Source organism: Nesoenas mayeri, assembly GCF_963082525.1.
Source record: "Nesoenas mayeri genome assembly, chromosome: 3".
Lineage (NCBI taxonomy): Eukaryota > Metazoa > Chordata > Aves > Columbiformes > Columbidae > Nesoenas > Nesoenas mayeri.
This window is the reverse complement of record NC_137544.1, coordinates 50,188,131-50,332,309: the sequence shown is the minus strand read 5'-3', so window position 1 is coordinate 50,332,309 and position 144,179 is coordinate 50,188,131. Positions and strand designations below refer to the sequence as shown.

Genomic DNA, 144,179 nt, shown 5'->3' with positions numbered 1-144,179 from the left:
GGACCCTCTCCAGCAGTTCCCTGTCCTTCTTGAACTGAGGGGCCCAGAACTGGACACAATATTCCAGATGTGGTCTCACTAGGGCAGAGTAGAGGGGAAGGAGGACCTCTCTTTCTCCTGCTCCAGGATGCTATGGGTCAAATGCAGCTTGTCAGTAGCTGAAGCTGACCCTGACACTCGGGGCCACAAAGCAGGGAAGTGGCTGCAGCACAGTGGTGTGAAGCAGTGACATGCCAGCCTGGCTGGAGAGGAACAAGAGGCAGGCTTCAGTGATGACAACCAGACACTCAGGCCAATATGACTGACAAAGGCCCAAAATTACCACAGCCTTAAACCCAGGTTTAAGCCAAAGGTTCCTTACAAAAGCCTTACTTCTCTGAATCTTTCAAACACCTAGCAGACTAGCCTAGCCAATGCCCGTGGCTTCACACAAAATATTCCCGTCTCTAACACCATTTAACATAATGTCGTCAACTGCAAAAGTATGAAAGGCGAGATTTGTTTAACAATAGCAAAGAAAGGAAAAAGAGAATGCTCCCCATATACTTTACTTTTAGCTGTCTATTGATTGCCTTTAGACTCTATGGTATCAGAATTGGAGTTGTTGACATTCTGAACTTCAGACAAAGCCAAATCAGCAATGTCATGAGCAGGGTTTTGTTCTGGGTTTTCCTACATTCCAGCTGAGACCCAAAGTGTTTAGCTCTATGGAGTTTTCAGTTCAATCCACATTCACATTTGTACTGGGATCAGATTGATTGTGACTGGGTGATTTTTTTTCAGTTGCATTTAACCCTTAATGAATGCAGAACCTGATCTGATTAATAACCAACATGTTGCAAGCCCAGACTGACTCAGTAATAAATGATTAGCCAATGGAGTTTGCTGTCAAAAGAAATGATTGAGGACATGAACTGAATAGGATTAAATACATTTTACATCAGAATTTTAAAGCATGTAAGCAGAAAAGTACCATGTACTGAGCGTAAACCAATCACTGACTAAGAAGGTTAGGAACTAACTTCCCCATTAAGATGGTTTTTCTACAAATGTACACTTTGATTATATTTCACTATGTTGTTTCTTATTCATTTTATACCGCTCATTTCCAGGGAGAAGGAGTATAAAGGAAAAAGCCAGCATGCTTTGGGCTCCATTGGAAACTGCTAGGAATAACTTGCTCCGATTCCCTCAGTACCGGGGGAAATAATAGTCCTGAAAATAGGGGTCTGACCCTGCATGCCCAGAGGCAGCAGAGCCAGCACCACATTAGGCACACTCTGTGAAGGGGCAATGGCTTCAAGTAGCAGGAGGTCACAGAGGCAAGTTTTATCAGGCAGTTTGGACACTGTTTGGGATGCTGGCAGCCACTTGAGCTGAACTTTCCAAGCTGCCCACAGAACAGCCCTACCCTGACCACAGAAAGGGATCTACTACCTAGGCAAGCTGTCAGTCTGATCCAGTCTGGTAATGCCTGACTGCAATTTCTGGGATTTTTAATAATGTAACCAATTTTGATAATCCTAATTCATGTGTACCTGTACAGATTTGTCCCTTAACAGTTATTAAACTCCTGCACATGCAAACCGGCATGAAAACCCCAAATGACTAAGAAAACAAATGGACGTCATTTTTTCGTGTTACATCAGTCTTTAACGTTTGAGGAAACCTGATGTGAAAGAACGGAACAACCTATAGTGGAGTACTGTATTGGAAATCGGCCTAAGTACAGCATTGGCTCTGGTCATTTGCGAGTATTGTGCCAAATACACTGTGTCAAATATTTTCTGCTGAATGGCAACTCATTCGAAGAGTTGTGTCATGCACAGAAATCATCTGCCTCTGTGAACAACCATAAGGCATTAAAAAAAAAAAAAAAAAAAAAAAAAGAAAGAAAAAGAAAAAGAAGTAATCCTTGAATCCTGGAAGTAAATTGTGGAATTACAACCCCACGAGAGAATTTTCTTTTGCAGATTGTATGCCGGGCTTTTTCTAAATTATTATCACAGATGGTGAAATATTCCCATGGCCTTATCCTCATGTTCTTTTTCATTCCAAATGGAGTCCTTTGTGAAATGCCAGCATGACTGCATATGTTTGAACTCTGACTGTCCACTTAAACGTATGTTGCACTTCAGTGTTGTGGTCTCCAGGAGAGTGTTAGGCTCTGTTTCAGGAGGTTTACAACAATTTATTTTCACCCCAAGGCCACTGAAACCTTGCCTAGTAGAATCTCTGCTAGACTATACTGCTAAACTAGAACAGTCAGAGTTGAAACACAGTCTGTCATACTGTGCTTAATCCAACAGAGCTGCAAGCTTCGAAAACTCAATTCCAGTCTCTCCCTGTCTTCCATATCCAGCTCCATGTGCCCATCACTTCCCTCAGCTCACCACAGTGATCTTTCTGCTGCAGAGTTAGTGGGATCTGCTTGCTGATCCAGTGGAAAATGATGTGTGGCTGGCTCTGCAATCTCTTGGTCATTGGTCTGATGCACGACCTCAGATAAGATGATTCAGCTCCCTCTCTTTGCCTCGATAAAATGTGAAAATGATAGTGGTGAGGTCCCTGTAATTAGTTTCTAGCCTGGTGAAAGATTTTCAATGACAGTTTATTTCTCAGTAATTAGGGTGAGCCTATTTAACTGACAGAAAAGCCAAATATAAAATTACTTAGGTGATCTTATATCTTAGACCTGATATTTTCTTATGTTTGCAACAACAAGTATGTAATACCCATTTGTTACTTTGTATAATAGGTATTAAGAATGAATTTTAAAAGTACATAGTATCAGAGCTCTACAAAACAAATCACAGGAGCTGCAGGTTTTCTTACAGTGTGTGTGAAAATTTATATCTGCTATAAGTTTGGGATGAAAATACTGCTCACATTTTGTAACTTCGTAGCAGCTGAATTTCAGAAGTGGGGGTGGGAGGAGCTGGACAGAGTGGGTGCAACCTTTCTGGTGTGCCTGCTGTTTGTCACCTGATAGGGACAGCGCTGACTACCCAGAGGTCCTGCCCTTATTCCTCAACCCCAACTTCTGCTGCTGTGCACGGACACAGCACTGGAAGCTGTAATTCTGCACTGCCTGTATTTGTAACCCCTGGGTGACAGCCCATCACACTCTACAGGGGTAATTTACCTCGACTCCTGTTGGTGGAGCAGCACAAAACAGCTGGAGTGAGTGTGCTTATGGACTAGTAATTTGAGGGGCTTTTTGGTGAGTAGTGGTGCGAGCATAATATATCCAGTACTGGTACACAATGTACAAGCTGTATTGAAATAGATCTGTTCCACAGTAAATATGATTTTATGCTTCCTAATTAAGCAATTAATTTGAATTTTGCCTACCAATTTGCAAATGTCAGGGGACAAAGTTGAGAACAAGTGCATGTTGTATTTGCATCAGGAGCTAACAGCTAAAGGATCGTGCAGAACTGATTGTATGCAAAGTTGCTTTCCAGATTAATCTTTGGATGCATTTAAATGGATAGTTACTTTTACTTTTTTCTTGACTGATCTGATGTAACCTGGTTTGAACCCCCCCACAAGAATAAGAATACAGATTTACAGAACGTCTTGGCTGACTGGTCTAAGTGTCCTTGAAAGTCCTTCTTTGTTCTTATTAGGAGTCTGTTCTTTTCCACTGGGAAACGCATGTTGTCCTGTAACTCTAAACTCGTAAGAGACAAGAGTCAAGAAAACTTAGATGGTTAAATAAAATTGATTTGCACGGTCTGAGACTGACAGCTGTTTCATACAGTTTGGGCCAGTCCATGGAAATTTTGAAAAATTAATAACCAACAAAATCTGTTTCAAGCAAAATATGCTCAGTGTGTTCCATCCAAATGACATTAATTTTATCCACAGAAAACAGTCTTGAATAATCTTTGGTTCATCCACAGAAAAGAAGCCAACCCTTTTGCTTAATAAAGATAGAGGAAACTTGTTTAATATGAGCATGTACTCATTTACCATCCATTATTTTATCATTATATGTATCTATGTATGTAGATAATTAGAGATCTAACCCAGAAACGCCCAGAGAGGGAGAGTCAATATTGTGCTGGTTTTTATATCAGTTCTGCACCACTGAGGAATCCACTTTATTTAAGAAGAATCCCCAGGAAAGCAATGAAAGGAATCAACGAGCTGCTTTACACAAGCAGGAAGACTCTGGTCATGCATGTCTAAAATGTGCTATAGAAAAAGATGTGATTGCCCATTTCATGGCCTGTTGGACTTCACACGGAATATGCTTCTAGCAAAGAAGATTTCTAAGATACTGCATGCAATAAACGAATCCTCTAGGCTCTTGTTTTCAATGTTGCATGCACTTCTTTAGCATGAAAACTTCTGTGGAGGCTTCATGAGCTAAAAACTCTCTTGAGGTGAGGTGTTGAGTCTCTAGGAAACAAAAATGGTAATGTTGTACCTCTGGGCATTTATACTCCCACTCTGCCATATTCAAAAATCAATGTATGACAAAGATGTTGTTTTACAAGACCCACTGTACCCAAGCGGCTATTAAAATGTTATTAATGGTATCATAGGCAAATTGGCATTTGTTAAGCATATGGACAGTATTATTAGCATGACATATGCCTGGCATTTGAATAACTGTCATCAGTATATCTGAAACAGAAGGTGCCTTCTTCATGGGTCAGTTCTCTGCTGAAATCTGTAGAGAGTTGAATTGAAACTAGTTATTGAACCCAGTGCAATCTGGAGAAACTACCTGGTCCCTACATCTCCCATGTAAACCTGAGACTGAAGAAAAAGCTGCAGTTGAATGAGGAGGCTTATTCAACCAAAACAGCTGAGGTGATGCAGATACCTTCATCATGCAAATAAAAACACGTGATAGCAGCCAGTGCACCTGCAGTGTGATAAAATGCCCGGTGTATATCTTGCAGCAGCTCCACAGGCTGTGTACTGTGTGTTTTGAAACTAAATCTTCCTTCCTTCTATTGACTTCTTTCCCTCTGGTACATTGAGTTGGCTGCTTGAGACGCTTTCGCTAAGTACAAAGTCAATTGACTGTAAGTGGTGATGAACAAAACGTCATGTGATTAATATTACAGTTCAAGCTCTTCTGATCAGTCACAGAAAGAGCAGTCAAATAAACTCAACTTCATTTTGAAGAATCACACACAGTTAATGGTGGAGAGTCTGCTTGGAACCCAAAGGGAAAAACAAGCCACTTGAGGCAAATCTCTCTTATTTTACATAGAACAAACTAGTTGAGCAGTGTTAAAAGCTGCCTATTGATTTGTGCCCAGACTGAAAGCCATGCAGTGATGTAAATGAAAATGTGTCAAGAGTCAATATTGATTTTTTTCTTTTTCTTCTTTTTTTTAAAGCAAGGCCACCCCTCCTGGGAAATACTGTTAGCTATACTGCTAGGCCTGTCAGTGAGTGAAGTAAGACCCTTTTTCACAAGACTGCATATGTCCAGACATCAAATTTCCTTCTTTTACTGAGGTAATATGGACAGCATGCTGAGACCAGCTATGTTGAGAAAATGTCTTTTTTGGGAAAGTTGTCAGATGAAGAAAAAGAAATGGTGAAGAGAAGAAATCAAATGTTAAAGAAGATAAATTTACTGGGCTGAGCTTGTAGTCTGATACTTGCAGAGTAAACCAAATTTTTTAAAAAATCTTTGCTTGCAATAAATTTGTGTAACAATATAAATTATACTCAGCAAGAGCCAAGAACAAGGAAAGGGTACAAAGGGAGTCCTGCTGTCTCTAGAGAGGTGTGTGCCTAGCTGGAGTAGACCTGGCAAGTTTCTCTAGAAAGATGGAGGCCCCAACAAGTGGCCCTGCAAGAGTTTCTCTTTTTAGTTAAGCCTAGTAGAAGAGAAATGGATGATCCCTGAAGGGTAATCAAGATACATTATTTGTCGAGTTTACATCATCCTCAGCTAGGGATATATAAAGCAGTTTATGAAAATCCAGCTAGCAGTTGCCTATTTTTTTCCCCTCAAAAATTAGATGCAAACTGCAATTAACATTGTTCTCAAAATCAATATTACAGCTTTTTCTATTAGATGCCAAGGAGCAACCAGGCTCTTTTAACCAAAATTCTACCTTACTACCTCTTAGCAAGCAATATTCTTCCAGATTTTTGACAAAGACTCCTTCTCTGTAGCTGTTATCAACCCATGCTATCAAACTAATCATCTGCACCTCACAGGTGGCAACAGGATGTGGCAGACAACCTATTGCAGCTCTGATCTTCTAAGAATGAACCAAGGCACACAAGTGGGGGTTGTATTTAGTGCAGAGACAGCCTTGTGAGAGGTGTTTTTTACTTTACTGGCACTTCTAAAGGATTTGGATACTTTCACACCTCCTAGATTTGCCTTGTGTTCAGAAGAAACACTGTGGTGCTGTCTTCCTCCTCACTATCCATACATCTCTATTTTCTTTCTCTGTGAAAAACAGTTATCCTGACTGTATCTGTCCTAAAGAAATCCTCACCTGAACTGTAGTTAACTCAGGGTGGCAAAAGGACTCTTTTAAACTGAAAAGAAATAAATGGAGAAATGAAATTCTAAATTTTATAGGGAACCAGACCAGGCACCACAGCTTCAAGTTGGCAGTCTTCCAGTTACTGGCAGAAAAAGGCACCCCAAACTAGGAAAATGCTGTGGTAGATCAAAAGCGCAACCCCAAACACATTAAGGAAATACTCCTATCGATTTCATGTTGATGAGGTTCTGTTTCCAGCTGGTTAAAATAAAAGTTCATTTTTAAGACTAGCAAACATAATTTGGCCTTTTATTAATGGTTGCAACTGAGTTATAAATGGCTGTCTGGTTATTTGGGCTGCTGAACTGAAAGTAGTTGAATAAATGTACACATGGGGCTCCCTTTATATTTATCACCATCTCAGATAAGTTTTTGACCCTTCTATTTTCTTTTTTTTTCTTTTTATTTTTTTGTTGCCAAACAGAACAAGAACCATAAATGTAGTAATTTCAAAAAATTATTTTAAAGAGAAGAAACACAAGAATAATAACATCTTCTGTATAAACTAGAAGTAATTTGTCACAAATCAGGAAAGCAAAGTGATATTGCAGTTGTTCATGCATTCTGCCAGGTTTGTCAGACAGGGTGTTTTCAATTTGACATCATAACCATTCAGACTTATTATTAAAATTCATGCAGAGGGAGACAGAAGAAAATACAAAATTATTTCAGTGCTATGTTCTGTACATAATGTGCAGAATTTCACTCAGTGAAATTCTATAATAAAATAAATTAACAAGAAATAGGAAAGGGAAAACTGTTATGAATTTGATGCATTTTATAAACCTGTTTTTAAAACATATGAATGGGACTGATCCGACATTAACTACTTTCCAAACATTTTGCTTGTCTCATAATAATGTTCTTTGCACAAATTATTTTACTTTGTCAACAGCGCAGTTTCCAGTGCTGTCTCACACTTTCTGGGAACAATAACTGAAAATAATATGAGTTATTTCAGCCAGCTTTGGAAACACCTGTTTCTTTTGTACATCTGCAGAACTAAGCAGGAGGAGGGCTGCAAATTAGAACCACTTAAATACTCGGCCATATAAGAGACAAGTACTGACATATAGAGAATTTAACTAATATGTCCTGGAGTCCTCATTCCTTGCTGTGGTGCTCCACCTTGGAACTGCACCGAAAGGCACCTGAACTATACAGGAATGAAATGAAGGGAAAAATGGTATCTGCCTCTGACCAGATGGACATCTCTTTTCTCTTGATAATCTTGGCTGCAAACTCTGCCCTACAACTAGGTGTCAAAGCCTTCTTTCTGTATTTGATGAATAAGACGCAATGTTATTTCATGTTTTTCCTTGAAATTTCTTTCATCCATTCATTCATTTGTTCACCTGCTGTGAACAGAGACTTGTGATTAATTATTTGTTCTGGAGCAGGGACTTGAATCTTGATAACTCAGCTGAGTGACCTAACTGCTGGCAATACTTAATCGTGCAACTCTTAACACCAGCCTGTTCCAAAGGCACCTCTGTGATTTGACATGGCTAGAAAAATGGGTAGAGAATTTCCTTTGTTGAGAATTCAGCTTTAGGGACTCCAGATATTTGGTTTGTGCTAGGACTCTTACCTGGAGTGCCATAATTTATCTTTAAGCCTGCCTAAAGAGAGGTACTGACAGTTTCAGCATCTCCTCCACATCAATGGAAGATAAGCCAATCTAACACCAGAACAGCATAAAAGCCATACAGTTGTAGCTGTGTCCTAAGCTTTCTGAGATGCTGCTTGACTTTTGGGGGTACACAGAGCGGCAGTGATCTGACCAGATGATTACCTAGTAGACATTCAGTATCAGAAGTTGCCCCAATGCAGACACAAGCTGCAGCAAACAAGGCAAGACCTCCTTTCATAGAATCATAGAATCATAGAATGCTAGGGATTGGAAGGGACCTCGAAAGATCATCTAGTCCAATCCCCCTGCCGGAGCAGGAACAACTAGATGAGGCTACTTTCCTGGAAGTCTTCCTGCTGCACCAAAGCAGGCACGTGGAAACTGAGGGCTTACAAGCTTCTCCAACCAGGTTAGAGAGAAGGGCTCAGTTACAAGTTTCATTCAATCACTGGTTTAAATAACAAGCAGTCTTTGGAGCAAAGAGCAAAAAACAGGTCTCTTTGCCAGCTGAGTGCCCTAACTGCTGCCCTATGGTCATGCTCTGTCCTGCTCTCTGGCCCAAGGAATCCCTAATTATATATTGTAAAATAAAACATCTTTCTTAGAAGAAGCACAGTGTGCTCTGTCCATCTCTCTGCCTCTGGGTATTCGCGTATGCATGTGCATACCTAAAGACACTACTCCATAGATGGAGATGTTGCAATTTTCTTGGGAGGTGAGATATGTGAGTGTGAATCCTGTTAGGCTGGAGGGCAAGACAGGATTAATTTTGGTTTTTTCATAGTCTTATACTAGAAGAGGGTTTTAATGGAAGGCTTGAGGAGGATGGTAGAGTGACCTTGGGAATGTCGTATGCCTGGTAGTATTTGGTTGAATACTAAATTTCTGAAAGAGAGAGAGGATAATAAGTAGGTGGAAAGAGGCAAATCAATGTATCTCAAAACTATATTGGTTAAATTAATAAAATGATCCATTCTGGGTGCTTTATAAGATGTACACTTTTATGTTGAAGTCACTTGTCTTTTTTACAGATGAAATGCTTTGGAATCAGTATAATGATATGTTCATTTTCTCAGCACAGGTCACAGAGGGTAGACATGATAGTAGTTTATCTGTTTTTATTTTAAAATGAAACCATTTGAATTATCTTCAAGATTAAAAGAAAAAGGCAAAAAAAAAAGGAATGAAATAGCAGCTGTCTGAGAAAACTGGCCAAGAGTTCCACTTTCTCTGAGAAATCTTTATGAAAAACAACATAAACAATTGTGGGTTTTAATGTTTTTGCATGTTCAGGTGTTACACTCAGGAGTGAATTCAGGATGTAAAAGAAGAGGCTGTGAGTGAGTTTCAGAAAATGACATGATATGTGACTTACATTTTGGTGAAAAAATAAGTGGGAAAAAGTATTATTCATTTTTCTCTCACCCAACTATTTAACCCTCTTTTAACACTTGTCTTATTTCAAGCACTTGCTTCTGTCCTCTTGAATCCAATGCAGAGTCTTTAGTTGCTTACCCCTGGGAAATGGAAGAATCTGTCTGAGTCCCATTTGCTTTGAGAGTGTGATGGAGTGGTAAGAGAGAAAGCAGAGGTTTGTATTTTGTTTACAAGAAAAGGAGTCAGACATGGGGAAGGAATATTGTGTGAACAGGAAAGAAAAGATTTTGCATTGAAAAACCTTTCAGAAATTCTGCCCTCCTCCCTTTTCCGTCTATCCACCCCATGAAAATTATTCTGGCTTTGATCCCATCTCTCCCACTCCCGCTTTGTTCAGTGACACACAAGTATGTGACCCATGCCCTGAAAGGTAAAAATTCCCGTTTTCTTTCCTGCTTCACTTGGATCAGGAGGAGGAACTGTTTGAAAAGCAATGGTTATGAAATGGATTTTTAATGTGAGGTCAGTACTTCTTGTGAATGTTCATGCCAAAAGAATTTAACCTGCCTGATTACTTAGAAACAAAAGCAAATACAAATAGACTGAGAACACAGTTAAAATGTGATTTCTAATTTATTGTAGTGGTTAAGAGCATATTCTAACTCGATTTGCCATGCTCTCTGTGATTACTGTAGGCTTGTCAATGAGAAAAGCTCTTCCCAGTGAAATATCTGTATTCTTGCCCTTAAACAAAACAGTATTGTTTATGCCTTCTAATCAAGGATATTGTTTACAGGGCAGATAAGTGCTAAGTCTTCTTCTCATTATTGACTACATGATTTATTTCCTTTTGCAACTGCATTTAGATGTGCTAAAACCTCTCTTGACTGTTTATAATTTTTTCAGTGCCTTGCTCCAGTATGTGAATGCAGCATGGTTGTATCAAAACAGCTGACTAGAGAGTTGAGTCCAAGCTACTGGGCACCTGCGTCGAATAGCTGTGGCAGTCCTTTTACTGTTTATTTTCTTTTCTGCAGCAGAACATTTAAACATGCTCAGGGAATAGTGTATTATTGGGCACAGGTATAAAGAATTAATCAGGCTAATCGAACAATTAACTCATCCTTTTTGCTGCTCTTGATCTGCAGAATTTTGCTTTAAGATTAGAGTGATAAGGTGAAGATTAACACCTCTGGGTCAGTGGGGCTGATGAGACATGATTTATTAATCCTCAAAGAAAACCTTAATTGGACACTGGAGCACTCTTTCCTTCATTGTTAAAAACTGCCAATTCCCAAGATAATTGGGTTAGATGGTGAGTATGATAGAGACTTATTATAATTAGATGCACCAAAACTAAGGTAATGATTTTTCCCCTGGGAACACCATGTGTTATTTTTTTCCAAATAAATCAGTGCTGATGTTTGCGAACACCTGAAAAACATGCCCTACAAATGGTCATTGGCTACCCAAACATAATGTATAGAAGAGAGCTGGAGAACAGGATTCATAAGAATCGTTTGATTTAGAGGAACTGTCTTAAATCCCAGCCTTCAGAGCACAAAGAATTTATTGTACAAGCAAGTTAATGAGCAGGTTGATTTATTTTTATTTTTTTACCTATCATTACTCATTCTTCCATCAGATTCTTTCCATTAAGAGGCACTGATTTACAGGAAGAAGTACTCCTCTAAGGAGCTTCGTAGGTTTTGAAACCAAATCTTGGAAATACTTTCCTTTTCAAATAAACATCTTTTTTTCTAGGCAGTATAATGAATGTGATCATTATAATGTAGCGTGCAGCTAAAGAAGGGAGAAAAATCTGTAGCCATAGAATCTAAATACTGTACCCCAGGCTCAATAAATGGAGCTGTGTGACCTGAGGATTCATTAAGACGCTTGGTGTAGTGCAGCTTTGATTAAACAAGTTAACATTCTCATTAGGGGGTTGAAGCAATCATTTGGAAAAAGCTTCCTTTGCTACATTTGTTTACTGTGTCACAGGAAACGTCTTCAGTCAACTGGGATAATCATTGTCAGCATTTTACATAGTTACAAAGCAAACTAATAAGCCAGATTGTCGAATTATGTCAATCATGTCTAAACATCAACAAGCAAATTGCTGTATGCAGATGGGAAATCTGTAAAAAAGCCTAGATATTCAGTACAGTGTGAACTTACATTGTAAGATCGTGATTTAAGACCAGTATCTGTGGGAATGTGACTTTCCACCGTGTGACTCTGAAGCCAGATTGCTGTCTCTATTAAATTGTCTGGTGAGACTTCTGACATTTAGGGCACTGACCAAGGAGAACTTGTATCATTAAGCATTATGTCCTGTTTCTCCTACCCCATCACTTTACCCACCACATTATCACACTGGTAGATTAGTTGTCTTGTTGCCTCTGCTAGAGTCCTCAGGATTTATTGTAACTTCACACCCAGACTGACTTCCCAAGGCTCTAGCTGGAGAGATGAGAATCAAGAAGTGGTGTCAGAATTTTTTTCTGCTAAAGACAGAGGAAAATTGTATATATTCCTACCTAGCCCTGTTGGGGATTAGGGTCAACTTTTAGCCCAGCGATCCTGATGTCAGCTTTCTGAGTGACAAATCCTTTTGGCACTTGTCATCTTTGCACTAGACACCACCCTAGGGGGGACAGGACCTGTTTGTGGCTGGTAGTTGCTGAGTACTTGTGTGATTTCACCCCTGCCCAGGCTGATACATAAGGGACAAAAGAATGAAGAGTTTAAAAAATGCTATAAAACTTTCAGAATGCTTAAATAGACTGAAGTGAATATTGCATGAGAAAGTAAGATAAAAAGTAAGACATTAATCTGTAGAATGAACAAAAGATCTATTAAGTTAATCAATAGGTCTTTCACAGAGGCAAATATAATTTAGTTAAAGAAAACACAGGGAGTGCAAGAAGAATATAATAAGTTTTCCACCTCTCCTAAAAGCAAGGATTGAGAAGAACAGTTATTGACTGACAAGTATGTTCTTCAGAGGGGAAAAATGTGCTCTGGAGGGTGGGTCTCAGAGCTGCGCTGAAGTTACAGACCACCCTGCACTGTAGTGTCCCACAGGACCAGGGCATTTGACTCACAGCAGAGAGATATGACCTGATCAGGAACACTGGTACACAACACACACCAAAGCCAGTTTCTGTCTTTCCTCATATTTGGAAGGAAGTAGCAAGGAAGAGAGATGTATTAATCCCCCAGCAACTTTAACTGTTCTTTGGGAACATGATGAAATGATGGTAGAAAAAGTCATGGGTATTTTAAACAGGGACAGCTGTCTTGAGTCCCAGGTAATGGGAAGACCTCTCTGTTATTGTACATACCAGTGTAAGTCACTCTTTCCATTAGGTAAGCCCTAAAGGGTTTGATGATAGTTCTGACAAAGACATAAATTAGATTGTTCAGTCTCAACGAAACATAGATTTTTTTTATTATTATTTTTTTTTACTGAGAATATAATGCATCTTTATCCAAAGTCTTTACATTGTGATACTGAAAGCTGGTAATTTTGGTGTTCGTTCCTTACTGATGAACAAGTGGTTTGATGTTCTTTTTTTTTTTTTTTCCAAAGACACACTCAGCTACAGATTTACCTGCACCACTGTTGCATATCTTCTTGTACTGATTTCCACCGATCCATGATCATTATTATTTTGTATTCCTTTATTCATCCTGCATAATACGGAGCACTTGGTCCATTTTTTATTTAATTGGTTTATTTAATTGGTTTATTTAATTGGTTTTTTTTAATTTACTAACCTCTCTTTGAAACACAGTCATGAGCTACCCAGAGGCCAAGTATTTGGAGTCTTAGACTTTTGCAAATAACTCTCCCCTGTAGCATCAAAAGACTGAACTCCAATATTATTGGTTATACAGTTACAACTTCCTGAGAGTTTAAGTGTCACAGACTGAATCGAGGTGAAGTGCAGATGTCCCTCCTAATTCTGAATGTTCATGGCCAAACCCAGGCACCTGCTATTCAACAGCAGTTTTCTGAAACTTGGGCAGTAGGAAAGCCAGAAGCACTAAATTAAACTATTAGTGTAACACCCAGAGGGGTGGGGGTGAACAAATTAACAACTGTATCATACCCCAACTGACTGGAGTACTGATGTTATTAATTTGAAGCTGAACCAGCCATCTAGGCTCTTTAGCATCCATGTATGTTATGTTGGAGTCTGATCCTCAGAAAGCAGAAACCAGGGAAAACTTAATCTGCCATTCTGAAGAAAGGCAATGATATTTCTTTTTCTCAGTGTGAAGCAGACTTTGCTGAGGAGGAATTTAGGAGGCTCATGGGGTCTGTTTGTGCTAGCAGGCACAGAGGTTCATTTTAACTTCATCTGGCCCTTTGGGAGAGAGTAAACCCATAAAGCATCTTTCCACACAGCTTCATAATAAACTTTCAGAGTAGCATGAGCTTGACAAATCTTGCTGTACAATTCTAATTAAAATAGATCTTCCTTTAAAAAAAATCAGTTCCATTTAAAAAAGAAAAAAAGCTCCACAGTTCTGCTTCAATCTTGGTCTCACTAGAAAGACAAGTATCAGTAAGCTGTTGGATCTTGTGAAAAAAACATACACAACCTGACTGATTGATTCTAAAATGCAATAAATTAGAAATCACACTTGACTTTTTTCTGATTGGAACTTAATTTGATTTGGAATGGGTTTGTGTCCTTGCCTCCTATTAATTAGCAATAATAACAGCGTTGTTCTTCTACGCGAATTTCAAACAGATCTCCATTCCTATAAGGCAGATGGTTGGCACAGCTCAGAGCACTCTCAGTCACAGCAGAGGTCTCAGCTCCATTACTTCTGCTAGCTGTCAGGGGAAGACTTTGGTGGAAACAATGGTAACCTGAACAGAGGAAGAAGCTGTCAGTGAAATGAGTTTATGTTTTCCAAGCTGCAACTTGAGAGACAGCTACAGGCAGGAGGGGCTGTGGCATTCCCACAGCATTGCAGCCGTCACGGCTTGGGTGCTAGGGCACTGCAGGGAAATGTATAGGAATGCAGTAGGGTAGCGGCTAGAGCCTGCTTTAGAAATCCAGGTATTAAACTGGTGTCAAACAATCTGATCCACATTTTTATCTAAAGCATTAGACCAAACCTTCCTTGGCCAAAAGCAAACTCAGTTGCATTATCTTCTCTTTGTTCAAGGGATAAGCCTCGCAGCTGTTCTTGTTGTGTAACATTTATATCTTTAGAAAGGCTGCAATAATAAGGGAAGCTCAGATGTGGGGACTGGCCCCTTCAGTAACCTCAGAAGGAGCGGGATGCACAGCTCTGTCCAGAGCAGTCTCGTGCTGACAGGAGACAGTTGGGTGAATGGCTTAATTTTCTTTTCCTTTCTTTACCTTTACACTGGAGACTACATACTAGTCTGTGGAAGTAATTCCATTAATATTCAGATGACAGACTTAATTTCAAAGCCAGTATTATATTTGTTATTTTTATAGATGGAAAGAAGCTGTTAGTATTCTAAAAGATAAAAGATATTTTCTTTTTTTCCTTTTTTTGCCTGGTTAATCAAGAGGTACAAACACATTCATAGTTCTATGGCTGGTTTCTCCAAAGTACACTAGTAGAGCTGTGAGGATTTAGGATGAGTGTGAATGTACATGGAGTGCTGGTTTCCTTTTAATCAGCACTGTTCTTCACACAGCAGTGTGAATAAAGCTTGAAGCCGGGCACTGTGTAAACTGATGTGGATTGGTACCTTGGGGTAATCTAAGCAGAATGATGTTTAGTTCCACTTATTATGTAGTACTAGCCTAAGGACCCACACGGAGATCTACAACCTGTATATATAAATAGCACAGGGAGCCCTTCAGGATCGCAAGGTGGCCAGGTGCAGGGAAATGACCTCTCACTGGGTCTTACTGGGCTGGATTTGGCAGTAGCGGGGACCAGCTCCATGGCTTGTCCCTGTTGGCCTGGGAGTATAGGAAGACTTGGCAAAAGCCTGACAGCCTCTCTCTGGGAGAGGCTTCCTACCAACAGGCAACTGGGGAGAAGCAGAGAGTGAGGGGAGAAGTGGCCTCATGGCAGAGAAAAATTGTTTACCTAGGATAAATGTACTTGCCTAAAAACTTTACTTCTGGAGTCCCAGGAGAACCACAGGAATGGTTCCTCTGACATGGGGTAGTCTGGGAAACCTACTATTGCTGAGGATATTTTGGCATCTTTTCTTCAGGTATCTTGAGCTGGCAAGGGCACCAAACCACCATCTTTCAGAGACAAAAAAAAAAATATACCTGCAGATACAAAGGGGAAGGACAGAACTGTGCACTGCAGTGGAAAGCAGGGTTCTCTGAATATATATAACTTCAACTCCATGATACTTTTGTACCTATTACTTACCTGTGTTTTAAAAAAGAGAAGTTAACAAGGTCCTTAGCTTGTCTAATACAACCTAAAGACATCTCTACAACCACATCATCTGTTAGGTAACTATTAAATAGGCAGCCCTAGGACCATTAACTTGGAGGTAAGAGGTGCTCCATTTCATGCCCTACTCCTGAATTCTGATTCTGTTGATAGTAACAACATGGACACTGACATCATCCCACCTGATTGGATTTTCTTTTGTGGTCAGTCCCATAGAATTACTAAATATATTAATTTTAATCAAACACAATGCATTTAATGGTCTTAGAAGAGGAAAAGTGCCTGTCATTCTCAAGAATGGGAATTGCTCAAGGAAGTAATACAGGACATTATTATATTAATGCACACAAAACCCACAAATATTTCTAGAGAAAAATAAGGTGATTAGTTAGAGAGAATGTTCACAGAGTCATAAGTGAAGCATCTTCAAAGACCAAAAGATTAAAGTGAACATGCAGATAGGACAGAGTGCTACTTGAAAGAAATCAGTGAATTAATCCATAGCTCGTACTAGAAAAATCATCCTAGGTAATACTGTAATATTGTTTCCTTATTCTAGGCGGTGATCTTGCAGAAAATGGAGCCTGTTGCAGAAATGCCAGGAGGCGAATCGTTCACCTGAGTGGCTGTCAGAACAGGGGAAGGAACATGGTCCTGCCATCCATCCTCCATTCTGACAGCTGCCCCAGGTGGGGACGTGCCACCGCTCTGCAGCACAGGCAGCTCTGTCACAGTCGCTCACAGCCGGCTGGTCAGCATGGTTACCACCTCACCAACATGGATTTTTAAGCAGATATCACCCAGTCTTCTTTGCATAAGGGGAAGCACAGCTGGACAGAAATGGCCACAAGCCCTTCCCCACCAGAGCTTCTCCTTCTTTCCCCTCTTTTGCAAGAGGGCTTCAGTCAAGAAGTCCTGGGAAGGGGCCAGAAATGTACGTGCCACATGGGCATGCAGGGAAATTATTTTGGACCTGTGTAACTGAGTCTGGTCTTGTACTGAACAGTGAGGATAAAGGTTTCCTCCAGGCTAAGCTGTGGTCCAGCTTCAGTCCATTAGCACATTGGTTTAGGTGTAAAGCTACCTATGTGTATTTTTAAATGGAAATCTTCTGCCTGGTAGCCTGCTACCTGGTAATTGCATCAGCAGAGCAGGGTGAGGGATGTCAAGAAGGGAGTAAGCATGTTATGTGAATAAAGCAAGATGAAGTTAATCATAACAGACATTTGCTTAAGAATAAATTGTACGTTTGGGCATAGAAAAAGACTACTGTCTTCTTTACACTCTGTAAAGTGAAGTAATTGAGAAGCTGTTCCATTCAGATGCTGTTGCAACTGGGAAGCTATGAGATGAACTACCTCAAAAATTTTCAAGGAGCCAGACTTAAAGTATATAAAAGAGAATCCTTCTCTAAACTTAACCAGCGCAGCACATGATTCACTAAGCTTTAATGTTGAATTTATGATGTGGAAAAATTAATTTCTATCCCATCTTCCCACCTAAAAAAAAAAAAAAAAAGAGAGAGAGAAAGGAAAATAGAAATATTTCTAATGTTTCTTACATAAACTCTAGTTACATCTTCTGGTGAAATGGCAGGATGAGAAGACTAATCAGAGTTCAAGGTCAAAATGAAATTCTGTTCACATCTCAGTCCTTCATGTATCATTCTGCAAAATGAGAGCTGAATAGAGGAAGAATTAGCTGATTTCTTTTAAGTTTAGTAATTGCAAATGCAAAATGAATATCATTCTCCAGACATGGTGCTAGAGGACAACACAAGCTAACTAAATAATGGCGGCCCTGATAAATAATTTATACACCATATCAAAAGCTGAATGAGATAAAGAAATGGAGAACCCATTTGAAAATTTGGAAATTGCTCGAAGCTTTTCCTACAGTGACTCCCAAGAGGATGAGCGTGGAACACTAATAAACTCTGTGACTGTGTATAATTCATAAACTTTCTCTCATTTTTTGATTTTCAGTGCTCACAGTTTATAGTTACAGAGGAACAAAGAGTAGAAAAATCCTGCTAGCAGTTGAGAGGAGAACATAAGCCAGCTGATTCCTCCACTTAGTCTATTCATAAGGGGCATCTGCTTTCATCCCAAACTGCACATATACTGCCATTAAACTTAGCACATTGAAAACAGAAAAAAACCCTTCTGCTCACATCCTCATGCCTACTTTATGTTTGTATTTTTATGACAGCTATTACAATGTGACATTATAACACAACAAAAGCCATTTCAGGATTATTTTTATTAACAGTATTCTGTTGCAGCTTTTGGTTAACATTCAAACTGGATTTGTTATGGATTTATTCAATGGCAATAGAGCAAAGCGGTGGATGCTATCTGAAGGCAGTGGGCTGTTTCTGAATGCATTACAAAGCAAGAAACTTCCCCCTCACATCCATGCTGGAAAGATAATACTAAATTAAACAAATCTAAAAATTACATTTGGGTAAGAATTGTCTTGAAATTATTTTGATGGTCACAGTAATAAGCCTGTGAAATCTGATTTTGAAAAGACACGGTGGGCAAGAGTGTTGTTTTTAACTCTTTGCACATCAGCACTTTGTTGCTTGATTTCAGGCACAGTACAATTCAGTTGCACAACCAGCCTCTTGTAATCTGATGTGGATCTGAGTAGCCCAATGATTTCCCTTTCGTGGATACAACATGAAATACTTTAAACTGTTCAGATTTTTTTCCTCTAAGATGCCTTAGAGCTTTAATTTTTATTTTTGCAGTCTTATCTAGGAACAGGGGACAGTATCCTGTGGCTGAGGGAAACCCTCTGCTTCCTACTTTGAGTACACAAGCAGAGCACAATACACTTCTGAGCTGCAGGATGAGTCTCGAGCTGCTGAAAGGCTGCGATGGCACCTGCAGCCTCTGCTGCCATGTGCGATCACAGCAGCAGCCAGTGGAACACCAGAGGTGGCATCTCCAGCTTCCCACAGTCATCAAAGATACAAAGTAATCACCCTGTGCTCTCAGGGCACCCAGGCAGATCTGTTGTCCTGGGTAGGTGGATGGGAAAGGTGAATAGTATCAGCAAGCTACACAAGTGGCTACAGGGCAGCTGCCCTTTGGTGATTCCCTGTGCTCATGCTCAGGTTGTCAGGAGTCTGACAGAAGGGATCCATTCCCTCAGTTCCCCCCTGGCTGTGCTGCTTGCCTCTGAGAGCCTGTTGAGTGTTATTTGAATATTGGTTACTTCATTAATTTCCTCCTACCATCAATTGATGAATAAATTATTCATAAGTAAATTTATGAATTACCAGCTGTATTGATGATTGGATAATATTGAAGAAATAAATTATTCAGTCTTCTTTTCCCCCCCACCAAGTGACAAATAAATTATTTGTGAGTATTCTTTTTTTCATTATTAGGTCAACTCTTTCATCATTGAGACATTTGTAAGATGTCACTCACTCCGATAGCTACACAATTTGTAAGCAGGACCCTTTAAGACCTATATTTTCATAGACAAACAGAATGAGTTTAACTTTATTGTATACTTAGATGACAGTTGCTTTAAATAAGAGGTTCTTTAGAACATGAGGAGGTGTTTTTGTATATTTCAAAGGCAATTAAACAAAAGGCTGAGATATTCTGGGGTTAGTTCTCACTCAGCCAATATATTTTGAATTGCGTAGATGATTTTACAGTTTTCTGTATTTTCACAAAATACAGCTGGCTGCAGCCAGACCACAATCCCAAAATATATTAGGATGTAGGTTCTGTAAATAAGTATTGGAAGCAAAGCCAAAGCAAACAGATACCTTGACTAATGGCTACTACAAAGATGAACTGCATAGGCCAGAGGTTATTTCAAGTTCCTGGACAAATTACATGAGCTTAATATCTAGCTAGATCCATTGCTTCCCTCTCTTCTTTCACTGATTCACCACTAATGTGGCAGACAAGTGATAACCTCTTCCAGCGGTATCATTTCTGGCATATTTTACCATGCAGACAGAATGTGTCTATATCAAAAAACATGAACAGTCCACATGGAGACTGTCTTTATGATGAGTCATTGAAAAAAAAAAAAACCAAAAACAAAACATCATCTCTAGGAACATGATAAGTCATATGCACCAATAGAGAAAGGGTTAGGTCCTCTCAATTCCATGGAGCTCAAGTTAGATTAAGTCCACCATGTCAATCAAGCTGCATTAGCATTAAATCAGCATAAGGACCATGAATAATGCACTGAAAAATGTTGTCTTAAATGTTGCTCTAAAAGAGAGAGAGAATGAATCTCATGCCAACAGAGGAGCAGCCCTTCTATAATTTCTCAGGTGTGATTGCCAGTGAGGATCAGAAGCATATACTTGTCTCTGTTGATGTCTTTCTTGCTTTGGAGACCCACTAGTAAAGCATGTGCAAAGAGGCTTTGATTGACTTTCTATGGTTTTATTTCTTTAATTTAAAACCATGGAGCAGGCATATTTGCTGGGCTGGGTACATGTAAGAGAGTGAATGCAAGCCCAGGACAGCAGTTATTTCTCCAGCTCATGTTGCCTAATGGGAGGAAGATGAATGGGCTGTGCAAGGGAGGCAGGACTGCTTAGTGAGCAGAGAAGCTCATTTCTGGGGAACACTCCAGCACAGTGCAGCTCTGTAGCACCTGGCTGCTGCAGACATGAGCTGTCTCTCCTTGTTTCCCCTTTATTTTCCACCCAGATGCAGGCTGTGAGCTGCCACTTGGGCCAATAGAGCAGTGCAATATTGGCTTTTAAAACACAGGGACAGCAGAAAATCGCAGTTTTTTCATTGTCAGAGGAAAAATGTTAATATGTCTCCCTCTTTCATGGAGGCATTGTAGCACATTCCTGGTTAAACTGGCATTGATATTTTCACTTAGATTTCTACATTAAAATAATTAGCACTTTTTAGGGAAATGTGGTCAGGACTTGCAGGGGAAGCACCTAGACACTGCATTCTGAAAAATAACTGAGTGGTCTTTGAGGTCAAGTTTTTAAATGCTCTTTTTCCATGTTCTCCCAGTAGAAAACCCATGGAATACTCAGACACAGAAATATACAGAAAAGTGTGACAGAAAAAATGGGAAGGTAATAAAAGGGTGCCCATATAGATGTGATGTAGTTAGAGAGACAGGCTGGAATAATTGCCTTTGCACTGCTGTTCATAATGGATATGAACGGAGCACAGTTATACTGGTTAAGGCCAGAGAAAATACCACCGCAGTAGATCGGATAAAATGGTGAAGGGAACCCATGGGAAAATAATAGATATATAGGTATGTAACAGATTGTATCTTTGAAACATTTATGCAAAAAGAAAACATGAAATTTAGCCTGCATATGAGGTTTCAGAGAGTAGTGTGAGCTGAATATTTCTCAGATTAAGGGTCTGAGTTAAAGACAGAGACACTACCAATACAGAACAAATGTAGGTGCTCCTTATTAGACAGTGTGATATCCATTCACCAGTAATGGAGCAGTCCAGAATATGTGTTTGGACAAGAGAAAAGAGACTAAGAAGTGTACTACATAAAGATATGCAAGTGGGCAAGAGAAAGATGCCTGTTCCACAGGTCGTTCAGGGGATGCTGGGGCTGCATGAGAAGCAGATCACAGAGTCACAGAAGCTGAAGGAGCACAGGACCACATCCTATTTAGTTATCTTGCAGTATTTTGCAGTATCATCTCACTGCACCTGGGCTTTTGCATCGATAATAGGAAAAATAACTTTTATTGCTGCTGCTTACTCCAGTTTAGCAGCCAGAGCAAGACACCGCTGGGCAGGCAGTAGGTATGACTGCAGCGCATGTAGCATGGGGGTTGGCAGAAGTGTACCTAGGCCAGTGTATCTGACCTGAGAAGCAAGGACTAAGGTTAGCCTGAAAAAAAAAATGTGTTCAGACTCACTCAAATTATTTTTTCATAACATATCTGTATATGGATAGAGGGGTGCATGTGTGTTATCTCATACATTGGAATTTTTTCTCGCTGGATAGTAGAAGCCATGAACAAAAATCTACTTCAGTCTTTTTTACTGTAAATGCAGTGTACCAGCAAAATATATTTGCAGCTCGGTTAAATTTTTGCTGTTAGTTTTCTTATCAATGCTTTTGACTCCTAGTAATGTTTTGCATTTAAGTCAGTTTTGCTGCTTTTCTAAATGAAAGCTGCAGAAAACAAAGCTGTAAGGAGTTGCAGAAGACCATCTAGATTTTGCCACCATAATAGCTGAGAGGATAATTAACTTAAATTGTCTACCAGTTTTAATTAATTAATTAACCTTCAAACAGTCTTTCATATGCCTTATTTCAGGTATGAAATTATTTGGGAAAGGGCAACTTTTTCCAGGAAAAATAAAAAAAAGGAGCAATAGTCTACAAGCAAGACTCAAAGTGGTGAAAAAGAACATTTTAAAATTACAAGTGTGTGAAAAGATGTAATCTTATTTCACATTGAATCATATTAAGCAATTACTGCCTGCCTTCATATCCCACTCAATGCAGTGAAACTGTCCATGACAAAGACTGGACTCTAAATAAAGGTTGGAAGAAGAAAGCTCTGGGTATCTACCTGTTTACCTTTCTCTCTGAAAATTCATAATTTTCTTGTTTAAGTCTTTCCCAGATCTGACAGACTGCTTAATCCTAAGGTGACAGTGCCATTGGATTTGCTTTATGATTTCTCTTTTGACTTTTGCAGCCATTTCTCTCCTCTCTTCCATGTCACTGCGTTTTGGTCCTCAACCTCCTTTTTCTTTTCTGATTGCTATTTTTGATTGGAGTTGTTATAATGCCAGCTGGAAGAAACAAGGCTGATATTTGCTTTTGTAGACTGCGAATTTAGTATCTTTTATAAACTTTCTGCAGTTAGAATTGCAGTTCCACAGGTTTTATATCTTGATGTCATCAGCTCCACTGTTCCTGGAAAATGAAGCAGACAAGGAAGGTGATCATTTCAGAAGAAAAGGCGGGAAGTAACTGGGGAAACACCATTTGAAGAAAAGGGCTGACCTTACCAGATTAATTTCGTACTCTATGAAGAGCAGTGCATGGTAATATACTCAGGATGTTGGCAAGGAGACAGGCATCTGTATTTTGGACTAATGAAGTCCAATTAAGATCTATGTGCTTGGAAGTGTTCCTGGAGCATTGTAGCTAAGCGTGGATCATGGCAACCTAGTCATCATTCAACAGAACGTGGCCGTCTGCCTCGCCGGCTCAGATGCAATAAGGCAGTTTTTCTAAGCAGATGTGTCTGAGACCTCAAGGGCATCAAAGCGTCTGAGATTCCTAACTACTCTGACAATCTGGCAGCAGATCTGTTTGGCATAGGGCACCTCAAAGGCAACAGCAAGCTTTGGAGTTGTTTCTCTCTTACCAACACCATCTTGCTCTATGTCTTTCAGTAAAATGCAAAAAAAATGAAGGGGTCAGGCTGAGAAAGGAATGTGATAAAGAACTCATTATGGCCTTCTGTGCTGTTGTCACTTAACACCTCAGCCACCTAGAGATAGTAAAACTACGGATAGAGTCTTGAGGGTGTCTGGAGTTAAATGTCCTCTGGTCAGTGAGTGGACTAAATAGCCATTACCACTGTCTATAGTCTTGAGAGAAACCAGATATCTGGGTGCACCACCCAAGCCAGCTGTGATGGGCTTGGGGTTATAAATCACAAATGCTCTCTCAGCACTGACAGCATGCTAACTTCTGTGAAATGAACATATGTTTTCTTATCTACTATCCACATACAGGCACTGATTTTGTGGCTGATCTCCCAGAGTAAAGCAGTCTTTATGGAGAAAAGATTTTACCACTTCTTTGCACAAAGAATTGACTTCAAGGGCATCTTAAAGGCTGAACCTGAATGTCAAAACTCTACAATAGCAGACCAAAAAAAAAAAAAAGAGAGAGGTTTTTAAGTTATTGGCACAGCTGTGGCATGAGATTAAAGGAAATCTTTGTATTGGAATTTATTTGCATCATTTACTGTTTTCTGTCAGCTTTGCTGACATTTTCTTCTCCACTGTTTCAGTCAATATTAGTCATGAGGAGGAAAGGACATGTTTAGTACACAGGAACATTTACCTGAATCCGTGAACTTGTTCCATGTTGTAAAAGTATTTCCGTATTTTCTTCCTTCACAACCTAAATTGAGCAAGTATGCCTTAATCTTATTTCATCCCATCTCACTCTTATGCTAGAGAGAAAAAATTGAAACACTGTAATTAATCATTGGAATTAAATTTCTTTTTGATATTGAATATATGAATTGGGAACCATTAAGGAAAATTAAAAAAAAAAAATCAAATTCCATTTCTGCAGGCTCAGCACCTTCTCTTTCCCTCAGAAAAAATGTATTTTCAAAGCTTGCAGTTTCTGTTATCCATTTCATTTTGCTGTGTCAAAAAGGGGAAGAATTTTATCTGTTCTTAGGCTATTCCATATTATTAGGAATGAAAAATCTTCTCTCTAATGAAAAATCATGTTCTGCTTTATCATGGTTATTCTAGCTCTTTAATACAGTTCATATGGTGCTGTAGTACTGTTGCAATTAAGACATTGAAGTGAAGGGTTCTCAGGAAGAAGTACAGTGGGACTGTAAGGTTTCCTTACCACTAGCAGAGACCTTCCTCAGGGGTGAGATTGCAGAAGGGGGAGGACCTGAAGGAGGCTAAAGAAGGAGCAGGAACATGGCTAGCTATTCCAGCCAGACCATGAAGAAGATCATGAGCTGGTGAGCTGATGCACAAAATTTGAGGTATAAATTCCCTCATTTCCCAAATGCTATGTGATTTCCTACCCCAGAAAAAGTCTAAGTGCTTGATTTGTATGAATTTTTCACCCAGTGACAAATGCAAGAAGCTGTAGCTAACATTCAAGAAATGTAATACAGAATCGAGAGAAATGTAAATGTGTCAAGTGACCAGTTCGCTGATTTGTTTTCTCAGTCACTGTATTTAAATGCTACACAAACTGAAAGATCTTTTTACTGTGTATGAAGACAAATATTTGTTGGTCAACAGATGACCCCTGCTGGTGTGCAAAATTTAAAAAGTCTATAGCAACTGATTGATAATTTAAACTGAAAAAAAACTCTCCTATTTATTATTTTTTCAGCCTCCTTTGTGCATATTTCCCTGTGGTTTGTACTTCACTTTGATTAATCACATCATTTCATCATGACTGTATCTTTTTGGTCTGTTTGCCAAAGGTTTATATGTTGCTTTTCTTTCTTACATGTTGCTCTATAATCAACCATATGCTTTTCATTTATCAATAGCATCTTCTCATCTCTGTTTCACGTGTCCAAAAATTTTACCTCTGAACATTTTCAAATAAGTTCTTGGTGATCTTCTTGTCTCATTGTCTGTTTATTTGGAATAGGTGATTATAGGAACAGCTTCTGTTTTCAGTGCTCCTGCACAATTTATGGTGTTATCCGATTCAGACTTTTAACAGTAATACTATCATTATTGCTATGCTTTTTCTGCTTTCTCCTCCTCATTTGACTTTGACACAACTTGAACTTAAACTGACTTCTGAAAATTCACATAATTTGGCCAGCACATGCAATATCTTCCTTTATCCCTGATCACTTCATCTCACCTGGAACAGTTCATCTGTTTTCCAATTGGTATTATCATCAGAGTTCTACATAGTTATACTGTCTTCTCTTGGCAATTTGCTCAATAATCCCCGTCGTCTCACCGGCCAATATGGGAACATGGGGAATTGGGTTGGGTGAGGCATTCACGTCAACACACTGATAAGGCTATTTTCTAGTGCTAAATGAAGGTTCTTTATTTAACTTTACTGTGTCAATCTAACAAGTTAGATCAGCTATGCATCTGAAATCACTAATCACTTTACATTTTTTGTCTCTAGTGCTAAATGAAGGTTCTTTATTTAACTTTACTGTGTCAATCTAACAAGTTAGATCAGCTGTGCATCTGAAATCACTAATCACTTTACATTTTTTGTCTCTACATGATGTTGCACACACTTTCATTTCTAAAAATTATGCATTCTACATAGTGAATTGTTTGTGTTCTTTGTGCATCATGACTCTCTTGGATATCCAGGAAGGGACTTTTCTTATATGCATGCTTAATTAGATTGTTAGAGATAGATATTTCTGATATAAGCCCACTGGAGATGTGCAATAGTATACTGTTATCTCTTTTGGAAGGAGGTTCCACATTCAGCATCCAGCTACCAGGAGATTTCTGCCTGTGGCTTTCCTAAACCTCCTCCTACCACTCAGGAGCTTGTGTGCCAGTTCAGCTGTCATCCCTAACAGAGAGCAACATTTTTTTAAAAACACCCTTATTTGCCTCAAATAACTGCTAAAATCTTGTCATTTTGGATTATGTTTTATCTTGCCTTCCAGCTTCTTGTTAAGTTTAAAAGTATGCATTCCTTACAGAAAACTTTGTGCAGCTTATAATGTGTCCCAGAATTTTCATTTCTTCCCTTTCTTCTTTCTGTTTCATTTAAGTGTTGCCATGCTAGTCTCCAGCAACATTTCCGCCTTAGGGACCTTCACCTTAATCACATTCTGGTTGTATTAACTCTATGGCTTAAATAGAAGTGTTTCTTCAGTCCTCTCTTCTGTCACCTAGAGCTATCTCAGTACATCCATTGCAAGACGTAGCCATTTCTGAAGTTGAGATATTATTTTCTACTATTTTTCATTAAAATCCTAACATGTGAGGAAAGTATTACTGAGGTCACATCCTCTCTGGAATAAAATTCCATCCATGGACTTTAAATTAGATGCTGAAACTGACAACAAAAATGAAACAAGCAAATAAGTGATGTTAGTTTTGCATTTCTAGGGTTAAGTACTTGTCATTCTGTGGAAAAGTTGTCTCAACTCAGGTACATGCAAACACAGAGCAAATGGAACTGGTTTGGGTTTGAGTTTTTTCGTTGGTTTGTTCATTGTTTTGGTTGGGTTTTTTTGTTTGGTTGGTTTTGGTTGGGTAGGTTTTTTTGGTGTTTTTTGCATTGAATCTTATTGCAAACATGAGACCTTGTCGAATCTCTTTCAGGAAACAGCTTGTTTTTAATTTAATTTCATTATGTCCTGATGACCACCACAGCTGTATGATAAGTCCTGCAGATAGGACTTAACGGAGGTCCAAGAGCCAGTACAAGGAAGAACATGTGGACAGCACTTTAGTTTAATGTACATGTGAATGTTTTCTGGGAGATGAAGTTCAGAACTCATTGTTGTGATGCTGAAGTGATACTTTATTTAGAGAGAGTAGCACTAAATGATTTAAAATTGGGAAGCTATGAAAATTTGCTATCATCATCACCATGTCCTCTTTCCTCTTTTTTTTTTAATTAAATAGCTTAATTAAAAGAGTAATTAGCAATAGGATATCAACATAGAGATATAGAATCTATGCATTTTTCTTAATAATTAAGCTTCAACTATGTGTTTTCTGCCTTGCTCTGTGTCTAGAATACCTCATATGTCATTTTACTATTTATTTTTCAATGTTAAGAAAAGTGTACTACAAAAAAGGCAAAAGTTTATCATGTAGTTAAGGCATGAGATTGGAATTCAGACATTTTACACTGAATCCCACTGGTGCTACAGGTTTTCTCTGTGACCTTGAGCAAATCACTTAATCTCTCTGTATCTCTGCTCCTCATTTATTTTTTAAAGGATGATAATACTTCTTGTCTCTGCATTTACATTGCAAACTCCTTTTACTCTGTGTTTTATATGATTCTTGTTGCAATAGGGATCTTAGATAAGAATTCTTATTATACAGTTCCTTTTATCTATGCAAAAAGCAATATATTCTGTATGAGAGGTTATCCTGTATGAGGGGTTATCCTGAGCTATGACCTGGCTATATAAGGAGTTACTGTTATTATTAGCACACCAGAAGTGTGTTAGAGATTCAGTGAGACTCAGAGCTTCAAGGTTGCATGGCTCTTTTATCAAGAGATGATGGGCTGATCTTACAAAGGCTTTCTATACAGTAGTAGAATAAATGTGCTTGAGAATTACTATTCTACCACCCTTGAAGACAATCACTATGGAGTGACACGCATCCACACCATTAAACTCAGCCAGCACTAAGGCAGGCAGGCTGCATGCATGCTGTCCATTGGGAATGGTCCCTGGCTTGTAGTAGCTCCCAAGTTATCCTGGAGTCTCCTGAGAGCTTTCTGGGCTAAAAATATAACAGTATGGGCAGGACAAAAAAATATTTGCAGGCCCTCTCTAACAGTGGCCAGTCACACCTTGCACTCTCACTACCCATTCTGCTTCTGTATATAGTTATATGCCTTTAATAATTTAGCTCAGTCTTGTTTGATGCAAGTCCTACGACTGGAAAAGAGTAAGCTGCAAAAGGAGCTTTACTAGCAGTGAAATATAATAAACTTGACATCAAAAATTTTTCAAAATAAGCCAAGTCAAAATTCAGAAGAGAAGCTGTATCTGTTGAAACTACTCCATAATAAATTGAATAGTCTCTGGTTGAGGGAGTGAGTATATGGATGAATGGTTCCGGTTATTCCAGTTTATATTTGTGTTTTTTATATCAAGAGAATCAATTTGGTGATTAAAGCATTCATTTGGTAGGTGGACGATGTGCCTTTACATCCTGTGAACTAGTGACAGGATTTGAACTTTAGCCTCCTGTATATTTATAAGAAAGCCCAGGACTGGTACAGAGTGGAGAACCATGTCATATTTGGCTGTGCTCTGAAAGGAGGGACTTCTCTTTCTTCTCAGTTCTTGTAAGATGGCATTAGGGATGCAGCTCTGACTCTCTTAAACAGGTCTACAGTCCTGAACACAAACCTAATGCCTAGGCAAGAGTCAGGCTAAAGACAAATAGTTTTACTCAGTACTTCCTTCTTACTTTACCTAGGGACCTCCTGGTTATTCTGATTCAATCTTTCTGGCACAAGGTCACATTGTTTGACTCATGCTTGCCTCCTATGTAAAGTATTTGAAGCAAAGGTCATTTTGGGGCTTTAGATGGTCTCTGGCACACATTAGAAAAGAAAATTTAAGTCTATGCTTCAGTGTTGCTGAAATCTGGGGATACGCACATGCTCAGATCATGGATTCCAGTTTGTGTCCCATCAGGTCTTGATATGACAGCCAATGCTGCTGTCAGGCAGATGAGTTGCTCCACAGAAGACACCATGCTAATGCCCACCACAGGGAAAGCTGATAGGATGAGCTGGTGTGGAAAAATGGTCACTGTGCCCAGCTCAGCTACATGCTTCTCAGATCTGTCACCAGGGGCTTGCTGGTACAGATCAAGAAGTACACTGGTTTAGATTTCTCTCCAGCTTATGCTCTAATAAAACTAGAGACAGAGTAAATGTGTCGCCATGTACTGTATGCACGGGACCCGCAAGCCTAACTCCTGGTTACTGATGCCTCACTTGGCAGCAAAGCATTTAAATCTCTGTTGAAATCTAGACCAGACAGCCCTAATAACAGCAGATGTAGCTGAACTACCACTTGAGAATTATCAGCCTATCCCAGACATGTTGCCTGGTGTTACCACGTGGGACGTGAAAACAGTAGCAAACAAAAAAGTTTTAACTACTTATTTTGCAGCTTGAAAAGATTTTGCAAGTGTGGCTTAATCACTTGCAACAACTGATTAAACATTACCCATATTGCATATTGCTTTCTGATGAGTGTTTTATGTGTTTTTGTCTCTGCAGACTGCAGAAGTCCTGAAGATTGATGGAGGGCCATGCTATTCAAACAGCAGCCGTTGCTGAGACAGAAGCTCTTTGTACTAGGCAGTCTTGCTATTGGAAGTCTCCTATATCTAGTTGCCAGAGTTGGGAGCTTGGATAGGTAAGTCATTACATAGCTGCTTTCTTAATTAAAAATAGGCTCAGATTGTCTCAGTTTTGGCTTAAAGAATCTCCTTTCTTCTTCTTCTTTTTTTTTTTTTTCATTAGTGTCCACTTGTGTATAGAAAGACTGTCTATTCTAGTACTGGTTTTCATTGTTCTTTCCCCCTCTTTGGAGAACAGAGCAGGAAAATAGTCACGGGTCATCCCTGTCAAAGTATTTCTGTCTGTCCATTTATATTCTAAGCACATTGGCACTTGTTTTCAGAGAAGAAATAAAACAGCATCCAGTAAAAATGTCATTACTGTAGCTCGTTTTTGTCTCTGTGCATCTGTGTGTTGACCTCTAGTTTCAGCAAACAAGCTATGATGTATTTATATATCATCTTTCTAAATTTATGAGCAAGTAATTAATGTTCTACAGTGGTAGTTAGAATTAAGAATAAGCCTGCAGAGTAGCTTGTCAAGTTTTGAATACTATTTCACTTGAAAGATTGCTTCAGGGTTTGAGAATTTTAACTATGACAATTAGCCAGTATTTTCCGGAGTTGAATGTGCTAAATAACCGGGTTTTCTCTGCAAGTGATTTCCTGGAGAGCAGTAGAAAATCCAGCAGAGGAAATCAAACAGTGTTTGGCACTTGACCGGGCTGAGTTCTGAGTGGTTATTGACAGCACAACAGTAGTGCTGCCTGCACTGACACTACTGTTTCTGTCACCTTCAAAATGGCCTGGGACTGCCCCAGCAGGTGACACACAAAGACAGGATTAAAAACAAACAAACAAGTAAACAAACAAACAAATAAATAAATAAATAAATAAGGTCTTGAAAGAATGAAGGAAACAAGACTTCAAGATTTCCAGAAGTGGGTAAACAGCTTGACAGTGCTAATGCTCTAACAGTGCACTTCTTTTTAATGATGGAAAAAACTGAGTTCAAAATTGTGACACAATGCTGCGTGAATACACAGTGCATTGAAAGTGAATTGAAAGCAGAGCTACTTAGTGTCCATTGCTAGGTAATGTTGAGCTCTCTCTGAAGTCACTGGGTGCCTTCTTCAGCTGGTTAAGTCCACTCCAGAAGAAGGGGGAGACTGTGTACTCAGTTAGAACCAAGTGCATTGCAAACTAAGCCCTGGAGTTTATATTTACTTTCCTCTGGTGGTCAAAGCATCTCTGATGCTTCAGAGGTGAAAACTTCACTGAAGTTAATGTGATTCTGTAAATGGAAGGAGAATTCCTTACTGGCCCCTGCAAAAGTATATTTTATGCTCAGAGGCATGAAATCTAATTAACCTTAGGCTATTATCAGTGCTTGCACATCTTCAGAATTTACTGATGGCTATAAAATTATCTCGCCACAGTATTTGACTCACTGACCTCCTGCGGCAGTGAATTCCACCGGTTTCATATATAATGTTGCCAATAGCAGTAAAATTCAGTTTCATTCTCTTGCGTTACCCGGTGTGAAAAATACCACACTGCTAAAAAGCAGCCCTTTATTTGGACGTGTTATGAAAGAGAGAGAGAAAGAAGCACTAGAAAACATGAAACAGATGGATTAGCTGGAAATGTTCTTTGTTAGCAGTAGGGCACGATCCAGACTTGTTGAATTTGTCAGAAAAAGGACACTGAGTGGCTTGGATAGACTTTGGAACAACTAATTGTTCAGGAAGAAATCCAGATTCCTTTATACTTAATTTATGCTGATCCAATTTGAACAAGAGACTTGGGGATGGCCTACATTTAATAGCCTCAGATTGGGCTCTTCAGTGGGAATGTTTTGAGTTTTCTTAAGCCCAAAGGGCAATTGCTTGTAGCTTATTTGATTCATTGAGTCATAAAGTTGGATGAACTGAGCACTTCCCTCCAGGGAAGGCCATCATCCTTCAGATCCTGAGTGCATGGAGCTACTTCACATGTGGAAGCTCAAAGACATTCTTTGCCTGACAATTTTGAGAATATCTGCACCAGTCTTTTGAGTTGCCCAGTTCTCTCATTGGCAGTATGGGGGAGGCCTCTGCACTTGATTTCAGTGCTCTGAAATGCTCCTGCTGCAGCCAGGCTCATGGTCTTTTGCCATCATGACACTTACATTAGAAGACAATTAGCAAGTATTCTGGATCATGAGAGACAGCACAGCTATTTGTCATTAAGATTGTGCAGATGTACTTCAGCTGTTTTGAAATTAGTCAAAAATATAGTTTCCTGAGATGAGTTTTTCTATGATGGGTTTTCTCAAGAAGAATATTTGTGGAGATTTACTGTAGCAGATAGAGAAATTGCGTGTTTTGGGAGAGCAACTTCAGTGATATAATAAATGTTATACTCTTGCTTTGCAAAGGACTGCTCTTTTAATGTAAAAAAAATGACTCAGAGAATCAAAAATATTAACATGTTGTGATACAACAGTAAATAGTTACATCTGGCAATTCAGCTACTGAGATCTGACAGCCTGTTTAATACCACCACTGCCAAGATCTTTAAATGATATTTTTTTATTGTTTAGAGAGAGGATAAGAAAGAGTAAAGAGTAGAAAAACTGAAATGTAAAGTGTTGATGAAGGACTTTTGACAACATCCAGTCTTTTCCCTTAGGCTAGAGGATATCTTGAGTAGTTATTTACTTTTAAAGGAAACCACCCTGTTTGACAAGCTGTTGTGTTACACTGAAGGCAGTGCTAACTGTCTTTTTGAGCAAAAGAGATAAAATTAGTTGAGATGGGTCTGGAACTGCGGTTGTGGAATCCTTTTTGCTTGAAAACAAATAACAAATACACAGAAGGAGAGGGAAGAGAAGAACAGAGATAGCATTTGCCACTTCTGTTTCTTACGCTTTTAACTGCCACCTCGCTGCTGCAGAAAGTCTCTTACCAGCCACACTACGGCCTGACCAAGTTGTACCACTGTCATGTCAGGACATTGCTTTCTGTTTGTTTCATTGTGTCCTTGCTGTTGGGTTTGGTTTGGTTGGTTGGTCAGTTTTGGGGGGGAGTGGGTTGCTTGTTTGTTTGTTTATTGGCAGGTTTACTTCAGTGTTGCAATGCTTCAGTCATTGCAACCAAGTCAGGCTCTTACTCAGTAGATAGCAAAAAGGAAGAGACTGGAAACTTGAGAAAACTAATAACAACAGGAACTCACTTCTCATCACACTTTCTAATTAGTTTGAAGGACTTAGCTAGAGCTCATGTGAACTCAGCAATGTCACTGGGTTGTTTCTTCAGTTCTGCCTGGACAGGCTGTATCTCTCAGCATCTGGATAATCAAGGGAACAGCTAGTGGGTCAGCCAGGGGCATCAAACTTATTTTGTCCCAGCCATCCATTGTCCTAGCATCAGTGTCAAATTAGAGACGCCAACAAGCAGTGATGGATGGAAAAGCCATAAAGAAATAAATAATTCTGTCCTGAAAGCAGGTTTTAAATAATATACAGTAAATGAGTGAAGGGCCACATGCTGAGAAACCAGCGTAAATACTGAATACCTAAACAGCTATTAATGAGCATTGCCCATCTGGTATATTGGCTGAGGCAGGGGTCCTGTGAAAAATAATAGCATGTGGCCATGTAATTTAAAAACCTTATCATAATACATATGCCCAGCAACCTTTTTTCTTACATTTCTTTAATTTTGGAGAGCATGGCTCCACAAAATTACTAATGATATTTTTCTGTAGGACTTTGGAAGCTCGCTCTCTGCACACCAATTTCATCTTCAGTGCAATATTGGCCTGTATAAGGACTAAAGCACTGATATGGAAGTGAGAGCTTATTCAAGGTTTCATAGTAACATAATTTTAACATTTTTCTTACTTAATAATTTCTTGCATTCAGTGACATCAAATACAAGAATGAAGCATTATAAAAGTGGAAAATAGGTGAAATAATGGCAGGTGAATATAAAAGAATAGCACAAAAATGCAGCAGCAAAAGAAGAAACAGTGAGACACAAAATGAGGTTCAGTGGAAGGATACATAAGTGATGATAAGAAAATCATTTATGTAATTCATTGATGGATTTTTTTAAACTTTTCTTGACATTCTTTCTGTGCCTTGCTAATCTTTCCTGATTCAGAACCCTGGTCTTTCTGATTCCATCTCAGGGAAAATACCATGCATCTTCTAAAGAGGAGGGAAAATATTGAAAGATTATTATGTTTTTCATCCCTTTTGCTCCTCTTCACTAAAAAGGCCACCTCTGGATCAGCAGCTAATAAAGTCAACAGAAGGGGAAGGACTGAAAATAATTTGGGCTCAAATAAGAAAAGTGTTAGAAGGAGATGACTTAAATGAAGTGGATTTTCAGATCAAAATTACAATTAAAATTAATCTTAGAATGTTTTAAAAACTGCCAAAGCAATCACAAAGTAATCAGCAATATGGGAAGTAAGAGAAGGTTCAAGAAAACCCAAGAACAGTAAACATAGTACCTATGTTTGGAAAGAGCAGAAAGGTGGAGTTAGGAGTTAGCCAAATCACAGCAAAATGCTAGAATAAATAATCAAACTATTTGCAAACATTTTAATCACTGTCAGAATAAAATAAAAGTTGGAAGATGCATACATCACATCACATTGCAAAAGGTTTCCATGAATGTGACTGCCTTATAGAGAAAACTTGCCTTAAGAGATACCCTCTTTTTACGAATACTTCTTGTTTTGCTTGCAGACTGCAGCCCCTCTGCCCCATTGACGGTCGATTTGGACCCCGCAGCCAGGACGAAATCCCTCTGCGAGCTCTGCAGTTCAAGAGAGGGCTGCTCCACGAGTTCCGAAAGGGCAATGCCACCAAGGAACAAATACGACTGCACAATCTGGTTCAGCAACTTCCCAAGGCCATTATCATTGGGGTGCGGAAAGGTGGCACCCGAGCACTGCTAGAGATGCTGAACCTTCATCCTGCAGTGGTCAAAGCTTCTCAAGAAATTCACTTCTTTGACAATGATGAGAACTATGCCAAGGGGATTGAGTGGTACCGGAAAAAAATGCCTTTTTCTTACCCTCATCAAATAACAATTGAGAAAAGCCCTGCATATTTTATCACTGAGGAAGTACCTGAAAGGATTTACAAAATGAACTCATCTATCAAATTATTGATCATTGTCAGGGAACCTACCACAAGAGCTATTTCTGATTACACTCAGGTGCTGGAAGGTAAGGAAAGAAAGAATAAAACTTACTACAAGTTTGAGAAGCTGGCTATTGATCCTAATACTTGCGAAGTGAACACTAAGTATAAGGCGGTGAGAACCAGCATCTACACAAAACATTTGGAGAGATGGTTAAAATACTTCCCAATCGAGCAGTTTCATATCGTGGACGGAGACCGGCTCATCACAGAACCACTGCCAGAACTCCAGCTGGTCGAGAAGTTCCTAAATCTTCCTCCAAGGATAAGTCAGTACAATTTATACTTCAATGCCACCAGAGGGTTTTACTGCTTGCGATTTAACATTGTCTTTAACAAGTGCCTGGCGGGTAGCAAGGGACGCATCCATCCAGAGGTGGATACCTCTGTCATTACCAAATTGCGCAAGTTCTTTCATCCTTTTAATCAAAAATTTTACCAGATCACTGGGAGGACATTTAACTGGCCCTAAATTAAACTTCATACAACATTTTCTGTTGCACCTGAGACATGCAATTAATGTCTCTGCTAAAATATGCACTTTTCATAGACATGGCTATCAAAGTAACTTTTTTCATGTATACGTGTACATACGCAGTGTGTGACCAAATATATGGTGAGATCAACTTTTTCTACAGAGTAGTAACTAACGTAAATTTACTGTCAGCATACTAGCATCTTTTAAGATATAATAATAAAGGGAAAGGAGGTATTTAGGAACATGAAATCAGACACTGTTAAAAGTGTCAGTGTTCCTCTCACTTAGTGAAGTGTTTATGTGACATACTTATTGATCTAAGCAGAATATTGGTTTATGCCATGAAAATCATGTAAGAAGTCTGTGAAGCTGTGAGAAAGCATAATTTTCAAGCTATATTTGGTATGTATATTGCTAAAGGAATACTGACACTTTAAACACAGTGCTGAATTTTTACAATGAGAGTGGATACTACTATTTTCTTATTATTTGAAATGAATATCTGAATATCTTGTATCATACAAACTACATTGTTGCAGAGTTCCTGTGGTGAGTTTGCACTATTGTTTTATTGTATGGACCATAGTGTCACTTGTAGCATGTCAACCATGTGTCAAAAAAAGCTCAAATAATTTTTTTCTTCTATGCTTGTGTGTCAACAAAGCTAAACATCATGTACATACTGTACAATGTTTGTAAATACCGGTTTCACACTAAGTAATTCTATTTTGTAAACTGAATATGGCTATTTAATTTATTGTGAAAATTAAATTTATTGTGGTATTTAAAAATGGAATGGATTAAAATTACCTATATGTGCAATGGCTTTTCACTTTTGCTTGATGTACATCTGTGTGGTCCCTTAGCCCAGATAAATCATGCAAATGTGCGAGAGAGACCTGCATGTGTAAACTTCGTTTCTAGACAGCTAAGAAAACTGATACATGTGGTAAAGCTGAGTTTATTAAAAAACTCATCCATCTGGGAATCTGGTGTAGAACACACCTCAAAGTACATTATTACTGTTCCATTGCAGAACTTTGCTATAATTAATTCAATTACAGTAGTCTTTTAAAGCTAGAAAGACTGTAAAAGATTACTGTAACCAGATATATCAGAAAAGCAGAGCCACTATTAAAACCAAAACAACAGACACATAAACAAGATTAGAAGAAGAGTTATAGAGATTTCATCACCCAAAGCTGATGATATTTCAGAAGTCAAGGAAAACAGTTGTGATACCTCTGCTTTTATCTGGTAATGTATGCACCTACTCTAACCAACCACAGTGTTGTTTATCCTAGTATAAACATATAGTTCATGTTTCCATTCAGTAAGTGACAAGAAATTAGTTCAAGAAATTAGTATTTTCATGCTTTATACATGGTATGGCTCATAAAGATTTGTAAGGAAAAAAATAAAAACCATTTAAAAATGTCTTTTAGAGAGAGAAATAGAGAAAGAGAGAGGAAGGAAGGAAGGAAGGAAGGAAGGAAGGAAGGAAGGAAGGAAGGAAGGAAGGAAGGAAGGAAGGAAGGAAGGAAAGGAGGGGGGCACACACTTTAAGCCAGCACCTGAAGACTGAAAGAGTGATGGGGACACAGATTTTGAAAGGTGTCCAGAATATCTGAATATTCTGAGCTATGGTAGCAGAGTAGCTGGTAGTTCAGATTATAATAAGATCTAATTTTCCCTGTGGGCTGCTTATCTTGCTCAGTGATTTGGAAGCATCGGTTTTCTAAATAAGTGATTTTTAAATCTCTTGTGAGAGATTGATGCTTGTCTTGCTGTATCTTTAATCATATGTGCTAGCACTATGAGCAATGTGCCCTTTCTACGTGTTGTTTCGGAGACTTGCCAACATGAAACAGTAGAGCATATGTGAAATTTTCTGCGGTAGCTACAATACTACTCACTATTTTCCTATATGAGAGTAATTTATCCCACCCAAATCCAGACATAAGGGCTGAGATATTTAACTCACCTAATAGCATTCAAAGAGAAGATTTTATCCAATTTAACATTTGCATGATATTCAGGTGAGCAGATAGATTCCAAACAGCTTTGGATGGTACTCACTGGCTTCTTATAGTCCTGGCTACAAACTATGACTGAAGGCTGAGATATATTTTCAATGAAATGGACAAATTAGGCCAGAGTTGCCTCTAAGCATGAAATATACATTTGAAATGAATATCTCTCTGCATTGACTAGAAAACTCACAGAGACTGCGATCTAATAGGCACGACTATACATATTCCTGTTAAAGTCAGCTGGCTTAACTCCAGCCTATCTTTTGCAGTTTTGGAGACACATGGATAAATTTAGGCAATATCTTAGACAAGTCTGGTTCAAAAAAAGCACAGAGGAACAGTCAAGAATAGCAGGGGAGGACAGAGGTTTCAGAGGCATTACAACGTATTCAGAAGCTTAAAAGAGCAGGAGACTGATTCAGTTTCACTGAGTGTACAGTGTGATGTCCTTGAGTCTTTTTTACATTACCTAGTGAAGAGAAAATTTTAAAACTGGTTCTTCATACATGGACCCAATAGACCATCCACTGCAAAATCTTAGGTGGTGATTTTGCTGCAGTATTCATAACTGGTTTGAGAAGTTCTGACCTTATGGTATTTACCTCTTCAGGAGCAATTTGTGAATAATTCATTTCAGCCTCTTTGCTTTGCTTCCCAAATCCTGAGTGAATAATTTCTATTCAAATTGATCATGAGCGTTCAGACTGGGAAGAGTGCTCATAGCTTCAGTTTATGATTGCAGAGTGATGCACAGCTATATGAAGTTGCAGCTGTTAACTTATGGCATTCAAGTTCTCTAAAGACATTGCATCTTTCATATTTTCTGTACTGCAAAACTGCAGGCTCCACAGCTCTGATAAATGTTTGGATTAAAACTGCTAATATTTCTGTGCATTTTTATCAGATTGTCCCAGCTGCTATTTAAACTGGATAGAACAACAATTTGAAGCATAAAAGAATATGAGAGATGAATTTGAAATTGTATTTTCAGAAATCAGTATATAGTTATATAAAGGACTGACATTTGGAGATCAGCAATTCATTTAGCATTAACACACTATACTGCTTTTTCTTAAAGAAAGCAGAATAAGTGTAATGAAAATGTATTTGCCATATTTGAGTGGATTTTTTTTTGCCATGGTGTCTAAGAATACAAGAGAGACGAAGGTTTTAGTCACATATTTCAATATGCTAGTCCAAGATTTTTAAGAGGCAGTAGATACAAACAGAAACACAGGAGGCATCATCTGAACATCAGGAAGAATTTTTCTGTGAGATTGACTAAGCACTGGCCCAGAGGATTTGTGGAGTTTCCATCACTGAGATATTCAAAACCCATCTCAGCACAGTCCTGGGAAACCAGGTCTAAGTGTCTCTGCTTGATTGGATTGGGGGGTCGGACCTCCCTTCTAACCTCAGCCATTCTGTGAAGATCTCTCTTTAGCATTAATGTTTTTCTTAAGTATTGCCACCAGTTCAGTGTTAGACAGACCTCAGAGAAGGTGCAAGCTCAGTGTCACAGGCCAGTCCAGCCACTGTTCAAACTCAAGTTGTGGAAACACTACTATGCACATGTTTACTCCCTGGCTAGCTGACCCTCTGATTGAAGAAGAAAAGGGTGTAACTTAGATAAGTCTCTTTTTCACATCCTGGGTGACCTCAACAGTGATGTTGAAGGGACAGAGGATATAGTAATACAAGGTTCATAGGAGGTAAGCTTCCAGAAAAGAGAATTTAGTGAAGCTCTTTTCAAGAAGGTCACAGTGAGCGGTGTCTCTTGTGTGACATTTTCTATAGCAAGACACTGAGGTATACCCATAAAGTTGGGAAAATAGAGTCATTAAAATTTGTCACATAGATGCATATTATTTAAATTCTCTGCAGTTCCAAATTATATTAGCTGCTGCTTATACTGGGCATATGCCTTAGGAATATATCCAGAACACACAGGCTGCTGAGTGAATGCAAAAGATTCATGACTGAATACATGTGGTAAAGATTTAACTTACATTGCTTCTCTGTTTTGACTTGAGTTGTATGTAAGATAAACATGTAAATATTAGTTTGAAGAAAAAAAAAAAAGGCAAAAGATCAATCAACTCAGAAACATATGACAATAAAATTTTGGAGAAACATTCCTTCCCTGTCCTCCATATAGGCTCCTTGACACTAATGAGACTTGTTGGAATCATGATTTAGCAAGCTAGATCTATTTTACTCTAAACAATCAAATGTTAGCAATAGTGGGAGAATAAAGTTTCTATAAAATTACTGGGAACTGGTCTCCGTGAAGCTTTCAAATGATACTATTGTAACAGATCCACAATTCTGTTTCAAGGCATTTTCAGCTTGATGGAAAAAACTTATTCTTAAAGTGGGGTACCTAAATCCTGTGCTGAAGTCATTGCATCCAGTAATTTTGCAGACACAATTTCATACATGCAACTGATTTATCTCCATAAGGTAGGGTTGAGTGCCCTAGCAAAAAGTGATTGCTTGCAGTTTAACTGATATATCTCGCTGTAGTTTCAGCAGTGCTAGAGACTGTTTCAGCAATAGCGTATGACTGAAATGAATTATCTGCATCCTTGGAGAAGTCCAAAGATAGAGCCATCAATTGAATGGATTTTTCATACCCACTTGAAAAAGTTCAAGGCCTAAAGTAGCTAACATTGGAGAATCATGCAGAAGCATCATTTGGGATCATGCAGAAACGTTATTTGTTAATGGCAGTCTAAAAAAAATCACAGCTGCTGGTTTTGGTACAATGACTGAGAAGACTGCAGTAACCAGGAGGTTCACAAATGACCCTTATTGATGAAGAAAAGGTTAGGGACTAAATGTATCTCTGCTTTCATTTAAAATGAGATAAAATGCTGTTTCTTTCCTGTGAAAAAAACCCAAACAAACAAAACAAAACAAAAACAAACACAAAATCCCACAAAAACACAAACAAACAAAAACACAAACAAAAAACAATCAGCCAAACAAACAAAACACCACAGATTTGTAGATGAAGCCTACAATCCCATGGCAGTTTAAGTCAACCCAGCTGACACTTGCCAAGATCCCAACCTCCCTGCCCACACTATATGCTCTTTCCCTCTCCTTTGCAGTGACTCTCATGCTCCTTCCGCATGGGGATGCTTCAGTTCATCACACAAGCAGAAGGCTAACCTAACCTAACAAGATGAGTAACGTCACTAAAACTATACGGGGTCAGAGCAAAGGTCTTTTCAAACCACGATCTGACACCAGAAGTGGCCAATACCTAATGCCTCAGAAAGAACATAAAGACAAGGAAAGCATGAAAACATTTTCAGGCTCCATGGTTTACAGTCATTGGATGTCTCCAGTGGGACAGCACAATCTTCAGATGTAGCAGCACTGAGTGCCTTCTTCTTCTGTGTACTTACCCAGAAACCCCTTTAACCCACCAGCAAAGTGTTCTAGAGCTGCACTCTAAACTCTCCTGTGTTAACAAGTTGCAAGAATAGATGTATAAAACAAATCAGAGAAGTTTGGGTAGTACCTTTAAAATCTGATAGTGAATATATTGTTATGGTAATAGAAGTTTTCTTTTCCTTCCCAACGCACTTTGAAAATGCTGTGGCTTGTTTTATTAGTTTGTAAAAAAAAAAAATATATATATATATATATTGCCACACTACTTTAAAATTATTGGAGATCCCTGAGTAGACTTGGTCCTCAGATTTGTAGAAGACCACAGAAACAGACTAAATTATGGTAAATTTTACTTTTTAAAGAGCTTATTTGCAGAGAAAGGGACTTTAGATAAATGTTTTATAAGTTTTTAATAGTAATCGCAAATATTTTTTATTGCATCTGTCAACTCCAAGGAGACTGACTGGCTACTAGGTCACAGTGTTGTTAGTCTTCTACTTCAGTGTCACTGTTTAGTATCTACCAGTAAGATTTACTCCACCGAGAAAAAAAAGAAAAAATTATTTAAAAGGCTTGGCAACATAAAGCTAGCGACTCTCAGATTGCCATATAAGGCCTTAATTTTGTTAATAAAGGCTCATGTATGTTATTGAAATAGTGATTTGCCCAAGCTAATCATCATTTCTACCTATTAGCTTATTTTTCTTTGTTTACAAGTTTCTTTGAGGAGATCTCTGTGTGTGATATTCCACAGCACACTTCTACCAGCTGATCAGGCTTGGCTAATCTGTTCTTTAAAGCCTGATTTACCTTCTGACAACTTTGAGACAGACACAGTAAACCCATCTTCAGAACTACCAGCTATCACTAACTGCATTTACATTTACAGAGAAAGGATTTTCAATTCTTTCTGCAATAGTGCACTGATGAAAGAGTCAAGCCCTTAGAGAACATCCATGTGTTATCAATCTGGATACCAGCCTTTTTCCCAGGGCTTGAACTGACAAGTGCAAGGAAAGCACAGAAAAGACTAGAACGCCATCATCCATCTGCTGCACCGTGCTTAGCATATGGTAAATAAGATTACCTGCTGTTTTGAGATCCCTATTAAAACTGGCAGTAGTATGACTTCAGCAGCTGACGTTGACCAAGCAGCCTGACTTTTTAGTTCATATGAGGCTTGCTTTCAGTTCTGCTTTGGCTCCACTCAACTTCAATGTTCTCTGACAAAGTTCTCTGACCTGGTGCACAGTGATCCACAGCTCTCCCTGAAAGGTAAGTCTTGTGAGACAGGAAAAGAAATGTCAGCAGAGGCTGTCACAGTCTTTGCCCCTGTGACTGCAGAGAAAGATTGTGGCACATCAGTTTCATTCTGCTGACGTCCTTTTATTTAGCTGTTTAACACCTTCCAAAATAATCTCCCCCCAGCAGCAGTGGTCACTACTTTAGAAGGTTAATGTTTCTGTGAAAATGTCCTGATTATTGATCTGGATTCAGGCAATATATGAAATGTGTCTATTTTTAACAGATTGTGGTCCTTTGATACAATGCATATACTGTACACATAATACACAGCAAAACATTGAAATGACAAAAAAACAATGCCACTTCAAACCATCTAATGTTATGCCTCAGGGTGATTAAATAAACAAAAAGAAACATGACAGATTCATGCACATCTTACTCTTGGCCTTAATTGCAAACAACTGTTTTGTAATGTATGAGGCCTTTGCCATCCAATTCCTCGGCTGATTTTCTACTGATGAAAGACTTTCCACTTCATTGAACTGTGAAGGCATCATTTCTATTCCAAACCCATGGAGACGAAAGAATTAATTTACAATTCCCTACTATATGAAAAAAGTGATAGGCATTTCATAAGAGGTGGGACTAGCAGCAGCACTATTACTAACTTCATCTTCAGAAAATTGCTTCAGCTGTTACAAGCTCCTCAGCATATCTCCACTAGTAATACAGCTTTAGGAACAGAAAAAAGCCTTTTCCCTTTGGATGGCTGTGGTGTATCACAGTGCCTTGCAAAGAAGCAGCCTGGACCTATAGGGTTGGTGAAGCAAAACCATCGTTTGTCTTAAAAAATGAAAAGCACCACATTCGCTATGCATTGAAAGGGTAGCCTGCATCAAGGAGATAAAGGAAATAATGGTCTTCTTTTTTCTTTTTTTCTTTTTTTTTTTTAAGTGAATGGTAAGGCCAGTCTGCTAAGAGGTAGCCACATGTAATTATCATTGCCATCAGTAGCAATTAGTAATGCATATCCTATACAATGAGCAGTTACTGTTACACTTTCAGGCTCATTTAAATCAATGTGCCCTGAAGGCCCACAGGGTTAACTGGAAGAGAAACTTGCACTCAGTGCTGATTAGGGAAAAAGTCTGACTATGTTTCAGTCCTGGAATCTGAAATTGCCACCTGAATGCACATGGTCTGCCCTGGTACAGTGGCCTGCCATTCTATTCATGGATAACAAAACAGGAACAAATACAGCTACTCTTACAAGTTCTTTTATATTTAAGATCCAGTAGAATTTCCTTTTGCAAAGCCACACAGGCTTTATTGTATAATGTTGCAAATTGACATTGAGTATTTCACAGCTGTCATGTTCGCTTCCACTTTTGACACTTAAATGTTAAACGAAATCCAGAATATAGCTACTCAGACATCTTATCAAGCCTTGGAGCTACCTAAACACTCCAGATTTCAGTTTTAACTTGATTTTAATGGATGAGAATAGCAATGACACAAAATGTTCAGTTACTTGATAAATAAAAGTAGCAGTAATACATATGAAAATACTACATAAAAGAGTAGAAATCATCACAGGAGTAGACTGCAATTGTAGGGACCTTCTCTTCCTGGTTGTTTCTAACCTCACCTACCCCATTGCCTTCCCACTTGGAGTCCGACATCATTAGGCTTCCCACAATCCCTACCAAAAGGAAACACAAATCCAGAATAATGACTAATCCAGCCTCTCCCATGCAGCTGGCTGTGGATGGTGCTGACTTGTACCAAAGTGGTGAAAGCAGGGAAACTCCTGAGCTGTGTACAGCTCATGAGCAGCCTCAGTGCAGCTCCCAGGGTTGGGTTATGCTTCCCAGCTGGCAGAGAGTCTCGGTTTTGATACAGAAATTCAAATCTACAGAGCTGCAAGGGCAGGGGCAAAGTGGGTTTGTTTGCTGATGCAGGTGTGCACCCTGGCCCATCACTCAGTAAAGAGATGTGATTCCTGCAGGTGCTGTTCTCATCTTCTCTTTAAGGATGAAAGGCAAGTCTCTCCCTTGCTACATAACATTTCTGTATATGTACAGGTGGAGCAAGCCTTATTCAAAGCCTTTCATATACACCTGCTCTCTTCTAGTCTCCAGAGCTCACCTACATCATATCCGAGCTCTTTCCACCTGAGAGACAGACACCTGGCATGGGTCTTCTCTCAGTCTCTCCCTAAGGCTGTTTAAAAAAATCTCTTGTTTTGGTAAGACTTTGTTTGTTCACATATACTGTTGTGGTTTTGCATTAGGTAAGGGACTCTGTTAATTTTGTGTGCTGGGTTTATGTACTTTTGTAAAGTAGCAGATATGTAATTGCTCAGACTTCTCACAGGAGAGAAATCTTGCCCTTTTGATGGGTTTCTTGCTTGACGACTCACAAAATTTCCAGGGGGCAGAAAGGGCAGCTCTGTATGTCAAGCCAAAGGTACTATGAACATGACTGACAGAGGTTATTAATCAAATAACCTAATCAAATAACCTAATCAAAATACAGGAGAAATTAATGACTTTAAAAGGAGCTAATTCCAGTTGACATCTCAATGTTTCAAATGAAAGGAGATGTCTGCATATGTTTTGAGCTACTTTAAAGCAGGCATGGCCAAGCTGTGATTTCTGACCCACAAGAATTTTGCTCAGGGACAGTTCATGCATGGCTTTCAGGCAAGGATTATGTTATTTCTCTAAGACAGGGAACTGCATTAGGCTGCAGGATGCAAGAGAAGCCTGTAAAAGTTGTGGATGAGAAATTTCATACAATGAGCTAGCCAGCATGAATTGTTCAAATGAACTATTGCTACAACCCCGTAGTTTGCATCTTGGAAGGATAAACAACTTCTGTATCTCATAATAAAAGCCACACACACACACAAAAAAAAAAACCTTGGAGAAAATAAAAGTGATAGACAAAAGGCACTAGTTTCTTTGGAAAGAAAGAATGCATAGAAGTAAGCACAGATGTTATTTGACAAGAAATAAGAATAAAAATCTGTGGATGTAAGTATGAAAAAAAAATATTGAATGGAGGAAAAGAGAATAAAACAAATCAGTTGCCATATGTGATGGCACAAAGTAAGAGATGAAAATAAGCAAAACCATGTAATGTCAGTCAAAGTATTTAAGAAGAATCAGAAAAGTTTTAACAGGTATACTGGAGAAAGGAAATAATAGAGAAATAGATCAATAAATAGATCAGGACATATATTCCCAGATGAATGGAAAAGGAAGATTTGAAAATTAATTTTAAAATAAAAAATAATAACTAGAATAATATGAAGACACATACTGTAGCTTGTGTTTTCTGGGAGCTTTTTCTCCAGGCATATGCTTTTGCCATGTAAGTCATGCACCCCTACATAGTCCTGAGTATCTGTGCCAGGTTTGTGCTGTCTGATGAGACTGGCTGAATTCTGCACCCGTGTGTTTATGAGAACAAGGACAGAGGTCCACCAGCACAACCGTTCTGCTTTCTCAGTTAAGAATACAGGGGTCTACAAAAGTCTAATTCTTTCTTATTATAAATCAGAATGACCTACCTGAAGTAGATATGTTCAGTTTAATAACGGATATTTTTTTCTGATTTCCCTCTATAAGTTAAACTTTCAAGGCATCCACTAGCTCAGCTGAGTGCCCCAGTTCAGCTGTGAGCATCAGGCTTCCTCCCCTGCTCCCAGCAACCTCCCAAAGCTTCCAGCCCTCAGCCCACCTTCAGCAGAGGGACCAAAAAGCTTCCACCAGCTGGAGATTTAGGCTTGAATGTCCTCAGCATGTGGAATCTGAAGTCTTGATCTCAACCTGCAGTTCTCACCATCAGGGTTCCACGGAAAAGGTAAGTGTGCTGTACACAGGTCTCTGTCTTTGGAACAGCACGTGCCTTTTGCTTCTCTGTTCCTAAAATGCCTGTCAAATTGGGTTCATAATTAGGTGACTTTAAGTTGTTACAAAGGAAGGTAGTCCTAATTCTGAAGAAGTAATGCAGCTTAATAATAATAACAACAATAGTAATAATAATGAGAGTGTGAGACCTGGATTACCCAATGGAGCCAGCAGAGAGAGCGCTCAGGTCATAATTCAGAAGCAGATATGTTAGTTTTCTATTCAAAGGCCAGAATGATGACTAAGATGAAAATCCATAAGCAAGAGGACAAGGTATGGAGCAAGACAGTATAACCAACAAACTAAAAAATAAAGAAAATAAAGACTTCAAACAATTATCTTATCCTCAAACTTCACTGCAAAAATGCACTGTAATGCTCCAGGATAGAAAGAAACTTGTTTGACCCATTACCTGCAACAGAACTTCAGAACGTTCCTTGTCATGAAAACGTGAATGCTTTGAAAGTTAGAATTTCAGTTAGCAACATAAATCCTAAGAATAGTAGCTGTGATGGTGTATTGCTGTGTATCTGCTTCAAGTCACCAAATCTACAAAAAGATCAAGATCAGTTTCTATGCAGAATTGCTCCATCAGTGTCAAGACCATTTACATTATGCCTCCTTCAGTATCACTGTCCCTCCTTCCAATTTTGTTATTTAATAATGCACAAGTCCCTTCTGTGTCATCTGCAAAATGAGTTATCAGGATGCAAGGTAGTTTTCATAGCTGTCTGGGGGTTACTATATTTCTGCTCCTTTGCAAATGTCTTCAGCATATGAGATCTCCCTATTGTGCACAGCAGTCATGCTGACAAGGCTAAGATTTCTGAACATCTGGAGGCTCAACTGGCTCAGGAACAACAGTTCCACTTGACATGCCAGATATTGAGAAATGTCAGCCCAATGGACAGGGCCCTTAAGGCATGACTGGCTCAAAATTACTTGCACTGGATTGAAATTGCCAGGCCAAAAAAAAATTGCACATGCTCTAGGAAAATGGCAAGTTCAACTTTTTTTGGGGGAAGAAGCCTCAGAATTTATCCCACAGTGCACACAAAAGAGGTTTGTTTGACAGCCCTGTTGACTGAAAGTTGCTGTTAATGGCAAACACCAAATAGCCAAAAGAAGCATGAATTTCTCTATAGTTACCAATAAGGTCAAGACAAAGTAGGACAAGAGGAAAGAAACCAATCTAGTCTTCATGCTCATTTCAGTCCTTTGCTTTTCAGCTGATTCATGTGGCAGCATTTCTGTTCATAAAGAATAAGACTTTAGATTCTCAAACATTTTCTTTCAGTAAAATGAGCCTAGGAATAAGGGCATAAGCTGTCATAGCCAAGATTTCTAAAGGTAATAGTAGCTACTAATAAGTGAAAATCCAAGCGGTAGTTTTTTAAAAAAGATCACAGAATAAAAGTTCAACAGAGACTCCTGAAGACTGAAAATGGACCAGCCTAATGCCATAATTAAGACAAAAACCTATGGGTATTCTAGAGATTATAGAACAGTTAGTCTCACTTCTTTTTTAGTAGAGGTGCCATTTTTTAGAGATCAGATGGGAACACTTTAAAAAAAAAGGAAAATGTCTTGATTTAAGCATAGGCAGCCTTCCTGAAGAGTAGCATAATCATGTTTCACTTAGAAAGGTAATAAGAGGCAGTTTACTCCCATTAATCTCAAGTAGATCAAAAGGATACAGATAGCATAATTAAAATTTCAGAGAGTGCATAAAAAAGTTTCACAGTGGTTGTGAAGGGCTAAGAGTTGTGAGAAAAATGAAAGGAATCTGTCTGCAATTATTGTAGTATAAGCTTTTGGCAACAATGATACTTCTATGAATGTCTGTACTGGTTTGCGTATTTAAAGATAGAAAACAAACTGTTCCACAAGATTAACATTAGTGCCAGTTTCTGAACTGCAAATGAAAATATAGGAAGACTATTTTTACAGGTGGCTTTCCCACTTTCAATAATAGATTTTACAACTCAGAGCAAACATCAACAAAAATCTCAAAAGCAGCAGCAAGTCAGCAGCTGAAGAAGCAGCTGAAAATCAAGATATTTATGAAAGTACACAAAAATATGGATTTATGTTTCTAACCTTAAGCATTCAAGCTAGAAGTTATTGGCTTTTAAGAAACATATATGATCTTATAAAAAGGAAGGTTCATCTTAATATTAAGGCTCTGCCTGAAAATGCAGGTGTTATGGGTTGAATTTCTGGCTCTGCCTCACTCTCTCTGTATGACCTTTGGCTGGTCACTTGTGTTTCAGTTTCTTCTCAACAAAGTGGGAATCATGTTTCTGTGCTGTGCAGAGGTTATACCAGGTAAATTAACTAACAACTGAGCCTGCCAATGCACAGCAATAGGGAGCGAATAAGTTAGACATGTATCAGAGAAGAGAGCAGCAACAAAAGTCTGTGTTAGCATGACAGAGACATAGTTTCAAAAATAATTTTATGAACTTTTTTTCCCTTGACATTTGGAGTTGCTGGACTTTTACCAAACTGCAAAACATCTTCAAGCTTCAATAGCTTAGCTTCAGCCTGATAAGGCAGCAGATGCCACATGAGAAGGCACCTGTTCTGCTCCCCTTACTGCATTAGGTAATTATGTGCAAAACAATTTAGATATGCAGTCTCTAAAAGCCAAACCATTACTTCTATCAACATCTTGATCTACTCAGGGAGGCAATGAGAGTGTGTTGAATGAACTTACAGCAAAGTACACCTCCTCAATTAAATTCGTGTGTGTGCCTACAAGTGTGTGTGCATCTGTTTCTGTATGAATCTATAGATTCATAGATAATATTTTTTTTCCTCAAGAAACTGTGGATAAAGCAGTAACAGAAATCTTCTGTTTGTGTAAATGGATTGGAGCCAGGTGGTGAAATATTATAAACTGAAAAGTTCACAAGGTCAAACAGACATATGGTTAGAAGGCCAAAATGTCACATTAGGTCAGGATGTGTCATCACAAAAAGAAATACGCTGGAGTATTTCTGCTACTTTGGAAAAGAGATAGGAAAGAGATAATGATCCATCACTGATACCTTCTGCTTTCTGTTCTCGTGGGTCCCAAATTACAGCTGGCTCTGGTCAATAGCATCGATTTAGCTGGTAAGTGTGAGTGGGACAGGTCATACCTCAGAATGGAGAAGATAACACTTCTATTTTTTAGCTGAGGTACACTCCTGCTAACTTTGTAGTAGTCTCAACTCCTCATCAGCTTGTTTTACCAATGGCAACTTTTCAACCACTTGTCTATCGAACACATCTAGCTTCCCTGAGGTAGCATCATGATGCTCTCTGCAGGTGATTCAGCTTCAAGAACTGAGAAACATATTCTTGTATTCTCAGTTACAGTGGTCAGTGCTTTAGAAGAATCAGATTCAAAGAGTATCAGGGTCAACAGGGACTCCGTTGGTGCTTAAGGATCTCTTTCCCACCAGGCTCCTTTTCCATGTACAATTGCAAATGCAATAGAGTTTCTTTCTATGGTAACTCTACCATCACAACAGTAGTAGGGGAAAGTGAAGAATGAGAATATAAAGTTTTTGTATCTGCAACTAAGAACTTGAAAATCCTTTCAGATACCAAAGACTTCATTGCTCCTCTCAAGCACAGATGACTTGGTCATTATTGTGCCGTTTAAAGCAGATAACTTGAACCAAAGCAACAAGTAAGAAGATACATGACAAAACATGAATGAAGGGAAATCTGGAAAACAGAATATAATTATTAGCAAAAGAACATACAGAATGCAAAGTGTTGCTCTGATATAGCAAGAACATTTTAGCACTTGCAGTTGTGGGGTCTACTCTTACATCTTCTTTCTTAATGAAAGGCATGAAGGAAGATGTCTGGAAAAGGTTCTGTGGACCAAACCATGTGAAATATAAGAGTAAAGATACAAATGTCTTGATAAAAGGATGTCAAAGTCAAATGTTGACAAAAATCAACTGTAGAACTGGTCAAAATGTTTTTATTCTAAAAGAAAATGTCTTGTAACACAGAGATTTGCATCAAAAAAAACCCCACAGTAACAAAAAATCCAAACCAGAAGCGTTCAACCTTGAGCCATAACATAAGTAATCTCTGCAAAGAGTGCCTGGGAATAAATAAGTCACATGCACCACAACACATATATTGTGAGAAATAAGTGATTTTTTATTGAATTAATTCTGTCTGAACACACTGATGTCACCTACCTGAACCACAACAGCATGTCCAGAAGTATCAGGAAAAGCCACTCTATTCTACATACCATTATGTAACCAGCTGTTTGTGCTCATCTTTGAAGAGCATGCGAATAGCTAAATCTGAAGATTGGCATCAGTCATAATACATGGAAAAAGAGATCAAATATTTTTTTGAAGTCTTTCACAGTATGACCGCAGCTTATTTTCATGACGAAAGTACTAATCCACAGAAAGAAAATACTTTTATACTGAAGGTAAAAGCAAAGAAATATTTACATTTTTCATATTTGCATATTCAAATCTAATTTGCACAGCATGCCCAATGAGCCACACTTTTGCAGAGAAAAGGAACAATTCAGCTCTATTTGCTGCCTTTTGTTTCCATTTAAGTCTGTTTGCAAGTGATGCTAGATTCCCAATTGACAGGTTTATTGTTTATTGAATTTTACTATTATTGGGCTCTACATATGCACAGAAATTCATGGTCCAGATATTTTTACTAACTGTGCAGTGAGAACAGTACACAAGGACCATTTTCATCAGTCAGTGAAATACCAAGGAGGCAGGGCCAGATCCTAGGTACACCTAGGATTCTGGGACTGAAGGTGCTCAAAGGTGGGGGTTTTAAGCTGTAATTATACAGAACCATGGAACTGAAGCTGAAATCTTGTCCATGATGCATAAGCATCATAGGATAAAATTTCACAGATTACTGAATGCTGTAACCAGCCCTTCTATGATAGTGTGAGCACTTAGCATTAATGTGCTATTCTATTTGCCAGTCTGGTCTGCAGACAGCCAGGATCAGACTAGGTCTGGATTTGCATTGCAAGAACTGTAAGGCTGTCATCAGAGAATCAGTTCATGTTTTTACTTACAGAGAATCATCAGGAACCTTTTCGGTTCTGTTACAGTTGTGGAAAGAAATGTCCTAGGCCTGCAAAATATACCCCCAGTATAACTGCTCTCAAGGGCATGGTTGTCAAGATCTTTCATCAAAACCTGATACCTTCAATAGAGCTCATTAAACTCTTCCAATAACCTGCTCAAAAGACATTCAGGATTTTGAGGCTGGAAAAGACTAACTTACAGTTTTTTACAGCCTAGTAGTCAAATGAAAAGTCTTAGAAAGGTTCATGAGTGAGGAACACAAAAAGGTTTGGATTACTGGTAATAAAGTCTTCAAGAGATGGATCATATACCTACTTAAGATGATAGTTATAGAGCAAGCTAGACAAGCAATTTATCATTTCCGAGTTATTTGTCAAGGAAATAACTGATGTCAGGAAATACTGACAAATGTAGGAGAGCATCAGGCTCAGCAAGATGCATCCTTTACAGGTAGATTATCAGAAAAAGGCATATAGGAAAAGAAGAAAAAAACAATACAGACTAAGTAGTATTTAAATACAGTTTAAATACCTTTATGCTTTATTTTATTTCTGTTCTATAAATCTAAAGAATAAGACTGGGGAACTTGAATGCCTCATTTAAACAAGAGTCTTTATACAATAATATGTGTATGCAGGAATTCATTAGAAGGAACACATCCTGTTGAGCACTATGGCTACATCTCTATCAATAATTTATTTAGGCTCAAGTCTTAGTCTAGAGCATCCATCTCACAATCGTCCATATTGCTAGCACTCTTCATGGCAAGGCAGTGATTTGTTGTGATGGGCACTCTCCAGACATCTTATTTTTTAGTATATATGTAGCTTATAATACCAACTTCTAAAGCATATAGAAAAGTTAGAATACGTATAAGATGTATATCACATATACAAGTAAGGTCACTCTCAGCCTTTTTTCTCAGGTTCTAGTCAAATGGATTATCCCTTCACTTCTGCTAATTGTAATTTTGCCACTTTACATTCTCTAACAGATGAAGTAGAGAAGTCTCAGCCATCTTCCACACTTCAGACATGGGAGTCTATTGGGCATGCCCAAAGGGAACCCCAGAAGCCTCTCTATAATTAAGAGCAGTTCAACATAAAACAGATGGCAGAGCTAATGGAAGGAGCTGCTTTGGAGATGGGAAATGAAGAATCTCTTGGTGGAGTCAGCCTGTGCCAAAAAACTGTGAGAAGCAACAATAAAGCTACCTTCATTCAATACCAAGCATGTTCATAGGTCTGCGTGAACCACTCTGTCCCAGCTCCTGAGCCTCAACACTTTACAAAGACACAAACAAAGCCTAGAAACATGCTGATATTTATTACTCAATGCAAAACATCAAGTCCAAACAGCTACCAATCAGTCTGGGGCTATAAAGTCTACACAAAGCTGTCTTCAAGGTTTTAATTTCAATTAATGCTGTGCTGTCCTTCTACTTGTCAACACTGGCAATATCCATCACACTTGGAGTGTATGCTGTCCATTAGCTGCATGGGTACAACTGACAGCATTGACTACCAACAAGACCCACCTTCTGAAAGGAAACAGCTGCATTCAGAACACTTGCAGGACCTTGGCAGCAACCATTGCCACCACTGCAGCCAGGAGCTGATGAGCTGTTCTCTTTCACACAGTGGCTTCCGCTACCGCTGAGCTCCGGCTGGCAGGAGGGAGGCTTGTCCGGAGGGGAAATTCTTGCTGTAGTACGGGCCAGCTTGCTCCATGATGAACTTCGTGAATCCAGAAGGAGCTGGAAACTGCTGCCCTAACTGCGCATGGTGCCTGTGAAAGTCTGCCATTGAGCAGATGGGGAGCTTTCAATTTGCATGGAGGCAAATGAGCATTTTGCTTTTTGTTTCCTCCTCATTTTGAGAACGCTTGCCTGAGAGATAAGATTCGTGATGCTGGGTAGTCATTGCAGAGCATATAGTCAAACACAGCTGTTGTTCACCGTGATGAGGAAGGCTTTATCATGAAGGGCAGAGGAAGGCTGCTGGGCTGAAACATATGAGGGTAATCTATTTTCCTTTGGCAAATGCAGAAAGTTTTTTTTATAGTCTTCTATGTCAATAATTTTGTAGCAGTTAACTCTTAGAATGCAATTATAATTCCATGTTAAAATGAACCTTAAAGTAGAAAAGCAAGTTAACAATGGGGGAGGAAAAAATCTCCCACAGTAAAGGAGAAAGATGTTCCAGGGAGAAAAATTACAGCTGGAAGATTCTACCTTACTATGAGAACATCTGAATCTGCAGCTTAAAATGCAGTACTACATTCAAAAAAGAAGGGTGTTAGTTGTTTGCAGCAATTTTGTACCTTTTTCTCAAAGGTTGAGAATAATAACATCCCTTAAAGTAAAAAAGATCTAAATGATTTCTCTTTATGTGTCATAAAATAATATTTTTTTTTTTTTTTAAATTTAACTTAATGGAAACTTTTATTCCCTGGAGAGTAGCTGGGAGCTGACAGAAAAAGCAATGTATTCACTCTGGGCTGGGAGAGGCTGATAAATTCTATGCACATAAGGAGCATGAGTTGAGAGCACAGCAGCCAGTTGTAGCATTGTGCTCCCCTGAAAATGGCACAGAATCATGGCTACAAAACTACTGTGTACTAATTGAAGGGGGACAGCTGGAAAAGCAGCGTATCAACTAGAAAATTATGCTTGTTATATACAAGAGAGAGATTCCTTCCATCAATTGGCTTATTAGTATCTTTAGAAAATATTCCCTTACTTTGTAGTTTTTTTCCTTCAGTGAATTTCACCATGAGTCATTTTCATTAACTGGAGCTCCCCCTCAAGGAATACAATGGGAAACTAGTTTTGCAATAAAAGAAACGGATTTCTCATTTTGACTAAAACAATCCTGATATCCTAACCTATCAAATCTTAGAGATTCTCTTCAGAGTATTCCCTCACTTAGGACTGATACATAGTTTGCTAAGCAATTTCATGTAATAGTAAGGCTATTGTAAAAAAAAGAAACCTAGGCCAGAAAAGATTAGAACGTCGATCTGAGTGACTTTGGGGACTTAAGTATGACTTTACTCAAACTACAATTCCTGTACCATGAAATGGCTGATACCCACACTCAGCTGTAGTACAAAAGGCTGATGTTTTGGCTCAGCCCTTTCCCTCACACTTCAGCAAAACTTAAATGAGACCTGCTAGATGGGTCACAGCATGGACTTCTCAACAGAGGACCTCTCCAACAACTCCACTGCTGACTGTCTGCCAAGGCAGTATGTGCAGAAGAGATGATGAGCCAAGAAATATCCAGTCACAAAAAGGGATGACACAGTGGGACAAGTTACCTCCGCTCTGCCAGGGAGGTCTAGGCCATGGTGTCCAGAAATATTGTCCAGATTGAGTCAAAACTGTGGAAGGAATCCTTCTCAATACATGAATCTTCCAGACTTAAATCTTGCATTTCTTCAGCCTTGACTTTTCTGATATACACATTTTGCAATGCAGAGAAATAATCTCAAATCCTATCAAAACAACTGTATATATCAAACAAAACACACCACATAATTATTTGGGGATGGAGGTGAGGAATTAGTCAAATATGACAAATGTTAGTCACCTGGCTGAATTAATTACTGCTACATCATTATATAGTGTGATAAGACCCAAACAGGGAGGGCAGAGGGAGAGAAGAATGAATATCCAGTACCAAACAGCTACTAGTGTCTTTAGTACTAAGCAGGTGAGCATGCATGTAAAGATGATCAGCATCATCAGGAATGGGTCTTTTCTTAGTTCTGTGAATCTATGATTCCTTTCTTCATGCCTCTGGTATCCCCACTGTCCCCTCACCGTGACTCGTTATAGGACCAGTCACACTCCTGTATAACTACCTTAGACAGGAAAAAATGTCCACACTTCTTAAGATTTGAACAAAATACCATCTGCATTGGTTTTGGTGGCATTATAGCTGCCTGCCCACATTTATTAATACCATGATAATAAAATTATTAATATTTAAGATTTGAGAGGTCTGGCTAAGAAGTTTATCCCAACTAAAAGAATATTCCTTTTGACTAAAAGCTAACAACCTGTGATTGTTTCCACCTCCTCACTCTGGGCTAATACTGGATGTGCCACTCCTATAGGCTCCACCAGGATCCATCTCTCCATCTTGTCACGTTATTTACTGTTTGATTCCTTCTTCAAATTGTGGCGATTAGCAAGGTATTTAGGAGTCCATCCCTCTCAGGGATGCGTACCTGACATTGTTAACATTAAATTATTTTCTTCTTGTCTTTTTTTTTTTTTTCTCAAACACCATGTAAGTTGGGTCTCAGAAAACAGGGGAACAGAGGGAGAGATGCTGGCCAAATGTTCACTCACTATAAGCAGAGTACAGTTTCTGTCTGATCTGTGCATTATTATGCACTTGGAGTCCTGAGATCTATGACAATGCCTTAGGAAATATAATTTTTGTGGTTCTCCAGAGATCTCGTCCCATTCTTAGCACTCTGTGATACAGCTCAGCACAGCATGATTAGCTGCTCCAGAATCTGTTTCTAATTTCAGTTCTTCCAGAAAGTGGATGAAGTCACAAAGCTTAACCTGACACAGTATCTGTCACTTGTTTTTCCTTTTAATGTTGTAGAGTAGACAGAGAGCAAAATGTCACATACTATTGGCCCCAGTTATGTCACTCTGCCATTCATCCAGCAAACCCCTTAAACACTACAGTTCCACATTATTTTTATTGCACAAGAATTAGCTGTTGCATCTTGCAGGCCCTCACAGTTTTGCTGTTGCCTACAGCAGGTGCTGCACACAGAGCCAGGTGGGGAGAGGTAACCACCTGCCCCTGCCCTGGCTACCCAACACTGAATCTTTGCCATCAGGTATTGCCCCTCACACCTCCTTGGTGAATGTTCAGCCACTCAAGAGCCCAGTTGCCAGAGATCCAACAGTTAATCGTTGTAAATTATGCTTATTTATTCAACTGAAACAGCAAGGACATGGCCAGCATAACCAGAGAGTTTCCTGGGACCTGCTGCACCTGCATACCTGTAAATGTGATACAGTTGTAGAGTCTGCTGAGACAGAGAAGTTGCTTTTACCTAATTTAAAAAAAACAAAAACAAAAACAAAAACAAACATGAAAACATGAGTAGCAACTGTTTGAAAGTGAAATAGGCTGCGGATAAGTGGACAGAAGGGATTTAATTGACTTAATTATGTCAAATTATTGTTCAGCTGTTGAAAGTTACTGTTCTGTATTACTTCAACAAAGTCTTTAGAACTTAAAGTAAAAATAAATACATACATTTCCCAACTGTCTCAAGAATTAACTTAATGCTTAGTATGACTCTCCAACAAAGTCAAAGCCTCAGTCTACTTTCCAGCTCTGATGGTGTCCCTTTTCTATAAGCAGCCAGCACAAAAACCTCTTGCCCAGCAGCTCTTTTTCCTTGTGGCAGCATGGACCCTCAGGCTTCTGGCTAAATTTCAAGTGGCAAATATACCACTTTGTCGGGAACAGCAGAAGCTATACCTCTCCAGAGCGGATAGTTCTTTTCTGTCCACCCACACTTTTCTGAGCAAAATTCAGTGTTGCATAGGTTTTCTCAATGCTACGTCCCATGGAATATGACACAAGAAGTCCAAAAGCTTCAACTTACACAAGGAGAGCTGGAGGGGATGCTGAGCAGCCAAGCATGTCTCTACTCACAGCCACACGAAACCATACCTCATACTTAGCAAGCAGTGCAATTGCAGCAGGATTATTTTGTATTGTTAATGAACTCTCTCAAGTAAAGGGATCCATGTCTGGCCTTAAAACAGTAGAAACAGTCTATACACAGTAACACTATATATATACACACACACTTTTTTTTCTACACAATGTTTGCTCTGATTCTTCTTACTAGATTTCTGTTAGCTAATTAAACCTTTCCTTCATCATCTACAGCTTTATTCCTATGGATATGCAACATACAGACATTACAAACAGTTCAGTAACTCTATCATTATATTTATACCCCCTCTCCTCATTATTGCTAGTCTCTTCCATTTGTCACAAACAATGCACGACTAAGCAAATGCAAGCTTGTAACATCCAGGCTGCGTCACAAATTTCTATTCACGTGAGAAGGAATAATTCTGTGGCCTGTGTCAGTTGGCTTTGTGGTTTGCAAAGGACTGTCTGATTAGAGAAGAAAAGAAGAATGCAGAAAGTGCAGTTGGTTTTGCTACTGCTGTCCCCACTGTAGTGAGCACTTTTCATTTGTCTCTGTAATGAGTGAAAGCCTTCCCAAGCCTCAGGTATATTAAGAATGAATGTGTGCATGGGGGGTCCCCACTGTGCGGTTACTCTAATGTTTTCGGGACTCTTCAGATGGCTCGCACTGAATTAGATGCATAAAGGAAGAATTAATCCTGCTGAATCAGGAAATGAGACAATGGGGATATTCTGTATGATTCTCATTACCTTTATATTATAGTCTGCAAAGGCTACAGGTCTGAATATATGTAACTTGTCTAATTCCCACTAAAGTCAATGGGAGTTTGGGGTACAAGTTCAAACAAACTGCATGGGGAATGTGGAGGACCCTGGTGACCAGAGAAGGAACATTGCCTGTACTATTCAAGTATTTAGATTTCATTATCTTAGTGCTTTGAGTCTCATCTATAAAAAGGGATTATCTAGGCTTCAGAATAAAACTGAGAAACAATTTACAACCTTGTTCTCAAACATGCCTTAAGCTTCTGGTGGTATACCACTAAAATGAAGAAAGACAAGAAAAAAGTTGCATTATAGAGCAACAAAGTTCATTTTAACTGCAGAACATATGCTCCAATATCACCTGTCTTTCCATATTGTTAACTAAACTACTGGAATCAGCTTGATTTGTAGAATAAATAGATTAATCTAAGAGAGACATGGTATGCATCCCCATTCTGTGCACAAAAAAAAAGAGCAAACATGATGTGCACTTATATTAAATTTTGTCAGTAAAATATGGTTGCTTGATATTGTAGGCACTTGCATTTTATATATTTCAGTTACCATCTGCTAATAGTAATTTAATCTTTCAATAAATAACACTAAAGAGAGCAACATTAATGAAGATTGGAGAATTTTTTAATATAATGAATAATTTTTGGTTTATTTCTGAGAACTGCAACTGCAGCCAGCAATAAAAGGGATAATCCATTAAAACTAGAGCACAATACATAAAGCTGTTGTTACAGTTCTGGCATAGCAGACGACCAAAGGGAATTGTAAATTCCCAGAGCGATTACTTTCCCTACCCTTTACTGAGGAATAATGTGTGAATCATTATGCTATAGACAGATGGGACTGCTCTAGAGGGGCTGTGAGTGCATGCTAGCCTAGCAGAAGTTCCAGGATGCATTCAGAGCTTGGATAATCACAATGTCTCCAGTGGGGCAGGAGGAACCTGAGTGAGGTCAAGCTCTTTTAAAGAGTGCAGGCTTCAGAATCATAAAATAGTTTGGGTTGGAAGGGACCTTCAAAGATCATGTAGTTCAACCCCCTGCAACGAGCAGGGACATCTTCAACTAGATCAGGTTGCTCAGAGCCCTGTCCAGCCTGGCCTGGAATGTCTCCAGGGATGGGGCATCTACCACCCCTCTGGGAAACCTGTGCCAGTATTTTATCACCCTCATCGTAAAAAATTTCTTCCTCATGTCTAACTTGAATCTCTCCTCCTTTAGTTTAAAACCATTACCTCTTGTCCTATCACAACAGGCCCTGCTGAAAAGTCTGTCCCCGTCCTTCTTATAGGCCTCAAGAAAGAATACCTCTTAGGAAGGGCACTTCAGGTCTGCTGAATAGTTAAGTCAGCTTGACTAACACACAAGTTTAAATATAACCATTTTCTTATAGGCTTTTCTTAATAAATGTATGCTGAGATATGCTTATAGCTATTTCTTTGTTACCTAATATTTTCATTCTATTTTTAGCTCATCCCATCAAAGTATGAAAAATCTTTTGTGAAGACTAAATGTACATTGAATTTGATCCTGTTTTCTGAAGTAGGTTCTAGATTTCCTCTTAACTGAGAATGCAAACTATTCTCTTAGTAAGATGGAAACAGGCTTCATCCCAAAATACAAAAGTCTGATGTCCCCTGATAAATTCCAGTCAGCCAGAGCCTATATGTCCATGCTCACATCACTGAACACCATTTCTAATTCTATATGTGATGAGTTCATATTGTTACTTTTTATTGCATAGATCCCCCTCCATTTCTGCATTTAAACAGCATATACTCAGCTTTCTGGTAGCTCCATATCTGAGTACATTGATAATCAGTAGAGGCCCATAGTGAAGTATCTTGGATACTTTGGTGTGATGTCAGATGAGCCAAAATCATCCTCAGGGTTGCAACCAATACTATTTCCAATACACTAGTAGAGGTCAGTAAGTGGTAGTTACTCAGTACAAGGAGAGGCTGGTTTAAAAAAAAAAAAAGTACCTTGATTATCATGAGACCAAAGACAGCAGAGAGGAATCTATCAGCTCTCCTTTTTCTGTGATGGATTTTCAATATAGTCAGACATGACAGGCTTTTTAAGACACTTGGACCTATTTTTCATCAGAGGTTTTTGGGAAAACCAGAAGAGACTTAGCAAACAGAGGGATCAAAGGAGTTGAGACAGGTGCTACAAGAGGAAAGGCTAGAGTGAAGGATGCAGGAAATGTACCAGAGACACAACAGCAGTAGTGTTGCAGCCAAGAAATAAGTTAAATAAGAAGAATTAATGACAAAAAGGTATGTCCCATGGATCAGACCAACTGCTCATTTGCCAAGTATTTTCCCCTTAGCTATGTCAATAGGAGGTGTTACTTAGGGAGACATCATGGGCATGGTGTTATCCACTATTCCCTTTGTCCACTCTCAGCATTCACAGACATCAGCGATGTTAGAGGCCACAGCCCTGCCTGTTTCCTTACTATCTGTTTATGGACATGTTGTCAATGGATTTGTCTAATCCTCTGTTGAATTTGCTTATATGGTCTCGTATTACCTCATCACTCATCACTCATCACTCTCTATAACTACCTGAAGGGAAGTTATAGCCAGGTGGGGATTGGTCTCTTCTCCCAGGCAGTCAGCAATAGGACAAGGGGGCATGGGCTTAAACTCTGCCAGAGGAAATTTAGGCTGGATATTAGAAAGAAATTCTTTACCGAGAGAGTGGTCAGGCATTGGAACAGCCTGCCCAGGGAGGTGGTGGACTCACCGTCCCTGGAGGTTTTTAAAGTGAGGTTGGACATGGCACTTAGTGCCATGATCTAGTAAACAGACTAGAGTTGGACCAAGGGTTGGACTCAATGATCTCTGAGGTCTTTTCCAACCCAGTCGATTCTGTGATTCTGTGATTCTGTCTGCATCATTCCAGAATTATGCAGAATCATAGATTATTGCAGGTTGGTCAGGATCTCTGGAGGTCACCCACTCCAATATCCTGCTCATTGTAGGGTTAACTTCAGTGTTAGATCAGGTTGCTCAGGCCCTGGTCCTACTGAACTTTGGAAATCTCCAAGGGTGGAGATACTGCAGTCTCTCTGGGCAATATGTTCCTTGATTTAACCATGTTTATTGTGAAAAAAAGTTTTCCTAATCAGAATTCCCCTTGTTTCCTTTTTCTCACTCCAGTTTCTCAACCTTCCTCTTACATTTTTTCTATCCACTGTGTAAAAACTACTAATTTTATTTTTTTAAAAAAATAATATCCTCCTAATTTCAGAGATTACCCCTATGTGGTGAGATCTGCCATTAGTCTTTTTTTACTTTATGAGTGAAATTTCCACAAAAGTGAAAGGATTTTGCTCCCTTACGAATATTAAATGAAGTGGGTTCTGCTTCTGTTGAGGTGCAAACCTGCCTGCATCTCAGGTTTTGGATTATCTATAATCCCAGATGAACTATGACAATGAAATTAAATATGTAACTAGTGATTTATTCTTGATTGAATGTGACTGATTACTGCTAAATAATTTATTCAAAATCAAGTCTGCAGATTGAGCAATGTCTGTTTGTACAGGAATATGTAACATTAGCAAACACTTTGTATGAATATCCTTCTTTTGTGCCATCTCTGAACAATCTGTGGTTGTAGCAAGTACAGAATACTTTAAAAAGATTTTGGGTCTGGCCAGTATTTGGTTCAGTAACTTGATCATCATTTGTCTCAGAAAAGGGTGGCTATGCCCATGACAGGTGAGTCGAGCTCAGCATCCTACTTATGCCAGTCCCATCTGCTTTATTTTGCTTGAAATGTTTTCATATGAATAAGCTTTCTTGGGAGAAGACATTTCCTGTTATCTTTTCTCACTCAGCCTATAACTTTTTGTCTTTTAGTCAAAGACCTGCTAAGTAATTGCTTGTCGATGAAATTACTTTTTCCCATTGACTGATGCCATCCTACTATACATGCAGAAAATGAGCCATCATCCATTCTGAAATCTTCAAAGGTAAATAATTCCCCACATCAACTACTGCACTAAAAAATCTATGGCTTATGAGCCTCCTGCACCTCTGGACTGAGACACCATTTCTTCATTATAATTTTGAAATAGAAAATATTGTCTTGAGTAAATGATGAACTCCCAGGCACATGGTTCTGAGACATGACAGAGAAAATACAAAATACAGACCATAAATATAGACAATTGTGGGTAGCTTAGAGTGCAACAATAGTGCAAAGTGCTGTTGAAGAGAAACTTGCCATTCTTTGCAGTGGCAAAGACCAAAGAAAGAAAAATAATTAATGGGATGATGTGCTGTGGGAAGCATGCTGAGTTTTTGGCTTATGTGTCAGACCAGAGGTGGACAAGGGTGGAAAGATAGTAATGGCAGTAATGGCCAAGAAATTCTGCCTGAGTGCAGACAGCAAATCTAAGTCCCTCCCAGACTGGGCTGGGCAGGTGTGAAATGACTGTGGTGACACACCAACTTCTCAGGGCTCATTGCCATGGTGTTCCTGCTTTCTCCCCCACAATCCCTGCTGTAGCTGCAGTGCCTGGCTTCTCCTTGGCTTCAGGTGATGCTCAGCACCTGATTCTTAAAGCCTCCCTCTCTCCTGTTGGCTACTGGCCACTTCAGAGGATCCTGCTAGACATGCAGACCTCCACCTTCATTCTGCTGCCCCTTCCTTTTGCATGGCTTAAACTCACAGTCTGGCTGCTGTGTGTGTGGATTAGCCATAGCAGCGTACACAGCACGAATACAGGCATGTCTATCCAGTGGGCTTTGTCTCTTGTGCTAGCATCCAGGTGAACCCAGAGGGCTGCAGCCCGGATATCCTGCATTTCCTCCTTCTGAATTCAGGCCAAAGACATTTTGGGGACAAAAAGAGCTCCACTGGTCAATGCCCCACTCTTATCATTTGTTAGGCTCTTTCCCAGTGCTTCAGGCCACACATAACAGCTTTGGCTGTAAATGATCTCTGCAGTATTCTCTACTTCTAAACAAAAGGGATTTAAAGTTTTTCCCAGTAGCCTGAAGGGAAGATGACTGCTGCCCTCAATTGCCTAATTTGCTGAACCCAGCTGAAGGGTGAAGCCAGTTATTCAGACACAGGTGAAAAGAAACAGAGCCACCCCGCTATTTCTTACAGTCCATTTTATTGAATTTAGTTCTCATTGGAGGCGTGAAAGCAGGTGACAGCAGATATAGCCTGCTTTGTTCTGATTATTTCTGGATTGCTCTAAAAGTAATTTACTATAGAATAACCCACGTTAGAAGCTGCAGTTCTGCAATTTTACACAAAGCAAGTATAGCTTGAGCATCCTTCACAGGTTGTCCTGGCAAAGAGGAGTCCTCTCCCATGTTGAGAGAGTGGCTTGCTCTTCCTGCTCCTCCAGCACCTGATCTGTCTGCTAAAACAGACAATGAGGTTGACACTGGTAACAGTGTTTTTATTTTGCATACAGAACAGTATTTTTTTTCTAAGTCTATATGTCTGGCAAGCCTATTAATTGTTCCTGTTCCGGCAAGAAGCTGCAGAGATGTAGTTGTAACACTTTACATCTGAACAGTTATTCATTAAAAAACAAAACAAAACAAAACCAAACAAAGAAACAAAACCCCCCAAAACCAAACCAAACCAAAAACACTCGAAAAATTAGTTCTATGCTTAGTACTAGAATTGTGCTTCATTCTTTCAAATCCATTAGACTGGAATATTGATAGACTGAGAAAATGCAATTTGGAGCTATGCAGGCAGCTTTAAGGTAGGGTAAGTATTGGACAGTTTGTCACTTTACCATTATTTTACTAAAATCAAAAGGGCTGTGCCAGTTAAGGATGAGTCAAGGATTTGCCGCATTGCTCTATTAGAATGCCAAGCCATAAACCAAGTAGAGAAGTATTGGTGCTGCTTGAGCTAACCAAACAGCCATGTGAAGGCTGAAGTCACCCGAAACAGTCCAACAAGCTCCCTTAGCCCTGTGTGGCTTAACTCAGCCATCTCAAGCTGAATTCCAGTGGTGCTGGAAGGCTAATCTATGCGTAAGCTGTCTGAACCACTTCCCAAGAAGAGAGGAGACATTATATTACACCTACTTCAGGAGCTCATTTGGATGGTGAACAATCCTGGGGGACTCAAGAGCGAAAAACAAGCAAAAGTAAATGCATAACCTGAACAACCAAAGGGACTATAGATTTTAAATTCTGAGGACAAGGTGCATACTATTGGGTGGATAACTTCACTCTTTGAATTAAACTCTGAGACATTTAACAGCCAGATGCATTACATTCCCAAGGGAGCCACTGAACATTTATTCCTTATGCCCTCTTCATTGCAAACTGTTCAAACAATTGCAGCAGGCCTCCACCACAGAGACAGCTGAACCAAAATGTGATAAAAAGCAATTTTTCTAGACATCCGTTCAGAGACCAAGGAGTTCTGCTGGCGAAAACAGCAGTGTGTGGCATTTGGACTCTGCCAAGCTCGTGCCCCATGAAAGACAACAGGTGACAAACTCGGAGCTTGTGAACAATGAAGAGACAAAGGCAAGAAAACAGCACCCACTGCCCTCCTCAAAAGCCAGGGAGGAAGTGTTGCCTTTACCATTTTTTGCTGCCTGCACTTTTCTGAGTTTTTTGTTACTTAGTAACATAAACGCAGGGTTAGCTTATAAGGAGAAAAATGGTACACTAGGATTGCTGCCTCAGCCAGTGTAAATCAAATACTTGTTTCATCTCTGAGAATAAAGGAAAGTGTGTAGTGATAGGGAACCTTTTAGAGGCCAAACACACAAAGGAAAAGAGTGGCTGCATTTACTTGTGCTGCAAAAAATATAAAAGTAATTCATCAGCTCAGACTGAGCATTTTATGTACACTTTGTGTGGAAAGAAAAGGATTCAAATATTATCAAATTAGGTTTATTACAAAGTAATAACACATTTCTGCCATGGAATTGGCCAGTTACTGATATTCAGTAATTTCTATTATTCATTCTAGGTTTGCCTTTGACAAAACTCAGTTCTCATGACAGCCAAAAATATTTCACCTGGGATTAATGCAAGTCATTTTATTTCTGTTTTCCTGTCTTTACAAATGTCCATGTAGGTATTCTAGCATATTCATGCATTAAGGAACAGAAAATTCCTAAGAGGCCTGGGGTTTTCTTTGGTCACTTGATTTTGAGGTGGCAGTTGAAGAAATTTGCAGTAAAGTCACAGGTAAGAAGAAATGACATATCTCTTGGGAAGTATGCAGGTAAACTGAAATACTAACCTAACTTCCTTCACAGAAAGCCTGCTAAAATGTAATTTTATGTTTTGTAATTATCTCAAATACTACTGGATAGGACAGCCTTTGAACATCATCAGCCTTGAAGGGTATTAATTTGACCTCCCTCCCATGAGGACTGACGTGGGACAATTTGTACACACCAGTTGTCCCACAGAATAGCTGAATGATGGGAGAATCTTGCACCTGATTCACAGCTGTACTGCATTAGCCCATAAAGCTGAAAGATATTACACTGCCAGAAAACTGCGATGAGTATGTTGCCGAAAGAGTGGCGATCTCAGTACTACATCCAAATCCTCAGGATTAAGGATTGTATTTGAAGCCTTTTCTTTTCATGCAAGATGTACGTAAAGTGCCCAGTCTGAGCTTATGAATTACTTACATCTCTTAAAGCACTGGTAAATATTTTTGCTAGCAAATATATCAGTATTGGAGGATGCTGAAATGCCTCAGGTCACTTTCTCCCCTTCCTACAGTTCTCATGGGAAAGAAGCCCAGACAACCAGAACTCCAGTACCTGGTATCACACTGCTGGCTGCTTAGGCTAAATGCTGTCACAGTGATCCCTCAGCTTCTAGCGTCCCTTCCTTCACTAAAAGCTTGAGCTCTCTGTTTCTTACTGAAATACCCCCAATGAGGCTCACTTCTTGTGAAAAAAACTGTGTATGGTGATAAAGAATCCAATCTTGATGTTAAGTCAGTGAAATTGCTGCAGGTGTAAGTGTGAGCTGAAATTGAGGTATAATAATTTGACGACATTTTTGAGGGTATCATTTTCCCCAGAATGCCTTTATCAGTGTCACTTGGTGTGTTATTTATTCACCACACATTATACCGCAGTTTCCTGACCAGATTGTGACATTTTCCAACATCCTTTCAGCATTATTGTCAAAATTGTCTAAACTAAAAGATAAAACTTTAAAATAATCGACTTTGCCAGCTTTAGTCCTATCTTTGCCTCTGAAGTCTTTCCAAAATCTATAAGAGACTGAAATCAGTCCAAATTGCCTTCTCTGAGTTCCAAAAGAAAGGGAGAAGAAAAGAAAATAAGCTTTTGGAAGAAAGCAAGTCAATTAAAAAGAAATACAGTCTAAAGAAGTGCTTGCATGATCTAGGGAAAAAAAGATCATTAGCAGTCTTATGGAAGACATTGACTTTAAAGTCAGAATTGACACTAAGGACAACAAAGTGAATAAAAAATAATGAAATAAAGTTTCTTCCTCCTAATTAAAAAAAAAAAAAAGAGAGAGCTTCAGCATCTTCTGTTTTGAATGGCTTTAATAAAAGCCCCCAAAACACACCATTTTGTGCCACACTGGCATGAACCTTTTTGCTTAATTGTGTTGTCAAGTCAATTTTTAAATGTCCGCTGTAATGCATGAGGCAGCAATGTAATAAACTCTCAGTGTGACTCTTATGAAATAAAACCTACAAAGAGATAGACTTTCTGTATGAGGGACATTTATTTAGGCTTGATTCTGTCCAAATTAAGCACTAATACTAAACAATGTGCATTAACACAGGAAGCTCCAAATAAAATAAATTAAACTAGCAAGTTAAATCAGCCCAGGATAGCTCTGTGGCACTGAAGTCAACTGGAACAGTACAGCCCACGTTCATAACATGAAATTACCCTACCCTTCAAAACCGGATGTCTTCATCCAAACTGCCTGTTGGAAATGGTCCATAACCATACTAACTTCTAACCCATGCCCAAGGCCTATGTTTGGAAGACTGATGACCAGTCTGGATCAAAACCAGCAGCCACTGGCTGTTGTACAGCAGAGACACTTGAGTTACAGTGACTGGGAACGCACCCTGGAACTGTTTGGTTTGCTGCTATAGATGTAGACTTTGCAGATATTGATCCTACAGCAAACACAACCTTGAGTAAATCTTCCATCCCCATGAGTCAGGGAAATAAGGTAGCTGGGACCAGAATTAATATCAGGTTGTATGGTGAACTGGCACTGTCGCTAAGGCATGTCTGGAGCTGCTTTCTTCCATCTGTAATGATAGCTTAGCACACTTACAGGGGAGCAAATTTTTGATGGCAATGGAAATGTAAGCAGCTCTTGTCCTTGATTGTTTGCCCTACAATGCTCCATGCCAGAGCTAAGCTTTGTGATTTCTTCTTTCATCCTAGAAGTGGTGAAATTAAAAACAGATTCTCTTTTCTGACTGGCAGCAGCCAGTCATGTGTGGTGGTGAGCTGTGTCACAGGGTATTAATCTCCTTGCTGGGAAGCTATAATTCACTGCATGTGGACAGGCAGAGAAGGTTCTGATTCCATTAAAAAACACTGAAGAGGGTGCCTGGCTCAAGCCCTGAGACATAAAACTTTTCCTATGCAAGAGAGTTATACAGGTGTGTGACCAGTCCTGAAATTAGTAAAGTTGTACGAGCACTTAGGATACTGGCAACACTGATAAGTGAAGGAAGTCACATTTCTGATGACCCTGATGGTCTTCTCACCTGTGGTGACCTGCTTAGTAGTTAGCAAAATAACAGCTGTTTCTCACTATGTCTCATGACTTCTCCTTCTCTTACTTCATTTTCCCTCCTCTTCTATCACCTGGATTCCTCCATTACTCTGTTCTCCTCATGCTACCTGACTCATGCTACCGTTTCCAGGCACATGGCAAGACCCTGTTTTTTGTGTCAATTCTCCTGCACTCAAGATTCTGTGAGTGAGTTCTATTCACAAATTTAACACCTGCTGCCTTTGCAAGCTTATTTTTCTGCTAAGTGATTTGAATCAGCTTGTGGAGGAGTCCAGTGGCAGCTCAAGACAATCAGCATGTCCTGAGGCCATGAGGAGGAGGCCACTGCTGCAGCCTTTGGTAGGGGGATCTGTCTCTGGAACTGCACTTGTCGAAAGCAGAGGCTTCCTTCCTCTTCCTCAGACACTCTCCCATGTCTTCCCAGCTGCCAGAAGCCACCTAAACCATAGACACAGGAAGGGTCTGGAGGAGAGAAAAGGAACATTATTCAAGTCTTTTGTTTCAGCTCTGCAGAAAGGGACTCAGGATTTCCTGAACCTGAAAGAGTGAGCATAAGGAGGAGCCCTATGCTGTCTGTTCTTGTCTCTGTAATCCCATCTCTCTTTTTCAGATTTAATTGCTTGTTTTCTTGGTGTGTGTATCTTGATTTAAAGGAACTAAACAGGGAGGTATTGCTCAGTGTGTAACTATGAAATAAGCATTCCCTCCCCCAGGGTCTCCTTTATTGTGTGTCTATCCTCCTGACTCCTAAAAGAGCTTCTTAGGGACTTTTATAACAGACTCCCTGATATTTGGCACTGAAATAACTGTCTGTAAACACTGTGCTGGTTTTATTCCATTGCCTGCAACACAGAATATATTCCATTGAGATTTACTGTAGTATCAATGCTACAAAAGGAAAAGAATAGAGAACTTGTGCAGCCATAGAAAATTATTGCCTTGATAAATCAACATCAGCAACCGAACTTAAATAGTTTTTTAAATCACAGTTCACAGCTTTTAGACTCTAATTCTCTATGTTCTAAGAATGTGATGATAAGAACAATACTACTACTAGATATAATATATAGAAATACTTAAAAGCCAAAAAAAACGAATTCAACATGTCAAACTAATACATATAAAAATGGTTAAATTGCTTCCACAAAATAAATAGCAAAGCACACACAACATTTCTGTTTATTAATGATCTATAACTATTCCATAATTGCAAGCAGTATTTGAAAAATGCTGCTTCCCACTTAATCATTTACTGATTGTTTCCTTTGCTATTCTCTTTGTGAAACTGGCCATATAAACCATGTAATGCATTTTGTCCCTTATGTTTCTCACGTAGGAGAAAAGCTATTTCCTTAGCCTCCTAGGTCTCTCAGCCACACTGCTGTTAGCACACACATTTTTAGCCATTTACCCAAAATGTATTAAAGTAAGTTTCTCCTGCATTACATATGTAAATATTAGTAGTTAACACATGCACAGTTTGGACTTGCGAAGTAAGCTGCAAGATACATTGGCATCTTTTAAATGTTATTTCTTTGTTCTCCAGATCCCAAAGGTTTGGGAGGTAAGGCGAAATATCTGTTTGTTGCTATTTCCCTCAGAACAAAATCTCTAGCTAATGTGGTCAGAGAGATGCATTCAAACATAAGAAGAGGATTTAACAGATGTAGTGGCATCTGCTTGCACTTTCAGAACCTTAACTAAAAATGTTCTGAGGAACCATTTCCTGCATCCTTCTCAGTGAGCACCAACTTAGCTACCCATTGATAACACTTTAAATGTCAACACTGTTTTATCACTGCTTATCAGAGACAAAAGAGGAACAAAGGCAATATACCCTCAAATTTCCCCAACACCCAGTCTGAAAAGAACCTTAAAATACTTACCAAAGATATTCTGCCTTTGCAAGCTAATGTTGAGCCAAGGACACATGAAGCTCAGGCAGCAGGACTGGGCTCAGAAACCCAAACATAAAATTGGAGGGTGAGGTGCATATTCATGAGACCAAGCATGTGCCATTCACATACCTGGTCATCTGATCATATGACATTACTGTGTCTAGGGAAATATTTTTATGAAAGATTGTTTTGTTACAAATAACAAATGCTATCAAATATTAACATAGCTACTTCTCACACAAGGACAAATTATCTCAAGAAGACCTGTGGAGGCAAATATTTAGCAGCTGTTGTTATAGGTGGAAGAAAAAAATACCCATTTTAAAAATTATTTTTTAATTTGGGCATATTTTCCTTCCTTTTTTTCTTCCTTCTTTCTCTCTCTCTCTCAGAAGAACTAGGAATCCAATTAATTTACAACATCAGGATTTGTATGAAACACAAACAAACATCCTTTGTTTCTATTCTACCTGGCTGTTAACAGCAAAAGTGCTGCCAGAAGTGTACTTCAAAGACTCTCTTGCAATAGCTTATTTCAGAGCTTTTCCTTCCTTCTCCAAGGACATTATCTAAATCAAGAAACTATGTTAGATAGGAGAGTTGTAGTGGTTAACCTAACGATGAACAATACTCTGTGAAAGTTCCCTTACGATGGCTTCAAGACTAAATACCTAACTTTTGGAAAACTATTTGGGAACACCACAGAGTGGTTCTTTACTATCCTTTATGATCTTTGTTATCTGCAGGGCAAACTTGATTGTCATCTAGTCCTCACAGTGCTTCCAGAAACCCCTAGATATGTTCTGAAATTCTCCTTCCCCAAAAAGGGCTCAAATTCACCACTATACATCTCATGAGGCACTGTAGTATGGTCACTGAGTCTTCACACCAAGCTTCACTGTGAGCATGAGACATGGTTCTTAAAAAAACCCACAGTTCACTTAGTATTGAGCCACATGTATGGGAAATCTTCAGCCTGCTTCTCAAAATAAAAGTTTCTAATAAGAGCCTTTTTCTAGAGGAGATTTTTGTAAAGCTCTAGCTTTGCCAAAGTAGACCTGATTTGGTTCATTTCTGAGTTTATTGATGTGTAGATGTCCCAGTCAGTTATACACAAATGTGGAGGTAGTGCTTATGGAAGGAGAAAAAGGCTGTAATGAGACTAAGGACAAAACTAACTGCTCAGTGTATTGGGGCTTTCAGAAGATCCACAGCAGACGGCAAATTTTGCAGTCTCTAAGTGAGCAGGGGACCAGAGAAAAAGAAAAATAATATCTGTGATAAACTCTGGGCTGTGTGGCAGAGAAAATAATTTAGAATATCCACAAAGCAGTGGATGGGGCACTAAACTTGTGCAGCAGGGACCTTCTTGAGCCATGGCCTTGACCACAGAAACCCTAAAGATGACAACAAGGAGCAAGCAGTGAGATCCCTTTCCCCAGAGAGTCCAGTCCTCCAAGCTCTTCTCCATGAGAGTCAGTAGGCAACACTGCCTGCTGCCATCAGCTGTCCTCCACCATCTCCTCCCACTCACCAGCCAAGCTCCTTCACTTAGCAGTGAGACACAACCATCTGGAAATTAACTTTGGTTGCTCATCACACAATATATACTTCCCAAAATGCTAAGACGGTGAACCAAGTCTTGACAGAAAGGACTTGGTTATACTGAGAGGGGATTTCATCAACATTTATAAATATCTCAAGGGTGGATGTCAAGGGGATGGGACCAGATTCTTTTTAATGGTGCCCAACGACATGATGAGGAACAATGGGCACACACTGAAGCACAGGAGGTTCCATCTGAATACGAGGAAAACCTTATTTACTTTGAGGGTACCAGAGCACTGGAACAGGCTGCCCAGAGAGGTTGTGGAGTTTCCATCTCTGGAGACATTCAGGACCTGCCTGGACACATTCCTGTGCAATCTATTCTAGGTGTACCTGTTTTAGCATCTGGGTTGGACTAGATGATCTTCACAGATCCCTTCTAACTTCAACCATTCTGTGATTCTGTGATACTCTTGTTGTGTCAGAGCAGTTGACCTGAGATTATGGCTGGCACCTGACAGGGTGACAGTGATCTCAAAATAAGATTAAGTAGTTTGGGTGTGAGCATGCTGCTCACTCCTTTGAGGCTTTTAAAATCTTTTGTTCCTTTCTCATCTTTCCCACCATCGTGTGCTACCATATATATCATATTGATGTGCTTGCTAGAAGATATTGATGCATTGAGATTGGAGTAGGTGCTGAGGAGCTGCATGAGGAGGCAGCACTGTATAGAGAGGTCACAAAGCATGCATGGTAAAATAAAAAAAGGGCTGAGTAAAGTCTTTCTAGACACATGGATGCAGTTCCTCTTTCAGGATACCCTGTACAATAAGTTACCTACACATAAATGAGGTGTTTTGTATCATCCCTTGGGGCTAGAGCAAGGACACAAGCAAGGTTTTATGACCTGTAGCCCTTTCTTTGGACACACCCCACAAGCAATCTAGCAAAGCAGCCCAAATGTGTCAGCATTTTAACTGCTCACGATGTTATGGTATTAAGTATAAGGAAACATAATTTGTAGAGACCATATCACAACCACCACTCTTTACTCATCAGAGCAGTAAGGTAGAGATTTGAAAAAAATGAATGAATGAGTTCACATGGCTCCTTGGGTGAATTCTAACACAAAATATGATTTTCAAAATTCCCTTAAATAGAAGGAAGAAGGTTATTGGAGAGGATAATTTTCATGAAACCAATTGGCATTTCATCCTATATTCTGACTCTGAGAAACTATAATAGTCTCCAACAGTGGTTTCCTTCTCTCTGCTTTTCCAGCTGCAGACTTGGAGGAAACATCTATTGAATATGGTTAGTAGCATCCAACTGGTGACTGCATTTTCTCTTTTTTGGAAAATGACTCAGCTAGTTGTCTGTACTGCTTCAAGAGTTGTCAGGGACAGAAGTACAGCAAGTTCTTCCTGTACTCCAGAATGCACACTGAACATTGAAACAGACTTTTCCATGGCTAAAAACAGCACAATAAGTAAAAACCTCAACACTTCCCACCAATAAAATTCCAGTTATATCTATCTACTTGCTGTGAAATATAGTCCCCTGGGAAAGTCACTTCAAAGCTTAGAGTTACAGCTTAAAATGAGAATGGACTTGTCTTCAGATGCAATGAAAGTAAATACTTTTCTTCTAAAAAAGCACCAATAAATGTGACTTGATTTGCTTTTCTTCTCTTGAAAAATGACAGGTTTTAGCATAGGTCTTGATCAGTCTTTGGAAACTCCTTGAACATTAGACAATGCAGATAATCTGCCAGTTGTCCAAAATGCAACAGCTCCATAGGGTGGATTCTCCTAAATGGTAAATACACTATCTCCACTTTTTAAGTGGCAAATCTGAAAACAATTGTTTCATTAGCTTTTTGGTAAACAAATCTGTAGCTATTTCTTTCCCAGCCCTTGAATAGGAGGTAAGTAGATGCAGTTTCATATGTTTATCCTATGGTTCAAAGATATGGTTCACAGCAATGTTGTGAAGGCTGCATATCAATACCTCGGGATGTTTAATCATTACCACCTGAAAATCTGAATCAAGGGACAGTTAATAGATAGTATTAAATCCTGCTTTAATTCAGGACTCCATAAAGAGGAAAGCAGTGGAGAATTAGGCCATCAGGTTATGTATGATAGAGTAACCTCAAGTTTTCATATTGTCCATGACAGAGTATTAAATACTTGTGTTGAAAAAATATATGAGATTTAGTTCTGTTATTTGCTTTTCAAGTCAGAACTAGAGAGCGCCTTTTAAAACCTAGGTCTCTTGGGAGACTGAAGATATATTTAGAACTCTTAATACCTTTGACATAAATATAATAGTGGAAATAAGTACTGAGTGCTCTCAGTATAGATTTGGCTACTTAAGCAAACTGCGATGAAAGTAGGTAGTTTGCAAATCACTTAGAATGTAACTTGTCCAGATCCAGATCCTCAGCTGGTATGATTAGCTTAGGTGCTAAACCAGCTGTTTGTGTTGACATTTAGGGTTAAGTAAAAAACATTTGAAGAAGAAAAATGTTTGAAGATAGAAACTAGCTAAAACTTAGAATTTAGGAATTCATTCTCAGGCTCTGAAACAGCTTTCTCCCTCTGTATTTCTCATCAGATCAATGCATCTTTTTTAATTGCTTCATCTCTTCAGGCTTCACCACCAATGGAAAGTCTAAAACACAGAAGTGACTGATGACCACGAGACTTTGGAATTTGTGATGCTGGGAAGAGTGGGGGATCCCACTTGGGGCTGAAGATATGAAAGAATCAGGCTAGATTTAGAGTCAGAGTATATGTAAAATGCAACTAGTCATAGCCTCTCAGCTATGACCTTGCTAAAGAAGACTGCTTCGTTGTCATTTCATCTGGTCATTTTAGAGGGCAACCCTTCTATTATGCTGTCTTATGCTATTGCATTTTATATTTCTCTTTTTCTTACCTTTCAGCATAATGGACACTACATACTATTGCAATATCACATGAGTACTCAACAGACCTGACTCATCATATTGCTCTTCCCTTTGGGAAATACTGGTCCCCACACTCTTCTCACTGGTTGAAGGACCCTGTGGCACTTCCCATGTCCCTGCCTGTCTGATCTTTGCTCAGAATGGCATTCTGATGGATGTGCCAAGGGATTCACTGACCTGCACAGAAATCAAGGAAGGGACTGAGAAGATGAGGATGGTACATGGAGCCACTTTCTCTGGTCCAGTTGGCCTGCTGGAGTGCACAGCCAAATCTGGAAACAGGAAAGTGCTGTAGGGGCCAGTAAGACAGATGTGACCATGCCAAACTTCAAACAGCCTTCTAAGATGTCTATTACTAGCCCTCATATTGCTTAACCCTCATAATATATCATGGGCTAAAACTGATTAAAAAGTAAAAACAATGGCATAGGCAATTTAATGGGGAATAAAAATGTAATAGGGACTTTCTCTCTATTTTTTTCTTCTGCAAGAATCTAAAAACTCTGTTTTAGGTTACTCCTCTGTCACTTCAATGCCAAGAAACATGCTTCAGCCTGCATTTCAAATGCTTTGATCTCCCAGCCACCACCTGCATGAATGTGATATTCCTGAAGAAATCTGCTTATCAAGTAGGATGAAGCGAGGAAACAGGAATCTTGGCAGCCAAGCAAGTGTACAGCCAGCACATCACCACCAGTGGCTCCAGGATAAATGATGGCGGAAATGTACAGAGAAGAACTTGCTTTTTTTACTAAAGGGAGTGTTGCTAGTAAAAACACAAAATATACATAGTATATACATTGCAGTATTTCCATCTGGGTATAATATGATACATTATTACAGACAGCTACCAATAGGTCACAGGTCCTAAAATGTGAAATGAGTATGGATTCAAGAATGTAATATTCAGCTGGGTCAGTGAGGTGGAATTGGTATTTTGGTATTTGGGAGAGAGAATTATTTTCATTCAGTGGGCTCCCTGGAAATAAGATCATAGTTGCTTAGGAACCTCTAAATAAGGACCTTTTTTGACTAGATGTTTGAGAAGTAACAAAAAAATCTTTCTTCAGGACTTATTTTGTAAAAATGCTTTTGCTCGCCATTGCTTCTGTTCTTTGTCACTCAGGTTTGCTGTGCTGGAAAGAAATGCTGTGGTACATTGCACCTGTGGTACATCCATGCTAAGAACAGATGAGGAGAGAAGGAACATTCATGACTTTGCAATAATGAGATTGCTGATCCACAGCCTGCTGGTAATTCCTGCATAGTGGAAATAAAGCCAAGAAATAATTGCCAAGAATCTCACCTGCATGCTGACCACTGCACACCTCCTCAGACACATCCATCCTCAGGTCACCCTTTCTGGTTTTTATCCTTGCACTGGTACAGCAAACAGAGTGGTTAGCAGTCTTGATCTCTGAGCAGTGAACTGTCTACATACTTCAGTATTCCACTTATTTTATCTGTTTTTATTAATCGGCAATTTATTCATGACCAGGACTCAATCAGATAGGAAATTCAAACTGATAGGCACCAGTTTTATGAGAAGTTTGACCCTGTTTCCCTTAAATTGTTTTCTAATTGATACAAATGACTATACTGCTCACTGGTTTTTGTTTGGTTGAGATATCAAGGGTTAATCAAGGAATTAGGAGGGAAAGTACATCATTCAGGGACCAGAATGTCTTATCAGCTGTGACCTGTTCAGCCCCTGAGACAGAGAAGAAATAAGGAAGTGATTTATAGGTTATAGCAGTTCAGGACTCACTCTTCAGGAGTTGCTGGAGAACAGTGATGCTCTGCACACTGCTCACCCATGTCCTGATATGCTGCTCCTCATCTGTAGACTTCACACCAGCAGACTGTTTCCTACTAACAGGATACAAGTTTCCCACTACTAACTGAAAGCAAAAACTTAACTGTGTTTGTACTAATTTCTGTAAACTAGGTTGTTGCTAAGAACAGAAACATTTAACCCTAGCAGTCTGTAAGCATGCAGAGCTGTGATATAGGTTGAGAAGACCTGTCTACTACTTTACACAAGTTCACATTCCATTCAACTTCGGTATTTAGCTCAGAAGTAGATAGGACAAGGCAAAGCAAAGCAGACACCAGTAAGTCACAAGTACTGTGCTTGAAGTGTGTGGCTCTGTGAAATTTATTCTAATGGATGGTTATTTTTTATCTATACTTTTTGAATCTCATAACTATCTGTCACATTTTCTTTAAAAAGATGTCTATCTTTCCTCAGGCATTATCATATAGAGAATTTAATTCAGTCATCACACCAAAAACTAGCATAATTTAAGCTGATTTCTCTTTGCAGACAACAAACATTGGAATATTGCACATACCAGGCACTCCAGCAGTCACCAAGAAACAATATTTTAACTGCAGGAACAAGTGATAGCCATTTAAGTTCGTACAGAGGTGAATGTATACTATTTTCTCTAGGTCTGTTAAAATTTTCAATACAAATAAGAAAGGTGAATTACACCACTCTCATCATACTATAACTAGCGCTGCATTTTTCTTCTGATCTACCTTCCTCCTACTAACCACTTTATAAAAAATTTTCTAAAATAAAATATTTGAATATTGATTATTATGTGTTTTAAAAACATCATGCAGCCATTTTTTTTGTTAAGAGAAAAACAAGCATTAGGGCCATTGTATCATATCATGCTGCTTTGCATAAACACTGCATTTGTGTTTACATGGTGCACACCAAAGACAGACTTTTCCTGGCTGCTAGACTGCCAGACGCACAAAGGAACAGGGAACCAGTTTCAGGAAATTACAGAAGAGACTCAATGGGTGGGTATGGCTGCCCCAGGTAGAATATACTACTGATGTAGTATGTTAACACGCATCACATAGAGAAGAAGACACTGCACAGAGAAATGATAGGCATGTAAGAGAATATACTGGCCTGCCACTTAAAATGAAATCACTGCCGTGTTTTACTGTTGACATGAGCACACAGGAGCAGAGCATGTTCCCTTAGCTCCCAGACCAACAGTAATGACTATTCTATAGCATTAATACAAAACCACTGAGTGTTAGCATTTTCGAGCAATGATTAAGGAAGAATATTCAGCAGTCTACCCTCTTGAAATTCAAAAGCAATTAGTAGAGAGCAATGTTGCCTGTGCTTATTGCACAAATAACCAAGGGAGAAAATCTGGATCTCAGAGTTAGTTTTCTATTTAGTTTTCTTTATCTGTTTGTTCTTTAATGACTTGGACATACTGCATGAAGTTATTTCATTAGCAAGGTATCTGCATGATGAAACCTGTGTTTCCTTCTCAGGAAAGCAGCCCCAAAGTCCTATTTACTTTTTTTTAGAACTTTTGTAAAGTCTATGAATGTCTTCAGAAAACTACTTTTTGCATGTTAACTTTCTTCTGTGCTCTCAAGAGATTGCTAGCAGTATCAGACACAGGGGAAGTCAATAGTACTGTCTGTGACTTTCTCCTTGCATTTATGTATGTGTGATTAAAAGTTTCTGGTGTGAATGTTGCTAATAGGTAGCACCTGAAAATACTTGGCACAGGTAAAAAGGTGTAGGGGGAAAAAGAATGAGTATGACTATGGCAAGAGTTAAAGAAAGATGTGGAGGGCTGGGTTGTACTGTATTTAATGCTATAAGGGATAACTATTTTATGAAAAAGTAAACCAATGAAAAGATTTCGTGTGTATCTCTAGATTAAATTATTTTGGATTTTTTTGAGTGTATGATCTGGAGTGAGGTAGTTTAAAAGGCTCTCTTTGGCCTTTGATAATGAGGCTTATTACTGAGTTCTGCTAAAATGAACTGAGATAGCTGTATGTACAAGAGCATGTATGGGGTTACACATTTTGGATAAGAAATGAGCTAGGTGATGGCAAGTTTTCTAGCTGTATTGTTCTGTTTCTAGATTATGCAAGGAGAGAGAAGAATGGTGATTTGGTCATGATTCCTGTAGTATATGAGCAATGCCACTTTTCTACAGCAGCTGCTAGAAGGAAAAAAAGAAGTGCTATAGATCCTTCATCTAAGCCATCTGTTTTAAAAGTCTGCCTGTTTTTCACCGGGGTTACTCTGGATTTGAGAATGCCACCTTGATCACTTTTTGATAAGAAAAATAAAGGTTTAAACTTTTAGAGATTTCTCATTTGCTATTTGCATAAGCATTCACTGAGCTTTCAAAGTAGATGTGCTTTAGGAGAGAAAGAAAGAAAGAAAGAAATAGTAATAATTTATATTGTAATGCTGGCTGCAAATGCTGAAGCTGAAAGGTATTCTGTTTAAAAGCTCCTTATTGCTCCTTTTTCATGTCACTTAATAAATAAACACTATCTAAGGTACAATATAAATACTGTGTGAAAGAACAAGCTAATGCTCGTATAATGATGCAGAGAAAATGTGAAATAAAGCAAAAATGTGAAATAAAGTCAGCCAGTAACAGCAACAAGCAATTATAGGAAGGTATAAAAATATCTCCATTATGTTGTAAAATCATGTCTGGATGTAGCTACATATTAAAATTGAATAGTCACCTTTTCCACTAATGCTTTGTTATGTACATTTTTCTGTCTCAAAACTGGCCTAGGACTCAAACAGCTGATGTTCATGTGCACTTACCAGGGGGAACAACTGCTCTAGAGTTTCTTCCATGTCATTAGCTTTAGTGTAGCATGGCTGCTGGTGCCACTGCCTTAACAAGTACCTTTGAACGTATCTGCAAAACTTGCATTTCTAGAAGTGAGTCTGGGCTGGGCAATCAGCCTTGTATGAATACCTTTGAAACTGGATAGTTAAGCTTTACTGACCTGTTAAAACTAACAGTGTCTTTACCGTGATACTGGATTATTGCAAATTCAGTGAATGAATTCTTATGTCTTGGACTAAAGGGTAACTTTGTATGCTCGTCTGCATGTGCTTGATTCAGGTGAGTTACCATTCTAGGAGCTTCTCTAAATGAGAACTATACCTATGTAGATGCAGGTGTTAGAAGAACACCTATAGAAATTTTTACCCTGAAAGTAAAGTAAATTCTCTTGATTTAAATAATGTAATTTCAGTTTCATTTAAATCTAATCACCTTTTTCTATATGAAGTTGAGTACCCATCTGAAAGTAATTTTATAACTTATTAATATAATAATGATTTTTTTTTTTATTTGGATAAAGTCCCTAAGAAGAACTTTGACAATACATCACTGCTTGTATTGAATTCCCTCCATGGTGCAAGTAAAAGTGTTCCTCATACTGAGCCAGCTGACTTGTGCTATTATATTATTTGGATACAAATGTTTATCAGGCAACTACAAAACACTAAGTAACTTCACAAATGCATTGAATTTCAAGGGTCAGAAAAGTATATAATACTTTATTTTATATTAGGTAACCAATTTATAGAGTTTCTGGAGTCCACTTTAACTCTGTTCAATCAGTGACAGCATTAAGCAGTCTGAGACTAAAAGAAACTCAGTGGTAAGTGAATAATATCATGCCTATTATGGCTTATAATGTCATGCAGGTATTTTGCTGCTGTTTGCAGCAAGAAGCATATTACTAGCTGTATGAGAAGCTGTAGAAATCAATTTTGTATGTTATTTCTAAGAGAGGTATTTCCAAAAAGAATATGGCAAATGCTTCTTAAATATGCTATACCACCTGGCTACATGAAAAATAGTATCCTTTTGTTACAACACAAAGAGGGCAAAACAATCCAGATCCCATTTTTATTTCAGTGTGTCCTAGGTTTATCCTCAGGATGTTGTGTGAATACACAATCACAGAACGTTAGGGATTGGAAGGGACCTTGAAAGATCATCTAGTCCAATCCCCCTGCCAGAGCAGGAACACCTAGATGAGGTTACAGAGGAAGGTGTCCAGGCGGGTTTTGAATGTCTCCAGAGAAGGAGACTCCACAACCCCCCTGGGCAGCCTGTTCCAGTGTTCTGTCACCCTCACTGTGAAGAAGCTTCTTCTTATATTTAAGTGGAACCTCCTGTGTTCCAGTTTGTACCCATTGTCCCTTGTCCTGTCATTGGTTGTCACCGAGAAGAGCCTGGCTCCCTCCTGGTGAAACTTACCCTTTATATGTTTATAAACATTAATGAGGTCAACCCTCAGTCTCCTCCAAGCTAGAGACCCAGCTCCCTCAGCCTTTCCTCATAAGGGAGAATACATGTGGTTAACATAAATGTATTTTACAGTTGCTTCTCTCTTAACAATATAAAGGCAGTTTTTATCAGCAGCTTCCTGTTAAGTATCTCTAGGTGTGAAAATAACCTAATTTTGCGAACAATGAACTATCCTATGTTTGGGCATGTATTGGTTTTGATGAGTGACACTCATAACAAGTAGGCATTTATATCATCTAATACAAAGGTGCATGTGGCAACAGTCAGGCTTTCTAGGTACTTTTACAGTCTCCAATAAATCAAGAAACCTTGGTCAGGACTTCTATAAGGAGTGCAAGTGCTGAAATATCGTATTTTCACATCAGCCGAAGAAACAGTAATCTTTTGTGTAACTGATACACATCCCTAGACCCAGATGCATCAGACTTCAAGTTCTAACAAGTCTGAGTCTCTATATAAATGCAAATACAAGAAAGCTGTAGTTACTGAGTTAAGTACAAATGTGATCATGCTAACATTCTGTATTTCCTCCTCCTGTGTTTGTAGCTGAGCTGAGGCAGGCAGAGAATACAACTGGCAGATGTCAAACTGTAACTTGACTCAGATGTCAAGCCCTTTATATCAAATCCCAACTACCTTCATCTTGCACAGCATGCCTTAATTTTGGAAAAAGCAATTGCTATGTATCCTGTGGGATATGCCCCGAACTTGTAGAGCAGGGATCCTCAGCAGCAACAGTGTCAACACAGCGCAGGTATCACCAACAGCATTCCCAGCTCTGCATCAGCCCAGAGCCTGGGCCGGAGCCACCTGCTGCCTCAAATGCCCGGCAGAGAGGCAAGCGGCGAGGAATGCGGGACGGAAAGCTGGGGTCTTCTCAAACAGGGGTCAAGCAGCTCTTCCATAAACCTTCAAGACTTCATTAATTAACACAAGGAAAAAAAAAAAAAAAAAAGACAAACAAACAAATAACCAAGAAAGAGTTGTAGAGAACTCCACTAACCAACCAACCAACCAAATCCCACTTTTCTTGTGGAAAGCGGCAGAATGTGTGACTTCTCACTGCGGGGGGTGGGGGTGGTGGTACACGGCAAGGCACCCCCACCATATCAAACATCTGCCCCCTCTCCGTCCCGGGAAGGCGGGCCGAGAGCGAGGCACTGCGCGAGGCACCGCACTCAGCGCGGCGGGAAGCGCCTCCCGGTCACGGGCGAGGCAGCCCTGCAGCCCCGGCTGCTCCTGGGCGGGAAGCTGAAGACAGTCACCACATCTTATTCCCGCGCTAAGCAGGGGACGGGCCCGCTGTTCTTCGGGCACGGGGCCGCCTGGTGAAGCAGGGGCTCCCTGTTGGCCACGGCCTGCCCCGCCGCGGCCGCTGCCCGGGCGCTACCCCTGCCCCGCCACCGCCATGCGATACCGCGCCCGCACGGGGCTGGACTGGGCAGCCACTCCGCGCATGCGCCAGAGAGTTCCGCTGAGGGGCGGGGACAGAGCCCGATGCCCGCCGGCGGACCGTACCACTGCGCGGCGTGGGGGTGAGCGAGAAAAAAGCTTTCTCCAGTAATTCGATTGTGAGGATTTTCCGGTGGCTTCTTGCTTGAGTTTGTGTGTGGCTAAGAGACAAGGGCAGTGATAAGCAGGCAAGAGCTCTTGCTTGCTCGGACGCGTCCTTTTTGCCTCCTTATCTCCCTCGTTTCCCCCGGCGGCAGCGGATTGGGCGCGTCCCGCTTGCTCTCCCCCTCCCGCTATCGATGGTCGGGCCCGCTCGCGCTGCCCGTGGCCCGGCGTCGCGAGTTCCCGCTCTCCCGTGTCCGCCCCCTCCCTCTTTCCCTCCCTCCGTGCCGGCTCGGCGCTCGCCTCGACCTCCCGCTCCCTCCCCCCAGCCCCGGCTCGGCCCCGGCGCGGCAGCCCTATGGCGTACAGTCAGGGCGGCGGCAAGAAGAAAGTCTGCTACTACTATGACGGTGAGCGGGGCCGGCGCGGGAGCGCGCGTGTGTGAGTGGGGGGAGCCCCTGTAACGGCTGCCTGGGTCGGCCTGCCCCTGGCCCCGCCATTACGGGCGCCCCCTCCCCCGCGGAACGAGTTCCCCCTCTCGGTTCCACGGAGCCCGGGGGTCTCCGGTGCCTCCACCTGCGCCGCAATGCCTCGCTCCCGCCATCGGCCCGGCGCCCTCGCCCCTCGCTGTGAGACTGAGCCCTGAGGGCCGCCGGACGACGGGAAAGGGGCGGCGGGGATCGGGGAGGGTGGGGGAGGCGGCGGCGGTCGGAGCCGGGCGAGGTGCGGGTCGGGGAGCTGCCTGGCCCGGCGGCGTATGCTATGTCTATTGTTTCTCCCCGACACACACACACTCCCCCACTCCCCACCTAAAAGAAGAAAAGTTGAGACACTCCCCTTCATTCGCCAAGCATAGAGGCGTTGGAGTCGCTGCCGAGTCTGGCTCCTCCCCTGCAAAAAAAAAGTGTAGGCCATGTGTGCCTTCGGCACCTGGTGATTGTTGAGCTGAGGCCTTCCCTTTCCTCTGGCTTTCATGCGGAGATCTGCTGTGCTGAGGGGGGACTCTGCCCCCCCAGCCTCAAACGAACATGCATTAGAGTGGAGGTTTGGCTGCCAGGAGCCTCTCCTCCAGCAAAACACAAAAGTTGCATGTGTAGGTGTTTAATAATAATGAAATTTGAGTTGCTTGCAGGCCTACCAAGTTTGCACCCCTGTCTGATGAGGACAGAGTGACTTGTGATCTGCATTGTAAGTCACGACGAAAAAGTACATAAAGCTCGTGCTTAGTTTCAGATATTTGCAGCAACTTGTTTGTGGTTCTCTCTGACCACAGCAGCGAGAACTTTTCGTTTTCCTCTTGAGTTTGCATTTGCTTTTCCTTTTTTGTACTGGGAGGGTAAACTCGTTGGTCAGATTAGTTAAGAGATCTGATTTTTTTTTTTTAATTGCCTTCTATTGTAACAGTCCTTTAAGTTGGCATCTGAGACTGGTGTTGGTAGTAGCCAGGAGACAGAGGTTTGAGGCTGTTTTGCCGTCTTGCTTTGGTGTTTTCACCATCTTGGAAATGAAGATGAATGGCTAAACCCACTAAGATATTAAAGGTATCTGCTGCTGTAACAAATCTGCCATTCTTTAGAAATGGCAGACCTTGTGGGGCCTTTTTTTTTTTTTTTTTTTTCTTACCACACCAAAGGAGGCAGAGTGGTGGTTGCCGCCCCCTTCTCTTTGTTGCTAGCTCTGGTTCTTTGTTCAGCCTAAAGGGGAAAGGAGGCCCCAGTTAGGGATAATTTTGGTGAGGCTGGAATCTTTCTTTTCTTTGAGAAGAGGAATCACTTTTTGCCTTGTTGAAAGGAAGACTGTGATGATAGTTTAGAAGCTTTCTCTCTGCAAATGTTTGCATTTTTAAAATAAATATGCTTTTTAAGAAAAATATTAAATGAAGCCTGGCGGCTGTACTTAAGGACATGTTGATACCTTCAGTTTTTCTGCAATCCCTGGATTTTGGTACTGAGTGCTAGTGTCAGGCTCCATTAACAGACAAAAAGCTGTACTAGTGAAGAGAGGGGAGAAACTGGAGAGGGAAAAAGTTTTCAGGTGGCAGGGTAATGCCGACTTAAAAGCAGTTGTAGCTCATATCTTGCTAGGATAAATGTAGATAACAATAAGGGAAAAGGAATATCTGTTGTAAAAGTGATTTAAAAAAATGCTTTCTCTGTGACAAAAATGAACAGCTTTGGAATGATTTTGATGTCTTTTTTGTTGTTGTTGGCAAAGCCAACAGTTATTTTACACTTCCTCTCAAAAGAAAGTTACTAGAACTTTTAGAGTTAATACCTGCAGTAAATATTGCTAATACTAATTTGTGGTTCAACTGGCAACTCTTGAGTATCTTGTAACTGTGTTGTACCAGCAAAGTCTTGAATCAAAGTAAGGGGAGTGTTTGCAGCCTTAAATAACTGAAAAACAAAGAATACAAAGATACCTCAAGCATGCTCAAAGCATATCATAACCAAAGTAAATGACCTTTTTTTCATCATTTTGCCTCCACACATACTTTCACTTTGTGTCTGTAAAAGTATACACTAAAAAGTGTTAAAATGTATTAGAGTAATGTATATGCATATATTTTGAGATGCAGTAAATTCCTACATGCTTGTTGTGAAAGTCGTGTGATTGTCATTTCAAGTTAATTTTTCAAATTAGTCTGTCACTTTCCAGGTCTTCTTAGACTGTGTTGCTGTTAACGTTTTCTGATAATTACCAGTTTTAAGTCTTCAGAGTGTACCTGGAACCAATAAACTTTGTATAGAAGCAGCCTGATTTCATTTTCTGCAGTTTGTTAATAAGTCAGCCACATCCATTTTGCAGAATTTGCATTGCTCATCGTGCTCCAGACAGGAATTTTATTTAAATTTGAGCCAATATACTATGAGAAGAACTATAAATGTACAAATTAAGATACTTCATTCATCTCAGCTGAAATATTTTAATAACTGCTTCTAGTCTTTATATATATGTGTATGTATGACTATAGCTTAGTGAAGTCTGTTGCTCACACTGCTTAGAACCATCCTAAATATGGAAGGATATTGTAGCTTTTATTTTAGCCTCTTACCATGTGTCTTCAGGTTGTTGCCACGATCTGCAACATGAGGCTCAGGTGGTTCAGCGGCCTCTTCCAAACACGTACATGCTGTACAGTTGCCCACAGCACTGAGGACAGGACCCAAGTGGTCTCTCTGCTCCTGTAGAGCAAAGCACGGTTCTAGAGAATCATGCAGCAACTATCATGGCTACAGTTAATAAGTGTATTTATTCCATGCCAGTTCACCAGCAATATTGTTTAGATTGTTCATTATGCATAATTTAATGTGGATGTTCAAAAGTCTCTACCTTCATGAAAAATTTGAGAGATCTGCATCAGAATGTGGTTCATTCGACCCATAAAGAGGAGACTAAACCTGTTTTAATAGGGCAATGTGCTGCTATGTTCAGAACTGTTTAAGTACATTAGCATTTGCAGTTTATCTTCTCTGCAGATGTAAGCTTGAACTGAAAAGTGTTTCATGAAGACTGATAAATGCTTTGTGCGGTGGCTTCCAAACATGATGGTTGGTGTTCACCCTCTGCTCGGTAGTTAGAACTTTGCCAGTCATATGCTTAATTTTAAAAACCAGAACAAAACCCCCAACCCTTCAAATGCTAGTGCAGTAATTTTAGGCCTGTTTGAATAGCTGTTTGTCAAACTGATCAGACACTGATGATCTTTTCTAGATTAATCTTTACATGAGTTCACCCGTTAGTATTGCAGAAGTCAATTCAAATGTAACTGCTGTAAAGATTTTTAGGTGTGTTTTTAATTGTAGCAGTTATATTTCTGCACTTAGTACAGTTCTGAAATGCCTCATGATTTCATGGTAACCATAGTTAAAATAAACAGAGATATGGTCAGTGTGCATAATAATTTATCAAAGTTACAAAGTAATGTACCTTACAAGTTACAAAGTATCAAAAAGATAAGTCATATCTTGCCCCTTTGTTCAAGCCACTGAGACTTTTGTAATATGTTAATTCAAATGTGTTATTTTTCTATATATCTTAGTAACTAGAGACACTAACATGCTTTTTTGGAGATGTTGCAGCTTTTGTTGGTTCATTGTCTGTTTGTCAGACATAACTGAAGTTCCCTGAGGGCATGTAGCCTCTTGTATTTTTCTGTGTATTAGATTATTTAACATCTGTAGACCTTGCTGAAGGCTTAGCTGGAAAAGTGAATGTCTGAAACTTAAGCTCTCAAAAGGAATCATGTGAGTTTGATTTTATTTGATATATCTCTCTAGAATTTATGCAAGTTGATTGAGAAATATTTTTTTTTAATATATTTGAATCCAGAACCTGACAGTGTATGTAGCAAATTAATTTTCAGGCAGATCTTCTAGTCATTTCTTAGTATCACATTTTGCGTAACGTGGTGAAAAGCACAGGACCATAAGCTTGTGCTAGCATTAAATTGACACTTACTTCATCTGATTTTAGTTAAGGACTCAATTTTTCAGAGATTAAGTTATTACTTCTCAATGGGAGCCATTTAGCTGATGTTTTTACTGGTATAAAACAGTAAGTTTCGATCTTTGAAGCCTTGCTGTGAAACATCAATAGATTTGCCAACTTTCTGCATATACTACTTTGCATTTTTCCCTCTCCTTCCTCTTTCAGTTATGTTCTTTTCTTTTGCACTTTCCACATGCACCCACACTGATGAGTGATATAAAATATGCTCGTAACACTTATGTATGTTTATGTGACTTATGTATGTTATCTTTGTATTAACAAGTTGAGGATCAAGTTGTAAAAGTATCAAGTACTCATACTACCTGCAATACTAGTCTTGTGCTCTTGGCCTCACTGTACCGATTTCTCATATTTATGTATACACTAGTCAGAGTTAGTCTGTTACTAAGTGCAGGAATTTTTAGCTCACGTCAGTGGGGGAGGTGTCCCATCTCCATACACATTAATTCTTGGTACACTCTGTTTTTTCTCTCCGAAGTATTTCAGTACTGTGATATGTGAAGAGGGGATACATAGGTTTCAGGGCCAGGGGATGAAGTGTTTGTTCAGGAAGGGCACCTTCCCTGAGTAAAGGAGGAGAGACTTTTGACACTTTAGCTTTCATCACAGGATGTCTCCAATATAAGTCACTTTGTGATGTGATGTTGACTGGAAATCAAGGTGCTAATGAAGAAAGAGGAACCTCTTTGTATCTTTTCCTTCCCCCCTCCTGTCAGCATACACATTGCAATAGTCCCTTGAAACGTAATGGGCTCTTTGTCCATATGTTTGATTTTTTTGTTTGTTTTTTGTGAAATTTGTTTGTTTGTTTTTTGTCAAGGCTAATGCCAAAACCCTTTTTTGTTGGTGATGCTAAGACCTCGAAGATGTAAATGGTATTGCCTGTTGCTAAGGTGTGTTATATCAGTATTTATTGTTAGTCATTACTGCTGACCTCTAACAGGGAAGGATCAATATGCTTCTACCAGATGCTCCTGCACAGGTCTTCTATTTGATTAAATAAACTCCCATTAAATTTAGTAATTTGACAATTCTTTTAAAAGTTCTCCTTTCTGGTAAAAAAAATAAAGTGAAAGTTAAAAGGTATGATTAATATATCGATATTTTTTTTAAGTGTATATTGCAGTGTATGGTATCTAGAATATTATTATCTTTTGAATGTTTAATTGATTTATTGCAATATATTGAAGTATTTGTTGCAAGTATATTTGAAAAGCTTGTTAATGTTTGGGGTGTTTTTACTGTTTTACATATGGGAAAACAAAATCTTGCATTTTACATAACACAAAAAAAAAATCATGATTAGTTGTCTACTTACATATTCATCAGCATTCTGAGTAAAATGTAAGTGATAATGACTATACAAGGTGAAACGGTTAAATTACCTGTTTAAAAAAAAAAGTATGAGATACATACACATTCTTTAAGACGCAGATGCATTTGGAATGAAGATTCCTCAAAGGCATCATGTTGTTAAAAGTCACTGTTGACTTAATTTTCAAAAATTTAAGCTCTTACTAGCTTGGAGCTTTGTAAATCTGTGATTTTACAGTAACTTCACAAAACAAAGTAGGGCTAGTAAATGGTTGGTTTCCTTTTACCAGTCATTAGTTTTCAGAGATGTGGTAGATCTTTTCTGAACAACAAATTTGTAAGGTAGTGCTTTGTAAAATGCTTGAAAATATTTTTGCTGACGGGAAGGGGTGTGGATATACTCTTTTAATACCTTTTGTTCTTGATGTGCATGTAACAAAAAGTGCAGGCCTGTGGGAAGTATTTGCAAGGCTCCAGGTCTTAATAACCGTTATCAAGTGCTAATCTTCCACTTAAATACTTTAATTAGGGTAGGTCCAAGTTCTTAAAAGTTCTTAACTTGGTGCTAAAACTTGGTATATCCGTTGTTGTGGAATGACTAAGTTAGGTGCTAAGTGATTGTTTTTCTAGATAACTTCATTTTACATTACATGAGGTTATATCTGTTTTCCTAAGTGTTGTTATTCTCCTTGTCACTTTAAAAGCTAGATTTTAGAATGCTTTGAGACTTAAAATCTTACTGTAATGCTTGCTTTTCTGTATAGTTGGTGATGCTGCTGTGAGCTTACGTTTTCCCTTCCTCCTGAGGTGGAGCTCATGTTGAAGAAATTGAAGCCATTTTGTAGTGGTGCTTCTTCTTACCTCTGCCTACCAGAATTTGTAAAATAGTATGACACTGTGAAAATAGTATTTATTTTGTCCGAAGTGGACAAGGCAGAGCATATTGGAGGATGTGAAAGAAAAGTAAAAATTTCAAGGAGGTAAAGTTCATTAGTCTTGCCAGGAAATTTTGTCAAAAAAGAGATGCTATTAATAAGAGTTAGTAGGAATTCTCCAGCTCAAAGCTGTTAACAACTGGACATACCTTTTAGGCTTGTCTATGTTTCCAGAAACATGGACCACTAGTTCTGTTTAAAATGAGTTGTCTCTTGGGAATGTCAGTGTTCAAAGGGGAGGCACATATGTTCTAACAGTACCCAGGAGGAGAAAACTTGACAAGCCCATGATAGCAGCCATTCTTTTCTTGGAAGTTTGTGTCAAATTAGTTATTTTAATAATGTGTCTAGTTTCTCTGCAATTTGGCAGAGCCAGGCTAATCTGGATTACAAGGTTCTTTTAAACTATTGTTGATTCCTAGTGGCAGATGTCTGGGATTGTGCATGTGGTTGCAGCAATAGATGTGAAGCTAACTTCTGGAATGTAACTGGTAGAGTTAGTAGTTAAGGGCAGGCTGAAGGTGATATCTTAAAATCAGCTCCTGCAAAGTGGTAGGTTTTACCACAGCCTATATTGTGGTATAATATGGCTGTGTCATCAATAGTTTCTGCTCTCCTGTGAATTCCAGTTTTGCTTCCCATTTCTTTATTCTTTAGTTCCTGTCCACTGTTTTCTTCACACTTGATTTGAAAACACTTCTTGTAGGCATTTTGCTTCCCTACTACTGTCTGCTTGTAGTAAAGGTGTTTGGCCTTCTTTTTGCCCTCTGCTTCTGACATACAACCTTTTATAGGCAGTTTATTTTCATCATGGCCTTTTTGAAATAGAAGACTATTTCCTTTATCAGTTTAGTGGGTGGCGGTGGTTGTTTTGGGGTTTTGTTTGGTGTGTGTGGGTTGTTTTTTGTTTTTTTTTTTTATTTCAATCACCATACCTGCTTTCTGCTGGGAATGATTCTAACTAGCAATGAAAAGCTGTTTTATGGTATGACTAGCTGTTCATTTGTATAATATTGACAGGTGATATTGGAAACTATTACTATGGACAGGGGCATCCAATGAAACCTCATAGGATCCGAATGACCCACAACTTGCTGCTAAATTATGGCTTGTACAGAAAAATGGAAATTTATGTGAGTATGAGCAATAGAATGTCCACTGTTTTTGTTATTTTTAAACGGCTTCAAGTATTCTCACACAAATTAAGTGGAGATAAGTGGAAGTGGAAATAGAAAATACTTGAATAGTGTATTCAGAGCTGTCTTAGAAATGAAGCAGTATTTTATAACTGGTGAGGACTGCAGATTGTTTTCCATGTCTGGAAGAAGTGATATAGAGGCCCAGTAGAGACTTTTCACCAGTATTTTGATGACTGGGGGGGTGGAGTGTTGGGGGGACATTGGGTTAACTGCACAAAGAACTAATTAAGTTGTATACTAACAAGAGAGTAGTCCTTGTTTATTTAAAATAGTGCTATTATCAGTTTCACCATTCTCCATTCAAAGTAGATTTGATATCCTTCAAGTTGTCTGTTTTAGCTAGTTATTAGCTGATTTTGCAGAACATTGATTATTTCTATAACTTGTTATCAGCGACCCCACAAAGCTACTGCTGAGGAAATGACCAAGTACCATAGTGATGAATACATCAAATTTCTCCGATCAATAAGGCCTGACAATATGTCTGAGTACAGCAAGCAAATGCAGAGATGTAAGTGTCAACATGAGGCTAAATCTATGTGTATGTACTTTGTTGGTTAGCCTTGTTTAAAGTTGAATATTCAACAGTACAGAGGTATGAACATGGCTTAATGATGTGGGTGGGTTAGAGAAATATTGTAACAAGAGTAGCATGTGCCTGCATTTAGTTGCACTAGTTTTGGGACTTCTCTATTAAAAGCAGCCATCTTAGCAAAAATGTTCTTTAAGCTTATGTAAGGAATTTTGCTTCCCCGTTCACAGGGTCTATTCTAGATGTGAAATAATACTCTGTAAACTAATGCACAGATTAAACTTCAGTTATGAGCTGTTTGCAAAAGTGTCTTAAAAATCTGTTCTAATGCAAAATCGTTCTGAAAAAGAATGGCTTTTAGAAGAGAATTAAAAATCAATGTGTGAAAATGTGTTAAAGTCAAGAAAAGGAGTTACTCAATCCTGCTGGAGGGAAATAGTAAAAATTGTACATTATTCACTACTCACCCTTTCTGTTAAATTTATTTCTTTAATTATAGGAATAGGCTCAAAGTACTGTTAGGAATGCAGTTTGACAGCTATTATATCAATTTAAAAGGCAGTATTGTAACCCTTTTATGATACATTATTCTCAGCGAATTATTTTTCAAAGAATTGTGTATTTCTTAACATGGCCTGTATCAATCAACACTACTTAAAAAAAATCTAAAAATTATCTATTTTCTTGCTGATGAGGAGACAAAGCTTTCTGGAAAAAAAAAGAGCTAGATCGGAGTCATCTTAGATAATAAAGACTTTACCTTGTTTTCAGTGTTTTAACATTTAGCTTGACAAAAATGACATGGGGGGGTAGTTAAAATGCTGAATGAACTATGCATTGCATCGATGTTATCCGTGCATATAGCAATGCTGTTGGAATGGTGTTTTTGAAAAGTAATGCATTTCTTACACAGTTAATGTTGGAGAAGATTGTCCTGTGTTTGATGGCCTATTCGAGTTTTGTCAGCTGTCGACTGGAGGCTCTGTGGGTAAGCACAGATTGTTTGCCAGCTATTTTGTAACTTTATTATATTTGTATCAGCAACTTAAAACTTTGCTTCAGTTTTAAATATACTATCAAACATAAGAGGATTTTTTACTAATTAATTGTTTATCAGTTACTTGATACATCTCATATTTGACAGTCTATCTCAGCATTGATGAGAGATCAGATCTAATATCAGCTTATTTAAAAATAAGATACTATTTCATGTAATAAATTTCAAGGCCTTCAGAAGTTTCTGACTGCATTTCCTTTCATTTTTGTGTATGTCTTCTTACAGCTGGGGCGGTAAAATTGAACAGACAACAGACAGACATGGCTGTTAATTGGGCTGGAGGACTTCATCATGCCAAGAAATCAGAGGCATCTGGTTTCTGTTATGTCAATGATATAGTGCTCGCCATCCTTGAGTTATTGAAGTAAGTTTATGATGAGAACAAGATAAAATTATAGAAAGTGTCAAATTCAAGTACTTAAATGTTTGAAGATATGAATTCTAATTATTATTTCAATGAGTTGTCATAGCCTATGTTAAACTTATGCAGTTTCACTTGAGAAAACTATAAGCTGTACCTGATTTGGCTTCAGCAAGAAGTTTAAACTAAATTACAGGCAAGCTGAAATATAACTAATAAGAGATATGCTTAAAACAGACATATAGGAAGTACTTTGTTACACAGAGAATAGTGAACTTCAGGAACTTGCTGCTACAGGAGGCTGAAGGAAGCAGACTGCAACAACAGATTCGAAGAAGAGGTTAGACATAATAATGGACAAGAAGTCTGTAAATGGATGTTAAAGATCCAAGCAGCAGTGGAGCCTGTAAAACTCCATATACTCTAACTCTAGATAGTGGGGAAGTACTAGGGCAGCAGACTTCAAAAAATGGACAGCTTTACATGCTTTCTGTAAATGTTAATCTGCCATTGCTACTTATAGGGACAGAGCAGTGGGCTAGATGGATCACTGCCCTGATCCCTTAGGGCAGTCATTATGCTCACAATCATGCACCGATTTGGTTTCTCAATATGCCTGCTTGTTTCCAGTCATTGGAGTCCTTACTAAATCAAACAGGAATATCCAGGGATGATCATGCACTGAGCTTCCTTGCATTATTACATGAATTCATGTGGCCGTTATGAATAAATAATGAAATAACAGCTGTGCTGCTATGACTGCAAAATAAAAAAATGAGAGGAGTAATGAAAAAGTGATAATAATTAACTTCAAACAGTAATGCTTCACTGAAACTTCATATCCCAAATGTTACTTTTACCGCTTCAGAGGACTGTATCCTTTCTAGTAACACATAAATCTCATTTTTTACAAAAAAATATTCTAGGTATTTGACTCCTAGGAATGGAGCAGCTGAGTCTGCTGGTGAGGGATGGGGGAGGCACTTATAATCTGGAAGTGCTTTTTAAAGATGAAAAACGTTTCTAAAGACACTACACAAATAGATAATATTAACATGTTAATTAAGACATTCATGTTAATATACAGCACGTTTGGAGGATCTGTCTTTGCAGTCTAAGAAAAGCTATATAATTTCCTGTGGTCCAGTCTTGAATTTTTTAGCTTAATGTGCATGTGAAGGAAGGAAGCTTTCAAGTAGTCATGGGTTATGTAACTATAGGAAACTGTCCTGCTCAGCGTCTTGTTAAGTGAAAAATCTTAGCCTACCTGAAATTATGGCTGCTTAGGCTCACATTCTATAGCACTATGCAAAACATGATGAGGATGTGTCTTCTAATGTTGATAGACTTTCTTTACTGAACAACATAGAATATAAGGGGTACTTACCGTTGTTTTCAATGGTCTGAGGCTTCAAACAATTGTTTTCTTTATTCATTTCAAATAAACTGATCTGAAACTTGCAGTATTTAAGGAGATGCTAAGCAGTACTGTCATTATTTCATGCTAATAGTGTGGTACGCTTGGAAGTAAGGATGTTGCTACCTTGATAAGTTACAGAGGTGAAGAAGAAAAGTTGATGTAAAACAAATATTGTATTTATTTGTTGTGGGCTTATGGAACATGGGTTATTCCTGCTCCTGGCACTATGCTGTTTGAAGTGTGCACTAATAGAAATTTTAGTGCAGACTGTGTTGGTAATTATTGAGAACACAGAAAGAAATGCCCTGTGAAAGGGGCAAATTCACCAGATGTGAACAACAGAAAGTGATGTGAACAGAAATACAAGGTATTGATTCTACAGAGTGAGACAGCTTGGGGTACATACTAAATACAGTATATACTTAAAATAGTTATTTTGATGAAGATAAATGTATTTTCATTATTATCCAGACTTTACTGAGAATTCTAAGAGTGCAGAATCACTTCAATCAAAATGATCATAATCTTGGATTTTAGTGTTTGGTTGTTTTTTTCATTTTTCCTTTTAGATACTAGTATATTATGAACATAATAGATAATGATGATTCTTCATACATTATTTTCTTCCTAGGTATCACCAAAGAGTGTTGTATATTGATATTGATATCCATCATGGTGATGGTGTCGAAGAAGCATTTTATACCACAGATCGTGTGATGACAGTATCATTCCATAAGTATGGTGAATATTTTCCAGGCACGGGGGACCTTAGGGTAAGGTTGAACATGAAATTTTATTAGGTCATAAATTTCCTCTTATTCTCTTCCTTGTAGATACTGTTGTAGTACTAGGTTGCAATAGCTGTGTCCAGTGATAATATACTTCAGTAAGTTTTCAGAAAATAAGCTAGTCTTGAGTGATAGGTTTGTTGAGAAACATAAGAAAAAAATACAGCCTAGTGGGGAAGTAAATTATTTGCTTCTACATGAAATGAACACCTTCACTTTTAGATAAATTGACTGAAAATTTAGTTCAAATATATAATTAATTTAGTTCACTGAGATTTTGGAAACCTGGTATATTTATAATCATTATCTATACATTTCAGTTCTATACATACAGCAAAAAGTAGCTGTTTGGAGATCACATGGCTTCAAAACTTACTTCAAATCTTACAATAACTTTATGCCAGAGCTTCAATTGCAACTTGAATTTCACAGAATCATAAAATCATTTTGATTGGAAAAGACTCTCAAGATCATCAAGTCCAACCAGCAGCCCAACAGTGGCAGCAAACCATGTCCCCAAGAAGACATCTGCGTGTCTTCCAAATACCTCCAGGGATGGTGACTCCACCACATCTCTGGGCAGCCTGTTCCAACACCTGACAGCCCTCTCCATGAAGAAATTTTTCCCTATATCTAGTCTAAACCTCCCCTGGTGGAACCCAGGGCCACCTCCTCTCGTCCTATTGCTTGTCACTTGGGAAAAGAGTCCAACACCCTTCTTGCTACAACCTCCTTAATTTACTGTATGCTATTTGCCCAGTAATACAGCTGGCTCATTTTGGAAATATTTATGTCATAAAGTGTATTTTGACTTCTTATGATGCTCACTACTGAAGAACTTTAGCATGCCTCACAGACTATGCTAAGCCTTATAGCGAGCTTGAAGGAGGGAGCATTGGCCTGTGAATAATTTTAATTTAACCTGTTACAGAATCTTTGGCAAAGCTGAGAATGGAAACCAATTTTCCTGGCCCTTCATATTAATTTTAAGTTAGTTAATCATTCCTCATGTTGGACTGTTGTCCATTAAAACAGGAAATCATTCCACTTTGCAATTTGAAAGAATATTTCAAGTATTAGGATTAACAAATTCCTGGCTTCAAACTCTTACATTATACCTTTTTATCAGAGATACTCCCAAGATAAGTCACTCCTGTGGTATTAGCAACTTAATCCTTTAGCTTGTACATATTAAAAAAAAAAAAAAAAATTGTAAACATTTCTAAAAAGTTTACCAACAAAACTTCTGTGCTGGGAAAGAGTTCACTGTTTTCCTACTACTACTTTTATATTGATTCTAGAGATGCACGCGTACGTTTTTCTGCTAATATTCCAGGAGTGTGCACTCCCCAGCACGCTGATGATACCCAGAGGACACAGGAGTAGATTAAAGTTGAGCTTTAAATCAGTGGGGTGCTAAGTGCTCATTTTCATGTGGTTGGAGCTGAATGTTATTACAATTGTTAGATTTTTATAAACTCTGTTCTAAATTGATTTAGGTAGAAATCACATTAGGCATTGTTTTTATGCTTGTGGTTTAACCTGACTGGCCACAAGGTGGTAGTGGTGCTTCAAACAAAAAGCAGCTCAGACCAGGATGTTTATAAAGACAAGCTGTTGTTGCTGAATTTCACTAGAATTTTTTTTGAAGGGTTAGCTATCTTAGCTTTTTAGAAATGGCACTTCGCGTTGACAGAGAAGTTTATGGATTCTTCACCTCACTACACCCAGGACAAAGAATTTAAAGATACGTAGCTGAAATAAATAGAAGAGTATTGTATGTTATTGGGATTTTTTTTAGCACAGTGTCAGTGACAAGCAGTACCTCAGGCCTGATAACTTCTATTCTGTGCTACTAGCTAGTATTTGAAGTGAGTATTGTCTGCATACAGACTTCAGTAGGCTTTAATGTGATTATTACATTCCCATAGGGAAAAAACAAACAAACATTAACTTTTTTCCTGTTTCCAGAGCTTGCAAAGCTAATTGAACTAAAGGGAGAACTAATTCTCTGGAAAGTCAGCATTTCTTCTGGAGACCAGTGTTGTGCTGGTTGCTGCTACTCAACTTGATCTGCCATTACTGGTGATTTACATCAACTTCAACAGCCAGATCTTATGTTTGTTTTTGTCAGTGGGCTCCATTCATGCTTGTTTCTGTTATTCTTTAGTTTGTTGGTCTGATTTGATGCAGAAACAAATCATGCATCAGCTGATGATTTTGTGATTTCAGCTCTATCAGTGTAGCCGAATCTTGCAGAAATTGTCTAGTTCAGCTGCATTCATCCATTTTCTACTGAAGGTATTGTGCAGTCTGAACTTCCAGTGTCCTTAGTAAGTTATTTGACTTTCTGTACATCTTAGATCATAGCACTGATGTTGTCCTGGATATAAGTAGATATGTCAGTTCATACTGTAGTGCTACTTAGAGGCCTGTGTTCTCCAAGGGAATTTGATCAGTTGATGAATGGGCAACTACCAGAATGTTATGTTGTTTCTTTAGAATTTATAATCAATGCAAGTATCAGTTACAAATAAAAACAGAAGTGGACGGATTCAGGGTTTATTCACCTTTTTTTTTTTTTTTTTCTCCAAAGATTTTCCTTTTAGTACATGTGTTGTCCAGGAAGGTCTGGTTAGATAGACTACTACAGTTCCTGCCTTGTCACCTGATGGATCTGAGCATAATCTGCAAGTTAATTTTTTGTTTGAAAAAGTCTCAGTTTCTTCAAAAGCACCTATAAGTTGCCTCTGATTTTCTTCTCTCCCTTTTGCTGCAGCTAGTTCTTCATCCTGCGTTTGGAGCAAAGAATATGGTTTTAAAACCTTCTTAAATCAAGACCTTCTGTACAGCACTGAAAACATGCATATCACCTTAATCTTTTCAGTTTTCTTGCTTGTTTGTGTTTCTCTAGTTTTAGCGGGCTAAACGGATCGGTTAAATTTTGTCTTTTTGTCTTGAATCTATCAATTAAAAAAAAAATGTAGTCTTCTGCAAATTTAGTCTTGGTTTACAATTCCTGTGCTCCAGAATGATTTTGAGAGAATGGGGAATCAAGTAAGGTTCTTCGCCTCTTTTCCCCACGCAGACATGAATAATGGTACAAAATAGTATATCAGAATTGTGTAACTTTTTTCGATTATATAATCATGTGTTTCTGTGTAATAAAGCATTTGGAATCTTTGATTATAGGACATTGGTGCTGGAAAAGGCAAATATTATGCTGTCAACTTTCCAATGAGGGATGGTATAGATGATGAATCGTATGGACAGATATTCAAACCAGTGAGTACTTTTTTTTTTAATTATTTTTTGAGCTCTGAAAAGATACTGGTTTTATTTTGTCGATTTATTTTTTTAATGTGAATTAACAACTTACTGTTTTAGATTATATCCAAAGTAATGGAGATGTATCAGCCCAGTGCTGTGGTATTACAGTGTGGAGCAGATTCATTGTCTGGTGACAGGCTGGGATGCTTTAATCTTACTGTTAAAGGTAAGTGTAAAAGTGTTTGTCTGTAACTTTTTATTTAATAGAAACCTCTGTCACTTTCATGATGAGGACGGGGTTCACAAAGATTTTGTTCATTACTGTTATTAATCACTTGTTTCTTTGCTGTACAAGGATGACCAAAAGAAACCCAGAAGTTGCCTTTTTCTTTCTTTCCATCTAAAAAAGTTAAGCTTAGTTTTCCATGTTCTTCCTCGCCAATCAAGCGATTCCTTTTCTTCTGTGCACAGGTTTTCTATAACTTTAAAGGAATGTTCTGGAATGATAGGATGACAACAACTTGCAACACTTAATATGATGGGCAAATAACTAGTGGTTCACTTAGTAGAACTGCAGATACTAAACATCAAACACCATCTTGGGCATAAAATAGGTATTACTGAAGTGAGACCACTCACTGCATTGTTAAATTTATAGTGGTGTTTGTTATACTGAGCCTTATTTTAACTGCCATTTTTTATTAACTTCCATAGCATTAATTTATTTCAGTATTACTTACATTTCTACCCAAAAGAGTGATTCTTAAAATTGGGATGAGATGTTAATTTAGCAAATATTATTATATTTTATTATTTCTATTTAAGTGCTCAAATGTTAAATGTGTATTGAACTTTTGTGAAGCCTTGAATCCAGCCTCTTTGAATCACTCATCTTCTGCGTCTTCTTAATGAGGCAATTAGAGTTTTGTAGGCAACAAATTGCAGTATAGTATCTGTCGGGTTTGCAGTGTTTCAGGGTTCTTTTTTTGATTTGCACCAGGTGGCAAAGCTACTTCAGTTGCCTATACAGCTCAGATTTTTTTCCATCTTACATATCTTGGAAACCAAGAGAGCTGCTGCCTGCTACAGATGCCTTTCAGTATGCTGTATCTCCCTGGAGTGTGTACTGTCTTGGCACCAGTTCACTCTGTAAGCAAGACTTAGCAACCCCTAATACAGGTTCAAAATTAGAAGTAGAAAGGACCGAGTACTGATTTTCTGTTTTCCCTTCTTCCTCCTTTGCACTTGAGTGAGAAATTGTCCCTGGATTTGTCAGTGGGTATTGACATCAGTCATGAAAAAACAAAATGCTCAGTGTTCTAGGAGAAATTCAGAACAGCAGCAATAGACCGTCATGCAAAATTTCTGAAGACTGGGGTGGACAATGTTCAGTTTATTTTGTACGTTTCTTACCTGTAGATCTTGACTTCTTGTGAGGTGGTGCTTAGCTCTAGGGGAAGACAGTTCTGTTTTACTTGAATCAATTCAATTCTTACTTGTTAAGTGTGACTGCATGTCTGATTAAATATTTCATTATATGTTTTTCTGTTTAATGGATATTTTGCATATATTATCAACTCTTTTTGTGTTTGACAGGTCATGCTAAATGCGTGGAAGTTGTAAAGACATTTAACTTGCCATTGCTGATGTTAGGAGGAGGAGGATATACTATTCGTAATGTTGCTCGATGCTGGACGTATGAAACTGCTGTTGCCTTAGATTGTGAAATTCCTAATGGTAAATATTAATACCCAAATTATTATTTTATTAAGCAATAATCAGGGACAGATAGCAAATATTCCTATTGCTAACTGTAATGCATCAGTTTAGAATAATTTATGTAGAAAGCTATTTTTACAATTTAGTCAATTTTCAGTAGCTTATGCATTAAACAAACTTAAGCATTTGGGGCTTTTTTAATGCTTTAGCAAAAGCTTTGAATTAATGGATAATTTTTGGAAAACTTAAAACATGTAAGACAGAACCTTACTTGTAACTTTTTATAGTATGTATGTCATCAGTATGATAGACTATACACTGTGTTTTGATTGTAACAGTGCAGATCTGTGAAGCTGACTCCCACAGACATGGTATTCACAAGTAATCCATCAATAGGCAAGTGTATGTTTTACAGAGTAAAACAACTGTTTCTTCATTGTATAGGTGACTTAAATGTAAGTGAAAGTATATTGACTTCCACTCTTCCATTTGACTCAATTTTGACTATGCAAGTTATCTTAAAAAACTGAAAAACCAAAGAAGAAATAGTGAACTTTCTATTCTTTCAAATAGTTGCATAGTGAAGCAATTTCTCTGAGGAAGATCCCCAAAGCTCCTGCACTCCCTTTATTTCTGGCCAAATATATTTCTGGATGTGTTTTTTAGAATGCCTTTTTATGCAACAAACCAGTCCAAACACCAATTTTATGTTAGTCATGGCAGTTTTCCTGCTGGACTGCAGCTTTTGCTGATAACCTTTTGCTGTTTGTGTATTTGTTGCTGGAGTCATAGTGTTTCTATCTGACTTAAGTGGAATGCTGCTGTCAGTGAGAAAAGAATATTTGGACAGTACCTTTCAAGATGTATACTTTCCATATTGCATGTCAATATATATATATATTTGTTGCCAACCAAAGCTTTTGAAGAGACAGTTTTTCCTTATCTGGGAACTTTTTTCCATTAGTATGTCCAATTCAGTAGATATATATGAGGTCTTTTGGATTTTTTTTTAACATTCCTCTCAACTTTGTGGGTTCCTGTCATGTTTAATCTATCCTGAGAAGAAACAGTGCATCTTGAAATGTTGCAATAGCAAGTTAATCTTCCTGTCTCCTTTCTGTCTAACTCACAAGTTGCTTACTCTATAATACTCCTAAAGGAAGAAACAAGACATAGGGTTCAATTACAAGTGGATTTCAGTGTTTTATTTCTTAAGGGTTCTAGGTTTTTTAGATTTGTGTTACCGTATCTGGGAAGATACAGTTGTGTTCAATATAAATTACTGAGACTTTCCTTGATATGGACTCTTCATCTTTATTTTGGAGACTAGATGTTCCAGTTGGGGGGACCATTATCTGTGAAAATACAAAAATTGGAGTGGAGGGAACAGACAGACAAGGGCATCACTGGACCACTGTACAGCACTCAATATTGAACTAGTTGTGATCTTCAGCCTAATAATATCTGCTGCATGTTTTGCTGAAGGAGTATTTTGAATGGCTCACCTAAACTTTTCAAACTGGACTAGCTCTGAAAGCAGCTATAAGAAATGATCAGTTGATCTTATCTTTTCTGCAGATGTAGCACTTTTAATTATTTTACCAAATTTGTTACTTGGGTTGTTCCAGTGTATGTTTTAACATTATTACAGTGGAACTTTCTCTTGCTCTTTGTATTTTGCCAACAGATTTAATTTCATTTATTGAATAATTTAGAGGAAAGCATTGTTCAGACAGTACTTAAATATTATTGCTTGCCTGAGTGCTTTAGGTTTGATAGTTCTCTAACTGAAATTCTGTCAAAACTACTGATGTATTTAGAATGTTTGAAGTCTCTTTTGGGTCACAAAGTTATCTTTTGTGTTTGGGTTTACAGAGTTGCCATACAATGACTACTTTGAGTATTTTGGACCAGACTTCAAGCTTCATATTAGCCCTTCAAATATGACAAATCAGAATACTCCAGAATATATGGAGAAGATCAAGTAAGTAGCAATTACCTTACCTATCAAGTAGGTCATGTGGATCAGATTTCTCCAGAGGTTTAACTGCTAGGCAGTTGTGAAAACTGTACCCCTTTCTCTGTTACACACTAAAAAGAAGTACTGAAAAGATTTGACATATTTTTAATTTCTGTCAGAAGAGTTACTTTTAAAAAGTCTGTTCCTAAAATAGCAGTGTATGCATATGAAGTCCTATGGCTATAAATATGAAAATTTTAAGACCATGTTGAATTTTCACTTTTTCCAGCAACTAAAGAGATTACTGTTTTACTTGGCTTCCCATTCTAATTTTGTAGAAAGTTTATCACGTCAGGAAAGAAGCTGGTATGCTGTGATGATTAGGATTTCTAATTCTCATCTCTGTGTCTAAACATGAACAAAGATTGTCATTCTTTGTAGCTGTCAGCTGTGAAAATAAAAAGTCACATGTGAGCTCGGACATCCAGAACTGTGGATAGTGATACGTGTGCAGGCAATTGAGTGACTGTGGTTTGACAAATCCACAAGATTTGAGAAGTGCTCATTGCCAAGCTATAGCGGGTTTGCGTTTTTAGCCTGTGCTGCTTCTGATACTTAGTTTATTCCTCCTCACATCCCAAAGGTTTGATTGTAAACAAATATTTTACTCCACAAATGGTGTATGCATACATACAATCTTGTACTCAACTAATAAGAGAAAATCAGTTAGCCTGGAGTACTCTTTGCTTACTGAGGCTTATCCCTGCTCTGGGTTTAAAAGAATAAACCCCCACCCCTACTTAAAGTTTAACAGGCTGTTAATGGCGCACAGAAATTCTTTTGGTTACTAAAAATAGCTGAAAAGAGATGTGAAGTAACTGTATAAGTTTGCCAGTACTGCTATAATCTGTAAAACTGTCAAACTGCAAAATTCACCAAAGCAGTTAAAATTCTAATATTTGAAGTGGATGCTGTATAGACTGTGAGTGGTGTTCATAGTGCAAACACATAAATCACAATCAAAGGAAAGGGGTTTAGTTTTTAATAATGTGCAAGTAGGGAAAGAAACCCTATTTTTCATTGATGTAATTCTACAAAATTTCTCTGTAGTAATAGTGCACTAGCTGGTGATCCGCCAGGCTGCTTGCTGTATATTGTGTATTGTTGAGTGTTTGTGGTGTGAGTAGGCTGCAAAACTTGCTTGCTCTATAACATCTCCCTGAGCATGGATTGTGTGTGTTTTGTTTCCAGAGATAGAATCTCACATCCTTGTACCAGCACCCACAAAAAGAGCAATGAACCATTGTTTCAGGGAATCATCCTTCAGTTAGTTGTATGTTTTCACAGAGACCTAACTTTAGGAGACTCCCTGGATTGGCAAAATTGTTTTGCCAGATCATGTGATTTGAGCAGAGGCAGAGACTGTAAGGATTCCAAAAAATCACCAGTTGCTATTTAGCTCTTCAAAGTGAGCAGAAGGATACTGAGATAGTTGTTACAAGAGCTAATATTTGATGATTGCCACACCTTTTTCTCTGCTCGGGCTTATTTGGAATGACAGTTTTAAGTCCAAGAAGAATCATAGAATGGTTTGAGTTGGAAGGGACCTTTAAAGGTCATCTCCTTGAAGTTTCCAGGAACGTCTTCAACTAGATCCGGTTGCTCAGAGCCCTGTCCAGCCTGGCCTTAAATGTTTCCGGAGGTGGAGTCCAATGTCCTTTCTTTTCCTGCACGTGGTACTTTGGAGTGTGGGGTCCATCGCATCAGGTTGCTTAGACAGGAGAGAAATTATCTCTGTTCTCCCTGAAACAGTCAATAGAGAATCTTATTCAGATGGATCGTTTTTGACTCTGCAGTCATTGCTGTATACAGTGCGGAAGTCTTCATGCTTTAAGTGTCTGGCTTGCTTTCTAAGGAACTAGAGGATAGTTTATTATCCTGCTTGATACTCTAGCTTTTTAAAACAGTGTAATACTGTCACTCATTTCAGCCAATATGTGCTGTACTTGTGCTGACCCTGTGGGGAATTTAAGTTGATTGAAATAAGTGTTTAAAAAGTTCATAGCAAATGATACTCAAGTATACTTTGGATGCTAATGATTTGTTAGGGATGGAAAACTTTCTGAACTTGGCATGCCTTCTTTTTTGGAAATGAAACAATTACTACAAAGCAAAACAGGTTAACTTTGAATGCAGAGTTTTCAGAATCAAATTGAAAATCCAAGGAAGTGTTACTCTGTGTAATAATATCTTTCCTTGTCTGTTATTTGCAGGCAACGCTTATTTGAAAACCTGCGCATGTTACCTCATGCACCTGGTGTACAGATGCAGGCCATTCCTGAAGATGCTGTTCATGAAGATAGTGGAGACGAGGATGGAGAAGATCCAGATAAACGCATTTCTAGTAAGAAACGTGTTTTCATGAAAGAGCATGTCCAAGTAGAGTCTTAGATTTGATTGTTCAGAACCTTAGTCCTAGTAATGCAGTGTTGGAAGACTGGCGGTTTTGTTTCCTGAGTAATTTTGCCACCAGTCTGCCAGTTTTGCTGTTCTTAAGGTGCGTGGCATCTGTGCACAAATCCGAACCTGTTAAAGGGGTTTAAAAACATGCCGAAATAACATGGCTTTTTTTCATTTTATGAAACAGTCTTGACTATTTCAAGACTAGAGTAGATACTCCAGAGGTCTCAGATGAATTGTGTAGCTAAAGGTATGCAGGACTTGGCTTCTGCCTTTTGCTCTTCACAAAAAAAAGTTATGTTCTCTTCCCCATTGATGTCAAGTGAGATACTGTGTTTTCAAAAAAATCTTTTTGTTTTTGTTGTGAGAGAGGTTTTCCATAGTCACTACCCTTCACTTTATCACTGTTAGCCTTTGTATAGACAGTCATTCATTAGCTACAGGTAAGAGTTTTCTGCTACAATTAACTTTTTGATGGTGACTGAAGTAATTCCGTAACCTCTTACTGGTGCACTGTTGAGACCATGATGTTTTTTCCTGTGATTTAGTTTTCAGGATTTGAAATTCTCTTGATACATGTTACAAATACTCCCACCCTCCCAAGTGTCTCTGTAAAGCTATTTTCAGAAGTCGTTGTGAGAGTCCCAGAGTATCATGAAAGATAGTATTTTTATCCATAATTAGTTCATCAGCATTAAATGACTATAGGATGTTATTACTCATTCTTAATTTGATAGTTCTTTTGTTATTAGACCTGTTGTAGTTGGACTTTATGCTCAATTAATTTCACAACTCTGAATCCTAGTTCGAGCATCTGATAAGCGCATAGCCTGTGATGAAGAATTTTCAGATTCTGAAGATGAAGGGGAAGGTGGACGACGGAATGTTGCAGATCATAAGAAAGGAGCAAAGAAAGCCAGGATAGAGGAAGACAAAAAAGAGACAGAGGACAAAAAAACAGGTGGGACTTGGCTGTGATTTCATGCTGTATTTTAGAACTGCCAGTGTCACTTCTGCCAGGAGAAAGATGCATTTGCTGTTAATAGTTAATTGGCTGTTGAGATGATGATTTATTTTTTCCATCATATTTAAAGCATCTCTATTTTAAATTAATCAGTTTTAAGATACAGCTATTCACACTAGAATACTATTTTCAGCCAAGGGTTATTGTTGTTTCCCCACAAACTTGAAATTTAAAAACAGGAATGTGTATAGGTTAATGAAAATAAGGATAAAAAGGGGTTCTTGCTTTAAATACATTAGACAAGAGTTTTATCCTGTTTGCTGTTGTGGGGTGAGCCAACTGTGGTGTGTTGTGTTTTGTTGGGTTTTTTTGGTTTTTTTTTTGTGAAACAGAAGACAGGTAGGGTTCTGGGTTTAGTGTAATTCCAAGGACTCTTGACCTTTCCAAGAACAGGAGCTAGATCTCAGGGCTGTAAGACCCCATGGAGCTGAGGAGAAATCAGGTCTCATTACTGTATACCATCATCATGGCCAGGCAGGAGAGACTTGCCCTGAGGTGTTTTGAATTGCTTGGTATTGTGCTCAGATCACTCCTTTGGATTTAACACTGTATGTTATATGTAACCAGTGACTTCTTCTAAAAGCTACTTCTCCTCGGCTAGGAATATATGCAAAAAAATATAAGTTGGTCATGCTTTTTTTTTTCTGTAGTCTTAAGGTTTTCTTGCATCTTGTTGTATTGAAAATCTTGTTGGTTTTTTTTCAGATGTTAAGGAGGAGGATAAATCCAAGGACAGCAGTGGTGAAAAGACAGATGCCAAAGGGTAAACACTAACTAATTAATAATGAATGTCACCTTTTTGAAGAGTGTTTATTAATTTAAAATATTACAAAGTGTTGACTTCTGTAGAGATCACTTACAATTCTTCATAATACTAAATGTTTTAGAGTCATGAGAGTAGTAGTTCAAAATGGTATTTCTAAAACAGATAATTGAAAAAATGAAATATTTTAACATTTTATTTTTGCTTTTGTACAGAGCAAAATCAGAACAACTCAGCAATCCTTGAACGAAAGATAGCCTGTCATCGATTGGAGAACATAATACTGGAGGTGGAGGTTACCTAAAGGAAGAAAAGTTTTCTTATTGAGAGAGACTGCTGATTTCATTTTGTACTATTTGGCATGGACCGTATTTATTTTCAAACGGCTTTGTTCTGGTTTTTGGCAAGTTGTATTGTGAGTTTTCTAATTATGAAGCAGAAATTTCTTTCTTCACCATGCTTTATGTAATAGTATTTAAAAATGGATGTGAGTTATTATGTTAAATGTCTAAACTGATCTATTAAAGTAATTTGCCTTTCCTGAGCTGATTTTACCTTTTTTGTAATTTTATCTTTATTAAAAAAAAAATGGTACTTGGTTGTCTTTTGTCCATCATTGAACTACAAAGAGGAAGAACTCTGTAGAAATTAAGCAGACTTATATTGAGCTATGGGTAGCTAGTGGAGTTAAATGGCCAGTGGGCAAACACATGTTGAGCTGTGTTGCTTTCATCGACTTCACGTCAGTGGCTTCTGCATGGGGTGCACACAAACGTGAGATTTGAGCAGGCTGAATAAATGGGTGAGATGTTGGTATACAGTGGTTGTATGAACGTGTGTTTTAACCTTAAAGGTTTAATGCCCTGTGGTCAAATACCTTGTGCTGTCAAAGAACCTTTCCCACCTCAGAATCTACCCAAAAGACTGATTAATTTGCTGTTCATTAAGTTTGTGTATGGTCATCTTTCAGAGCTTGCAAGATAGGCACTGAAAGTTCGGATTTAACTTATAACCCATAATCATAACTGTCCCCCTTAAAAAGAAAGATTTTTGTTGCCTGCCTTCTCCTTTGCTTCATTAATTAGTTCTGCCTGAATTAAAGCAGAGACCCAAATGCACACATTCATTCTTTTTTTCTTTCTCAACCTACAGCAGTTGTCTTACAGGTTGACATTTAATGAAGTGTGCAAGCTTTGGCAGCAAGATTTCAGAGCAGTGAGCACAGAAGTATGCAGACCTACATTGCTACCCAATCTCTTTTTTATTATTTTCTTTTAATAGAAAATAAATTGTAGTACTTTTGTTTGTCAGTTTGGTTTTTTTTAAACAACCTATTCTCTTCTTTCCATAAAATTCTGGGATTGTGGTCTGTGGCCTAAACAATTCATTAGTGTTAAAATTCCAATGCACTACTTTGAATTATTTGTGCATTTGTTCTGTCCAAATGTTCTATTCACTGAAAGCTCCTCTGAAGGCATGTCATGTGTCGACTAATTTGACTTTTTTTTTCCAATGAGAATAACTTTCACTAAAACTAGGAGTACTTGAATATGTAAGAGGAGAAAAGTTTTGTTTTCTTAAAGCCTTTTCAGTATGTTTGTTTTGGTTTTTTTTAAATCTTAGTTTAATCTGCATGAACATCTTATATTTTATATTGTAATCTCTTCTGTTTGGACCCTTGGGTAAATTTAATAAGGGTTAGATTCTGAAATGTTCAGGGGAAGGTCTAGTGGGATTTCTCAATTCCTGTGTACTAGTGCTGTGTTCTTCCTGCCAGGAAACTACCCGTAAGATTCCCATTAGGGTTTGTCCAACTCTGTATTGAAAAATCTGATGAAATTTTTTTGCTGCAGTTCAGTTGAGCTGACTTCTGCAAGGATGGAGGAAGAGTATTTGGGCAGGGGGTTTTCTGTTAAAATGAATTATTTGAGCTTCTGTAGATTATGTGTTCTCTAGACACAAAGCATCTGGAACTTCTGAGATGCTCTTTGCAACCTGAAGAGGCTTGGGGAGGACTTGCTGCATTTTTCTGTTCTTGATTAAGTCCTGCACTTAGAGACAATATGTGGGAGCAGGTGTGCAGTCTCCCATGTGAATTTATGACCTACCAGCTCTCTAGGGCAAAGAGGGTAAAAGTTGTATTTAGGGAACTGGTAGAAAGGCTGTAGGATTGTACCAAAAGGGTGGGATGAAATCAGTGACACTGATATTTGCAAGGAGTGTGTCCGCTGATTTTTGTAGGGAGCTTGATACTTCAAATTTTATTACAGAAGTTTTGACTTTATAGAACTGAAGGTGACATACATGTCTGTATTTGCAGTGTATATACATCTTAGTATTTTTTGAAGTTATGTGCCTTGTTCATGTTTATTACAGGATTCTTGTCCAAGTAACATATAATGTCTGCCACCGTGACAAGTAGATCAAGAATTATTCTTCAGTAGCTCGATTTTCCAGATACAGGTACTGAAAAGATCCAAGCTTGTGACTTTGGCTCGCTTCAGTGCAAAGCAGCAAAGTGTGGAGACCTTATTAAAGGAATGAAATCCAGGAATATGCATAAGTGATACTAACCCTCAGCTCACTCAAGATAAGCAAAGCAGTTAACCTTTTTACCTCATCCTCAATCATTTATTGAAAATAACAATGCTACTCATACCCTGCTGAAGATTGGTGATTATCTCTTCTATTATTAAAGCAAGGTGTAATATTAAAATATATAACTTTGTATGTAGCCTCACTACTCAGGCAACTTTCCTTGAATTAACCATACAAGTTCCTTGGACACAAGCATTTGATTTTAAACTGCTCCACCCCCTTCAGAAAAGCTGTTGCTGACACTGGTATAGCTTGTGCAGACTTTCTCTGCAAGATTTGATGACCTCTAGTGCCTTGTGTACAGTTACTTTATGCTTTGTGTTTAGGCCCGGATGAAGGAAGTTTATCTCCCTTGTCCTTAAAAACTGATCCATATTTCAAGCACAATTTGCTTTTAGCTTTACCTATCCAAGAAAATGTTTTTGCTTATGCCAAACACAGTCACTATCCAATTCTTAAAAACATGAAAGCTAGGAATAAAAATAGGTTGTTTTTTGTTTAAAAATGTTCATGCTGGCTATCAATGCTGAAGGGTTTTTTAAATTACTTGTATTTCATTTATTACTACTATCTCCATTCTTTTGTGAAGGATCTCATAAAACATTTGATACTGTTGTCACTTAGTAGGCATTTGTGAATGACTTGTCTTAGGAAGAGCTCAGGATACTCAAGAGTATTTCCAAAATACAGTGTTCAGATATTTTGCAGGCTGTTTTTTGGTGTAAACAACTACTTTCTGCTCAGGTATAAACATGTTATGTTCTGATTTAATGAGCTACAGTACCTGTACCAAGACATTCTATGAAGCATTTGCAATAGGTCTCTGTACAGACCAAAACAGATGTTTATATTGCTAATTACTCATTCTGCAACAAGAATATCAGCAGCTATTTCTTGGGGAGGGGAGGGAGAAGGATCAGGATTTGTTTTCTTTGCATTTGATTCTTTCTTTGGTTCTGTTTCCCAAGTGACTATGCAATGTTTGGCTGGTCTTGCAGGGAGGACAGAAGTAACTGGAGAGGAGTAGCCCTGTCCTTTTAGCAAAAAAGCTACTTTGAAATGGACTTGAAATTGTAGCCAAAAACTTGAGTTTATAACGTGGTTTGCATTTATGTATTCATAAGCCCAACTGAAAATATATTTCATGAACTCACAGCTTCCCATTCTTTCAGTAAGTACCATTTTGGGACCTGGAGCTTGTGTGTGGGGAGAAAAAAATTGTCTAAAAAGGAATTTGAGAGTCCAGAATTTCTTCTGCCCAGAGCCTAGAATTGCCTGTTTCTGTTGACACACATGCTAGTGATTTAAGATGGATGATGTGGCTCTTTTTAGCTAAATTTTCAGTGGGATCTAGAAATCTGCGAATTGAATCATATTTAAAAGGATTATTGCATATGGTTAATATATGTTGCAAACCTACAGTCTGTAAGATACTGTTAATAACATTGCAGCAGTAATAGTACCTATGATCAATACAGTTACCAACCATGGGGTCTTTTGTTGTTTGTGAGGTTTTTGGTTGGTTGGGTTTTTTTTGGGTTTGGGGTTTTTTGTTGGTGGTTTAGGTTTTCTGGTTGGTTTTGTGGGTTTTTTTTTTTGTTTTGTTTTCTGTTATTTTTTAATGTAATGATTTGTAATAATTACCAATTTTTGAGGTGAAGATTTCAAAAATGGAGACTGACGTGAACCATATTCGGTCGTATTATAATTCACTCCAAATGATTGAAGGTTGACCTCAATAAATATAATTGTAACTTCAAACATAAACATCTGTTCCTTGGGTGTGGTTGAAGCACAGGCAAGAATGGCAGATTTGCAGAGGGAGGGGATTAGGTAAACTACAGCCGTCATCCTTTTTCCCCTTTACTGCTGTTTCATCAGCACCACCAAATGTGTTATTTATTCCCCATTCCACTGCAAAAGTAGCTGCAATCTCTTCTCCCTCTATGGCTGTATCTTCTTTTTAGTTCTTTTTTTTTTTTATGAGATAATTTTGCACCAAAAAATGCTTCTTTAGCTCACTAAAACTATGAATGCATACAATCATTTGAAAATGTTGTCTTCTAAGTGACAGGTTTATTACTTTTTTGCCAGCAAAAGAATCCATCAAAAATATTTGCCTTTTTTTCTGTCTCTCTTATGTCATTCTGTTCAGTCGTATCACCTCTGTAAGAGTACATGCAAATGGAACAGGCAATTGTGAGCTGATTTAAAAAGAAGTTATATGCCACAGTTAGCAGTAAATTTAGTGAAGTGTGTAATGTTTTTCATCTTACCTTAGAGAATACCATATCTTTTTGAAATGGCATTAGTTGTAAATAGATGACTTGGCAAAACTAGCTATGGAAGCTGGATAGCAGCAGGCAAAAATAAAATAATAACTTTCTAGGTTAGAAACTTACACTAATAATAGTCTAGGCCTAATGTTTTCCGTGATCATGGTGCCAGAAGTAGGAAGAAAGAAAGAAAGAAAAAAAAAGCTGTGGGCAAGCTTTAAGTAATTCCATGTTGCATTTGCCAAACCAGCTCCACATGGATAATGCATATGCTGAATTCTCTCTCTTGTTGTGGGGGCTTTTTTTGTTTGGTGTTTGTTTGTTTTGTTTTTAAATCTATTTTTAAGACTTTCTTTATGAGATGCTTCTTTTAACAATATTTGATTCCATAAAATGCCCCAGAGACTTAGCTGGTGGAGGAAAAAATTCTATATCATTGCAGATTGTATCATGCTGCTGTATTAAGCCTAGAACAAAATTGACTCAATATTTTAAAAGCAGTTGCTCTTTTATTTTCTTTTTCAGGCTAGCAAGCAGTTGAAGACGGACAAATCAGCATTCAGGCTTGAAAGGAAGGGAAGATCAGTGTGAGTGAGAAGGGTTATGAGTCAGAAAACCATGCTGGTTTGTGGCTGACTGAGACCCCATTTGGGCCGGAAGGTTTTTCAACACAATAGCAACATTCTTTTAAAGTTTCTATTTAGTACCTTTCTGTGGAGACCAAAATTATGAGGGAGATTTCTGACAGCCCAGATTGGAAGAAAAAGACTTAAACACCATGGATTTTTAAATGGAATCTTTTTCTTTTCTAACAGTCTTCACATTAACCTTTTCATTATGTGAATGAATGGGGCATGCTTCTCTACTTGCATCACTGTGCAGGGCTTTTTGGCTGTCACCCCTCCCTTTTTTTTCCTAGTTTATTGGCAGTGGATTTTTTATTCCATGATCAGTGAGTGGTAACATACTAAAGAAGTCCATGAATAGACCGCACTGCTGTAACTGTAGATACATATGTTATCAGTCTAAAAAACTGCACTATGTACCTGAACATCAAAAACATCAATGCTCCTTTGTGTTGTTGTTGTTTTGTTTTTGTCTATTAGTTTGGGGGTGGTGTTTGTTGTTTTGTTTGTTCTGGTTTTTTTGTTTGGTGGTTTTTTTTTTTTGGGGGGGGAGGAGGGGGGCGATTGGTCTGTGGGTTTTTTTGTTTTGGTTTTTGCTGGTTTTTTTTTTTAATTTTTAGAAAAGGAAAGAAAAAACGCAGATATTGCTAGAATTGCCCTGCAAAACCCTTCCAATTGCCCTGCATCCTTCTTCCATTAAGGAGAAACATTAGAACAAGTAAAGGTGGCACATTCTCATCAGACTGGAGGTTGGTCTAAACCATTGGCAGCACAGAAGCCAGAAACACAGAAGCCTGTTCCCACAACCACAACCAGTGGGAGCCTGTGACTCCATGTATGCACAGAGCATGAAGAAAGCAGTGCTGAGATCACAGCTTTGTGTTTTGCAGAAGTAAGGACTTGTGCTGTACATGTGTGATGTACAGGATGAGGAAGAAGCGCCACTGCCAGGCTGTGCTGCTCCGCAAACCATAGTGCAGGTCCCTTGTACTTTAAGGGTCAGCTTTCAGCAGCAGTCTAAGGGGGACAATATAGGTCTCTGTTTATTCTAATTTAAACTTTATGTTGTTTACGCCTTGCAGGCTGTTGTTTCTTAGTCTGGTCTGCATGCAGGAGACAGCTCTAAGACTCCCATAAGCTCCTAAATCGATTTTGTTTGGAAACACCCTTCATTCTTCATGCCTATGTCTAAAGATATGTGTGCTGTGTCAGAGGGAAACAGGCTTGGAGGAAGAAAACATCCAACCCCTGCTATCTGTGCCATTTGACAAAAGCATTTTCTGTTCTGTTTACCCTACTAGGTGTTTCCTATTCCCAGATGCCTGGTGCCTTAGTTCTTAAAACAATGGGTTAAATTTAAGATATGAGCTATTTTTGGTGCCTAATCTGAAAGAGCCATTTGAGATTTAATGTTGAAAGGCAGATTAACAGCAGTTCTACAAATCAGCACCTCCAAATGAAAGTTGCTATGAGAAGCCTGAACATTCTTGTAGTTTCTAAATGGATGAACTGAAATTTTGGAACATGAGTTAAGCCTTTATGTGACAGCAACGATTACTTACTGCATACATGCCTCTTCTGGTTTCTCTGTGCTCCATGATGACACAAAAAGTTTCTTTACAAATTTCTGGGTTTAATATTAAAAATATTTCCAGTACTGTTACAAGTCCACTTTGCTATGGGTTCATTGTTTGTTTTCTTTTCTCAGATTGCCAAATTGTCTTCTGAAAGCAGGCTAGAGAATTGCAATGCAGGTCTTGGCATGCCCCTATTGTGTTCATTGTTAGTATGTGGCAAGCATGTCTAGGCACGCTACAAAGGAGCAACAGTGCATGATACCGTGACTGGTCTGGCTCTTTGAAGCTCGGAGTGATGGAAACCTTGACAAACGGTTGGGGTAGCTCCTGCAGGTACAAGCGTTGACACAGACCGCAACTAAAGGCGCGCCTCTTATAACACACTGGCTTGAAACAGCCTTGCTCAGCTTTCAGTAGCAGTCTTGCCAGGACAGAGTTCAGCTCAGGTTGATTTAAAATTAGGTCTCAGGTAGGCTGAGCTTGTGTATAACTGAAACAAAGGCTTTTGAGGTGCTGGCTGAATGCGTCCCAGCCCTGAGGACTTGAACTCTAATGTTAAGACTGAAACTAAGATATGTGAGAGGAGATAGAAGGGAAATTTGTTATTGTAGGACTCTTACTGTTAGTCCTGGAGACCTTGTTTCACCAGAGCCTCCTTTTCCCCCACAGCAATCTCATCTCTGCTTGTTTAAAAACAAGCAGGTCTTGCCTGCACAGTCCCAACCATGGCATTTCCTACTTGAGCTCTCCAACAAGAGGATATGGGAGTTACCAGGAGTACTGAACCCTGCAAGAAGAGCCTTTGGGTAAGATATTTATGTAGTTTCAGATGTTGCAAGGTTAGTTAGGGCGCACTCCTCTGTTCCCTTTCTTTTGGTGGATCGCTTCTGTTTGTGGGCAGCACGCAGCTCAGTTCTGCCTGTGCTCGACGAGCTAGTGGGCATGACCAGTTGCCTGTGCCCGAACAGAACCTGTAGTGATTTCTGGGAAGCACAAATCTGTGGCTCTGAGGGGGTGGCAGCCAGCAGAAGAGGAATCGGGGTCTCCACCTCTTCCCTGTGCAGGAAGTTATGTGGGAGTTTGTTCTGCTGTCACCCTTGGAGGGACCTGTCCCCCAGGACAAACAGAGGAGGTATGACCTCACTCAGCCGGGTTCCCTCGCAATGAAACAATGTAAACAAGGGCTGCCTGCACATGATAGTTCTCAATAATCTAAACACAGCTAATACAAAAGATGTGCAAGACCCTCTAGAAACGACTCAGCAAAACACCAGAGCCAAAAGCCTCATTAGCAAGCACTTAACTAACATGCTTCTGATTCTCAGAAGCTCAGAGAATACCCAGTGAACTCCTATAGCCTCTTCCCTGGACTCATGAATGGACATTAAAACCACTGTTGCCCTGTTTAAGGCTAAAATGTGTTGAGAGTATCCCCATCTCACCCCAGTGGAATAAGACCAGTGCCAGAGACCAGGAGCACTGGATGAGCTTTGCTTTTCATTTTTCTCTTGCCCTCACATCTCCTCACCTCTGCCAGTAACCCAGTGGAAGGTGACATAACTGTATGTGTTGGGGAATTGATCTGGGACTTGGAACAACCCAGCAAAAAGCTTTTGCTCTCATTCTGACATGAACTAGCACCACTGCAAGGCTTGTGCAGCGGTGACAGCAGGTGGGAAGAGTCAGGGGCCACTTGGTGGGGTACCAGAAGGGCTTATCAGTTTTTCTCTGGTGTTCTTTCTCCTTGTTAATTATAGCGCTCATTTTTCAGGGTACAAATTACATCAATTTAAAAGCAGCACTGCAGAAGTATTCCATATTGAAGGTGTGTAGTCTTTTCATTATTAATGTTCAAGTAGTGAGTAAAATAGTCCTTGCTTAGTAAGACAACTGGAAAATATCTGATTTTTAAAAGGAGAACAGTTCCCAATTAAAAACAGCCTTGAGCATTTGATGCCTAACTCCTGTTGAGTTCCTAGGCTGCTGCTCTGGCAAGGACATCTTGTTAGGTCTGATAAAAACTTGGCTACCTTTTCAGGGCAAAACCTTATGTGTTATGTTTGGTTGGTTTTGTTTGGGTTGGTTTGGTTTTTGTTTGGTTTATGTGTTTGTTTTGTTGTGAGTTTTTTGTGTTGTTTTTTGCATTTTGTTTTTGGTTTGGTTTTTGTTTTTGTTTTGTTTGTTTGTTTGTTTTTGTTTTGTTTTTGGTTTTTTTTTTTTTTAGAAAAGGAGGTATCTGCAAAATACTCTGTCATGTTTGATCTCCTCACAGTTTTGGCACTCTTTTATTTCTGTCCCTATTCTCCAACACCAGCTGATGAGGCCAGTGAAATGCTGGTGCATGTTACCCGTGTTCATTGATGAACTTGACTCTGAAGAGCTGTTACAACCCACTGTTGTGCTCCTGCTACTATGCTTATTTTTATTTATTGTTAAACTTCTGCCTGAAGTTCTGTTAGGGATGGAGGGTTTGTTTGTAAATTCCTTTGGAGTTTGTCTTCTTGATGAGATCTGTAGGGGGTGAGGGTTTAATGTGTTACTTCTCTGCCAAAAATACTTGAACACATCCTTCAAATGTTCTATTGTCATAGGCTTCTTACAGCTGCTTTGTGATTTTTTTTTTGATTTTTTTTAATTTTTTTTTTTTTTTACTATCCCTACTTCCACTATTTGCTGTTTTTTTATGATTCATCATGAAATCTCAATTTAACAGTCATGCAATCTGTGTAGAATTCTTTACTTACCAGTGTAAAGTCCCTTCTGAAATAAGTTGTTGTTTGATACAGCATCATGGGATGACCTGGCACTTTGCATACTTCTCAGTGAGCCCTTGTTAGTTAGGTGAATTCTATTGCTTCCTTCAATTGACAGGAACACGGAGGCAACAATTAGGAAGTCCTAACTCAGTGTAAATGAAAGACAGTCCTTTATCATTTTTTTTAAATTTTATTTCCATCCCCTCCCATCTCTTCAAGTTTTCATACCACCACCCAGTTTAATTTTTATGGTCTGAAGCAGACAATAGATAAAGATCCTAATGAAAATAGCTGCAGGCAAGACAAATGTCAGATATTGAAAAAGCATGTGTAGCACAGGGTATGAAATACTAGCAACACATATATTCATGTTGACCTTTGTCCTTTAATGCCACTTGGAAGCAGCATATTTAGAAATAAATCACTTCTAATTAAACCCACCCTCTGAAAACAAATAAGGCAGTTGTAGTGCTCTGTCACTGTCCTGTAATGGAAGAAAAAGCCCTTGTTATGCACATGGCTAGAAATGCATTTTGAAGATTTCAAAAGGGCTGGTTTAGCCAATCTGAACCCTTCCTCACAAGCCCCTAAGATCACTAGTTTTCTGTAAAAGTCTTATTTAAATAGGCCAAATAACCTACTGTGGAATGACAATCTATTGGTGTGATTTGGATCCATCATTTGGAATACTCTAGGGAAGAAGTAATTCCCTTAAAATTGTATGGATGCTATGAAAAAGCATTAGAAAGATTTTGCTCTTTTAGCTGTGTAGACTTTTCAGCCAAAGCTTTGCTTTCTGCTCAGAAGTCAAGAAACTTTGTTCTGTATAATGTATCTGGGAGTTAAATGAATAAATTGGATTTAAGCATTGTGAGTTTTAGCATCACTGCACCTAAGTTTTGATTGTCTGGAAGAATGCAGATTCTTTAACTTTGTTCCTAAATTTTCTGTGATGGGAGACAATTACACTGGGAGCCTACTGAACAGGTAGCTTCTTAAAGTAGGCCTTAATAGAAGCTGATGTATGGTTTTAAACTACCTCTCAAGCACCCTTTGGCAGATATGCACTGAGAGGTGCTTCATTTCCTTCCAATTTCTTTAGTCAAGACTTCCTGAAAGTAGGTACGTAAGTATTGAATTTTTAAAAAAGCAAGAAATTTACTTTTCTTCCCTCTCTGCAAATCACAGTTGGTGAAAGGCTAATGCTGCTTCTTGCACAAGTCATTTTAGCTTTGGAGCTGTGATTAAATCATGCTTTCTTGGGGCTAGTGCTTCTACAAGTCACAATCTGTGTGAGGTTGAATTCTCTCAGAAGGAAGATGAAGAGCTAAAGTTTTTTACATTTTGGATGAGTTCCATAACAGCTGATCCATAAAAGGAGAAATACCCTGTAGGAGACCTCATGGGATGCAGAAAGCTTAAGGCTCTCCTATAAGAGAAGCAGAGGAACAGTGAGCGGGCTCCTAGGTGTTCATCTTCCTTGAATGTGCTCCACAGATCAGAATTCTGAAACCCAGTGTGCTTCTGCCACTGCAGTGTTTTCAAGATTAGATAGTATGGGATACTAAAATTCCTACATGGATATGACTTTAATTCTCCAGTGTATAGGATAGCAACAGACTGTACGACTAAAAACTTTATTCAATATATTTGTGTCTGGATTATTCCCTCTACCTTCCCCTCCAGCCCACTACGTTCTCTCTTATCACAGGGCTTCCTAGATGAAGGTCCTGCAGTTGTGTTGTATGGCAATGCAGGGAATGAATAGTTGCTCAGTGTGTTCTCCACTGTCTTCAGGCATTGTATAAAACAAACATGCTGGTCATGCTGCATTCCAGAAATTAAATTTGCCTAGAAGGCAAATAGAAGGATAGGACTGGAAACATGGAAATTCTTGAAGGGTCTCTAGATAAAGAAAAAAGTTTAGCTATTGTCAGCATTGCATCCTGGAGTTGCAGACAAGGACATTCCTGAGCTGTCTCCGGAACTAGATGTGGCATAATCACATTGGATGGTGTTCCCCTGAATGAAGTTCTGCTAAAGCACAGACTTGTGCAGTGTAGGATCATATAGACATGGCTGATCTGTATTTAGCTGGAAAAAACAGTCTTCATGCAGTACTGTAGCTGTGCATCTCTGTTGGCGCTCCATTGCACAGCCGATTCAAACTTTCAGTTCATATTTTAGACCAAAAAGATAGGTCTTAACTGCTTAACATGCTTAAACAGACACTTTTAAAAATCAGTTTCTGAAAATTGTTATAGTAGTTCTGTTGATAAAATCCTGATCCCCTTTTCTCATTCCAGGAATGACCATGCTGAAGAAGACACCTTTTTTTTGTTTTGGTTTGGGTTTTTTGTTGTTGTTTTGTTTTTGTTTGGTTGGGTTTTGTTTTTTCTTTGTGTTTTGGGGTTTTTGTTGTTGTTGTTGTTTTTGTTGTTTGTTTGTGGGGTTTTTTTAGGGTTCTAAACCTTGTGTAGGATCAAGATGGAACAACTGGTTAATTACATTATTTGTGCCAATCTGATGGCCAGGATAATCCACCCAAAGGGCACAGATATTACTTTAACATACAGGATGCTCTGCATTAGTTGATCATACTTTTTCCAGATAACTATCCATGAAAAAGGGACAAATAATTCAAAATTGAGTAGCTGGGTAACACAGAAGCTATAGAAAAACATTTTTTAAAAGGTCAACCACAGATGACGAGGAAGTGCCTCATTCAGGAAGTGGCAGTAAAAACGCATTTAACAAAAGACATTGGGGAAAATTCTCAGCTGATGTATGCAGGTGCAGCTATAATGACATCAGCCCTGTTGAATCCTTGCTGTTACTATGTAGCATTCACAAAACAAGAAAAGGTATGAACACATTTGCTCACTATGTAGTTATTTACTAGCTACATTCAAATATACAAGCCTTTTCCACTTCAATAGCCGAGTTTAGATGTGTTGTTTTCCATAGAAGGTAGCAAAGCTGTATTATTCAAGATTTTTCAATAAACAGATTAAGATTTTCAATAAGCTGCCACCTACATGTTTCAAAGTTGGGTTGAATGTTTGGGGTTTTTTTTGTTTTGGTTGTGCGGGGTTGTGTTTGTTGTTGTTGTTTTTCTTCTCCTTGATGCACTACCCACTAATTGTGCTCTGTGTTTGATTCTGTGTGTCAGTTCTGGTCTCTGTGTATTAGCTCAGGATTATTTTATTAAGATTTTTTCTTCCACGTGAAAATTGTGTGGCTGTCTGGGTCCATTTGATTTTGAATTCAGAGTGAATGTCTGTGCTCATTGTTTCTTTGAAAGACTACTGTAGATCAGGGTTTTAAAGGTCTAGATAAAAGCTTTAATTACCTTATCAGTCCATCTGTCAATGGTTTAGTTTAGCAGAATGCACAATGAGCTGCATTTTTCCTGGCATGACTGAAACTTTTTTTCCTTTATAAGGCTATAGACCATCCATTTTTTTGAGGGGAAAAAAAATGCTTTCTCAACACAGGACTGTATTTGGATGCAAATGCCTTTTGAGATGCTCTCAGGATGTTCTATCTCTCCTAGGACTGACATTTTTTCCAAGAAACACTCAGTACCTGGAATGGCTTATATGTACAGTTAATATTTTCCTGTTGTACCAAAATAAGGCCATGAGGATGCACAAATATGTGTTGGTTATAAAGAGTACCTCACAATTATCTTCAGTCTGTTTTACACACAAGCTTGAGCTAGGTAGGTTCTGAAGAAATCTTCATCAGTCTGTAGAACAAGTATACTCTCTGTTTTAAGGCAGAATGATCTATATATGTTTTTAGGCTAATGGTTAACATGGAAATCACTATACCTGTGGAAAGCATCATTCTTTCCATTACTGGTACTGCTGGTGGGTTCCCTTCCCCCACTAGGAGTCTTTGCAAGTAACTCAAGGCTTTGAAAATGCCCAAGTCCTACTTCTAGCCTTCCCCTCCATTTGCAGAATGTGTTTCTCCTTCTTCAAAACCAATTTCTGTTACTAAATCTTAAGGTCCTGGCACAATCCTGAAAAACATCACTTTCCTCCTACACTTTCTTTTTTCTCCTTTGGCTGGATGTTGTAATTCTTTAAACCTTTGGCATTCAGTGCTTTGCCAATCTCTCTGTTGTCGTCTGCCAAACAAAACACAATATCCTTCTTTATAGCCTGGTGACTTAGCACATACTGTCTATAACCTTCTGCAGTCTTGCATGGGAAATGAGGATTTGCACTTTTTTGAAAGATCCAAGCTTTCTTTAACTTCATAACCACACACACATATATATATATATATATGTATGTGTGTATTTATATTGCCTTATCATCCTGTGGCATTGCTGAAACATAACATCTTTGATCAAGTTACAGAGTTCTCTATCAGTTATTCTGTCTTAGCAGGAGAAAGGTTGATTATGTAAGATTTTCAGGTAGGGTCCTTAAAATGATGAGTTTGCTTTTTAGGCCAACTGAACATCTTAACAACAGGAAGAAACAAGGTTATAATAGTGTATGTTCTTGAAAGCAAAAGCATTAGTGCTGTGAAACCATTTGATGTTTTAAAACATGTGATGTGTGTTGTGTATGACACTTTCTGCTTGATACTTGGTTTATTTGCAGAGCATATCACATGCTGCAATTGCAGTTTTCCCATATCTGTGTTTATAATCTCCACTTAAACAGCAGGGCCCAGAATTCTGTGTTACAAAAAGTTTTCTGTTCTCTTTCATTTTTATTTGTAAAATCAAAATGTTTTGCAGTCTCTTCTTGCTTTGGATCCAATTATTGTCAGGGTTTCTGTGATCTCAGCAAACTTTCTGCTTGCTATTTGAATTAGACTGGCTGGACATGTAACAGGTTAGTTTCTGGACCTCTGTACACTGTGAAGCTGTTTCCTTTTTCTCATTGCAAATACCATGACCTATTAGACTTATCCAGTCTTCCAGTCCTCACTGAAGCTCTTAGACTTGTCTCCAGATTTTATTTTTTTAATTTTGGTTCTAGCTGTAAAATAGGTCATTCAGAGTTAGGATTGTTTTCCAGATCTTACTCCCAAAATACATCACTTAGAATTGACTGAAACCATTTTGAGCCCTTCCAAAAGCTAAATCTATGCAGAATAATCAAATAATTCATTTAAAAAAATAATTTTATTTCTTAAATATTTTTTCCTAGTAAGCTAACCATGTTTAAATAAATTTTGAATCTAGAAGTAAAACTGAATTAGTGGTGAGTACTGCATTTATAATTTCCTATTGTAAAGAAAAGCAGTTTTCTTTGTATGTTTTTAAGGTTCACAAAAACAGCTACAAAACCAAACCCCAAAGAATAACCCACATCAACATATGTTCACTTTGATTAGCAATCGAAAAAGCAAACCCAGCAATCTTCAGCACAGGTCTGCTGCCAATTCTGGTGCTGGAGGCTGTAGACTTATCTCTCCTTTCCCTACAGTCCTGGAATCACTCCTGATTCTGTTCTCTTATTCAAGATTTGAACAAGTTAGGTGTATGGGGATCAATATAAGGGTAAATATAATGCAATAGTATATGCAAGATGTGAATACATAGGAATATCTATGCAGCTGCACCTGGGTTCCAGGTTGTTGTCTTTATTAACTGTGATACAAGCTCTCCAGAGGTTGTTAAGCTGGCCTGCCTCTTATTTGGAAAGCAGAGACATTAATAAATATTACATGGTTTCTATATACTATGTAATCTGTTGATTTGACAGCTGAAAATCTGTGCCAATATCTGTAATAGGATCTTTCCTTGAAGAGGGAAAGGAAAGTTTTTATGGATAGGTACATACTTTTACAGTTACATTCATAATTAGCCACCTTGAAGAAAAAGATAGGAATCTCAGGGGAAGGGCAAAACTAATTTGAAATCAGCTCCCTGGGAGAATCCTGAATAGTCTTCTGAGATCTGCTTAAAGTGTGTTCATTTACCCTAATGATAATTTATTGGATTGATTTAATATTTCCAAGTGTAATGGGACTGGGTTTTATAATGATGAAATAGCTCATATTCCTTTTCTGGTAGAAGAGGCTGAATGTAAATCTCATCCTACTCTTGAACACTAAAAAGCATGTCTGGAAAACAGTGAATACAGAAGAAATGTTGTGTTCATTGTTATGCTTTTTAAAGTGTAATAGTAGAGCTGTATTTCCGGAAGTATTCTGACTTTTGGGCATGGAAGGGTAAAAGATACTGAGAGTAAGGGATGCTTCAGTAATACCACTATCCAAAATAGGATGGGCAGCAATCTAAACACTCATTCTTATTGAAAATACCAGCAGAGCACCATCCTTAGCAAGAAATGAAAATACTTTAACTGCTTCTAGGAAGGTAGCAAGAAAGATGGATTTGACCAGATGCTATAGGAGTTTTGTAAACAATGACTGATTACAGTGGCCTTCTTGCATAAATAAGGCCAAATGAAAAACATGCTCTAGCAATCTGCTTTGAGGATTTAACCCCTGAACATGTAGTGGTGAAACCCTGTCATTTCAGGGAGCCATGGTGGCCACAGTTGCCTTCATTGCATCTGCTGTGAAGGTCACAGTACAGGAGATGACCTTCATTGGCAAACCAAGTCTCTTCACTTAGTCCCAAAATGTTTCATGTTGCTACATCAGGCTGAGAGGCTGATACGAGGCTTGATGTTGTTGCACTGTGATGGCAGCCAGCATCGTCGTGTCTGTTGGTGGCTGCTTTCTTGACATAAGATGTGATGAAAGTGGTTTGGGATCTTTCAGTTTCATGCTGACTCCTGCGGACGTCAATAAGTTCAATGGCCGGGTCTGTGATTTCCTGCCCAATCCATGATTTGTTCTCTCCTTCTTGGTATAGAGCCATCCTAAGATTATATCACTCTCTTCTCTTGGACTTGCAGACAGATCAGTAACATTATTCTTGGAAAAGCTATACCTGTGTTATGTCCCAGTTGCTGGCATACTGTTATTTGAAAAAGCAGTAACTTTCTGAACTCGATCTGTTTCTGTCACTTCAAATAATAACAAAGATGTACATAAATTCTCTCTCAAACACTGATGTGAGAGAACACATGGGAAAATCACAGAGACATGTTTCTCATTGATTAAAAAATGCCACAAACTCCAGAAAACAATAAACTAATAAAAATCAAATAACAGTGTGACAGCCTCTACAAACAAATCATGTGGATAAAATCTGAAGAGTAAAAATTGAATTTCTTACAAAATATCATTATTTTAAACCTGATCTATCCCTGGGAGAGGAGACTTACACTAACCATGTGCAGAATTTTGGCAAAATACTGAATGCAATTCCTTGTGTTGGGTGTTTTTGTTTTGTTAGGGGTTTTTTTGTTGTTTGTTTGTTTTGTTGTTGTTTGTTTTTCCCCATTGGATCAAGTCTACTGCATAGATACCTTTGTCTACCTGATCATCACTTGGATTAGGATTTCTGAAACAAGCACTCCTAAACACAAGTATGAATTAGTGTCAGAGTTCAAAAGGAGTGATTTAATCAGGGCTTTAGTGATTACTAAGTTTCTAGCCTATTTTTGTTCCTTTACATCAGGTGTCATTCCACACTACAGTTTCTTTACCTGAAAAGTGTTTCCCATTTTCCTTCAGTTCTCACTTTCCTCCCAAACTCATTTCTATCCACAAACAACATTTATTGTCCCTTCATTTGTGGCATGTTGCAGGCCTACACTGACAGAATGTCCTGTGAAATAATCGGCGTTAGTTATTTTTTTTAAGTGTCTGCAGAGATTGGTTTTGTTGCTGGGATTGTTCTGTTCTGTTCTGCTGCTTTGTTAATCAAATTGTTTCATTAAGAGATTCCAACTTTCTCCTATCATTCGACAAAACAATTGCTTATTTGTTTCTGTATAAATGGGATCATTTAACTGATGTGGTTTATTGCACAGCCCTATAAACAGAACAGTAACAGCAATAAAGTGCAGATTGAGAATAGGAATAAGCAGTTCAGGCTAGAGAGTTCTTATATCTGGGAATTTAATATATTGGCTCTATTGCTTGAGAGAATATTGCATGAAACAAATTCCTTGCTTTTTTATGTTTTTTTGTGTCTGAGATGATCAAGAAGGTAAACTTCAGCTTTAGATGTGTCTGAACTTTACGAAAAATTCGGCTCAAATCAGTTTTCTCAGCAAGTTGAACTGAAATAGTGCTTTAAGTGCTAGAAGTCTTGCTCTGTTAGAAGTTTTGAGATAGTCCCTTATCATGTGTTCCATTCAAATCACTGGACGTTGAAATTTCAAAGACTAATTGCAAATATGTCTTGCAATTTGGGCTGGAATTCCATAGACACTCTGAAGTCAGAAGAAGTGGTCATGGTCACCGAAACTCCATTTTCACAGCCTAGCTGAGCTGATCCAGTTGCTGTGGTTGAGCAGGAGTCATGGGCGTATCACTCCTCTGCTGCCCTGCTTGCAGATGTCCTGTTCCTCCACATGCATGGGCTCTGCAGACACCTGACCCTACAGGCAGCCCACACACAGGGACTGAAGCAGAGAGTGACCCATTTGCTCTCCCATGTGGTTAAGTTTTCTGTCCATTTAGGTTTCCAGACTGACTCACTGTACAGTCACATGAGTGATGCCAAAGCCAATGTGAGTCTTCCAGAAAGACCTCCAGGCTTGGCTGGGAGACATCACAAAGTAAAAAGCCATCTTCTCTTTGACTACCTCTCCTGGTGGTTAGTGGCCCTACCTGAAGAAGAATTGTGTCATTTTTCTAGTTTCCCCTATCCAGCCTACCTACCTTACGGCCCCTGATTTGCACTATGATTATGTCCGAAAGTGCTCTGAACAAAGCTATCTTATCTTTTATCAAAAGAAAACTAGGGAAAGGGGGTTTACCTCTGTGCTCAGTATTCAAGAGAACCATCATTTATTTAAGGCTCATAGACAATGTTAGAATTGCAGAAGATACTGAAGAAAAACACAAAATTTAAGGGCTGAATAAAGTGTTTTTCAGTGAGAAACTTCAGAAATCAAATCTGTTTAATTTATCAAAGATTGAGAAGTACCATGAGTAAGTTTCTTCATGAGGAGATAGTACTATAATAAGATATTTAATCTAGTGGAGAGGAGTGTACTAAGAATCTGTGACTGAAAACTGAAGGATTTTCTTTTCTTGATGTCTCCAAACTGAGACTGAACAACTTTCTGAGGAACTGCTTTTGCCAAGTACCAGTTATGAGCACAGCATAAGGGTAACTGGGTGAAAGGTACTGGTCTAGAATGTACAGAAGGTCAGAGTAGACGATCTAACCATTCCTTCTGGCCTTAACTTCTATGCATCTAGGAATTATCCTGGATTTGTTGGCATGCAGTAATATTGAAAAAGCAAGCTTTTGAGGAAGAAACTGCTATTTGTCTCAGGAAAGTAATCTTCTGGTTTTAATTTCACAAGTGGATGGATATTATCTGTGGCAGTGACATCTGCAGGAGGTCCTGGTGCCACCCTTGTTCCTTAGTGTGCCACTGCCAGGTAGCAACCACTTCTGCAAAGCAATATGTGTGTGGTGAGCTGGATTTCTCCCCAGTAGAGTGCCAGGAGCTCAAAGGGAGAACTCAAGGTGACTAAATAGGTGTCAGCTTTCTAAAGTGTTCTCCTTACTGAAACAAAAATTCAGAGTGAGTGTATTTTCATTTCACCCCCAGTAGCTGTGCTGCTGGTAAGGCTGGCTCCATGCACAGCCGATGCATTGCATCCCCTGGTGCAGTCAGGATCTCACAGGCTGGGACCTTCCTGCACCCTGTCAGGACATTTTTGACTCTTGTGTTCTCCCAGTTTCCTCTAACGCTGTAACTACAGGAGAAAAGACCTTGTCCTTGGTGCTATCTCAAGGCATATCAAGGATAAGAAGGTTATTAGGGGCAGTCAGCATGGCTTTACCAAGGGTAAGTCATGCTTGACCAACCTCATAGCCTTTTATGAGAATGTTACAAGGTGGATGGATGATGGCAGAGCCGTGGATGTGGTCTACCTTGACTTCAGTAAAGCCTTTGACACAGTCTCCCACAGCATCCTAGTTGCTAAGTTGCAGAGGTGTGGTCTAGACAATAGAGTAGTGAGGTGGGTTACAAACTGGCTTAAGGAGAGAAGCCAGAGAGTGGTAGTCAATGGTGCGGAGTCTAGTTGGAGACCAGTATCTAGTGGAGTACCTCAGGGGTCAGTACTGGGGCCAGTATTATTCAATATATTCATTAACGACTTAGACGAGGGAATAGAGTGTACTATCAGCAAGTTTGCTGATGACACTAAGCTGGGAGGAGTGGCTGACACGCCAGAAGGCTGTGCTGCCATCCAGCGAGACCTAGACAGGCTGGAGAGTTGGGCGGGGAATAACCTAATGAAATTTAACAAGGAAAAGTGTAGAGTCCTGCATCTGGGCAGGAACAACCCCAGGTTCCAGTATCGGTTGGGAAATTACATATTAGAGAGCAGTGTAGGGGAAAGGGACCTGGGGATCCTGGTGGACAACAGGATGACCATGAGCCAGCACTGTGCCCTTGTGGCCAGGAAGGCCAATGGCATCCTGGGATGTATTAGAAGGGGGGTGGTTAGTAGATCAAGAGAGGTCCTCCTTCCCCTCTACTCTGCCCTGGTGAGACCCCATCTGGAATATTGTGTCCAGTTCTGGGCCCCTCAGTTCAAGAAGGACAAGGAACTGCTGGAGAGGGTCCAGCGTAGGGCAACCAAGATGATTAAGGGAGTGGAGCACCTCCCTTATGAGGAAAGGCTGAGGGAGCTGGGTCTCTTTAGTTTGGAGAAGAGGAGACTGAGGGGTGACCTTATTAATGTTTATAAATATATAAAAGGTGAGTGCCATGAGGATGGAGCCAGGCTCTTCTCGTTGGCAAACAATGATAGGACAAGGGGCAATGGGATCAAGCTGGAACACAAGAGGTTCCACTTAAATTTGAGAAAAAACTTCTTCTCAGTAAGGGTGACAGAGCACTGGAACAGGCTGCCCAGGGGGGTTGTGGAGTCTCCTTCTCTGGAGACATTCAAGACCCACCTGGACATGTTCCTGTGCAACCTCACTTAGGTGTTCCTGCTCCAGCAGGGGGATTGGACTAGATGATCTTTTGAGGTCCCTTCCAATCCAGAACATACTGTGATACTGTGATACTGTAAAAGACAAAATAAAACACAAACAAAACCACAAACAAACAAGAACAACAACAAAACAACAACAAAGAACAACATTGCAACCAGCCTTGCAAGCTTCTGGTATTCTCATGATGGGACCCAAGTGTTCCCAATGCCATCAAAGGAAACTTTGCTCAGAGGACAGTGCGCTGTCACCATGTCCCGCATCTCTCCGTGTCCATGCAGTTGCCCAGATCTGCTGCTTGTGCGTCAGCACACATATGCCCAATGGCCCTGGCAACCACTCTGTGCTGTTTGCAACTTCAGGCTAATTTTGGTTTGAGATGATTGAGCTCACCAGGTGGGCAGCACCAGTGCATCATAGTCCAGGGAGGAAAATCTTCTATGGAAACACAGTCACTACAGTGGATACTGTGGATGCATAATTTTCCAAAGTGGTTCAGCTAATGAAATTCTCTCATGTACCCACAGCTAATAGAATAAATGACAGTTCCTATACTATGTAGTGACAAGGCCTTGAACTAACAAACATTAATCCTATGAAATACAATTTTGCTCCGTCCAGTTTTGCTATAGGAGCATTTAGTGATCTGATGGACTTGTAAACCCTAGAAACATTCTTTTAGCCTAAGATAATACAGTTTCTTCGCCATGCATAATCTGAAAGCCTCATAATGACAGAGACTTAAATCATGAGCATGGGCAAATGCTCAAGAGAATCACTAATATATGTGCAAACATGAAAGAAAAAATAGTGATCGTTCAATCACAAGAGCATGGGTTTCAGGGTAAAAATGCCTATGTTAGTGCTGGAGAAGGAATGAAAATGCAAGGAACTAAGATGGACAGAAAAAGAAGAAACTAATTTAACCAAATCTAGTTATGTTGGAAGGCAAGGTATTTCCCTCTGATAAGATGTTCATCTTCCTGAGAAAAACAGCTCCAGCACTTCCAGAGCTTTAAATTCCTTCCACACTGAGACAAAGTTGTAGGTGTTTCACTGCTGAGGACAAACCACATTTCCAGGCAAGGGTACAGAGACTGGAGGAAAACACCACATTGCTATATTTACCTTATACAATGGTCTAGAGGGAAGTTGAACATATTTATTATTCCCATCACAGCAATAGAAAAAATACAGTATTATGGCTGAGATTTTAGTTCTCTGTATCCATTTGTGTGTGTGCATGCAAGAATATGCTGCTCTCCCCTCAAAAAAATCTAATTGCAAACGATTATTTCAACAAGGACTGCATGGTTTTAAGAAAGCCTTTTAGGTGTACAAGTTTACAGTTTATTTTCCTATAAGCCCAGTAAAAGAACTGAGAGAGTACAAAACAGAAAGAAGAAAGCTGAAATGGAGTAAGCCCGTTGAACTGGCTCTTTTCAGCAGCACACAAATTGACAAGAAAATCACTTAGCGATTGACAGTTTAACAGGTATGAACCTTCCCAACATTGTCAGCACTGGCATTTTATCCAGGTATATAACAGTGACATAATAGTGAAGCTAGAATGCAGAGAATACAATATTTCTTTCAAATGGTGGGAAACTGTGTTTATACATGGTGTGAGGGTGGTAAGTCTGTGCTACTAGGACTGATATTTGCATCTGCATTTACCTATTGAGATGAACATTGTGGCTTTAATGTTTATGAAAAGACAGATTTTGTTCTCCGTTTAAAGCACTAGGAGGCATTTGAAAGAAAACAATAAAAATGAATCCATGTTGTGCCATCAGCATACTTGTGTTCTACTTTGAACAGACTGCACTCAATACCAGCTATTTTGAGCTGTTTCAGCTTGTTTCATAGAGCTGCTACTCCTCTCCATGGGTTTGAATAGGAGCAACCAGCCCCAAGGCAGCCCAAGAACAGGATCACCCACCCATCAAATCCCTGTACAGAGGTCACAGCTAGAAGTAAAATTTTACAGCCCCCTGTTCCAGCAAGCTGCCTGTCTGTGTTGAGGGAGGGTGTGAAAGGGAGTATCTGTTTCTCAGATAGACCTGTTTCCCTTGGGAGTTAGGCTGAGCACATCCCACATATTTCACATAAGCTACTGAGGAGCCTGCAGTTAAGAGCTCTGAGTGGTTTTCTGGAGTAGTAGGACCTAACTAACCTGAGTGTAAGAAAGCATCATATCCCATTCCTACCTCCCTGATCTTCCTCAATTATCCAGACATTCAGTTTTTAACGTCTGTAAAGCAGTGTGCTAAATTGGATTCAGGGGGTGTATCTTCGGAGTGTGACATTTAAAGACCAAAAGCCAAAGGAAGAGAACAGGACCTCTCCTAAGCCTCCCACCCAACCTAAAGAACCTTCTCCAGGACCACCAACAGCAGTCTTCAACAAAAGCACAAGCGCAGAACTAAACAATTATCACAATTATGTTTTGTGCTTGCAAAAACAATTAGTTAAGTGATACTTCTAAGAAAGTAAACTTCTTCTATAAATGCTTGCTACAGACCTAAACACTTTGCAATATACAGCAGCTTGCAGCTGGAGAAAGAGAATGCCACAACATTTATGTGTAATCATTAAGAATTATGTTAAACAGTTTGATGGGGAGAAAGTGCAGTTTTCCAAAGAAAAAATTTCTAAAGAAAGAACTCACAACTTTTGCAAACAAGATCAAGTGTACCAGATGTCGCTGATAAGAATAAGTAATTTCAGATGTTTCTTACTATTGCTATGACTTGTTCAGCTTCATGGGATTCAGCAAAAGGCAGCCTATTTGCACGGAGAGACACAGCCATTAGTATCTCCATTACAAGTTTGATCACAAATCCACCAAAACCAAGAAGACCTCTCCTCATTTTCCAGTGGGACTGAGTTGAATGGGACACAATGCAACTGGAAACAATGGCCAAGAATGAAGGAAAGTATTATTGAGGATTTCTTAGGAATAAACTACAAGGTACCATACAGGACTGAATATTCATTATCAAGAATAGTAAACATCTAGAGATCCAGGATGCTTTTTTTAAACAAACAAACAAAAACAAACACCACAAACAAACAATCAAACAAACTTGCTATAACATTACTCCTCCAAGTTCTTGTATCCCTCCAACGTTATAACCTAGCCCAGTCCTCAGAGTGATGCTATCTTGTTCCCTTTTGGCTTCATTTGCCTTGCAAGGGACAGAGGAAGGAGGACAGAGGCAGCAACAGAAAGTAAATAACATAAAAGCATTATATTAATAAATATATCTGTTTCCTGTCAATACAAACTGGAGAGAGGTGATAAGAGGAACCACTGCTCCTGTGTCCAGCTGGGGCCCCTGCTGAGGCAGACAGAGAGGAAGAGCAGATGCCTCCATGGGAACAGCAGAGACAGGACAACAGACAGTTGTTTCTCCTTATGATGCACTTCATTGTAAACAAAGTTATTTTCTTTTACAAAGCACGTTTTCCTAACATTTTCTTTTCTGCCATAGGGGCTTTCTGCTCAGCCATGAATTTTGTCATACTTCACTCTTCTCAGGTTGGTAGCTACAGCCAAAGATCCCAGTCAACAGAGTTTTAAGGCAAACTGATTTCCAGGTCCTACAGATCCTGTTGGTGAATCCCATAAGGAACCAGAGAAAACAAACTTCCTTTGACCGAGCCCTTGTTTGCTGACTGAGCGCTTTGTGTTCATTCCCCCTCTGTATGAACTGACACATTGCTCTCTGGAAAAAACACAGCACAGACAGACCTTTGGATGGATGTATCTGTCCCTATGCCTTCGATTAAGTTTAGTCCTTGGATTGCTCAGCCACAACTCTCTTTTGAAAAGAAAAACAAATCAATACACCTTGGGGAAAAAGATTCCTTGAAAAAGAAAATGTATTAAAGAAAAGGCTTTGTTCTGCATTTAGTACAGAGCAGACTTCAACGTGCAGAACTTCAGTTACTAATGCAGTCAAATAAAGCATAATCTGGTCAAGGCAAAAATAATGTATGTGTTTCAAATACATAGTCACATTACATGGCATACCCTTTCAAAGGAAAAGACTGTCAGGCTATGATGAATAGATCAGCTGCATCAGATTTTCTGTTACCAAAATGTAGCAGTGAAATAGTTAACAAGTCTGGCTTTTACATTGTCATAAGCAGACTTCATTGCTAGCATCCCACTGAGATGAATGAAGGCAGCTTATGTCTAGTGTTATTGTTTCCATGTGTTTGGCTCCAGACTCAAGCCAGCATTCCCCTCAGTTTATACTTGAAAGGTTATCTTCACAACCAGAAGAGACAGAAACTTTCTGTAAATATATGTATGTGTAAAAAGAAGGGCAAATACAGGTTAACTCCACTTACTCAGTTCCAGCTTTCCTGAATTAATATTTTGATAGTTATAGCAAAAAGAACTTTGTTTACAAAAGCTTCTGATTATCTGAGTGGCTGAGATGTCCCTTACAGCACATTTGCTCTGTTTTGAATATAAAGGGCAATCTGATCGATACTAACATAATGTTATCTCACAGTTGATAATTTTTGGTCTTTTAGACTAGGTAATGAAGTACCAGCTAACAAAGAACAGAGCAAAATATGCATCAAGGAATAGCAAATGGAAGAAACAAAGTCTGAATGTAATTTTGAAAAGGAAAGGCAAACGATCTGCATTGAGGTAAATGAAAATATACCATTTGTAACAATAGTGCTCAAGAAGGAAAATGTGTGTAAAGAGTGGGAGCATTTCAGTTGACTTGAGTTTCACCATGTGATTCTCTCTAAAGCCTGTTTGTTTGTTTTTTCTTGTTGTCTTTTGTTTGTTCGGGTTTTTGTTTGTTTGTGGTTGTTTTTGTTGTTTGTGGGTTTTGTTGTTGTTGTTTGTTTGTTTTTCCCCTTTCTCCATCAGTAATCTGCCACTGAAGTTTCTGCAGGGAAGAGTATGTGTAATTGTGCACTACCTGTGCTTCCCTGGAGACAAGAAAGATTCAGAAATAGCTTATGCAGACTGTTTTTACCCTGCCTTGAAAAATCATCCTTCTCTGAATGTCAGGATTCAAATAAAGGATAACTTTTGAAATATTTATCTTAGGGAAAATTAACAGTGCTAAATACAGTGTCTCCAGCAATATCTACTTTTGTTTTTTGCTGAATTCAGAATTCTTCTGATACAGAGTCTAGTACACATAGCTATAACACTGTGTCATCCTTATTTTCTGTAATACTAGCTAACAGCTTGGAATTTTTCCTCTTTAAAAGATGAGATTTTATTTTAAAACTGATCCATGAAGACATAATTCCACAGACTATTTTATTAGACATCTGGCAAGAATGGAGGTGATACATTGGCAAGGGTGATATAAGGATGGCATTGCAGTGCCTAAGTTGTAAGCACCCCCTTCTCTTCAAGTAATAAAAGCCTCATACAAAGAGCCATCAGAGTCATATTCAGCTGGCCTCAGTTCCAGCCTTATCCAGAGCCCTCAGTTTCTTGTCAGCAAGAGGCCTCTGAGAGCTCAGCGCTGCCATGAGGAAACATGAACTTTTAGGTGGAATTTAGGATGTCTAAATATGGTCCCTGGGAGCTCAGAGAATCAGACCCACAAAAATCAGTCTGCAGACTGGGATGCAGGCCTGTAAATTGACTGGAAATAGGAAAGACGGGGTTATGCCTTAAGCTCAGTCCTTTTCAGGAACAGATTCAGAACAGGACTTTAACATTTCTATTCTGTGGAAGGTCCTTCTTTAGGCATCATAGTCCAAAGCTGAGGTCAAGATAATGTTATTTATGTGCCCAAGAGTAAAAGCACAGGCTGCCTGAGGGGCTCTATTGCCCCGAAAATTAGTTACTCAGATAAGTTAAAGCTGGGTAGATAATTTGAGAATTACAACTCTTGTGTGGGCACCAAAGTTTCACAAAAGAAGAACTATATCTATTAAAGATATATAAAATATATTAAAATATGGAGTTAATACTATTAATTATGGAGTTTGTTTGTTTGTGGATTTTTATTTGGTGGTTTGGTTTTAGTTGGTTGGGGTTTTTTTGGTTTGTGTTTTCGTTGTTGGTTTTGGTTTTTTTGTTTGTTTTGTTTTGTTTTTGTGTGTGTGTGTTTGTTGTTTTGTTTTATTTTGTTTTTCCTGTAAAATTCTAATTTTCATGGATTTCTAGTTTCCACCACTGAACTTGCTAAAACAGCCAAAGTAAATTTTTAACTGCACAAATGTTCCAATAAACTTTTGCTAAAGGAAGCCTTTGGCCACCTGATAATTGAAAGCAGCAGGCCCATTTCTCATCCAGCCTAAACTGACATTAGTGCTACACTGATCTACAACAGAATGCAAGAACCTGTCATACAAAGAGCTGCTCCTCTATGCAGCTTAATCTCGTGAAATTTTATTAGCACTAAGCAACATAGCTCCTCAGATCCATTGGCAATGTCAGTCCTATGGTGCTAGTATGACAGGCTTTAGCAATAGTTGTTCAATGAAACTCAAAGCTGTACACAACTTGTATTCAAAACTTTACCCGTCCATCATTACAGCCAGTACAAAAATGACATTTTCTGAGAGTCATTATGCAAAGTTCGAAAGGTCTTGCAGAAAGCCTGTGAGGTTTAAGCAGTGGATGCAGATGAGAAAACAAGTCAAAAACAATGAGGACAGAGTGACCTGGAAAGGTGAGTCCTTTCAGTTATTGTTATGGTGGCATATTGCTCGAACAACCTTAATTGCCTTGTAATGAAGTTTTATTTTGAAAGTGGAAGCAGGAATTAACATGATTGTTGATTTTTTTAAGAGATACTGAAAGAACAGGTTACAATCAAATCCTTATCATTATTTAATGACAACAGAACAGAAATAATGAAGTTAAAGCAGCAGCAGAGAAAAATTAGCCTAAATGGAGAATTCTTCATCTGTAGAGTTACACAGAGGTGGATTTTGTCATAGCAAGCTGTGTAAATATTTTCATCAAAAATACAGAGGCTTACATTAGGTACCTGTCCGATGAAGATGGTTCCCAGGATAATGAGTTTGACATGTGGTATAGACTACACACCCTCCTTCTTCCAGCTAGGTCGCAATCCGTTCTTCTTTATGTACACCATTCTCCTGTCCTTGAATGACTCAAGAAAAACTACAAAAATTCTTTGGGCTATTTTATGACGCAGCTTTTACTCTTTTGTTTCCATGACTATCCCTTCTCGATCCTCTGGGACCACAAACTCTGTCTCCCTTGGCTGCAGAAATTTAATAAGAACCAAATTTTTATCTTGGTTGCTCCTATTCAGCCCCAGTCTTATAAACAGAATTATGTGAATGAAATGGCAATTAGAAAACACGGCTAAGGTTAAGTATGAGGAGAACCTTTCAGTTTCTCTCACGCTCTTAGGGCTCAGGTTCTCTTTATGGCTACATACCAAACAATATTATGTTCCCAATGAGAAGGCAGTAATCTTCTCTGGGACACAAGCTTGGAGCTCTTCTGGCTGCTGGGCAGGGAATGCAGTGGCTTGGCAGCACAGAGTCAGTGTAGCAACAGTTTCAGCCTGGATCATTCTCATGAGTTCCACAAATATCAGCAAATTTATCCCTTCAGCTTCCAAATTTGAAAAGATCTATTTCAGCAGAAACAAACTCACAACAGAAGTGTGCGCAAGAATGAAAACAATATCTAGAAGGAAGATAAGGGATTATGAGCAGGTAAAATTGCCTGAATATGTGAGATCGCTTGTGTTTACATCTCATGTTGGCATTGAATACCATAATTATTTTGACCCTGTGCAGGGCTCACCTGAGAGGTAAGGCACAGTTACTGAAATCAAGAGAATTAAGGTGCTTCTTAGCACTGCCTCCTAAGGGTCATTCACACCTACAAAATAAACTGTAAAAAAAGGCAGAAAATCAGGTCATCCAGCTTCAGTGGAGTGGGGAAGGGAGAATCCTCCATAGTGGCTTACGCAGACATGGGCTTCCCTTGTGCACAGGACAACTGCAGAGGCAGGATCTGTTTTGGTTTGAGGTGTTAAGCAGTGGAAACCAGTGAGAACCATGTGCTAGCAGTGCACAGCAAAAACTGTGGAGGGCTCTCATCTCCTTTCTTCAGCATCCTGTTAAAGTCATCAGTGTAACAGCTGCAAGGGGACACACACGAAGGCCAATCTCAAGCTGTCTCTGCAGACACTCACCCCAGCTAATGTGCTGCAATCACAAAGCCACCAGCATGAAACCAGCCTAACAAACACTTCACCATGGGGAAAGGAGACCCTCTTCAGCTTCCAGAGAGGGAATGGACAGCAGGGAGGTTGTGTCGCTCTTGTGTCATGGTAGGCTCTGCAGAAATGCCCCCAAATCAGTTCCTGATCCCTTTAAGCCTGGACAATTGCTATAAGAAAGTTACATTTGTGTTTTCTTCTTTAGCCATATGAATTGTAGGGTATTACACCTGTTCTTTAAAATTTCCCTCAGACATAACTTCATGTGAGAAGGCTTGCCCAGGGAACACAGGGACTTTGTACCAAATGTACTACAGACCTGCCAGTTCTTATGTTACAGATGAACACCCATACAGTACCTTATTTTCTAGGTCTTCTTATCTCTTATTAAGACTGAACAGTTGTAAGTTGTAAGTCTAGTCTTCTTCCTCCCAGAAAAGCAGATTTAATTTATGGCTGTTTCCCTTCAGTTTGAAGCACAAAGATATGATCCTGTCAACAGCTGAGAAGAAGTACTTAGAGATTTAATTACCTTCCCTGTCTCTGACCAAATGGCTACTTAAAATACAGCTGCAAGGGAGGCAGTCCTGTGATAGCATGCTGCTTCAAGGAGTCTTCAGGTCAAGGAAAATTGTGTAAGCTAATGAAGAGAAAACTACTAACAAGCTGTGAAATCAGTAAATGGGAATATATGGTCCTTTTTCTGCTTTTCACTAAGCTCCTCGTTTGGAATCTGTAGTGTTTCTACAGTATTTCCAGAAAAAAAATAGAAAGTTTGTTTAGGCAGAATTTGTCTAGTTTACTACTTGGAATTTATCAATACTTGTGTCCATTCTTCCTGGACAAATGGCAGCTAGGAAGAGCAGTGTTCCTGACATGCGGGATTCGGGCAGGCAACATGTGTGGGGTGCCCCTGTGGACTGAAGTCCCTGTGTTTGTGCTACGCAGAGAAAGTATGCGTGGCTTTATAGGCAAAATTCTGGCTAAAAATACAGAGGTGTCTACTTGACAGGGAGTGAGTGACTGGGTTACTCTAATTCTCCTTTCTGGCTGTTGGCAGCCAGGGCACATGGTGATGCTATTGGCATCTTTTGTTCTTTCATGTGCTTTGAGGAAGGAACAGGGGGGACCCAAGCAATTGGGAGGATCAGTCCCTCCTCTTCATCCATCCTCCGCATGCAAGTCCTTGATCATTGTGCGAGAAGGTGGGGGCAGGAAAGATAAATCTTTAGAGATTGAAGAGGAGCTTGATCATATGGGACTTTGGAGGAAGGCAAAAAGCAGCGGGAACTCTGTATGTGACGTATTTGGTGAGGCAGGAAGAACTTCCCTACAGGCCTGTTTTTTCATTAGGAAAATAAGGATTATTGAGCTCTTGCCATGGTCATTAAGAAAAGGTCAAGCTTAAAGCCTGCTGTGTCATTAAGGTAACAGGTAGGCTAAACACTGGAAGGAGAAAGCTTTGTGGGGGAGGAAAGGCATCTATGTGTCCCTCAAACTACACTTGTACACTACTAACAAGATATTAGTTCAAAACAAAATTATTCCACTTGTTACTCTTCAGGCCCATTTTAAAAAGGCCTTTGTCCTTACAAGGAAATCAGACTGAGAGAGGATTTTGTGACTGCTTGATGAATTTTCTACACTGTTTTTGAAAGAAAAAAAAATCTGCACCTCTATTATTTGTATGGAGAAAAACTTTTGAGCATTGACAATTCATTGAGCATTGAGTCTTCTGTTGAAAATCATTAAAGACTTTTTTTTCCTGTAAGCTGAACTGGAAGAGACCCATTAATGTGACTTGTACAAAATGGAGCAGATAAGGAAGAAAGCCAAAATGAGTGTCTTTGAGATCTTCCTTGTTCTGGGCCACCAGAGGCAAGTTCTGAGTGGTACTGGCTGCTTTGAAGTGGCTGCCTGCAGCTCCCGCCCGCCTTTGCCACACTGCCTGCATGAGGGTGTGGTGCGGAAGGAGCAAGAAGAATCCACCCTGACCCTAGGATGGGTCTGCTGATGGCCAAGACAGCTTGACATTGGGCAGTGACAGAAATCATCTATAATGCATCCTAACATCTGGCCCATGTCGTCTTTTTTTCTGGTTCAGCCAATGCCTTTTATCATGTGAAAATACTAAAAACAGATCCAAAGCCTCCACATATAATTGAGGCTGTAACTGTTGTTTCTTTTTTATTATTACTTGAGAAAACCTTCATAGCTCCCTTTAGATTTTGCTGCTCATGAATTACAAGTCTGCTCTTCAAAGCAGAGGAATGCAGCTTTCTGGCACTGAGAGCTGTCACATCTCCTGTAGGAAGGTAGACAGTCTACTCCGAGCTGTATAATTGCAACAGCCAAAGAAAAGATTAACTTATTCTTCCTTTCTAGGGCACACAATATGACGAGATGGATAAACTGTCTTTACTTTGTCCCTCAAAAATGTATTTCTGTGCTGTCCTTTCTAGCTAGTCTCATTTCTGTCGAATGAACAGAGCAAGGGTAGGAGCAGCGCAGATCTTGCCTTGTCCACTTTCTTTCCCACAGATCCCTTCACGTGTTGCCTCCAGAAAGTCCAAGCTCTTGTAGATGTTATGTGGGACTACATTTACTTTCTCCAGGCCACTTGGAAAGATGGGCTAAGTGGGAAGAGTATAACCTTGGGCTCTAGCAAACATGGGGAACAAGGGGGAGGGTAGTATCAGGGCTATTCTGAAGGTACAGGACCACAGCTTTTCTATGAGGAGAGATCTTCCCCCTGGAGCCTCCCAGCACAGTCCCTCTGCAGCTGGCAGGAGGCTGCAGTGGTGGGACTGCCTGGAGCTCTGCAGACAAGGGTGGGAGAGGCTGCAGCTTCCTGAATGCTGGCACTGTGCACCCTGCCCAGAGGCAGATGAACAAGTAGCTGTAGGGAGCAAAGGAGCTCATAGGTATGGAGGTCAGAAGAAGGGTGTTATAAGACCACTGGGGGATGTAAAGTTCTCTTCCTGGGCTTCTTGAGTTTGGTTGCTTTCATCTCTATGGGTAGAGTGCCCTGTGTGTGTTTTCATAGCCTGTAATAACAGATGCTTTTTAATGAGTGCACGGACAGACAGCCTATTGTCTGGGTTTGTGCCTCAGAACTACATGGTGGGAAGGGCTATTGGCACTTGCTTTTGTTTACTCTATTTCTAAGGATGTGTGGTCCTTAGAAGGATGGAGGCCTTTCTGTCTTTCAGGTGTTTTTGTGGGCCAGGCCAGAACATAGCCTGTTTGTGTTCTGTTTTTCTTGGAAAAACCCAACTCATGCCACTGCTTGAGAAAGACTTCTATGTACATTTAATCTGAATGAACTTCGAGGGTATTCAAATGGCACAAATAAACAAGGGTGGCCTATCTGAAAATATTTTCTGGTTGTGAACATTGCAATGTAGGCTGACTCTAGTCAGAAATCCTGGCTTGTGTGTACATATTTTCTCTTCTTTTAGAGTCCCAGCGGGGCAGAGAGTCCCTGGAAGGCTATCAAGCATGGACTGGCTTTCAGAGTTTACTCCTTGCCAGCAGCCTCTTTATGTGAGGCCAATAAAATTTGTTTGCACTTGACAACAATAGAGTATTTTTGCACTTCACAGTATGTCTCCTCTGGACTAACTGCTGTTTGGGAAGGCCCTTAGGTCTATCCCTCCCCTTTATCTCATGCAGGGTGAGGACACCACCCTTTCATGCCCTGTCTCTAGAAGATGGTGACTGCTATAAATACTGGGGTGGGCTTGCAGATTGGCTGGAGAGGAGTTGCTTCCTAGCACACACCTAAAAGGGGTCAAAGGAGGGATAAAAGCTGGAGAAGTGGAACTTAGCTCTGAAGTCAAATAACTCCTGGGTGAAGGGTGGTCTTTGAAGAGGCATTGAGATGTGGTAGAACTGTGGTGCAGCTAGCTGTTCTTCCTGTGGGTCTAGGGGCAGATCATGCAATGTAGGCCCCCTTTGTTCACCCCTTTTCTCACCCAGCGTGTGCTGCCCACGCTAAGGGGCCAAAGGAAGAAGACTGATCACTTACAGAAGAGAAAGGGCATAGGGGAACTTCCAAGGCCCGACTCAGAGTCAAGATACATGTTCTATCTATCCTGATGAATGATGCTTGGGAACTTGGGTTTTTTTAATGGTTGGATGGGTAGATGACGTCCTCCTCCAGCATGAGTCTTTCTCTTCTACTTCTCTCCCTGCTACAGATTTTAAATAAAAAAGGCAAGCAGACGACAAGTGTTTTTAGTTTAGCCAGTGTGTCTCTTTGAAACACACTGGTTTGGGACATAAGCATATGACTGATATGCATTGCAGCATAGGGATGGCCTGTGGTGATCAGGGAGGCATTTCAGCTCTCCATGCAGCCTTGCTGGGTCAGAAAGAAGTGATCTGCCCTGCAGGGCTGGAGCTCACTTCAGCACTGGGACATATAGAGGACTTTTACTTTCTGAAATTGTCACCTCCAGATTGATCACCTCACGTCTGGAGGGCAGTGTGGTCCCAGGAGCGGTGCTAACCCCAAGTGGCCGGGAGGCTGGGCAGCAGCTCCAGGAGCTTTGCCCTGTTCTTGGTACAGTGAAAGGTGTTTCACCAGTGTAGTGTAATGCTGAGAGGGGTCAGGCACTAAGCATTGCAAATGTTTTTCCTTTCCCTTTCTGTGGCCATCAGGGAATATTTGGGATCCTTCTTTCTTTCTAGCCGTATGAGATAATTGTGGATATTTTAAAAAAATGGGATAAGCTGGAAAGTAGGTCATGGGGTTGTGTGTAGGACTAATGGCATACAGCAAATGAGAATGGGTAATACCTTCCTAGAGAGTGTCGTAATGAATTGAGAGACAGATGTTCTGTCTGGCACAGATGAAATTCTATGTGGTGGGGACTTGCTCGTGGCAGTCTAGGGCACCCTATGAATTTGGGAGAAAATCTCCTTGACTGAGATGGGACATCCTTGCTGGCAAAGCAATCCATGGAGCAGCTGGGCAGACCCCACCATGGTGAGGAGACCAGTGTTAGCTCATGGGATTGCTAATCCGATAGTTTGCTGACCGTAGCTCTTTTTCTCACAGCATCTTCAAAACCTCACACAGATGTCTTTTGTTGTGTTGTTTTCATCAGTTCTAAATCCCTTATAAAATAAAACAATGCTCCTGAGAAGGATAATTACTACAGATCTTATGATCCAGAAGAGTTTTCTAATATCTCTAATCTACAGTGCCTAAATTATTTTGTAATGCTAAGAAAATGACAGCATCTCTATTTCAAAAATGGTCAGAGAGGGTTGTATTTAATACAGTTGTTTAAAACACTATACAGTGTATTTTACTAGTGTGCAATCAAAAAAAAAAAAAAAAAAAAGAAGTGAACAGTTATATCTCCCTCAAGCTTAGCAGCTGGATCTTTTTTAAAAAAATTAAGAATGTGATTTGCCCAGTTCTTGTAAGGGACAATTAAATTTCATGATCTGCACTTCAAAAAATTACCCATGATTTTGATAATTTTCATTTAATGATTTCCCTACTTGAAATATGTCAGAAGTGCTTTATTTTTCAAACTGGTAGTATTTAGTGGTTCTTGAAAAGGAAACATCTCAAGAAGACAGAGCCACATAAACAGCTGACATAGAGTATCAAGGCAAAGTCTGTTCTTAGATCTGCATTCACCTGATGGTTTAAATATGAACAATGGACTGCAAAAGCTGCTTCATTGAATTTTTAAAAAAGGAAAACATAGATTTTGGAGAATAAATTAGAATTTTATTTAAAAGTGAACAATAATCAGGTGGTTCCTAATCTGTACAATAGCGTGACACAATGTTTCCATTGTAGCTGTTCCACTTCCATACTAGATAATTTGTATGGTCAGTTTGTTAAAAATTAGAGGCTTTGATTAAGTTTTCTGTCTCATTTATAATCTGATGTGTTTTTTGTAAGATTTCAAATAGCTGGCAGTATAGAAAACCTGAAGGAGTAAAGGCGAAAAAGAAGCAGAAACCATCTTACGACTCATGTTTTTTTCATTGCCCAAATGACATTTCTTTCAGGAAGCAGTTCATATACTTGTTTAATTTTGGAAAGGATTATTTGTTTGAAAGTGATACAGAACAGCTTTGGCTGCCTGTTCCTGATAAATCAACTTTTCTGGAAGTTGACTGACTCCTTTGGAGCTTTGAAATATGTTTGCTTAGCTGAACAAGATAATGAAAATGAACCAGTCTGGGCACAAATTATATCATTAGCTGTTTATAAGTCAGCACTTACTATACTGCAGTGCTGTACCTGAGAATAAGCTCTTGCTCCTGCTGTATGTAGGGGCTCCATATACTGGCAATAAAGTTGTTTAGATGGTTCCCATGAAGCAAGCATGCAGAATTCAGTCTTTGACAGGAAAAACCCTGAAGTTTTTCTGTTTATTTCAGGCAGTCATAGCAAAGGCTGAATAAAGCACAGCAAGATAAAATCAATTAGCAGTTGTGGCCTGCACACAAAACATTTTTTGCTAGGGATTTAGTGCAATGCTCTCTGTAAAAATATCATGATTCATTCCATTCTTTAATACTGTTAAACAATGGGTGTTCCTTAACAAGGGACATCCTTGTTCACACTATTTTGTGCATCTTGGTAAGTACAGGCAGCATTCACTCTTGACAGCTATAGCTCAAATTGCAAGCAAGCCACAGAGAATTATGTTTCTGCAGAGGGAACCCTTAGTCCCCTGCTGGGCTCCTATGAAAGAGGTGGCCAAAAGCCAGCTAACTTTGCTCCCCAACTGCAAAGAGCCAGGCTGCATTACACTTCTGGCAGCACTCAGCATCCCCGAGGAGGTTTTTCTGAGCAAAGTCCAAGCGCGGCCACCACCCAGGGCTGCACAGTCTGGTCTGCAGCTGGGGGAAGCTCATGCTGCAACTCATGGATGGGGTGGTGTCCAGGAGAAGACCCAGCCAGGGCAGCTGGAGCCTCGCCTCTTCCAGCCACCCACACTGCTCCTGCAGGACATGTCGGTGTGGGTGCCACCACATCCATGCCTGTCTGCTCATGGTTGTCCCCATGGTCTGGGGGAACAGCGTTGTCCTCATGAGTATACTGCGTGAGCTGCACTGGCTTTCTCAGCAGTGCGAGATCCCCAGCATCTGCTTCTCTGTCCACCCCGCCTGGGAGCATTTGGGCTGGTGTAAGAATACATCCCTCTGACAGCTCATTCTGTCAGACATCCCCCTGAGAGTTCATTATTCCATGGGAGGAGAATAACTTATGCTGCAAAAATTTGCTTCACGCAGGTACGGCTGTGCTCTCACCGTGGATTGTATAACTCATTTGGTAAAATCACCAACCCAGAGATTCAGTATACAGAATGAATTTATAAATAAAACCTTTTTTTTTTTTTTTTGACACACGACAAAGAGATTCTACTATTATATAAGGCCATGACTTAAATGTGGGGGGGTGGGATGACTTTACCAATTTCTATTCTGACAGTTACACTTCACAGTTACCATTTCCATTGTTCAACAAAACGTTTGCAGCCATGCTTAATACTGGCTTTCAAAGCTGCAGCTGATGTTCATTTGTGCTCTATGCCAATACTCATCTCCTGCAAAACATATGGAGATTTATATATATATATATATATATATATATATATACACACATACTGTAAAAGTGGTATTTTTTAAAAGGCCTGCTGGAACATCTCAAATTCTAGTAATGAGCTTGGTGAGGCTGCCCTTAAAAGATACATGAATGACCAGGGAGGATTTTTGTGGGTGTATTTTTTTCATTCTTAATGAAGTACCCACGATGACTACAGCTCTATTAAAAATCCATTCTAATGACTGTTTAAGCATAGTTCAGTGCCAACTTTCATTTTAGCTTCAACTTAGCACTTCTCATTAATTTCTTACATTCTTCTGGGACTGAGGATCTCCATATTTGGTTTTACTCTTGGATTATGTCAGAAAAATTTGAACAAAATAGTTTCAGCTAAATGAACATGGCAAAAAAAATACCTTCCATATGTTGTTATTGAAATTGTCTGCATCTGTTTAAGTCAAAAATGGCAAGCTAGAAGTCTTTATACTCACTTATGATATAGGCACTTCAAGAAAACACTCTCGGGTTGAAAAAAATTGGTTAAGGAGTTTTAAATCAACTTGCCATTTTTTTTTGCATACTATGTAGATCTCTTTCATTATTCCCCTCTCTCTTTTTCTTAATTTAGTTTTAAATCCTTGTTTAAAAAGAGTTTGCCAGCGATTCATTTACTAAGAATATCTTTAATGACATCTCCGTTATGGATACATTTGTCAAGAACTCCAGCTGTTAAGGCAAATTGACTTGAAAAAGCCAGAGTGGCTGTCATTGCTTCAGTACATGAGGGATGAAAAGCTTTAGAGTGTATTGTCAGCTCTCTCCCAGTTCATATCAGTTAAAGTGTCAGACCTGATGACCTTAAGTCAGTACAGTGACATAAATTTGCTTGTGTACAGCCAGACTGTTTCTTGCCCTTTTAATCTAAAACAGAGAAATAACATGCAAAAACTAGACTAAATAGAAAAGTTGACGAATACACACTTAAGTCAGAAAATCACAAAGGCTGTTGCTACAACACTGAAAAGACTTTACACCCTCTTTATGTTCTTGTAAAGCTTACAACCTCCATTGACAAAAGTCCATGTTTGGAAAAAAGAATAAGCCTTTAAACTCAAGTACTTAAATCCAGGAAAAAGTAAGAACTAAGGTAGCTCTTTCTCTGGTCCACTAAGTATGGAATAATTTGGAGCCCAGTGGGATGGCCTCAGTGAGAGAGATATTAAACTCTCCCTTTCCTACTGCTTCTCTCCTGCAAGAGTGAATACATAGGGAGTGGGGGGGACTTCTCTGTGAGATGGGTATTCAAATCTCTTCAGTCAGGCATGTAAGCTTGCCAGCAGCTCCCTAGAGCACTCTAACTCTTGGCTATTGTAAAAATAAGTACATCAAAACGTATGTAGAAAGTCTCCCATACCCTTCCTTTCCCCTCTCTGCTGTGTTTCCCACTGGCTAAACAGGGCAGCTGGGAGCAAGGTATTAGAAATGTCTTTCCCAGGTAGATAACTTTCTCCAGACATTATAAATGGAGCTTAGACATCAAATCCGTGTGTGAAGTCAAGAAGTAATGTTATTCCCCCTTCTATAGGGAGAACAGCCCAGACCAATTAAAAACAAAATTTCCAAATCATCCACTACTTCTTCATTCCTCATTTTCCTGTAGAAAACCTTAAATACCAAGTTCCCATTTTGTTAGGCTAGACTGGTAAATATTCAGCCAAGCTGAAAATAAAGCCCTACAAAAGACTTCTAAAATAGCAGACTAATCATTTGCCCAAGGTTGTATGGCAAACCAGCAGCAGTGACACATTGCCCTAGGGCTCCCATCCTAGGGAGCTTTTTGCTTCAAGCACACAACTGTCCTTTCTCTTCTTCATTCCTACTTTGCTACCTGAACTATAGGGATGTAAGAGATGTCAACCTCATTCTGTTCTGTTTTGAGGTACACTGCATTACTGTTTTATTTGCTGATCTACTGCATAAATAACCACATCTCAGATGGTTACAGGCATATAACGGGTAGGTACTACTGAAACCCATGTGCTGGCTGAGGCAGGCATGTGGAAAAAAAAAAATCCTTCATGTTTAGGATGACATTATTAAAGTTTCCATGAAAATTGTGCTTTTTAAAAGAAGCCAAGTTACGTTCTCATGTGTAACTTTATTTTTGACAGTTTCTCAAACTTGGCTTTGTACTTTGTTTGCATTTCCTTGTTTTAGGAGGAAATTGGGCTCATAACAGATATCTGAAAGTCACATTCCTGCATGTTGTTTTAGTGGATACATGAGAAATTCTGATACTTTAAAAAGAAAGAAAGGGGAGAAAAATATTTGTTCCAAGATGCTCAGACTGACAGGACTCTGAGATTGGGGAATCTCCACCTTGATCAGACTGTGGAGATTACTGTCATGGAGTGAGGGAAATCCACTGCACTCTCTATTTGGCACTTGGGTGATTAATGAGATGACAGGCATAGAAGCAGGTGGCTGAATTTCCCTTGAAATAAGACCAGTAACATTCACAGAAGAGTGTTAAAATAATACAATAATAGAATCACTTCAGTCGGAAGAGACCCTCAGGATCATTGAGTCCAACCGCAACCTAGCCTAACTCTAGCACTAAAACATGACCCTAAGAACCTTATCTAAATGCCTTTTAAAC

At 39.1% G+C, this 144,179-nt stretch overlaps 2 protein-coding genes across 2 annotated transcripts; both read left to right on the top strand.

The window, feature by feature from the left end:
* Nucleotides 1-29,720: 29,720 nt before the first annotated feature.
* HS3ST5 (heparan sulfate-glucosamine 3-sulfotransferase 5) lies at nt 29,721-35,422 on the top strand (the record flags this gene model as incomplete). Its single annotated transcript, XM_080342473.1, has 2 exons — nt 29,721-29,827; nt 34,492-35,422. 2 exons carry the CDS (start codon nt 29,721-29,723, stop codon nt 35,420-35,422), a joined length of 1,038 nt encoding a protein of 345 aa, XP_080198599.1.
* A 46,287-nt stretch (nt 35,423-81,709) lies between these two features.
* HDAC2 (histone deacetylase 2) lies at nt 81,710-105,397 on the top strand. The gene is made up of 14 exons (XM_080342700.1): nt 81,710-81,905; nt 89,277-89,389; nt 89,849-89,966; nt 90,901-90,975; nt 91,270-91,408; nt 93,457-93,598; nt 96,806-96,898; nt 97,001-97,109; nt 98,480-98,620; nt 100,478-100,586; nt 102,836-102,966; nt 103,828-103,983; nt 104,752-104,809; nt 105,025-105,397. Exons 1-14 carry the CDS (start codon nt 81,854-81,856, stop codon nt 105,053-105,055), a joined length of 1,467 nt encoding a protein of 488 aa, XP_080198826.1. The 5' UTR covers nt 81,710-81,853; the 3' UTR covers nt 105,056-105,397.
* Nucleotides 105,398-144,179: the final 38,782 nt, after the last annotated feature.

Bases quoted from the DNA above. Each gene is read 5' to 3' on its own strand.
- HDAC2 (XM_080342700.1), top strand. From the start codon at position 81,854: ATGGCGTACAGTCAGGGCGGCGGCAAGAAGAAAGTCTGCTACTACTAT. The intron at 89,967-90,900 runs GTAAGTGTCAAC...TTTCTTACACAG, and splicing joins CAGCAAGCAAATGCAGAGAT to TTAATGTTGGAGAAGATTGT. The intron at 97,110-98,479 runs GTAAGTGTAAAA...TGTGTTTGACAG, and splicing joins CTTTAATCTTACTGTTAAAG to GTCATGCTAAATGCGTGGAA.